Below are 142,119 nucleotides of genomic sequence, written 5' to 3'. Positions count from 1 at the left end.
ATCTGCCTTTGGCTCAGTTTGTGATCCCAGGATCCTGGAATCAAGTCCTGCCTCAGGTTCCCTGCAAGGAGCCTGATTCTCTCTTTGTCTGTCTCTGCCTCTCTCAATGTGTCTCTCATGAATAAATAAATAAAATCTTAAAAAAAAAAAAAAAGAAATCTTGTTTCAATGCTTTGTTGGACTGGAGCAGCATGAATTCTAGGTCTTGTTTTGTCCCACTGCTGTGACCAGCTTCCTCTGAGTACTGTACCTAATGGCTTATGAATTCTGAGGTTTTTCATTCTTACTGGGGAGGACACAAAATATTCCCGGACTATGAGCTTTTGACTTTGCTCCTTCTAAGACGTTCAGATGTGCTTTGCTAGCCTTGGGTAACTTCCTCAGGTATGTGTTGAGCCACCCATGTGTTAAGCCTTCCTTTAAAGGAATGAAACTCTCTTTCTACAAAAACCATCTTGTCTCACTTGCCTGTTCTTAACTATTTCAACAAGAGAGAATGACAGAAAAACAAAACAAAACAAAAAAACAAACAAACAAAAAAAAAAAAAAAAAGAGAGAATGACAGAGCCAAAACCATACTTGTTCTGAAGCTAATGAACTTACTGAGTGAGATCACACATCTGTGCTGTCAGAAGCTTTCCATCTCCTGAGTCGGGGTATCATAATTCCTTTCTCTATGAAATAAACCGGCTCAAAGCACTTCATTTCCGTTCAGTATTTTGACTTGCATCTCAAAGTGTGTTCACAGTTAATAACATTAATTGAATTCATAGGGAATTATTTTTATTCTTGACTCTATTGACTCAAGGTATCATGTTTCACTTTTTAAATGGTGTCATTGTTCCAATCTACAGAGGAAAAACTTGTCTAGTGAGGCTAGGTGGTTTGTTGAGCATGACTCCATGGCCAGAAGAACTTCCTGGATCTCCTATGTTCTGGCTAAGCTAAGGGTGCTCTTAGGATGTTCTTGATCTCCATCTTACTTGTGAGTATTTTGAAATTCATTCTAGAGTAGTACTTTATAAGTTGGAGTAGCTGAATAGTCCCTCGGATGTGGTGAAAATGTCTGTAGTTTTCTTCCCAATAACTCATAATCCAGTCCTATAATGAGAAAAATATCAAATTCCATTAATAAGACATCTTAAAAAATACCAGGACTCCTCAAAACCATCAAAGTCATCAAAAACAAAGAAAGTCTGTGAAATTCCTACAGCACAGCTAAGAGGAGCCAAAGGAAATGTGACAACTAAATACAACATAGTATCCTTAATGGGATCAGAACAGGGAACATAAAAGGGACATTAGCAAAAAACTAAGAAAATCTGAATAAACTATTATTACATTAGTTAATAATAATGTGTAGGGGATCCCTGGGTTGCTCAGTGGTTTAGCACCTGCCTTCAGCCCAGGGCGTGATGCTCGAGTCCCGGGATTGATTCCCACATCAGGCTCCCTGCATGGAGCCTGCTTCTCCCTCTTCCTGTGTCTCTGCCTCTCTCTCTCTCTTTCTCTGTGTCTCTCATGAATAAATAAATAAAATCTTTTAATAATAATAATAGTAATAATGATGATGTGTCAATAGTGGTTCATTGATTGTAACAAATGTACCACGTTAATGTAAAATGTCAATAATAGGAGAAACTCAGTGTGGGGTATGGGAACCCTCTATTATCTTGTCAATTTCTCTATAAATATAAAACCATTCTAAATATAATGTCAATTAAAAAATCCTGGGGGGGTCTACAAAAAAGTTACCAAAACTAATAAGTTGGGAAGGTTCAAAGATAGAAGGTTGTGCACTAAAAAACTAACTCATCAGTCTTGAGATGTTCAAACCCTACACATGTGAGAAAATAGACTGGCTTTTGATGACTCTGAGGAGATAAACTCTAAGCTCTTAAAATATTTTGCCTGATGAGTGTCCTTATATATCTGGGGCCTTCAACCTCAGCAGGGAACTTATGCTAACAATGTGATTTATGGTGGAGAACTTGGGCCAAGCTGTATCATTTTCACCTCCCAAAAGGCTGGAGAGTTTAAGTAACTAAGATCAGTCACATTCTCCATTCTGAAATTACTGACTCCCAATAGAAATAAATCCTGGACATCAAGGGTAAGGCAATCTCTTCTGATTGGCCATTCTTTGTATGTGTTGTCACACGCCATTGCTGTGAGAATCAAGGCTGTTCATTGACTCCACTGGTAGAAGACAGCATGTATCTCACTTCCGGTCTCTATGTGCCGGTTTCCTTTGCCGCTTTTAATGTACATCCTTTCACTGTAATAAGCTATAATTGTGAGTAGAACAGCTTTTCTGAATTCTCTGAGTTCTTCCAGTGAATCATCAAACCTGATGGTGGTCTTGGAAACCCCCAACACAAAGGCCAATAGGTCTGCATACAAAAATCCGTTGTATTTTCAGATAGAAGCAATGAAGAGCTGTAAAATGAAACTAGAAACACAAGTCCATTTACAGTAGCAGCTCCAAATATAAAACATGTAGGAATAAATTTTACAAAAATATGTTCAAGCCTATAGACCTAGACTACAAAACTTCACTAAATAATTCTAGAATTTCCATTTCATTCCTTTTTTTTTTTTTCATTTCACTCTTTTTTTTTTATAGATTAAATTATTTGGTGAAATTCTCCATTTTTCCCTCTATATTCTAAACACATTAGTCATAGTCATTTCAATGTCACTGTCTAGCTACCAATATCTGGGCCACTCAAGGGACTGTTTCTATTGTCTGAGGTTTTTTCTTTTGCTGTTTTGATCAATTGGACTGCTTCTTGGTATTTTGGCTGAGTTTTTATTAAATGCTGAACATTGTGTATAAAGAATTATAGGATCTCTGGTAGGTTCACTGAAGAGGGAATTATCTTCTGGAAGTCAAATAGCATACTGGCAGAGCCTCCTGGTGCAATTGATGGGAAGTGGGCAATTTGGACACAGCATTTCCTTCCAGTGCTTGCAGGTTGCTTTGCTTTGTAGTACTTGTAATTATAGTGTACATTTATTTTGTACCATTTCTCTCTACTTCAGAGCCCAAAGAAGCTCTAAAAGGCACCATAAATTTTGAGCATCAGGGACATGTAGAAAAAGGGGCCAATAGATTGATGAGCATTTTGTATGATGTCATCTTCATCTCTCCAGGACATATACGAGAGGCTCAATACTCCAAACCCAGATCTGAATTTCTTTGAACACATTTCTTTAAAAAAAAAAAAAGGTTTTATTTATTCATGAGAGACACAGAGAGAGAGAGGCAGAGACACAGGCAGAGGGAGAAGCAGGCTTCTGCGGGGAGCCTGATGTGGGACTCGATCCCAGAACCCCGGGATCATGACCTGAGTCAAAGGCAGATGCTCAACCACTGAGCCACCCAGGCACCCCTGAACACATTTCCTAATGACCCTGGACACCACTATGAAGTGTGCCTTCAGTCACCAAGGCAATGCCTAGGTGAACAGATCAGTGACTAAAGGACAGGAGGTAAGCTCAGTCACCATCAGCTGTTCATCCATTAGCATGCTGCTCCACCTCCTCTCTTCCAATAGCTCCAAATTCTGCCTAGAAGCAGTGCTTAACGAAAGCAAACTCATCCACCTTGACCAGCACACTTTCCTGCATCACCATACCTGGTTTACAAATTCAGCCACCAAGGGATCCCTGGGTGGCGCAGCGGTTTAGCGCCTGCCTTTGGCCCAGGGCGCGATCCTGGAGACCCGGGATCGAATCCCACATCGGGCTCCCGGTGCATGGAGCCTGCTTCTCCCTCTGCCTGTGTCTCTGCCCCTCTCTCTCTCTCTCTCTCTGTATGACTATCATAAATAAATAAAAATTTAAAAAAATTCAGCCACCAAAACCTCCATTTTAATAAACTTTGTCTGGTGGCCAATCAGCACACACATTTGTCTTGGGCTTCACATTGTGTGAGACTTGCATCAAACAACCAGTTGTCTGAGACACAAATGCCAATGATGGATGCTTCAGGGTGGTGTTTGGACATTTCTCAAGAAATAAATGGTAGCTAAACTTGAGGCAGGGCAGGGCCAGTTCTAGAATCCCAGACTCCTGAACTTCAGCCAGGGTTCTTTCCATTAGGGCCACTCCCACAGGGATCCCATCAATAGTCACTCTATTCAGACTCCCAGACTGGGGAGACTGCTCTCTCTGCACAGGAAAAGGCGGGTTGCTGGTCCAGCACTGATCTTCCCAGGGACTGTGTAAGCTCTGCCGTCTGGTGGCTAATCAAGACATTAAAAGCAATAGGGAGTAATATTCAAGGTATACATAAACCACATCTTCTTTATCCATTCATATTACTCAGCCATTAGAAACGACAAATACCCACCATTTGCTTCAACGTGGATGGAACTGGAGGGTATTATGCTGAGTGAAGTAAGTCAATCGGAGAAGGACAAACATTATATGTTCTCATTCATTTGGGGAATATAAATAATAGTGAAAGGGAATATAAGGGAAGGGAGAAGAAATGTGTGGGAAATATCAGAAAGGGAGACAGAACAGAAAGACTCCTAACTCTGAGAAACGAACTAGGGGTGGTGGAAGGGGAGGAGAGCGGGGGGTGGGGGTGAATGGGTGGCGGGCACTGAGGGGGGCACTTGATGGGATGAGCACTGGGTGTTATTCTGTATGTTGGCAAATTGAACACCAATAAAAAATAAATTTATTATAAAATAAATAAACAAATAAAAGCAATAGGGAGAAAGGATAATGAATGGGAACAGGCATTTGCAAAAAGAAAGCACTGCATTTTGTGCATGAGTTTTTAGAAAGTGTTCAGGCTCAAAGCAAGCTGGAACCTTCTCCCTCCCCTTACTGATTACACTGAGGTGGAACTGATTAAGTGTACATGGATTCAACCCTTAGAGAAACCAATAGAGAGTACTTACCTTACAAGAGCCTTAGAAATACTCATATTCTTGGGGCATCAGGTTGGCTCAGTCAGTGGAGGGTGCGACTCTAGATCTCAATGGTGAGTTCAAGCTCCGCATTGGGTGTAGAGATTACTTAAAAATAAAATGTTTTTTAAAAAGAAATGCTCATATTGTTTGATAGAGTCATTCCACTCCTGGGGGTTTGCCCTACGGAAGGGATATTGCTTCAGGGCTTTGATAGAAGAGGCACAATGACTAGTGTCATCCAGATAGAGGCACTGTTAGGGTACAGAGATCCACGGGGAGTGGCCAGGAGCCAGACCTCCAGCTCCTCCCCAGACTGAGCTGGGACATCAGGAACAGGCGGATGGAGAAAAAGAGACCTGGGAATGCAGTCACCTGGAGGCACAGTAGGGCTTCAGGGCTGGGGAGACTGGGTTGTTCTTTCCAGGCAAATGGGAATTCACTGGATTCAGCGGATCCGTCAACCAAGCCTAGGTCCACCCAGCCCAACTGGCTTGCAGACTAATCCCGGACCCTACTTGGTAAAGAAGGACCTTTGTGAAGAGGTAAAAACCATTTTTAATACCCTCAGCTGGGCCAGGTGAAAAGAGTGAGCACAGGTGGGCAACAGCTGGTGGGCAATGAATGCACGGTGAGTGATAGGCAGATGGCCCTGGGGCTACAGAATGTCACGTCTTACACTAGAGCCTGATGCTGGACTCTCACCACGGATATGAAGTAGATCCTCTCTTTAATGTCCATTTAAGGAAAAGAAACTGAGTCCTAGAGAGGTGAAGTGATTCTATGAGGTCCTGCAATGGACTTAATTGGCTGAGCTGAGACCAGCTGACATTCATTCAACAAACAGCAAGCACTTGCTCCACGCAGGGACTGTGCCTTGGGGATGTCCTGCCCCCCGGGAGATCACAGACATAGAACGTGGGGAGGGAAAAAGGCATCAGAGAGTCATCCTGAAGAATGTGAGGCTGGCAGAAGGGACACTGTGAGGCCCGAATGAACACCACAGGCGCAAAGATGTGAAGCAGTGTGGGAGGAGAGGGAACGGGAGGCTGGAGAGCCTGAAGCAGTGAAGAGTGTGCAGCCGAGAGCGGGTGACCAGAAGGTGGGAAGGTGGAAGGATGCCAGGTCACAGAGGGCCTTCACTGTGGCCGCCTACTGTTGCTCAAGATACTGCAGGCACAGCAGAAAGGAAAATTACACTCACCACCTATTTACTGTGTGCTTTCTGTGCATGCGTTTACTCATTTACTCTTCACTGCAACCCAATAAGATGGGCATCATTTTACCCCTTATTTTAAGATTCGGGTGCTGACATACCTTTGTTATGAACTTGCCCAACATCGCACTAATTAATATAAAGTTGGCGGAGAAGGATTTGCCCAGGGAAGTCTGGCTTCTAGCCCATGCCCCCAGTCACTAAGCTGCACCTGCCTGGAGCAGTGGGGTTCACCTTGAAGGTGTAAAGGGCTGGATCCCATTTAGCTGTGTCTGGGAAAACTCTCTCTAGTGGCAGTGTGGAAGCTGGTTTGAGCATGCAGCAAGAGCGAAAACGGGAAGACAGGAAAAGTGTCTGCAGACCACTTTTTTTTAATCCATCCAGGCGAGCTGGAGGCCAGAAGCAGGGGAGCAGAAATGGGGCGAGGGAGAGGAATTCAGTGTCAATCCCATCTCTGACCTGAGTAGATGAGTGGTGGTGGTATCACTAACAAGGACAGGGGATGCAGATTGGCAAAATAGCAGGATTCCATTTGGACCTCAGGTCCCCGAGGAATGGTGCGAGAGGCAAGCAGGTACCAGATGGAATTCTAGAACTGGGATTCTAGAACTGGCCCTTCCCTGCCTCAAGTTTAGCTACCATTTATTTCTTAAGAAATGTTGTCCAAGCACCACCCTGAAGCATCCATCATTGGCATTTGTGTCTCAGACAACTGGTTGTTTTATTTGGGACTGATTTGGAAGTTGATACTTCATGGCAGTAATGGGAATGACCTGAGTGGATGAGGTGCCCATGCCATTCCTTTGAACATGTACTGGGGACCCCCAGCATTGTAGGCCCATGCTGGCCACTCCGACACTACAATCAACAAGACAGGTGCAACTCCGCCTCATGGAATTCCAAGTTCACAGTCTCATTCAGAGAGCAATGCCATGACCACTGTGAGCCCCCAGGCCTGTGAGAACCTGGCCAGCTGAGGGCAGATGGTCAGGAGCAGTGCCACAGAGAAACTGGCCATTATCCTATTATGCTGAGAGCAGAAGGACCAGATAAACCATCACACCTTGCGATGAGAAGAGGGAACTCTAGTGCCCTGGGTGCGGGCCGTCTCAGAGGTGTTAGGAGTGGAATCGAGGCTACGAAGTTGAGGAGCAGGTGCGAAGGATGGAAGTAGAGGGAACAAATGTTGACCACCTCCAGATCCCTGAAGGGATCCCTCTCTGCTTTCCTAGATGCATCTTTCCAAATTCAAGTTTTGCATAAGCTTTACAATGGCAAACAGCTCTTCAGCTCCCCATTTCACACACACACACACACACACACACACACACACACACACACCCCGCACACACAGAGAACTCTATGCTGGAGTAGAATTAGCAATGGATTTAAAGTCCAAAGACTAGAGCACAATGCTATTAATTAGCCTAATGCCACTAACTAGCCCAATGCCACTAAAGTCACCTCCCTTTCTGAGTCTGCATTTTCTCCCCCAAGAAAATGGGCTGAGTTATATCCAGCTGGAAGGATCAGAACAAGGCTGCAATCAGAAAGCACCTTCCCAACCATATAGTAGCCCTCGGCTTTCATGTCAGAACCAGCACCCCCACCCCCACCATCACGTGTTTGGCTTTGAGGGAAGGCCCTTCCCAGTCTCTGTCCCAAATGGTTAGCTCTTTGGGCCTAGAAGATGCTTCCATCAGCTTCTCCCCAACCTCCTCTCTCCCTCTCCCCTCTGCTTCTTGGTGCTCCCTCTCCTCCCTGACCCTTTCCCCATCTTATTAGCACCTGTACTCACCTCCATCCACCTCCATCCCACATGTGGGCTTGTAGCTAGAACTGGTCAAGAGCCTGGTTATTCATTTGCAAAGTCCACATGCAGAATTGTACCAGCCTCAGCGATGCAGAACGAACCCATGTAACCAACTCCATTATGCTGGTGCCTCCAGAGGTCCAGAAGAGCAGCTGGGTCCAGCATGTTCTGTACTTACCAGCTGTGCAGAGCCTCTCGCTGCTTCTCACCCCAACTTGGTACATGACCTGAGGCTTCAGATTCCACAGTACGATATTAGTAACCTGGGCTAAATGATTGTAAGGATTTGGCTAGCTCCGACACACTGGTCTCACACGCAGTTCAGCTCATCCTGTAATAATGATAGAAACAAAACACAATAGCTAACACTTATTGGGCCAGACACTATTCTATGTGTTTTATGAGCATTGTTTCCTTTAATCTTTACATCATCTCTCATTAGATAGACACCATTTATTGCCCTCGGTTTATAGACGAGTGAGCTGGAGCTTGGTGAGTTGAGTTCACTTATCCAAGGCCACTTGGTATTACTTGTCTGAGCATGGCTCTATCCAGGCTGCCTGACCCAGGCCTGGGCTCTTAACCCCCCAGTGGGTGAAATTTCTGGCCCAGCTACTAACCACCGCTCACCTGAGCTTCAGAGCTGAACTGTGCACCCACCTTGCCCTCCAGTCTACCCCCTGTAGATGCCCCAGAAGCTTCTCATTTCCACACGCCCATAAATGCATCCTTACCCCACCACACACACACACACACACACACACACACACACACAGACACACACACACACACACACATTCTTGCTTGTCCCCTGGTACCTGCCATTCTCAGTGCCATTCACAAGGCTATACGGTGCCTTGGTGAGAAGCTGGAAAAGGCGCCCCCTCCCTTCAGGCAGACACAGGCCCAAACTAGCTTGCAGGCCTGATTTTTTTTTTTTTTAAGATTTTGTTTATTTATTCATGAGAGACACAGAGAGAGACAGAGACAGAGACACAGGCAGAGGGAGAAGCAGGCTCCCTGTAGGGAGCCCGATGTGGGACTAGATCCCAGGACTCCAAGATCACACCCTGGGCCGAAGGCAGGGCTAAACCGCTGAACCACCCAGGGATCCCTAGCAGGGCCTGATTTAGTGGAGACATGGCCTGCATAGCCCAGCTCAATGTCCCAGATTCCACCATCTTCCAACTTGCTCAGACAATACTGGAATTCATCCTTGATTTCTCTCTCTTTCTCTCTCTTTGCTCCTCCTCCTGTCTCTTTCTCTCATCAAGCTCCCTCTATTTTGCTTCTCCAGGGACTCAACAAGGAACATATCCTAGAAACTTTGTCATCCCTTATCCTCCAGAATAGCACACCAGGGTGGAAACCACTGGGCTCCCAGATCATTTCTGAAAGAAAGCGAAGTGTGTCATCAGGAGCAGGATGATGAAGGCCCCAAGAGCCTGCCCCCCCCCCCAACCACCACCGGTAGGGCTTGCAACCTAAGGTAGTCACAGTCTTGGCCTCTGGGGCCACAGGGAGGGGGCCCTGGAGGCCAGCTGCCCTTGAAGCCTACGGTAAGGTAAGGTGCTGGCACAGCCTGGGGGAGGGGGGGTGTCCCTGGAGCTGGACCGAGGGAAAGCCTCTGGAACGGCACCTAAGAAGGAAAGAGCTTCTTTTTTTTTTTTTTTTTTACTTTACAACTCTATTTTATTTTTTTTAATAAATTAATTTTTATTGGTGTTCAATTTGCCAACATACAGAATAACACCCAGTGCTCATCCCGTCAAGTGCCCCCCTCAGTGCCCACCACCCATTCACCCCCCACCCCCCGCTCTCCTCCCCTTCCACCACCCCTAGTTCGTTTCTCAGAGTTAGGAGTCTTTCTGTTCTGTCTCCCTTTCTGATATTTCCCACACATTTCTTCTCCCTTCCCTTATATTTCCTTTCACTATTATTTATATTCCCCAAATGAATGAGAACATATAATGTTTGTCCTTCTCCGATTGACTTACTTCAGCTCAAGTTCAAAAGTTCTACTCATCTGCCCTTTCTATTGAACGTGGCCACCAGATGGCAGCCGAGGCTCCAGGCCGGCTGACGAGGTTGGGTGGAGCACAGATGTTGGGGCTCATCACTGACCCTGCGGCCTTGGATCAGAGTCAGGGAGCAGGAAAGTGTGAGCACATGTGCATGCACAAGCACGCGTGTCTTTCTGCACCTCTGTGTGCTGAAGGGTACGGACAGACATACGCCTGGGCAAACCATAGGGGCTGAGCCCTTTCCTTTGGGTTTCCTCCTCACACCTACGGCTTCCCTTCCCGAGTCTAGCCCTGTCCAGGGTGCCGGTGATGCAGAGGGACGTGACCTCGTTCCTGCCCTTGGGGAGCTCCCAGGCCTGGCAATTAAATAGCCGCAGGGTGGTGCGGACAGAGGTGGCTGGGATAGCCCAGAGAAAGGCCCAGGGGTGGGCACAGAGCTTCCCCGGCACCTGGAGGGCTTCCTGGAGGTGTCAGGTGCAAGAGCAGCCCAGGATCTGTTTCCTCCCAGCAGCCCCGCAGGGAAGACAAGCCGGTGGAGCAGCGGACGGGCTGGGCAGTCCACCAGCGGTGAGGCACAGATCTGGAATTCGAACCGGAGCCTGCATGATTCTCAAGCTCAAGCTCTTGGCCACTGTGTGCACTTCCAAGGGGACCTGGGAATGTGGAGAAGAGCCAAGCTGGGGGAGGCCAGGCCCCAGGCCAGACCTGGGGGAGGGGCAGATGCCTCCCGCCCTGGTCCCAGAGAAGCTTCTGATAGCTCCAACTATCTGAGTCCCCTGTGAACTTGGCCCAAGGGGACAAGGCAAAGTGTATGGGACTGGGATCACCCCCGGAGGGCCACTCTGCACTCCCACCCTCACCTGTACCCTAAGCTGGGGGAGGAATCCCTGCCCAGCAGTAGTCTTGATCATCTGATGGCTCCTTGGAGCAGTATTTCTGCTCATGTTACTCTGAGCATGAAGAAAGTCATCTTGAAAATTATTCCAACCATCTGGCACTCTGCCCTCTAACAGGTGACACTGGAGATAGAATTCCCCAGCCTTTTGCCCTTTTTTTTTTTAAACCAGCTCCAGACTGGAAGTTCCTCTTCGAGTCTAACTGAAGTTAATAGTGCTGCAATCTACCTCCAACTCTGCAGTTCCTGGGTGGAGCCTTTAGTGGCTGAGTTTGGATGTAACTTATACTGTGACCCTGTGACATCCACACGTTTTAGGTACGGAAGGGAAAAGGAAGGTGCAAGTCCTGCTCCAGGAAGCAGGAAGAGCAAGGTCCGCCGGCAGTCAGAGGATCTCCGGGCCCGGCAGCCAGAGCCGGGCCACCTGAGCGTTCTGCCCAGAGAGCAGGTGGAGGGATCGGGGGAGATGATGCCACAGGAAGAAGAAGTGAGATGCCAATGAGGGAGGGCGAGGGACTGTCCCCAGCCAAGGGACTGGCACGGGGCCCCTTGGGCAGGCGGGGCGCGCAGGGGGACCCACTGGAAACAGAGAGGATGGAAGGGGAGAGGGGACGGTGGGCGCTAGGTCAGGTGGAAGGGGGAGAAGGAGGCTAGACGGTGGACGGTGGAGGAGGGAAAGCTCCATCAAGGCTGGGAGAGCAAAGGAGGAGCCGGACTGGGTGGGAGAAAAGGGCGGGGAGGGAGCAGGAGAGAGCAGGAAGTCCCGCGGGGCGCAGGGGCCGCGTGGGGGGCCCCCCAGCCTCCCTCCAGCGGCCGGTCCCTCCCCCTGCCTGTCAGTCAAGGAGACGAGAATCCCCTCCCCCCGGGGCTGGCCTCCCACCCGCCTCAGCCCAGAGGCCCCCTTCCCCAGGCCCCCAGTCGCCGCCCCTTGGGGCTGGCTGTGCAGCCCCGATAGATGGTGGGGGGCCCAGCTGGTGTGTTATCAGCCTCCTCCAGGAGCGAGCCTGAGCCACTCGGCGGCTGCCAGCCTGAGATTAGGCCCCGGAGGGTCATTAAGCACCGCCCTGGCCCGGGCCCAGCCTCCTTTCCCTCCCTCGGCTGGCCAGGCTGGCAGGTGGGAAGAGGCGATAAGGGCCAGGGGCTCTGGGGCCCGCAGCTCTGTGCCCCGTGCCCCCTGCCAGGGCAGGAACACGGGGTGGGGGCGGGTCAGTGCCAGCCCAGCACCTGCAGGGACCCCAGAGTTCCCACCATGCCGGTTGGTCCAGCCCGGGAGGGGCTGAGGAGACTCCCAGAGAGGCCAAGGCAGGGAGCGGGTGGTGCCCCAGGAACCAGGAGGACTGCAGCGGCGCCCCCAGGCCCTGGGACGCCTCACAGGTGAGACAGGCCAGGCTGCACTTGCTGCCCGGAGGCCAAGGGATGGTGGCTCTGCCTTCTACCCTGGAGGGCGTGTAGGGCCAGACCTGACCACCGCCCCGCCCAGCCTCTCAGGGACAACTCAGGGCAGCACTGGGAGGGAATGGAGGTTCGTGCAGGGAGAATCAGATCCAAGCAGCCAGAAGGTTCAGACCAGGAGGCTAGAAAGGAAGAAGAGGGTGTTTGTGCCTTAGCAGAGGCCCTCTAGTAACTTCCATCCCTCCTCCAGTAAGGTAGAGGTTGGACTGGCTGGCCCCCTGGCTCTGCCCTTTGGTCTGGTCAAGGAGGACTTCCTAGAGGAAGAGGACCCTTGGCAGAGCCAAGGAAAGGGAATATGGAGTTTGAACTGGCAGTGGTGGGTGAGAAGGCATCTGCCCACGTGAACACAGCCACAGTTCACTGAGCTGAAGGTCAGAGAGGGGAGGCAACTTGTCCTGAGTCACTGCTCAGGGCCCTTCCCTCTGCCTGCAGGCTGCAGACTAGACCTCGGTGTGGTAAGAAAGGATAATTCGGATCTCAGGTGGAGTATTTGTCTGAAGGCTTCGAAAAGCAGAGCAATGGCTGTGGTGGGGAAGCAAGGGGGGCTGGGACTGGTTGGAACAGCGTGGACTGCCTCCTACCCTCTGGCCTGCTCCTCTGGATCTGGGAGTGCTCCTGGGTGGGTCTGTCTCAGGTTGTCACCCCAGACTCTGTTCCGTTAGAATGGCAGTCACAGGGAGGAGGGGCCTTCACGGTCAGCCAGCCAGCTGGGAGTACCTTCTCCCCGCCCCCATCCTGCTTCATTCCCCAGGGGACCCAGTGCCCTGACTCCACGTCCACCCAGGACTGGGAGCCGGTGGCGAGGATGATTCTACCCCAGGTTTGTGGTGAAACTGGCCAAACCCTCCCCAGAGGGGAAGGTTAGTTCAGAGAGGACTGTGACTCTCCCAAAGTCCCATAATAAGTCTGCAGGGAACAGGGACTCAGCTGGGCTTCCAAAGTCCTAGCCCAAGCTCTGTCTTGGAGCTTCTTATGCTCAAAGGCCAACCCATGCAGGCTGGAGCCGCCTGGACGGGGGATGAGCAAACAACCTGCAAAGCCAGGCAGCATAGAGACTTGGTAGGGGTGTCGGTGCTGCGCAAAGACAGGCCCAGAAGCATAGCTGTTAAGAGTAGGTCGGGGGGTTGGGGGGCACCGGCAGGAGGGTCTCTGCCTAGAACAAGGGGCAGAGTGGGTGAGCTCCCTGGCCCCGTGGTCCTCCCAGAGAGGGTTTCCTGCGTAATCCTCCAAAGCCACCATGACAGTGGCTTTGGAAGGTGATTGTCATGATTCAGAAAGCAAGGTTGGACCTGGTTATAAGCCTGAGGGGCTGTTTCCGAGCCCTGGGAACATCAGGCTTGGAAATACAAAACATCTTTATTTCACAGAAATAAGAGCCATTTCCACGGTTACAGGGAGTGGATGTGAGGCAGGGAGGAGGTGACGAGCTGACTGTCCTCTTCTGAAGGGTCTTCTGAATTGAATTGGGTGGGAGACCTGGCGGGAAACCCTAGGGCCACAGCTGAACCCCAGCCTGGACACAGCCCTGACTGGCTGGTGACAATTCAAGGGAAGGTGGGAGGTGTGGGGTTGGGAGAGTCAGCCTCTTATTGTAGATTCCCGTGTAGAGGAGAGGCTTGTGTGGTGAGCCGGGCATCGGTCACAGGCACCTGGGGTCAGGGCGGAGGGCCCCAGGCAAGTGGGGGTCACATGGGGGTGCTGCGGACATTGCCCTCCTCTTCAGGGACATTCTCATAGGCATTCTCGTGTTCACTGGACCTGAGAGAGGATGACAGGGGTCATCACCCTTCCCAGGCCATCCCCTTCTCCCTGCCCCGTCTTGTACCTGTGTGGGCAGTTTCTTCCAGAATAAATATACTTGAGTGCCAGAGGGACTTCCCCTGCCCACATCTGGTCTCAGGTGCACCTGAGACTGGAGGCCTCCCGGCACCCTTCATTGAGCCCCATCTCTCTACTATGCTGAGCTCCGCCCCCCCTGGGTCCCCACAGGGCCCCCACTGAACCACCCCCTCATGGAGCCCATCTCCTCACTGAGCTGCCTCCCCTCCTCACCCCTCTCCCTGCATTGAGTCCTCCCAACTCCCTTCAGAGTCCCCTCCCCCAATGCACCCCTCCCTGTGAGTCCCAGTCCGCTGGCTGCACCCCTGCCCCCATCCCCATGCTGGGCCCCCAGGAGCCCTGCATCCTCACAAAGCCCTCACAGGCCTCCCTGAGCTCCTCTCTTTGCTGAGCCCCAACCTCCATGAGTCCTCCTCCTTCCCTGCTCCCCCCCAGCCTTCTCCCCCCACCCCTCAGAACACCTGGTCCTTCTGGAGCACAGCGCGGTCAGCCCTGTACCGGCGCCTCACCTGAAGCTGGCCGCCGTCAAGGAGTACCTTCCATCTGTTCCTCCCAGGATCCCATCTGCCTTGTTTGCAATGGTCATGACCATGTTCACAGGCTCCCTGTGGGCGAGGCTCATCAGTGGGGCTCCCTGGGTCCCGACCCTCTTTGTCCTCCCCCTTGTCCAGTCAGGCCCTGTCCTAGGCACCTGTTGTCACAAGTCCAAGGGCAGAGGCTGGCCCCCCGCAGAAGCCCCTCTCTCCAGCGGGGCGCTGTTGGTGGCCTGACTCTGGCCCTGCCCCACGGGCCTTCACAGCCGTCTCCCCCGTCCAGGGTGGGGGCCTCAGGTCCCAGCTCGAGAGGTGCAATGGATTTACCCCAGCCTCACACCGACCACCGCCCAGCCTCCCATGCTGTCCCCCTTGTGGCCTCGGCTCATGACCCAGCGGGACTTAGCATCCCCCCACACTTCCTCAGGGGCCTCCTCCGGCACTGGGTGCACAGGGTCCGCATCCACTGAAGGCAGAGCTTGGGTCCATTGGAAAAGGAAGCATTTCCAACAAAAAGCTCCTGGCCTCTTATTCGAGTTTAGACCACGGGAGTGCGACCTCTGCCCCCACCTACTGGAAACTGCTCTTACAGGGACTCTCTACAGGGCGCCGCCTGTCCTCCCCTGGCCACCCCTCCTGCCCAGGGCGCCACAGACTTGCTGTGTCCCACGGTGCACTCAGCAGCTGCCTCCGGACCTTGGGCTCCGCACCTCGGTCCTTGGGGCTGTCAGAAGCCTGGGCTCATCCCGTCCTTCCTCCCTCCTGCCCGCCGCCATCCCCATCCACTGCCCCCTCCACAGCTGCCACATGTCCCCTCTCTGTCCCCTCACTGCCTCCAGAGTCCAGACTCCCAGTCTCGTGTGCAGCCCCTACCCACGCGTGCACCCAGGGCAGCCAGAACCGTTGTGCTCAGGCCACCTCTCCTCCCAAGACCAGCATACAAGCTAGCGCTGGGGTCCTGTCGCAGGAAAGGTAAAGCCCAAAGTTCGGGGTATTGGTGTGTACAAGGCCCGCTAGGCCCAGGTCCTGCCCACCTGGCTGGCCCCCCGGGGACCTCTCTGGCCCTCGCTCCACCTGTGGCAGCTGGTGTTCCCTCACTGGGCTGCACCCAGGCCCCAGCCCCATTCGTGAGAGCTAGCGGCAGGTGCCACCTTGCTCCAGGGGTGGTGAGCACAGGGTGGGCTGGATTTTAGCCCACCCCTCTCTAATTCTGTGCCTGCCTTTGCCCAGGAACCCCTGGTACCCTCAGTGTCTTCTTCCCACAACTGCAATGCCTTCCCCTGCATGCTCTATCCTGAACCTGGCTCCTCTGCACTCCTCAGCCCTCAGAATAAACGTGCCATCAGAAGCCCTCTTGGACCACGGTCCCTGGGCCCCCAGACCAGGGCAGGCGCAGCACCACAGTGCACTCCCTCCTACCATGGAGCTGAAACTTGCGCTGTGATTGCTCCTGGCCTTCCGGTCTGGGAGCCTGGAGTGTGGGGCTGTGTGTGTCCCACTGACCCTCTGAACCCCAGCGTGTGGCACCTGACCCTGAAGAAAGATGCAGCCTTCTTCCCAGAGGTTTGCAAAGCCCCCATCACAGGCTGGGCCAGCGTCCTGACTACGGAGAGACACAGAGCCCTCAGGGAGAGAAGACCCCGGAGCTCACGGTGAATGAGAACCAGAGCTGTGGGGTCCGACGAGCCCGGCTGGCAGCCACTGAGCCTGAGCTCCCGGCCGGAAGACCTTCAGCTCAGTGTCACTCCACACAGGGACAGGCCTGGACTCTGGGCTTCCACGGCCCTTCTCAGCACTCCTAGAGCAGTAGCAGTGGTCCTGGGGTCTGGCCTGCCTGTGCCAGCGCAGACCCTGCCCCCAGCCACCCCTTCCCGGGCAGCACTCACGGCTCTTCCTGGCACCAGAAGCGGTTGACAGCAAAGGCGATTGCCACGAGGACCAGGAACACAGCCACAGCGATTAGGCCTTGCATCCAGGGCTGCAGGTTGCCCAGGCCTGGAGAGAGGGGAGTGGGGATGCTGCAGGTGGCTCAGCTGCTGTGGGGGCTGCAAGTGCAGAACCCTGGAAGGAGGGGATGCTCCAAGGGCTAGAGCCTGTGTCTGAGGCCATCAGCTGGCTGCCAGGACCAGAGGAGACATCCTGGGGCAGCAGCGGTGGTGGCGAGGGGGACCCGCTTGACCCCCCACTGAGCTGAGAAAGGGATGACACTTGGGAAAATGAATTCAAAAAAGGAATGAGGAGCCAAGGAGAGACAGCCCAGAGCCCCCACCTGCCCCACCACATGGGTCACCTGCAGGGCCCCCTACGGAGTGTCTGGGCCCCAGGGACCAAAGGGCAGCCCTCTGGACAGCTGGCCTGGGCCCTGCCAGCCCACGGTGTCTCCCGTTTGCCCTGGCTCCCAGAAGGCCGGAGCGGCCCGAGCTGATAGGACTGGGCTGGTATCTGGAAGATCCTGTTCTGTAATGAGGTTTCCCTGGTACGGGTAGGGCGTGGGAGTGTAGGACAGGCAAGGCTGCTTAGCTAGGGGTGCCCAGAGAGGGGTGGGACCAAACACCCTTGGAAGAGCAAGGCAGAGGGGCCAGGGCTCCTCCAGGCCGTGGGGCCAGGAAGAGAGCTTCAAACCTGAGCCCCTTTGGTCTCCTCCAGCTGGGGGCCTACCGGACTAGGCCAGACACCAGGTTGAGGCCCCATTCATCACCTCCTCTACCTCCTGACCCTTGACCTTTGACAGCACCTCTCACCCTCCAGGTTTCCCCAAATCTCTGCCCTCAGCCACTGGCAGGCCAGACAGGCTCTCCCCTCCCCCGGCATCCCTGTGCTCCAGGAGCCTGAGAGAACCGGGCCCTGCAGAGGATAGACACGCAGTAGCAGACAGGTCTCAGGAGGGGACTGAAGCCAACAGGAGGCTCCTAGAGGGTCTTGCCTCCAGGCCAGAACACATGCAGCCCTAGTGCCACCCTGTATTTAGGAGGGCCCAGGCTGGGCATCAAAGCCCTCATTCTGTCTCATTCTGTCTCAGTCTCACTCAAAAGTCCTTCCTTGAGTCTACCCTAAAGCTCTCCTGCTACAGAGAAGGCCCAGTCTGTTCTCTGAGTAAACTCTGAGTCTGGCAGATATAGGGAAGACGGGAAGGATCTGGGAATTCTCTGGCCTGGGGCCAAGTCACTGTGGTTACCCTGAGTTCCATACTGGCCAAAAAGCAGTGCTTTGGACTCATTGTTTCCCCCAAGAAACAATGGATCAGACCCATGTTTCCTCAGGTCGGTGGTTACTCCAGGATGGGGAGTAGGGCTAAGCCCTGGGAGGCCCCCGTCTGCCTCCTCCAGACCTTGCAGCCAGCTCCCTCCAGATACCAAGGAGCCCTAGTCCCTGCTGCTCCTTCCCTGTGGCTCTGAAGTGAGCAGAGAGCCTCAGGCGGGAACGAGGTGACCTGAGCCCTGTCCTAGAAGGATCGCAAGTCCCTCCGTTGTCACCTCAAATTTCCTTGTCGATGAAGTTCTTTCCGGCTCATCTCTTAAATTGGGCAAAATATCCTGCGGGCCATGCATCCGCTGCTGGGAACCCAGACCACCCCCTCAAGCAATCGGGACTGCCCTGAGCCAGCCAGACCCCGCCGGTGATTGACCCCAACACGGAGATCCCCCCGACCTTCACTGCCCACCTGCACGGACCCACCTATTTTTGCCCTACATTTTTTGCACCTAAACCTGGAAGTACATTTGGCACGCTGGAGACAGTCTTGGCCTCACCAAAATAAATCCCTTTCTTGTTTCACCACTGCTGTTTCTCTGCCTTTGGATTTCGTCAGTGGCAAGTGGCCAAACCCGGGGTGTTTGGGACCCCCGGAACCAGGCGTGCTTGCACCCCGGCTGCATCCCTTCTTGTTCTGCTGTGTGATCCACGCAGGTTACTCAACCCCTCTGATCTCCAGTTTCCAAGAAGGCTTCTGAGCCTGGGAGGCAGAGGTGAAGCAGACATGCGTGCAAGCTGAGGGTCTCTGCAAAGGAGGGGGACTCCAGGAGCATCTCCGCCAGGCCCCTTCGGGCCCCATCTGGACCCACGTGCAGGGCCCCACACTTTGGCTGCAGATGCAGCAACACTGCTCAGGGCAGACAGCAGAGCTCAGGGTGTGGTGCTTCACGGGCACGAAGCCTTCCCACACCCTAGCCTGGCAGCTGTCCCGGGAGGCAGGCAGGGCAGCTTTATTGTCCCCACTTTACTCACTTTATGGATGAGGAAACTGAGTCTCAGAGGGGGGCAGTGATTTTCTCCAGGCCGCACACGGCAGGACAGCGGCAGAGCTGGACAGAGAGCTCGGGCTCGGGAGGGGGCCACACCGGGGCGCTGTCCCCCACCCAAGCCCAGGGAGCTGAGACAGTGAGGACTTAGGCCAGAGCCCTGACAGTGCTCCCCGGGGGGCCCAGCCTGCCCTGGGAGGGGGGCTCGGGTCCCGCTCCCCCATTCCTTATACCCAGGACCCCGTGTCCTCAGGACCCCGCCATCTCTCGGGCAATTCCTGCTTCAAGAGGCTGGGCCTCAACTCCTGTAGGTCTCCAGTCCGAGACCCCACACTTCCCCCACTGCCTGCGTTCCTCACTGGGAGAAAGTGAGTCACAGACAGAAGCCTTGCTCAGGAGTCTCTGCCTTCAGAGGTTCCTCCAGAGAGCCCAGGCTCTGCTTCTTCCCCTCCCCATTGCAGGTGTCCGGGTGATGAGGGAGGCCAGACAACCACCCCATCCACCCTGGGTTCCAGGGACCCAGCCCAGCCCTCCTCACTACAGCCACCCGTCCTGTATTACCTTGTTGACAGCTGGCAGGTGGCACTGCCATGAACAGACCCAGAATGAGCAGGGTGAGGGCCGACATGGCTGCAGGAAGCTTCTGGGCCTTCTCTGGCAGCTGGTATCTGGGCTCCTGGAGCTGCTGTGGGGTCTGCCCGGAGGGCCAGAGATCAGCTTGGGCTCAGTCTGGCCCTGGAGGAGAGAAGCTAGTAAGGAAAAAGGCACAGGAGGAAGGAAGGGAGGTGGAGAGAAACTGCCCTCCCTCCCATGGTAATGAGCTTCCAGGCCTGGCCTCCCAGGTCGGTGCCCGGCCCACTCGAGCTGGCACTCGAGGTCATCTTTCAGAGGCTGGCTAAGAAAGCAGGTCCGAGGAGGAGGGAGATGTGAGGAGAGTTGGTGCCTCACCGCCAAGCCCCAGGCCTCTCCAGTTTGGTCAGCTCCCCCTTCTTCTCACAGCGGGGTGGGCTGGGGCTGGGGCTGGTTGTGGGGAGAGGAGTGACAGTGCCGCTCCTGCGGGCGGGGCGTCTTGGAAGGCTGACAGTGGGATTAAGAAATCTGTTGTCTGAGCAGGAGCTTGGGGAAAACCCCAGAGGCTAGGAAAGGTCAAAGCTGACCGCCCACGGCCGGGCCTACTCCCTGTTTTTCTCCTCACCTGTCCCTACTCAGCCAGGCCAGACCATGGGGCTCCAGTCCTGGGACACAGCTCTGGCTTCTGTCCCTCCATCCCTGGCCTGGCTCAGTAGCTCTATCATCCACCCTCTCTCATGGGGCTCCGGACAGAGGGCCTGAGGGCCCCAGTCCCCAGCCTTCCCCACCCAGCCCAGCTGCCCTGGTCCTGTTCAGCTTTCCTCTCGGCCCCCAAGGGGTTCCTGGAAGCTGGGTGGAACCTCTCTGGGACAAGACCCAGGTTTGGTCAGAGGCCTCTATATATCCCTCTGACCCACCTCCACCCATCACAGGGAGACAAGTGGGTGAACACAGCCCTGCTGTGCCGGCAGAAGAAAGATCCCCAGGTGGAAGGATCCCATCTGGGGCCCCAAGCCCCAGGATCACATGGAGTCCATCTGGCCCTCCAGCTCAGGAGTGAAGAATGACCCAAGTACCTGTTGAGGCCCGGGGCCAAGAGTCACACTGGGTGTCCCCCCCTCACCCCTCCCCAGGAGTACAGGAAGCCAGAGATGCGGAGAGTCTGACTCCACAGACACCAAGAAAGAAGGACCCAACATACTGGGTGAAGTCTCAGAGATGGAGGGTCCCCAAAAGCCAGGGCGTAAGCTGGAAGCTCCTCCACAGCCTCCTGGCCCAGAAGCCACCAAACTGCTGTTCACAAGACCTTGTGGGCCACCCCTTCTGTCACAGGATGGTTCTGTCAGTGGCAGCAGTCAGGTGTTCTGCCTCAGCCCTACTTCCTGGGCATGCACGATCTAGGGCAGGGCACCCCGCTATCATCCAAAGATGGGGATGATCCGGTGATCTAGGGGAGCTTGGCTTAGACTTGAGTGACACATACACATATGTCCTGTTCTCCCTCCCTAGCCCCAACCTGGTGTCCTCAGAATCTTCTGGCACAGTTTGGCTACAGTAGGCACCATTTGTGTTAATAAACAGCCAGGGAATCACTAATTGGAATGCAAGGAATGGGGTTGGATTTAATAAATGTCGGGATGCCTCCTTGGAGAGTTTTGAGCAGGGCAGCCACGTGGCAGGTCCGGATTTGAGAAAACACCTCTGCCCTCAGAATGGAGAGAGGGGAGGGGAGGAGCTGCAGAAAGGAAGGTCGGCAGAGGGGGGGTCCCCCACAGCAGCCCCACACCCAGCGGCTTGGCGGCACTGGGCTGTGGCGATGCACCTGAGCCCCAGTTAGGAGGTGGGGTGCACAGGATGTGGCTTCTGGACGCAGTGATGGGCCGGGAGTGGCTGCGGGGACAGGGAGGTGCTGAGGGTGATGCCCAGTGCCTCAGAAGGGACCGAAGCAGGTCTCAGAAGAGGTGGGGGGATGAAGAGCTACAGGCTCAGCCGTGTCGCGCTTTCGGACCCTCCAGAAGGAAACAGTGGAAAGGCGGCAGGATTCTGGGCCCGGAGTAAAGAGCTAGAGAGACGTGTGGTACAGCACTGGTAACTGAGGCCCAGGACTGTGTGGTCTCCCCAGGCTGTGTGTGGTGTGTGCGTGCTGTGTATGTGCTGTGTGCGTAGTGTGCATGGCGTGAATGTGTGTGTGATGTGTATATGTATGTGTGTGCATGAGTGTGGTGTGTGATGCACGATGTGTGGTACACGTGTGGGTGGTACGTGTGGTGTATGTGTGGGGTGGGGGGGTGAGGGGAGGGCAAGAGGAGAGCAAGAGGAAGGATAGAATCCAGGGACCAGCACACAGTCCCAATCATAAGGGTCTTTAAAAAGGAAGAAGAACAACTTAGAGCAGGAGAAGGAACCTCAGAGGAGCGAGGTGTCCCAGATACCCAGGAAGGAGACACCTAGAGCTGGGCAGGGGGGTCTCTGTTGTGACACGCCCCCAGGGAATGCCCCCCAGAAGTAGCCCAGCCTCTCCCATCAGTCCTCAGGTACCATGTCCTGCCTCCCTCTCAAGAACCCAGGGAAGAACACTGACTCCTGCCGGCATGTTTTGGGGTGGGTGCTGGGGCAGGGGGATGAGCAGGAAGGACATCAGGTGACCGACAGGAGGAAAACACACCTCCCAGGTCAAAGTCCTAAGCTTTAGAGAAAAACAAGTTGTTCCGGAAAAAGGGAGTGTGGGTGGACACTTGGCTTTGAGGCTGCTCTCTGCTCTCCGGGCTTCCTCATCCAGCTGAGGGGTGTCACCTCCCCAGCTGCAGGGACATGGCCCTGGGTCCCCTTGGTAACGAGTTAGGCTCCCTGCTGGTCTCGTGTGGGCCCAAGATCCAGACTCAGGCCTCAGGAGCTCTGCAGGGCTGGACCCCGTGGCCTCATCTCTGAGCCGCTGCTCCATCAACACTCAGCTCCTCCCTCCTGGTGCCACTCTCCACCCTGAATCACCAAGACCCCCGGGGACAGGTCCCCATTGTGTGGTCACCTTCCGAAAAGCCCAAGTGGACCTAGACCTCCCCAGGGGCCTTCCCCCAGCGCCACCCGGCCTGCCATTGCAGCAGTTGCCAGCAGGTGGCAGAGTGCAGCCCCAGCCCCAGCCAGGTGGGGAAGGCAGGAGGGGGCCAGCTTGGCCCTGAAGGTTCTGCAACTTCCCCTCCCTCCGGCCCCCCACTTCCGCCCCCTTCCAGGGGTGGTTTGGAGGAAGAGGAGGTGGACACTGACATGTCAACAGGCCGCCACGCTGGGCCCCGTGCCCAGGCATGCTCAGGGCTGTGCTGCGGAGAAGTCACAGCCAGCCAAATTGTTATGGCAGGCATCCTGGAGGAGGCGGCTGGAAGAGAAAAGTTAGCTGAACTGGTGGACCAAGCAGGAAGACTGGGTGGCCCAGTCGGTTGAGTGTCTGCCTTCAGCTTAGGTCATGATCCCAGGGTCCTGGGATCGAGCCCCACATTGGGCTCCTCGCTTGGCAAGGAGTCTGCTTCTCTTCCCTCTCCCTCTGCCTGCTGCTCCCCCTGCTTGGTCTCTCTCTCTCTCTCTCTCTCTCTGTCAAATAAACAAATAAAATCTTTTTTAAAAAAAGAAAGACAGCTCCAAGAAGACATCCAGACAGAGAGAGGACAAGCAGGGAGACACATCAGAGAAGGGTGTTTAGGGCACAGAAACGAACAAGGAGTGGTGGAAGGAGAGGTGGGCGGGGTGATGGGGGGACTGGGTGACGGGCACCGAGGGGGGCACTTGACGGGATGAGCACTGGGTGTTATGCTATATGTTGGCAAATTGAACTCCAATAAAAAAATATACAAAAAAAAAGCTTCTTTCTCATTTTCATAGTATTTCATCTCATTAATGTCTTTGGTGCAAGCCTGAGAGCTCCAGGATACCTTGTTTTATTTAGTCAAGCAGCTCCGGCTTAAACCCTTTATGGGCTTCCCAGCAACTCTTAGATAACATGCAAACTTAGCGTGGGCTTGCAGATCCTACCAGCTGCCCTAAGCCCCTGTCCCGCCTCCTCTGGCCCCAGTGGCTCTTCTTTCTTCCTAAGAGCAGCCAAGCCCTTTCCCACATCAGGACCACTACGCTTCCCCTCCTATTGGCCTGGTGGGCTCTCACCCATCCTCCAAGTCATATCCTAAATGTCACTTTTCTCCAGGGAGCTTTCCTGGACTCCCCTTCTCTCCCATCTGAAGTCACTCTTCTGGGCCCCCCGCTCATGATCACAGGTGCCCCTACATACTGACCTGTGTGTTTACTCATTTAAGGCCTGTCTCCCAGAGAGAAGGCATTGTGTCCATGTTACCCCCGGGACACTAGTACTGAGCACAGAACCTGAGCACACACCTCAAAATACTTTATGAACATAAATCTCAGTATCTCCAGTTCCTACCCCGGGCCTAGCAGAAGCTGCAGCTCCGGGAATGGTGAGTGAATAAAGCAAGTATTTTAGCTCCAGTCGGGTCCCTGTCTTTCTCTACCTTCTAGCCGTGAGGGCAGAGCTGGGGTCTGGTTCACCTCTGTCACCATTGCTCAGACAAGTTGGAGCTATCCAGCCTGGAATGAGAGTGTGCTCCTCGACCCTAGAGGTGTGCAAACAGGCCAAGAGCCAGATCACCCAACGGGAGCATCTACAAAAGGGCATCTGGCCTTCCAGTTCTGGAAGCCTGTGATTCCATGACTCTGCCAACACATGATGGTGGATATTTACTGGACATTTACATTTTAATCTGGTTCTGAGGATGTGGGCTGGTGGGGACTGTGAAAAGCGCCTCTTTTCTCAGACTCAGGACTGCATTTACCCGGCTCCCCTTCACTTAGTACTCCCTGCACAAGGGCCCCCGGGCAGAACTCAGGGGCTCAGGAACTTGCTCCGTTAACCTCTAACTAAAATTGGCCATTTTCTTTCATTAAAGAGTGAAGGCAAAGGGAGGGGGGGCACCTGGCTGGCTCAGTTGGTAGGACTCTTGATCACAAGATTGTAAGTTTGAGTCCCATTTTGGGTGTAAGGATTACTCAAAAATGAAAAAATCTTAAAAAAAAAAAAAAATGAAGGGCAGCCCAGGTGGCTCAGTGGTTTAGCACTTGCCTTCAGCCCAAGGTATGATCCTGGAGACCTGGGATCGAGTCCCACGTTGGGCTCCCAGCATGGAGCTTGTGTCTCTGCCTCTCTCTCTCTCTCTCTCTCTCTCTCTCTCTCTGTGCCTCTCATGAATAAACAAATAAAACCTTAAAAAAAAAAATGAAGACAGCAAACCACAGTCCCTCTGTGTTATTTCCATAGCACCATATACCATTGGTGCAGACATCTGGGTACATCCCTATGCTCATCACTCTGGAAGGATAGCACTCATTGGGACTGTACTTCCACTAGATCTTATTATTTAATACATTAGAAAAATATACACAATTGCAAACACATAATTTTAAGATTACTATAATTACATTTCAATATAATTGGTTTCCTTCTATTTTACACATTTAAAACCACTGCTCTGGGCAGCGCCGGTGGCACAGCAGTTTAGTGCCACCTGCAGCTCAGGGTGTGATCCTGGAGACCCGGGATCAAGTCCCATGTCGGGCTCCCTGCGTGGAGCCTGCTTCTCCCTCTGCCTGTGTCTCTGCCTCTGTGTATGTGTCTCTCTCTCATGAATAAATAAATAAAATCTTTAAAAAAAAAAAAAAACACTGCTCTGAGAATGGTGTCTAAGGGTTGCACCAGACCACCCCTGGGTTCCATGACACAAAGCAGCTTAAGAAGCCCTGACTCACCAGGAGCCTAGGGCGGGTCTCAAAGCAATGCCACACGATCTCAGGGTCAGATCTGGAGAAGGACTGGCACTCTGGACAGGGGCTTCCTGGGGCGCAGAGCTGTGGGCTACCATCAGATTGCATGGGTGCTCACCCCTGTACAGGGCCCCATGCCTGGGAGCTGGATGGGCCAAAGAGCACCAGCCCTGAGGCAGCCAAACCAAGGAATGTACTGGCTGTGGCTCCTGGGTCCTAGGAGACCCCACTGGGCCGGTGAGATTTATGACCAGGACCCCCCAGTTGGGGAAGATCAATCACCTCCTCCTGTTGCCTACTCACTCAGCCAAGAAACCAAAGGGCTGGCCCTGTGCCGAGAGCCCTGCCTGCCGGCAGAGGTCCCAAGGCCCAGTCCTCGCCCCACCCGGTGGTTCAGCACAGACCTGTTCCCCTGCCTACAGCACTGCTGCTCTAGGGCAGCAGCAATGGAACCAGGCTCCCCTGGCCTACACGCTCATCCTGTATGGTGTGATCCTATTCCTCATTTTCCAGCTCAGGAAGCTGTGACTCACACAGGGACAGTCACTCCTTTTTTTTTTTTTTTTTTTATTGAAGTTTGATTTACCAACATATAGTATAACACCCAGTGCTCATCCCATCAAGTGCCCTCCTCAGTGCCCATGGGGTAACTGGGTGACGGGCACTGGGGACAGCCACTCCTAATTGAAGTTCACACCGTAAGTTAAGAGGGGAGGGCTACACCCTAGGCATCCCTGCGCAGCCCTGGGCTCGGTCCCTTGGTTGAGCAACGATGCATTGGTCATTTTCCCACATAGCACCTGGCTTGCTTTCATTCAACATATTTAGTGTCTACCAGGGGCCTGGAAATACCATAGTGAACACGATAGGGCTTGCATCACACAATTACCTAGTTAATTATCTAATTACGTTTGACCCTTGAACAACATGGGTCCACTTGTACTTGGACTTTTTTCAGAAAATGCAGTACATCACTGTAAATGTATCTTATTCATGATTCATTATTTTCTTAATATTTTCTTTTCTCTAGCTTATGTTATTATATGACTACAGTATATGATACATGTACAAAAGAAGTGTATCAACTGTTCATGTTATCAGTAAGGCTTCTGGTCAACATTAGGCTATTAGTAGTTAAGTTTTGAGGGATGGTTTATATGGATTTTTGGCTGTGCCGGGGGTGGGGGCTCAGTGTCCCTAGCCCCTGTGTTGTTCAAGGGCCAGCTGTAACCTAGTTGTACCGAGTATGTTAAAGGAGATAGAAGAGTGCCAAGAGCTTATAAATGGGGATGCCCTCCACTGTCGGAAACCAAGAAAAGATAGCATTAAATCTAAATGTCACCCATTCATTTATTCTTCATTCAACAAATATTTATTGAATGCCTCCTATAGACCAGGCACTCTTTGAGATGCCAGGGATCCAGCAATGAACAAAACAAAGTCAAGAACTGACTCCTCATGGAGCTTACATGCATTCTGGAAAGGAATGTAATCCAGGAAACAAATAAGTAGATAAAGAGGTCATACAGCCACATGGGAAAGAGAACCCAGGATCGGGAGGGTGGGGTGCTGGCAGCGAAGGGTGTGCTATTTCACAGAGACTCATCAGGGAAGACGCCTCTCGGAGGCGACATCTGAGCCGAGAGCTGAGGTGAGGAAGGAGGATGTTCCGCTGTCACAGAGCCGAGAATCTCAGGCACAGAGAGCAAACAGCAGGTGCAAACGTCCTGAAGCAGGAGCATGAGGGAATTGTCAGCATGGCTAATAAAGAAGCAGCTGCAGGAGGGGAGGTTTGAAAGCCTGCCTGAGAGCACCTCATCTGGAGCCTTGTAAGGACTCCAGACTTTAGGGACTTCAGTTCTGAATCAGGCTGAGCCAAGAAGCAAGGAGAGGGCTCTGAGCACAGAAGACATGATGCGGCCTCTGTGTTGAGGAAAGACCATGGGAAGCAGGAAGAGCGGGAGTGAGGAGACCCGGTCAGGAGGGCAGGGCTCCAGGCGGCTTGGCTCCAGGTAGCAGCCGTGAAATCAGGGATGCATGATTTGAATCCAGATATGTTCTAAGGGGAAAGCCAACATGATTTGGAATATGGGGGGAAAAGAGAAGCCAAGGGCGGTTTCAAAGCTTGGAGTCTGCTCAGCTACAATAGAGTCGGGGAAGGCTTGGCAGGGGCCGAATTGGTTTTGTCTGGAGAGGAGTATGTGAGTCAGGAGCTGGAGGTGTCAGGTCTAGGCTGGGAGCTGTCGGGGAGTGCTGGGGGGCTCCCCGGGATACAGGGACAGAGGATCTGAAGTGCCAGGCTGTCCAGGGGGGGAGAGCAGATGTGAAAGCCTGCAGAAGGAGGAGCTGTTGGGGGAGCAGCCGGCAGGAGAGCAGAGGGTGGTCGGGAAAGGGGTCTTGTTGGCTTTGTGGGACCTGTTAAGAGGTTTGTTCTTTCCCTCACATGCCATTATGGTGTTTTGGGCAAGGACATGGCACGGGCAGGCTTGCACTTCGGTGAGGTGTCTCCAACCACAGCTGGAAGGGTGGTTAGACAGGCGGTGAGGGTGAGCCGGGGTGCATGTGGGAGGCGAGGGATCCAGGAGGCGGGGATAACGGTTAGAAGGGCCGTGGAGAGAAGTGGGAGGATGGGAGGACAGCTGAAGGAGCACAACTGGCTCGGTGCTAGAAGAGAGTGAAGAGGGAGAAGGCATGTAACAAACTCTCAGTGGGTGTTCTGTGAGTGCCCAGCCCTGCCCCAGGGGAACCCAAGGGTTAGGGATGAGACCAGCGGAGAGCACTGAGCCAAATGCTGGGTCCTAGTGCAGGCGGGCTGGGTTCCCGGCACCCAGGGGACCTCTCAGGATGCAGTTGATGTGCGGGAGACATCCGAGCTGGAAGTAGTGGCTTAGTTTATGGGTGGTGGCTGAGGCCTTGGAGGGACTGATGGGACTGGGTGAACAGTAAGGCTAGGAGCCAGCCCTAAGAAATGCCTATGCAGTTGCACAGGGAGTGGATCTCCATCCCAAAAGGAAAATAAAGAAGGAACACATATCCCCTTCATATCACATATAATCAAAGTACCAGCATCAGGCATGCCCCCATATTTCAGGGCCTTTGGAGTCATGTAACTGATTTTATTTCACCCTGACTACAACTGTTTTCTTCTTTTGATACAAATTTTGCCATTAGTCCATTAAATATTTGGAGAGACTGAGATTTTCAGCCTGAAAAGGAGCATTCTCAGGAGTCTCTATCTCCAAATATCTGCAGGGCTGTCCTAGACCAGAGAAAAATTGTGCTCTGTGCCCTCTAAGCATGGAGCTGAGTATGTGGTCACAGAGGGGATCCCTGGCTGGCTCAGTGGTTTAGCGCCTGCCTTTGGCCCAGGGTGTGATCCTGGAGTCCTGGGATCAAGTCCTACGTCGGGCTCCCCGCATGGAGCCTGCTTCTCCCTCTGTCTCTGCCTCTGCCTCTCTCTCTCTCTCTCTGTCTCTTATGAATAAAATCTTTAAAGAAAAGAGTCACAGAGAGCCTGCATTTGGTTCACGGTGAGAAAGTCTTTCTTAAAGAATATCTAGGGATCCCTGGGTGGTTCAGCAGTTTGGCGCCTGCCTTTGGCCCAGGGCACCATCCTGGCGTCGGACTCCCAGCACGGAGCCTGCTTCTCCCTCGGCCTGTGTCTCTGCCTCTCTCTTTCTCTCTCTCTATGTCTATCATGAATAAATAAATAAATAAATCTTTAAAAAAAAAAAGAATATCTAGTGATAGCAAAGAAGAGCCTGAATGGTGGTGAGGTCCCCATCACTAGAGGTATGCAAGTCGGAGCTGTGAGCTTGCAGAGAGCAGAGCACAGGAGGGGGCAGGGAGGGATGAATGGACTCAGTGCTGAAGTCTCCGGGGCCCAGGAGGAATGAGCTGAGGGTCAAGACCCTCACCCACCACTAGTTGAGTGAGCTGAGCAAGAGTCCCTCCCAGAGCCTCTGGTTCCCAGCAGTGCTGCACAGGATTGGTTGGAGGGTAATAAATGCATCTGAACACCTGGTAGCAGTAGGTACTTGAGGAATGCTAGGAGCACCCAGATCTAAACACGGCATCCAGTGTTTGAGCTGTACTGCGCTGTCCCAAACCAGTCCTTTTTCAGAACAGAAACCTCTGTAGGCCAGTGAGAGGCATGATGGGCACATTCCATTGGCTCCACGTTCACCAGTGTGAAGAAGCCACACCCAAACCATCTGAACATTTCACATTTGGAGCTTTCGTCTGAAAGCCAGACTTTGACCTTCAAAATGAAAATGACTTTAAAAGTCTGGAGTTGCATGCAAAAGTTAAAACAAAAGCAATCATAATTTCATGGTTGGGAAAAATAGATTTTATTTGAAAGAGAGAGATAGAGCACAAGCAGGGGGAGTGGTAGGCAGAGGGAGAGGGAGAAGCAGACTCCCTGCTGAGCAGGGACCCCGATGTGGGGCTCAATCCCAAGACCCCAGGATATTAACCTGAGCCAAAGGCAGACACTTAACAGACTGAGCCACCCAGGTGCCCCCAAAATAGATTTTTTTTTTAAGATTTTATGTTTAAGTAATCTCTACACTTGACATGGGCTTGAACTCACAATCCCAAATTCAATAGTCGCATGCTCTTCTGACTGAGCCAGTCAAGCGCCCCCCAAAATAGATTTTTTTTAAAGGGAGGAAATACAACAAAATGTTCATTGGTGACCTGGTCTGAGTTTGTGATTTTTGTTTTGTTTTATTTTATTTGCTTCTCTTTCTGCTCTTTCCAGAGTTTCTATAACAAAACAACAATAACAACAACAAAAAAAGTCTGTTGGAAGAGAAAAAAAAACTTGTAGTTTGAAAACAAACAAAATAAATCTGCATTAAAAGACAAAATTAAGTCACTTTTCCAAATTTTGACTAGTGCTCTCTATAGCCCAAAGTTAACCCAGAGTCTCTCTCTGCCAAAGAATCTTCTCTGGTGGGGCAGGGGCATGAGGCCTTTTCGGCAGAGCCCAGTCCGCCTATTTTCTGGCTAAAGGGAGGCTGTCCCCAACGGCTCTCCTAGAGAGGCCCCCAGGTGCCAGGACACAGAGGAAGCATCTGGGACTTTCCCTCCAGCTCAGGCCAGGAAGACCCATAACATCAACCCTACCACTTCCTGGAGGAATGCTTACTACGCCTGGGTGCCAGGGACTCAGCTTATCTAATCCTTACCATTTTTTTAAATAATAAATTTATCTTTTATTGGTGTTCAATTTGCCAACATATAGAGTAACACCCAGTGCTCATCCCATCAAGTGACCCCCTCAGTGCCCGCCACCCAGTCACCCCCACCCCCCGCCCACCTCCCGCCCACCTCCCCTTCCATCACCCCTAGTTCGTTTCCCAGAGTTAGGAGTCTTCCATGTTCTGTCTCCCTTTCTGATATTTCCTACCCATTTCTTCTCCCTTCCCCTCTATTCCCTTTCACTATTATTTATATTCCCCACATGAATGAGAACATAGAATGTTTGTCCTTCTCCGATTGATTTATTTCACTCAGCATAATAATCCTTACCATTGAGGTGAGTGCTAGATCCCCATTTTACCGTCAAGAAGACAGAGTTTCAGAGAAATTAAACTCAGAAAGTAAGTAGATCCAGAATTTGAATCCCCATTTACTTGATGCTCTCAAGTATTACATTATGCTTCCTCTTCACATTAAAAATAAATCAGTTATGGGTGCCTGGGTGGCTCAGTTACGTGGCTGCCTTCAGCTCCGATCATGATCTCCTGGTAAAGGTGAACACACCGGGGTACACCTGTCCTGGGCATGCGGGGGCCGGGAGGGGGCATCTCAGCCGTGTGGAGCTCAGAGGTGGGAAGGAGAGATGATGCATGCGGGACATTCGAGGAGCTCAACAGGCCCTCGAGGGGGGATGGAGGGCAGGGAACGGCACAGCATTTTTGGCTCCAGCCCAGAACTGGCATGAATTTTTAGGACACTCTCTGGACCACGCCTGTTACCTGCCCTTCCCTCCCCAAATCTGCCCACAGCCCCAGAGCACTGGAAGCCATCAAAGTGAGTGACAGCAAGCTAAGCACGGCCACTTGGGTCTGAGGAGGCCCCAGTCTCTCTCTGAGGACCCTCCAGCAAGGACAAGTGCAGGACAAAAGCGGAGCCTCCCCCTCCCCGCCCGCCACTGCCTTCATTAGCATCATACAGAGAGCCTGCCAGCGGCTCCCGGCAACCGCACAGGCCAGCCAGGCTTTGGCTGGGCCCCAACCAAGCAGGCCCCTGAAGGGCCCTGTGGGCCACCCTGCCCCCCCAGAATAACCACGCCAGGCAACCACCCCGGTCCTGCCCGCCCCACCGCCCTGCCCCGCAGACCCTGCAGAGGCGGCCAGAAAGCCAAATGGAGGCGGGGAAGCAGACAAGCCCTGCGTGAAGACTCCTGGGGTCTTAGAGGCCTCGACCTGTGCCTGTTATTAGACTTGGGGTCAAATCCTAGCATCATAGACCAGGGCAGTCACAGCCTGTTGGTCCCTGGTTCAGACAGCTGCTCTAGAATGTGCCACTGCCAGACAACAGAGTGGCCGCTTCCCAGGACTTTAAGTCTCGAGCCTGCAGACAGGTAGCAGGCAGCAGAGCTCTGGGGTCCCAGGCGGTCCAGGGCGAGATTGCCTGGGGGCTTGGGGCTGGGAGTGCCTGTGTCTGTCTGGATCCCACCTATTCAGGGGTAATGGAGAGGGGCGTGAGAGTGATGGGGAAGCCTGATAGCACATTGAACATGCAGCTCCCGTGAGACTGCTGGCAAGAGGGGCGGAGCAGGAGGGAAGGAACCAGGGCCAGCCTGTGTGGGAACGGCCAGGGGGCAGAAGGCCCGGCCTCCTGAGATCCTGCAGAGCCTGGGACCCAGGAGCACTACAGGTCCCAGGCTGCTGTCGGTGAGCTGGGAAGGGCTGAGGACCCTGGGCTCCCAGGTCTCAGCTGGCTGAGCTGTCACCAGGCATGGGGTGGGAAAGAGTTTTCCACCCTGGTCCCATAGGTCCACAGGGTCTCAGAAAGGCAGGCAGAGGTCTTTTGAGGGGCCTAGTTATGATGAGGGAGTGGGGGTTGCTGGGGGGGCGGGGAACGGACATTATCTTCAAACCACCATCTGCATCAGTGAGACTGAGTCAGGAGAGATCCTGTCTCCCCCATATCAGGGAACTCACAGAATAACATATGACCAAACCTCCCCTCCCACAATGTATGAGGGAGCCCCCCAATTTCCCCTTAGAATAGTCCCATCCTAAAGGCCCAGGACTAGGGGGTCAATACCCCCTAGTACTGACCTGTAGGGGGTGCCCGTCTGCAGGTGCAGGGATCCCAGCAGTATTCAGGGGGTCGCCTGCAGTGGGGTGAGTGAACTGGCTCCCCCAACAGCCAGAGTCAGAGTCCCAGCTGGGCTCTGTCTCAGCCACTTGACCCTGGCAAGTCATTTAACCGCATCTATAAGGTGGGAGCGATGTGCTCCTGCATCGGGGCTGTCGGGAGGAGTGAGCGAGACAGCAGAGTCCGAAGCCCAGCCCTTTGGTATAAGCTGTGGACACTGACCCTCTCCCTCTGGCTCTAACTCTCTCTCTCTCAAATGAATAAAAATAAACAAACTGTGGACACTGAGCACAGGTGAGGCCAACCTTCAGTGATCACTTCCTCTTCCCGAGCTTCTCAGGTCTGGGGCTCTCTCTCTATGAAAATCTGCTTTTCCCTGAGAGTTTTGGCATTTTAACAGGTCTTAATTTAAGTTAATTCAAATTAAATAAACTTACAAATGCAGTCACTCTGTTGCACTGGGCACATTTCAAGTACTTGCCAGCTACATGTGCTCAGCGGCTCCGCCTCGGTCAGGGCAGATGTCGAACGTGTCCACCGTCACAGGAAGCTCTCCTGGACAGTGCTGGCCTAACGGCATGAGGCCGCTCTGGGCTCGGAGTTAGGAAATCTAGATCCTAGTTCCAGCTTAGCTCTAGTTCATGCTGTTTATTTTATTTAAAAAAAAAAAAAAAAAGATTTGGGCAGCCTGGATGGCTCAGCGGTTTAGCACCACCTTCAGCCCAGGGCATGATCCTGGAGACTCAGGATCGAGTCCCACATCGGGCTCCCTGCATGGAGCCTGCTTCTCCCTCGGCCTGTGTCTCTGCCTCTCCCTCCGTGTCTCTCATGAATAAATAAATAAAATCTTTAAAAATAAATAAATAAAAATTAAAAAAAGATTTTATTCATGAATAAATAAATAAAATCTTTAAAAATAAATAAATAAAAATTAAAAAAAGATTTTATTTATTTATTCATGAGAGACACGGAGGGAGAGGCAGAGACACAGGCCGAGGGAGAAGCAGGCTCCATGCAGGGAGCCCGATCCCAGGACCCCGGGATCACAACCTGAGCTGATGGCAGATGCTCAACCCAAGGCCCCCTGGAGGCCTTAGTTCATGCTGTTTAAACAAGTCCCTGTTGCCTCTCAGAGCCCCAGGTCCTCCATCTGGGCCTATCCACCCTCCGTGGGAGGCAGAGCACAGTCCGTGCTGGATGGGGACCATCTGATGGATTCTATGACCCCAGGGCCTTGGATCAGGCCCGGGTGGAAACAGGTGAGTGGGTGATGCCCTGCTGATGTAGAGGCTGAGGGACCCACCTGCCCCCTCCCAAGCTCCAGCAGCTCCAGAAAATACTCTGGGGTCCAACGTTTGTCAGGCAAGCCTCCCTGTGTCTCAGCGTCTCAGCGTCTCAGCCCCTCATCTGCAGGTCAGCAGAGCCTGAGCCGGGGCCGGCCTTACTGGGGGGTATGTGGGGGGGTGCAGCATGTGTATCTCCCCAGGCTTACTCAGGCCTGGGGAGCCCGAAGACGCCCCGGACCAGGCACTCATCCCTCTCGACCAGGCAGGGCCCTGGGCGGAGGCAGCCTGGAGGAGGGCGGTCCGAGGGGAGGGAGGCGTAGCGGAGTCAGAAGTGCGCTATCAGCACCGTCCTCCCCACTTCCTCTCTTGAACGGATCACATCCTGTTATTGTGCGGACAGAGAAGGCCAGGAGCTGGGGAGGGAGGCAGGGTTCAGACCAGTGAGCAGGAGGGAAAGGAGGAGCCCGAGGGAATGTCAGGGGCGTCAGGTAGCTCGAGGCTGGGTGGGAGGAGCACTCCCCGAAGGGAGGATCAGCATCCCTGGAGCACCTCGCATCTGCCACTGAGCCAAGATGCCAAGATGCCTGGGCTCCGGCCAGGCTGTGCCTCCCTGCTCCCTGCAAAGGCACCGACTCACAGGAAGTGGCACCTTCTTCCAGAAGCCTTCCACAGCCTCCTCCTCGGGCTCTCTTCAATTCAGTTTACTCTGGGTCTCCAGGGCCAGAGTGGAGTCTCCCAGGGCCCCGAGGCCTCTCTCTCCCAACACTTCCCTTTGGGTGGTGGTGCTCTGCATCTGCTCCCCTTTACCCAGCTGCACCGGCCCTGGCCCCCGGCCCCCAGCTGTCGCTGGCTCCCCAGCGGTGGCCAGCATGCCCCAGGACCCCAGGAGTCCCTGCTGCCGTGCAGATTACTATGCCCACTGCCCCCCGCCCCCGCCCTCTCTCCCTTCTGCCATTCCCAGGCTAGCACTACCCCAACCCCATTTCCAGCAATAATAGTGGCTCTTTCTATAAAACACAAGCACCTTACGTTAGATTATTTTGAAATCCCGTGACAGCTCTGGAAGGTGGGAGTTAGCATCTTCACTTCAGAGATTACAAAACCGAATGAAGCTCAGAAAGGGTAAGTGATTTACCCAAAGTCACACAGCAGTACAATCAGTGACAGTCTTGGAACTTAAGCCCAGGTAAGTCTGACCCCCAAGGCCAGGCTCTTCCTGCGGCCCCGGCTGCCTTTGTTGCTCTTTCCCACCCACATCCGGGCCTCTCCCTCCCTGAACTGACACCACATCAACTGTCCTTCCTGCCTGTCCTCAAGCCGAGCCTGTTGCTCCAGGCAAGCCCTCCAGCGTCCGCACTGATCACTCTGGTCCCAGGGAAAAGGCTGGACGAGCCGAGCTGTCATCTTCCCCGCAGCGCAGCGCAAGCCTGTCTGCTCAAGGACACCAGCTACGTATTAGCTATTTCTTCTTCCCCTCTTGAAGGGCGGTGAGCACTGGCTCTGGACTCGGACCTGAATTCAAATTCTGCGTAACCTCGGTGAAACCCCCCATGGCCTCTCTAGGCTTCATTTCCTCCTACAGACAACAGAGAGGACGCCCTCGGTGACCCTGACTTACTCCGTCCCTACTCTGACTCCTGAGGGCCGGGCGTCCACAGCAGGACGCGGTGCCCCGCACCCATGCGCGTCCTCAGGCCGCTGGTCAGGGGTGCTTGCCCGGCTCACAGGGTTGTTGTGCAAGTAGAGAAGGGGGAGAAGACAGCACAGGAGGCAAGGCTGCCATGACGGCGTGGGCGGACAGCCTCCTGATCCTCATCAGCGCCACCTCACCCCACCCAGGGCCAGTACGATAACGGGGCTGCAGGGGCCCAGCCCAAGAAAGCTCACACCCTACCTCCCCACCAACAGAAGCAGCCAAAGGGGCAGAGCTGTCCATCCCTAACGAGGCCAGGACTGTGGTTTTAGGCTGTGGGGGGTCAGGGGAGGTGGGAATGACTCAGCCCCCTGCCACACTCCCCATGCCCCCTCCCCATGCCCCCCTCCACCCTCTCCATGCCCCCCCTCTTCCCTGCTGGCCTCAACGCTGAGCTTGAGAGTTACGTACATTATATTGAGAGGGTCCCGTGCTAGATCTGCCTTGGGGGCTGGAGGCCAAGAGACATCAGGCCTGGTCTGGCCCTGGAGGGGCTTGTGTTTGAGCGGGGAAATGGACGGGTGGACAAACATTAGCCAGCACTGAGGGAAGGGGGCCCCATGGCGTCAGGGCAGTCTTCCGGATGCTGGGGACAAGTAGCCAGATCGAAGGAAGATGGACGCAGATGACAGATGGATAGATACAAAAAGTGCAAAACTGGATGGTTACACACACACAGGCAGTGGGACAGAAAGGAGGGTATAACAGGAGCAGAGGGCAAAAAGGGCAGAAGGGCAAGAACACAGCCCCTCCCCCGAGGTGGGCACAGCACGTCCTGGGAGGCAGGAAGCCTCCTCCTGCCCGCGTGCCCCTGTCGTCACTATCATGGGGTGGATGGCCCTGGGAAGGCGCCTTTCCTCTTTCGGCCTCAGTCTGTCCACCTGGAGATGGGGACATTAGCCCACACGACCCCCAAGGGCCTGGCCCCCCTGGGCTGCCTCACAGCCTCTGCCTGTTGGCCACAGGGTCAGGTCGTCCCGACCTCTCCACAGGTGGACTGCCTTGTCTGCTCCTGGGAAGCGTCCTTCTGGAAACGGGTGCCCCTCCCTTCCCATTCTTCTCCTCCCCTGATGCCGATGTGGTCTGAGCCATCAGTGACCGCTGCGTTGGGCTTGGCTAACCACTTCCTCAACCCGGAAACCCCTCTTACTGTAGCCTCTGAAATGTTACTGTCCTGTGCACAATCTCTCTCCCTCCCCACCCTCTCCACCCTCTCCACCCTCTCCACCCTCTCCACCCTCCCGGGGGACTAGGTCTCAGCACCCTATCTGCCCAAGGGCCTCCTTGTCCTGGGCCGGGGAGAAACACACTCGGGAGGCTTCCAAAAGCCCGGGAGCATCCCTATAGGCCAGAGCAGGATTCCCAAGCTCTGCCAAGCTCTGGGCAGCCTAGCTATGGCTGGAAGCTTCCTAGGACAGAGGCAGCCAAGATCAAAGCCTGGCAAGATGAGCAAGGCTGACCCCAGAGGAACCAGGGTTATCCATGGGCCCCCCTTGAGTTCCCTTCTGGGCACATCTTTTTTCCCTAATACTAATCACCCTCTAATGTGCTGTATCCTTACTATACCAATGCCATAATCAACATATCTTCTATGCTCATGTGTGTCCGTGTGTTTATGGTCTCCCTGCTAGAATTCAAGCAACACAAGAACAGGGATGTTGGTTTTCTCCACTGTTGGATCTCTAGTACCTAGAATAATACCTGGCCCATTGTAGGGACTCAAAAATGTTGTTGAATGGATGAAAGGACTGGCACTCCATTGGAAATGCTGACCTACTGAGGTCCCTGGAGTTCCAACAGTGCATATGCAGAGCACCAACCACCCCACAACCCCCCGCCCGCTGCCGCCACCCCAGAACCCAGAGCCCTTGGCTGTACTGGCATTCCCATTCCTAAGCCTCCATTCACTGACCACTACCCCCAAAGCCTCAGCCTGTCCCAGAGCCCTGTGTGAGACCTGCACCACCCCCAACCCTGAAGAGCCACACACCTAAGTGTGCAGCCTCCCTTTGAGTCACTGGGACACCTGGGATCCTCCTCTGCTGGGAGTAACTTGATCTGTCCTGAACCTATGATAAAAGCAACCACCCCGGCCGGCCGGCCGTGGGAGCTGAACCCGACACAGAGGGGACCGTCTGTGGGATGGCCCTGAGCCCAAACTGTGGGTGCAAAATGCTCAGAAGAGTCCCCTTCTGTGAGGCCGGGCAGAGGGAAAAGAATGGAACCCTGAGCGGGGGGGGGAGCCTCAAGGTATGGGGCAGGATCCCATCCTGAGAGGACAGCTGAGTCCTGGAGACCCCTCCATTTCAGGAGAGACAGACTCTTGCCAGGCCCTTCCTTTCACAATCCCAACTCCCAGGCGTGGCCATGCAAGATGCAAGGACAGAGTCCAGACCCCTCTGTAAAACTTTTATTTAGAAATCTTCCCAATATATCCTTATATATATATACACACACATCATCACCACAAGCGTTGTGTCGCTAAAGAGTCACGCCCACAGTGTTGGCCTCCGGGCTGTACAAAGGTCGAGGTACCTGGAGCGCTTACTCCTCTTCTGCAGAAAAATGCAGAGACCAATGCAACGCATCACATACAGTACAACAATGAAGGAAAGTGCTGGGCCCGCCCATAGGAACGATGCGCTATGTACACGGGCATGGGCGAGCCTTCGGCGGGGGGCCACGTACCATCGAAATCACAAGTACGACCAGACCACCCCCAAAGGCCGAGATAGCTGTCGGCTGACTACAGATGCTGGGCCCTTTGTTCTGTTCTCAGAAAAGGATAAAGGTTGTACCATCTTGTCGTTTGCCACCACCGATAAAAGCATATGAATTTTCCCGAAAAGATGGGAATCCCTCCAGTCCTCACAATCATCTCTGTTCTCCTCGCTTTTTTCCCCCTTTACATCCTTTCCTCTAGCACAGATATTATTCTCGGAATGTTGCCATTTCTTCATAGGTGATGAGGCGGAGGAAGAAGAAGGGTGTGCTGGGAGGGGTGGGGAGGTGGGTGCAAATGAAAATTCAAATTTTGGATCTTCTGTAGGTCTTATAAAGACATGAGGCTTTGCCCATCCCGACCCGGGCCCATTTGGGGAAGCTGTAATGTCTTACACATTTTGCCCATATCTTTTTCCATTCTCATTCCTGTGCCTTCCCTTGGAAGGAGACACAAATGAGGTCAATCTGGAGAAATGAGGACAATCAGGAAAACTCAAGCAAAAGAGGTTTGGAACCTAAATTACCCAAATGCTGCGCAGTCAGGCAGACTGGCCCACTGCCCAGGCCCTGGACTCAGGATGGGAAGCCCCACTGCAGGAATGATCCTGAGGGCAAAAGAGTTCTTTCTGATCTCAAAATGCTTCTGCTTTCATGATTCCACTTGGTCTATACCACTGCCCTAGGAGACAGGCCAAGCCAGGGTATTTCTGAAAAACTGACATTGAGAAGGTAACTTATCCACGTGATTCTGCATGTCTGAGAAAAGAGGAAGCCAGAAGCTTGAGTTCCCGGTAGAATGTGTGATCCATCTCCCAGCACCTCTCCATCCATCCATACTGTGGCCACTTTTCACTCCCAAGTCAAATTAATCCACCAGGAAGCAAACGCAGCCTTAGGACCCGGGACAGGTGCTCCATCTTTAGACAGATGGGATTCCTCACAGGAGCTTCCAAGTATTGCAAAGAAACCAGCCCTAATTTCATCAAGATATGATGTTGGGGGTCTGAAATGGACAGGGAGTCTGAGTGCTCCAAAGATTACCATGTTGCTCCCCTATTCATAAACTGGACCCCACAACTTAAGAGGGTGGGGAGGGAGCTGGCCTCATGCCCTCTCTGCATAGGGACTGTTTTCCCTCTAGCCTCAAAGACGAAGCCTCGTGAGAGGTGGCTGCGGTGACTTGAGGGTACGGGTATACAGGACTTGTGTGGAGTCTGTCTCATGGGCTTGGAACACACGTCACAGGCAGGCTTGGCCTTAAGGAAACCATGTCCCACCATCTGGATTGACACAAGAGATCAACAAGGGGCAGTGGTCCACTCTACAAAAAAATTCTTCACTTTACAAAAGGACTTGCGGTAGTATTTCTTTAAAAGATGAAGGATAAGGGTTTGATTTACAAAAATTTCATGTACAACTTTTGGAGGGGGGCACTCCTATTGCAGTAAGCCAGCCTCCCATACACACCCTAGATGGCTGAAAGCTGTATAATTGAGGGGTGTCGAAGATTCTGCTAAGTGAATGTGCATTTGTCTAGGTCTCAGCCAGGGCCTGGTCTCTGACGGGTTTTCCCACACCCTAGAAGTGGGGCTGGAGTCTGGGTCATATCAAGATCTAAAGATCCCACCAGTAACCGAAGTCAAGCAAAAACCCCAAATGCCAGGATTTCGTAGGACAGGGTTTGCGCAAGGCTGGGATCAGACCAGACCCTCACCAAACAGACCCCGTGGAGCAGGAGAGGAGGACACGCAGACGGGGCTGCACATCCACTCCCGGCGCCAGCACACACCCAGCTGCACACTGGCATTTGCTCACCGCGTGAACAGTGATGGGGAGCTGAGAATACAGGCAGGAAGGTCTGAGACACCGTCAGGATTTGAACCCACAGCCCCAAACAGCTCTTGCTCAATTTCACTCTCATCATTTTCCCTCTCTCTGCCTTCACATGATGATGCCTGACAGGGCAGGCTCCCGGCTACACTCAGTCCCCACAAGGATTGGGAAGGCAAGTCTCAGTGGGGAGAAAGCAGAGCTTTGATCCCCGGGGCGAGTAGTAAGGGCTACTGGGTTTCTGACCCTCTGGCCCAGCTAGTCGAGAGCAGGCTGTCCACTGGCCATCTTCTTCCACCAAGCCCTGTAGAAGGCACCTCGAGGCTTGTGACTCTGCAGCAGCTGGCAAGCTAGGTGACCCAACATGGGCCTGGGCGAAGATGGGGCTCACCTAGAACTGGGCGGCTACTGGGTACCTACGTATTTGGACAGAGTGGCCACACTAGCCACACCAGCCAGCTTGGGAGGGGCTGAAGGCAAGGCAGAGGCTGCTGGATGCCCCAAGTGAGAGCTGACAACCCCAGGTCTCAGCAAAGACAGGGCCCCCAAGCTCCAAGCTGAAAGCCCCGCCAGTCGAGCTCCTTACTTACTTGAGAAGTCTTAGGGTTTGGGGGGAAGGGGAAGACCGTGCCGTCTTCATAAAAAGTACCTACCACTTTGCTCCATTTTTCTGTTTTCCCACTGAGGCAGGAAACAGGAAAGCCACCCCAGGGCCAGTTAGGGCTTCGCAAAGTTCAGACATCAAGGAAAGCTCATCAAGTCCACCGCTGGGCTTCAGAGCTGCCCCATCCTCACCCGACCTGCCCCGAAGCCCACAGTCCCAGCGGCCTGAGGGTGCCCTCCTGGCTGGTCCTGAGTGGCTCCGGCCCCATCACCGAGGACCCGCTCCATCAGCGGCTGGCAGCATGGCAGGGTGCAGGCTGCGCGCTGTGTGCTTGGGCGCCGGCTCTTCTGTGTAGCTGTCCGGGCTGGCCGCCCCGTCCAGCGAGCTGCCACAGCTGGAGTTGGGGGACAGCACGTCCTGCAGGAGGTCGTCGGGCGGCGCACCGCCCCCTCCCCCACCGCCCCCTCCGCCAGCCCCCACCACGGGGTCCTTGCCAGGCTTGGCCCGCTGGGTACCCTCCTCCTCCTGGTCATTGAGCAGCTTGGCCAGGAAGTTGATGTACTTCATGGCCAAGCGGAGGATCTCATTCTTGCTGAGCTTCTTGTCCGGGGGATGCGTGGGGATCAGCTTGCGGAGCTCGGCAAAGGCCCCGTTCACGTTCTGCTGCCGCCACCTTTCTCGGCTGTTGGTGAAAATGCGCCGCACTACTTTGGTGTGGGGACCTGGAGGTAGGAGGACGGGAGTTCAGAAAAATGAGATGGAGGTCCCCCAAGGCACCTTCTCCCATGGGGAAGAAGAGAAACCACCCACAGGGAGGCTTGGGAAACCTAGAAGGCCTTCTTGCCTTTTACTTAGACAACTCCTACTCAGCCTTTGAACCCCCGTTCCTCTGAGGATTCCCCTCGACCCTACCGGACCAACCTCACCAACTACCAGGCCCTCCAACCCCTGGATCTCCAATCACCTTTTTTCAAAAAAAAGATTTATCTATTTAAGAGAGAGACAGAGTGTGTGCGGGACGGGGGAAGAGAGTGTGCGCAGAGGGCGAAGGAGAGAGTGTCTTTCTTACAGACTCCGTGCTGAGCGTGGAGCCCAACGCTGGGCTCCGTCTCACCACCGTGAGATCACGACCGGAGCTGAAACCAACAGTCGGACGCTTAACCGACTGAGCCACCCAGGGGCCCCTCCATCACTTTTGATCATGACTGTATGTGTCTAATGCTCGTCTCCCTCGTGGGGCTGCGAGACATTTGAAGACCGGGACCATAGGTCATTCGTTCATTCATTCACTTGTGCCAAAAGCCATACAGCACTAGTGAGAAAGACAAACTCTGGAGCCAGACTTTCTGGATTGAATTCCTGAGTATAACTCACTAGGTAGTGACTTCCGGCACGTTACTTAAACTCTCTGTGCTTCAGCTTCGTCATGTAAATTGGAGATAATACTAGTAACTAAAATACAAGACTGTCACATGGATCTAATGACTAACCCAGGTAAAGTCCTTAAGCCAATACCTGCCTGAGATTAAACATCCAATACACGTCAGCTATTATCACGCATCCATCAGTTTTTTACTAATCACCAGGCACTGTGCCAGGCACTAAAGACAGGGCCCCTGCCCTCACGGAGCATACATTTTAATGGTGATGACGGGTGAACAAGTAGCAAACAAATAAAAATGAACAGGAGGCTGAATGTAATAACAGATGGGGGAGAAGCCACCACATTTAGCTCAGGTGGCCGGGGATGGCACACTGGAGAAGGTGAAAGCTATAAGGTAAGACCTTAAGGCTGGTGAACAGCCAGCCAGGAAGGGAAGAGGGAACAGTATGTGCAAAGGCCCTGAGCTGGAAAATGGCTGAAGCCAACATACTAATTAGCATGGGTGTGATCAGAGTAGGCTGGCTCCAGACCCCACAGGTCTCTGCAGTAAGGGTGGGGACTGTTTTCTAAGGGTGATGGAAAACACAGAAGAGGCTGATCATGCTGGCAGGTGGAGGGAACGGAATACAGAGCAGCGGCAAGAGAGAAAAGGACCTACCCTGTGGCTCTCTCCCCAGGAGAGAAGCGGAGACAGGGGCCATGCAGAGGCACAGCCGGAGGCTCTAAGCAGGTGTCTGAGGGCTGCCTCGGGCTCTCCATGTCTACGTGCAATCTCCGGACTTGGCCAATATTTAGACTATATTCATATGCTAAGACTTGTGGGGTGGGGCAGCGGCAGACACCAGCATGCACAAACTGAGCACTATGGTGTTCAAAGCCCCGCACAATGTCCAAGCCTGACCGGGGATTCCCAAAGCCAGAGAAAACAGAAGAGGGCCCTGCTAGTGCTCCCAAGTTCCTGGGCTGAGGTGGCTGCTCCCCTCCCCACACCTCAGTGGGGGCTGGGCTCCCGAAAGCCACCAGGAAGCTCTGTGTCTTGAAGGAACTCCCAGTCCTGGGATATTTGTTTTCCCTCTTCGATAACCCCAACCCCGAGAACCAGACCTCAGAAAGGAGAAACTAGGACAGGGGAGAAGAGGTGAGGAGGGCTCAAGGCTGCACCTCGGACCCCCCGCTAAGGAGACTGAGGCCAGGATGGCTCATCTGTGCCAGAGCTTCTTGCTTGATCCTCTTTCTCTCTCTTACTTGCACCTGTACACGTATACATGCATGCACACACATATACACACACACCTGAGATCCCTGAGAGGATCACTCACCCCTGGCCCCCCGTGCCTCTGAAAGCTGGCTCTCCAAGCCCCCATAGGGCCCAGCCCAGCTGACTCTTTGCCAAAGACCAGACCCAGGCTGGGAAAAACACAGCACACCTGCTGGCGGTCCTATCCTGGGCTGCTGCAGAGGAAATAACTCCATGTTCTCTGGTCTCCACGCCAGACAGAGGGGTGTCCCTCAGCTGTGACATAAGGAGGACTGTCCCTGCCCAGGAGGACGCTGAGGGAGCTCCTGGGTGGGGAGGGGGCCTTACAACTGCTGTCCCAGTTACAGTTAGCAGAACCTATCCCCAGCCAAGCCCTAAAAACACTTTATCCCATTGGACTCTCAGCAACCTGTGAGGTTCCCCCCTTTACAAATGAGGAAAATAAGAACCAGAAAAGTTCAGCAGCAGGAATCCACACCAAGTTCCATTTCTTCGGACTCTTTGGTGAAATCTCTGGTTTCAAACCTCCATGGACATACGTACTCTGCATACCACACAACACATACCCTCCTCTTCACCTCTGTTTTTGTCTGTTCCTCTCTGGCACCTTCCCAGAGAACCATCCGCCTCTCTGCACCTTCCTCTTCCCTAGCCTGTCCATCCCTCTGCGGCCCTGCCTCTCTGCACCTACTCAGCATCCAGACATTTATGAGTAATGGCTTCCCTATACTTCTGCACTCCCCCCCAAACCCTCACCCCCCTGGCCCCTTCTCCTGCTTCCTCTCCTTTGTGCCTGATTCTCATTGCTTCTGCCCTCTGTGCAAAAGGCCTCTGCCCTGGAGAACTTCGGAGCAGGATCAGCCCCAAAGTTCCAGCAGTACTGACACCTCATCACCCTTCCCTCTTGGACCGACAGCTCATGCCCCAGGCTGCTCAGGGCTTATGAGGTCTGTTCCTTGTCCAGACTCCAAGCCCCCTCCCCTCCAGAACACTACAGAGGACTCCTCTCCAGAAGCTCCAGCTCAGTACACGTCCCTCCTACTGACCCCTTGATTAAATCCCAGTCTGGCCTCAAGGCCTCAGGTGGCCTTCCTACAGGAGCCCCAGGCCCCACACTGGCAGCTCCAGGGTTGGGCTCCTGGTCCCCGGCTCTGAAGAGCCTGCTCTCCTGCCCCCTGGTGTTGGGTCCCATCTCCTACATCAGGTCAACCCTGGGAAGAGGGACAGGATACTCCTAATTTCCCATCCATCCAACTCCTTCCCCAAGTTTAGCGCCCAAGACTACTCAGGTAGTTCACAGGAGTATTGGCGAGGGCCTTCTGGGGGACGCAGGGGAGGACGGCAGGGTAGGATCTATGATGTCAGGAAGGAAATGCCAGGTCTCAGCCCTGGGTATGGAACAGGGGCCAAGAGGGTCCCACAAAAAAGGGACCTGGGACACGGACCTTGACGGTGCAATTCCAGGCAGGGAGCAGACTCCAAAAAAGGCCTTGGGAGGAGGTACAAGAAATCTCTGAGGCTCGGTGCTCAGAGGCAGGGAGCACCATGTGTGCTGCCCTCCCCTGGGATTCTTGCACAGTGTACGAATGGGGACTAGAGCGCGGACGGACGCCAGCTGACCCCAGAGGTTTGCGCTAAATGCCACCCTGTGTCCTCACTGCCATGTTCCCTCTTCCCAGGATGGTGAGGATGGCCCCCAGCCCCACCCATGACTTGGCCTGGTCCCAGGGCAGTTGCAGGGCAAGGACTCCAGCAGACTCGGATTCCCAGGTAGCCCCACCCCCAACTATGTGAGCCGCCTAGGGAGTAGTCCCTGAAGATCCGGCCCCTGCTGGGGCTCTCGGACCAGCAGGAGGGGTGAGCACAAAGGAAGAGGCGGGGAGACTCACCGTCTGTAATCTCCATCTCATAAGGGGAGGGCCTCCTCTTCACTCGGTTGCTGGTGGCGAACATAGGGAAGGCATCTGGCTCCCCAAAGAACCCACTGTGGAAGGGAGTAAGCAGAGCACAAGCTCACACGCAGGTGGAGGGCGGCGGGCTCCTCAGCGATCCCGCGTGCTCTGGGCGCCCGCCCCACCCCGGGGAAACACAAGGGCCACCCTGCTCCCTTCACACCTGAGTCCGGGATAGAAGGAGCATCCCACACAGACAGCCACACACAGTCACAGAGTGCTCCCACTCTCTCCCCTTGGGGAGGCAAGCGAGGGGAGAAGGGGCCCCATGCCCACACACCGCTCCCCACCCTTCACAATCAGAAGTGAACACACAGAGCAAACCCAAAAACGAACACACATGCTCCTCAGGCAGACGTACTCCCCTTCCCAGACACAAGCACACAATCCACAGGCACCTCCCCTCCTGCACAGGTACTCACACAGGCAGCTGTGGCCTTCACACCTAACGACCTGCAGCCCTAGCACTTCACAGGACACACTGCCCCCCACCCCAGAGATCACCACACCTGCATCCCGCCCCATGGGGCCCGTGGACAGACAACAGAGAGTAAACCTGGCCTCACCACTGCTCACATGCCCCTCACTGCCCTCCCTGGGCTCTCCATAGCTTCTTCCTCCTCGGGGTCTCCCACTAGCTGCCCCCATTGTCAACCCTTGCCTCACCTTCCGGTCTCCACCCTAAATCTACCCCTATCTCCCCACCATCTCAGTGGCCCCAGCAGGGAAATGGACACCTAAACTGGGAGGGGAGCGCAGGCCCCGGCCCGGAGACCACAGCCCGGGCCAGGGGCAGAGGGGCCCCAGAGGGGAGGAGGGATCCCCGCCCCACCGCCCCACCCGGGCCAGCAGTTCGGGGAGGGCGGGGAGGGCGCCGTCTGCAACCACCCTCAGATCCCTTCCTCTCACCTGTCCGCTGAGGGCTGCGGCTTCCAGAAGGATTTCAGAGCAGCGAGCGCATTCAGACACATTCTCACCTGGGACTCCCACTCAGGCGACTCCCTTGGGTCCACACCCCACCCCAGCACACACACGCCCCAACACGCAGCCCGGCCCGCGCTCCCCAGGGCGGACCCTCCGGGTTCGCACACTGGCTCGCGCGCCCGCCCCACGGAGCCCCCGCGCACACGCACACCCGCCCCGGGGCTCGCAACGCCTCCTCCTCCTGCGCCCCCCGCCCCCCCGTCGTCCCCCGGGCCTGACCTGCCGAGCGAGGCCAGCGGCTGGCCGAGGCTGTAGAGCAGCGCGCGGCCGGGGGCGGCGGGGGCCGCGAGCGCGGGCGGGCTCAGCTGCACCATGCGGCCGTCGCCGGGCAGCTCCGCGGGGGCCGAGGCGGGCGCGGGCCCCGGGGGCCGGCACAGCTCGGTGGTGGGCACCCGATGGCGCGCTTCGGCCGCCGCCGCCTCGCGGCCCTTCCCGTCCCGCGCGGCGCCGCCCCCGCCGGCAGGGCCGCCCCCCGGGCCTCCGCGCGCGCCCAGCTCGATGACCGGGGGCTCCGCGGGGGCCGCGCGGCTCGTCTCCTTGGCGACGCCGTTGAGCAGGACCAGGTGCGGGGGGGCCATGCGGGCCTCGGCCGCGTCCCGTCCCTCCGGCGGGGGGTCACTGCGGGCCGCCTCGCCCGGCGGCCGCTCCGTCATCCTGCGGGCAGACAGACAGACAAGCGGACGCCCGCTCCGACAGCCGCCCGCCCAGAGCGGTGCGCCGGGGGCCCAGCGGGATTCGCGCCCCGAGACGTGGAAGAGGCGCGCTTGGCGCCACGTGGACAGGCGGCCCGGCTGGGACAGCGCAGGGGTGCCTGCGAGACCCAGGGCCTGGGGGCACGGAGAACGACGGCAGAGACATTGGAAGAAGAGGAATAGAGCCAGCGAGAGAAAACAGAAGGGGGAAAAGGAGGAAGGAAATGTAGAAAGAGGCGAGAAAGAAAGATCATCCCGTCCCCCTGCTCCCGCTGCAGGGGAAGAGGAGGGAACAAACCCCCTGACCCTGTTCTTCCCGCCCCCCTTTAGGTTTTGGCGGGGAAACTGTGGCGCGGAGGTGGGGTGTTTTCCAACCTCTCTGGCTTCTCAACAAGTAGGGAACCCGGGGAAGGGAGGCTAGGAGGCCTGGGGTCCCCTGCGCCCCAGAGGGCGGGGACTGCCGCTCTCCCTTCCCACACCCCTGCAGGGGCTGCCTGTCCGCACTGAGCAAATCCACGTGTATTCTGTGCAGCTGCTGGGAACCCCAGGGGCCATTTACACCCACCTAGACCAGAGATGAGACACCAGGAAGGGAGGATGATCCTAGCACTAAGTCCTCCCCAACCGCACATAGCACCCCCTTATGCTCAGCTGGACTCAGAAGTGAGATGGCGTCTGGAAGGGAGGCTTGGCTGAGTGGGTATGGAGCCCAGGCATTTGGAGGCCTCCTGAGGCCACCGGGGTCGAGGCTCCCACCCACCAGCAGGAAGAGGTATCATGAAGGCCCTTGAACTCTTCCATCCCCCTCTCCTGCCTGCATGATCTTCTGAGAAATGGGAGCAAGCAATACTTCATTGATGCACCTAAAAGCACGGTGCAAATGCTCAAGTAAACATTATTATTGGCAAGAAGACTGAGCCAGCGAGGGGACTGCCTTGCCCAAGGTCACATGAACCTATCTGCCACAGAGCCACAGAGTGGGACCAGAACTGTGATCTCACTCTGTCTGCACTATTCTCCTGTATACACTCTCCCATGGATATCCCTGGGGCTGGGGATACTCCTTCTCTCCACAATCATACACCAGGGTGACCCGTAGAGGCTCTAATCCCCACTAACACTCACTGGGGGTGAGGTTGCGGGGGGGGCTTCCATCATCCTGCTAAGATGTCAGTGGAGCCAGAGGCCCCAAAAGAACCAAAAAACCATGAGACTGGTCTGGAGCCTGGAGTTTGAGGGTGCTTGTGAGTTATTTTAATAAAGCACACACACACACACACACACACACACACACACGAAGCCTATCAACTCGACAGGCTTCACCAGATGTTCAAAATAAGGCTTCTCCTCTCAGAATTAGATGATTGGGATATTTCGTAGCAGAAAATACACAAAAATCCAATTCAGCCCCAAGCAGAGTCCATCTAATTGCTCACGGGCAGCCATTCCGCCACTGCACGGCCCTGGACCTGGGCTGGCCTGGGAAATGTCCTCCCACCCCAGGAGAGAGATCTGACCCTCTGAAGCCTCTTTGGGGGCTCAGCAAAATTGCCACCAGACACACAAGGTGATGGAGAATGGCCATTTGGATTGCCCTGGGTCTGCCAGCAACGTGGGCTCACCAGGAAACGACCGAATTCCCCAAGACCTGGTGTACGTGAGCCGCCAAGACAGTGGGTCTACAAGGCTTCACTGGAAGGGAGTTTACGATTATGGCGGAAACAATAGATCCGTATCCACGGAATGGGACTGCCAAGCCACCGGCCACTAGAAACGCAGCCGAGGTATACCAGGCCAATCCTCCCCGGCTCCCCTGCAGCAGCGAGCTGCACCAGTAACACACCATCCTGTGGCAAAATATACAAGCCCCAATGTGCTGGTTCCCTACCTTACTGTCCCCACACACGGTTGTGTGCCCAGTGACACGTGCTGCAGCCCCAGCTTCTAACCAAGAACAAACAAACGGTGCACACTGCGATCACCAGACTGAGTTCAAGCTCTCCTTATGACACATTTATACCCTCTGATTAATTCCGAGGCTTCATGGAGGCGTAGATCCCCGAGGGGCAAGAGGAGCACATATTCCAGATGAGTTGACCCTGGCCCCAAATGCCCTCCCCAGCCGCCTATAAATATCTATATCTCTGAGGCTCCCTGTGAGAAACCTTTGATTGGTCCCCAGGGTCTGTGGCCAACCTCTCCCCGCCCATCCCCGGACCTTAGGAAAACCCGGCGGGCTGTTCAGCAACCAGGATCACCCAGGCGAGGGGGCCGTGCTCCAGAAAAAGCCAACAGAGGACTCGTAAGCACCTTTGGTTGTAGGGGACTAAACCCCATCACCTGGCTTGGGCTAAGATTACTGGAAAGAAAGCCCGAGTGATTTTTGTTTGTTCATTTGTTTTTATTTGGGGGAAGATGAAAGAGGGGGAAGAAGCTCTTGAACAGAATTACACTAGACTATTTGACCATTACAACTCCTCTTTGTGCGGCCCAGAACCAGCTCGCAGCCCCCAACACCGGATCCTCATCCCCTGTTGCCAGATGGCCGCAACATTTCCGTTTGTGTCTGAGCAAGACAAGGATCCCAGGAGCTCCTAGGGGGCAGGCACAGGGTCCGGGGCAGCTCCCCATTCCCGGCAGGGAAAATCTGTCATAGGAAAACAGCCTCCGCGGGTACCTAGGGTAAGAGCTAGCTAGCTCCCTATCCTTCATAATGCACCCACACCCGAACGACCCCCTGGGGGAGCCCCAAGCATGCACGAGAACCAAAATCACCCATGAAGAGAGCCACCCTCCCTGCCACTACGGGAGTGGAGGCTGTTGCAGCACAGCCCCACCCTAGGCCGGAGGCCCCGGCCAGGGCCCACCGGAGTTGGGACTGTGCTAGCCAGGATGGCCGGGCCTTCTTCCTGCCGGCGGCCCGGGCACACACAGCCTGCACCACCCGGATATAGCCGCCCCAAAGTTAGGAGGCTTGTGAAACACCCATGGAACCAGGACTGATGGGAGCGGCCTGGGGGACTAGGTCCAGCTACCTACGTGTTTTAACCCGAGATCGAAAAGGTAAAGGGCCCTGCTAGAAGCCACAGGGGCACGGATCCCAGATTCCCAGCTCTGGGTTTGTCCTCCCCTCACCCAATCCTCTGTCCTACACCTCCTCCACCCCAGGCCGGAACCCAAGGTCCTCCAGGACACTGTTTCCACCAATACTATTCCCCCAAAACTCACCTGGGGCATATTTAGAGAGACCGGCCCCTCTGAATAGGATCTCCACTCCGCCGGAGAGGGGCGGGAGACCAGGTCCAAGTTGTGGACGGGGGTCTCTGCTTTCCCCCTCTCTCGCTGACAGACCAGCAGCTAGGCCACGGTGTGGTCCTGGGCAGTCTGCCGCGCCCAAAGCCAGTTTCCAGGAAAGATGGGGGTGGAGAGAAAGAGGGAGGGCGAGAGGGAGGGAGAGAGAGAAATGGGGGTCAATGGCTGGGAATTACCTCCTGTCCTCGCCAACCAGCCCAGGGAACTGCGGAGGGCTTTCTGCCCCCACCCTGCAGGTGTTAGAGGCCTCCCCCCAAACCCCCTTAAAAAAGAACCCTACACCTGACCAATCAGAAATAACTATTTACTCCAACAACAACAACAACGAGCTCAGCACAGGCTGCCCGAACAATTTCGGGCCCTCTGACGGGATGTCTGGTTCAGCGTTGCCGGCTGGGTTTGTTTTCTAAGCACTGACGTGTCTATGCGGTTGGCTTGGGAACCCGGGTTGGGGGACAGCCATGGCCACAAGGCCTAGCGTGAGCGGGTGGGGAAATGTGTGTTGGAAAAGGGGAATGTGGTTTCCAGACCCTGATCTGTGGGAAGAACCTCCGAGGCCCCGTTCTCTCCTTGCCCACCTTTTGCCCAAAGCGAAACCAGAACCCAATTCCAAAGGGTACTTTCCCACAGGAATGGAGTCAACAGCAGGGATCGAAAAGAATGGGGTGGGGGGAGATACGTGATCTATGTAGGTCCCCTCTTTGCTTCCTACTAATAAAAGAAAGCAAGCAAGCCCCTGCCTTCCTTTCCACCATCCCCACACAATGATTTTCAATTTTTCAGTGTTCATTAGGGGAGAATTCTAATAATTCCTTGCAGCAATAAACAAGGCAAAGGGAGGGAGGGTAAAAATCCAATACTGCTTCCCAGTGTGTAGCGTAGTGAGATTTAGGTTGCTTCCCCCCCCCCCAAAAAAAGGGGTTTTGTTTAATTCGTTTTGCCTAAATTGTCCAGTTTAGGATTCCACATCGAAATCCTAGGTTAATTCCAAAGGACTCCCTTTAGAAGCCCCGGCTTTGGTGGAAATATAGGAATAATTCTTCCCTGCGGTTTCAGTCCAATGCGGGAGATTTTCTTTCTCCTCTTCTAATCCAGGTGGGGGGAGGGGTAGGAAGAAGGGCGAATCCACCCGTTCCCGCGTCTCAGGTCCCGGTTCATTTTTGCATTATGACACGGTCTCCGTGCCCGTCCCTCTCTCCATTTTCTCTCCCTACCCCAAACCCAGCAACTTAAAAAAAAAAAAAAACAAAAAAAACAAAAAACAAAAACACAGAGCCGGGGTGGGTGGGGGGGACCGCGCTGCTTTGTTATCGTTTCAACGAAGCTCAAAGGGACAAGCCGCTCCGCTTCTCAACGATAACTTTAATTAAATAGAATGATGGTGGTGCTGCTGGTGATGATGGCGAGGGTGACATCAGTAGCCACAATAACTGGCAAAACAAAATCCCCTTTTCCCCCGCAGCGAGGGCAGCACCGACCCCATCGCTGCACAAAGCCCGGCCCCGGCCGCCGATGGACGGACGCCCGTCCCCCCGCAATGTCGCTCTCCCGGGGAGGGGACGGAAGAGCGTTCTCTGGACACCGCCGCAGGGCCCCCACCCGAGGCGCGATTTCCTCCCCCGGCCTCTCCCCGCAGACCCCGCGCAGGTACCCGCGAAACTGACCAGAGACGGACGAAGCCCGGGAGCGGCCGAGGGCCGAGGCGCGGCCCGGCGAGCGCTGCTCCGCTCCCAGCCGGGAAGAGCCCGCCTCCCGCCGGCCGAGCCTCAGGCGCCGGGGCCCCGAGCGGCCTGCGGACAGGGCGGCCGCCGGGCGGGCTCCGACTGCCCAGCCGAGCCGGCACCGGCTTCCGAATACATCATAATTTGGAATAAAATGTGAAATCCCTCTCCCCGCCCCCTCGCCGCCTCCTCACCTCGCGGCCCCAGCTCCCGCTCGCCCCCCCTCCACCCCCCGGCGATGTGCAAATGCGCTTCCAGAGGACGCAGGCCGCGGGCGCTCGGCCCCGCGCGGGCAGGACCACCCGCGGCGCAGCCCCGCGCGCGGGGAGCGGGGAGCGGGGCGCGGGGAGCGGGGCGCGGGGCGCGGGGCGCTCACGGCCGGGCCCGCACGATGCCCCGCGCGACACGGCGGCGGCGGCCGCCCCCGGACTCGCGTCCACCGCGGTCGGCATCCCGCGCGCCCGGCACGACAGCCAGGCCACCCAAACGCAGGCGCAAAGGCCGCACAGCCCCACGCGCGGAGCCAGACCCCCGTCGAGGAGGCCAACAGGCACAGGCGTGCGCGGCGATGCGCACGGAGGGGCCCCAAGAGCCCAGGCCCGCGGCGCAGAGGGCGCGGACACCGTCCCACGCGGGCACACCACCGGCCTGGAGGGCCGCCTCGGGAGGGGTCGGGGCCGCCGGCTCGCACACGCACTCACAATCCCACCGCATGCACACAACCACCGGGAAGAAATGAACACCAACCACCGCCTCGCGCATTTCTGTATATTGCGTAAGGAAAAAGGGGAAGGAAGGAAGAGAGTCTCCGAGGCGGGAGGGGCGGCGGCGAGCGGAGGGCGTCCGCGCAAAGTGCCCCCCATCGAAGGGCCGGAGGGCGAAGGGGGGAAGGCCTCCCCGGAGGGGGGCGGGCGCCACGGCTGCGGAGGCTGCGGAGGCTGCGGAGGCTGCGGAGGCTGCGGAGCCCGCGGGCCGCCTTCCCCCCGCAAAGGGCCGGAATGCTCACGTTTCGCCGCCACGGGGGCCGCGCGTGGCCTCGCTGCGGCCGGGTCCTGGGAGCCGAGCCCCCGCCCGCCCCCGCCCCCGCCCCGGGTCCGCGGGCGCCGCGCGCTAATCCCGCTCCCGCTCCCGGCCTCGTTAGCATGGGCCGAGGCGCGCCGGGGCCGCGTGCGCCGCCGAGATAAGGCGCAGCCGCGGGGCCGCTCGCCCCCGATAAGCGCCTCGGCCATTATGGGCCAAATGATTCATTTTAATTTGGCAATTTCACCGGAGGGAGCGGGGGGCTGGCTGCGCGGCGCCGGGAGCGGCTCCGGGGCGCGCCGCGGAGAGAGGGGGCGCGCGGGCCGGGGCGCGGCGAGCCCGGCCCCGTGGGACCCCGAGCGCCCCGGGAACCCGGGCACCCCGCGACCTCAGTCCCGCGGCCTCCCAGACACCTTCCTGCGGCGACGCTCATCCCAGAACTCCGTCCCTGCCCCTCCCGGCATTCCTTCTTTCTCCCGCGTCCTAGCCGCCCGCGCTCCGACGGGCAGCGCCTCGCCGCAGAGCTCCCCGGCCGCGCCCCTGCACCCCCGCCCTTCAGCCCGGCTCTCCTCCGCTCTGAAACGGGGCGCGCTGGCCTCCAGGGTCACGGACGGAGCTCGCCTCCGGGCCCCGTGGAGGGACAACTGGTGTCAGTGGAGCGGTTTAAGTGTCCCTTCTGCGGAGTTCCAGGCCGAGCCCGGAGCCGGGGAACGTCCCAACCCCCATTGTGTCCGAAACATTTTAATCCTGCTACAGAAACACCATTGGAAGCACTGTGCAAATACCAATTCCTTTCGTTCTCCTAACCAATCCTAGGAGGCTGGTGCTACTCCTACCCCCCACGGAGCGATGAGGAAACTGTGGCACAGAGACGTGGAGAAACTTTGCCTATGTGACGGATCGAGTGAGCGGGGAGCCTGGGTCAGAAGCAAATTTTAGGGGACGCCTGGGTGGCTCAGTAGTTGTGCATCTGCCTTCAGCTCTGGGCATGATCCCCCGGGGTCCGGAATTGAGTCCCCATCAGGCTCCCTGCAGGGAGCCTGCTTCTCCCTCTGCCTCTGCCTCTGCCTCTTTGTGTGTGTGTCTCTCATAAATAAATAAAATTTTTAAAAATATAAAAAATAAATAAATAAATAAATAAATAAATAAATAAATAAATAAAGCAACCAAATTTGGCATCAGAATCCTCTCTGGAGCCCAGTTGAAGAAGAAGGGCCACTAGAGCCCAGGGGAGGACAGATCTGGCCTCAACTCATTGCAGGGACCACGATCTTACTATGGGGTAGAAATCTGGGTTCAGTGAGGAATGTGAGCGACTGGGGCTCAGCCTATGGAGGGGACCTGCTTTCATTCTCTTACTGTGGAGTGGAAACAGCACAGGCTCAAATCTTGCAAGTCACCTGGCCCTGAATCTCCATTTCCTTGTCTGTAAAATGGGGAGATAATACCTACCTCACATATTTGTTGTGAGGATTAAATAAAATGATCTTTGAACGCCCGTGGTGAGGGGCCAGCGAGGCATAGTCTGGTGAGTGAGGGACTCTTGATGTCAGCTCACGTTGTGATGTCAGGGTTGTGAGATCCGAGCCCCCATGTCAGGCTCTGCGCTCACAGTGGAGTCTGTTTGAGAGTCCCTCTCCCTCTGCCCCTCTCGCTCGTGCTCTCTCTCTCTAAAATAAATAATTTTTTTTAAGGCTGTAGTGAGAACAATAATCTCTGGAACCTCAGTCAGCCCAGAAGGACGACATCATATGCACGCACATGGGAATTCTGGTTATTGTTATAGAGAAGGAAATTAAGGCACAGAGAGATGTGACTTGGCCAAAGCTCACAGGGACCCCAGGAAAGGCTGAGACCCAAACTCAAGTATCCAGTCCCCAGTCCACAAGTCTACCCACCATAGCAGGTGCTTGGTCCTTCCAGCAGCTCTGGTTTGGAGCCCCGAGAACTAAGGAAAAGCCCCTATTTGCCCCAGTCAAGGACTGAGCCCAGAGTGGGTCACAGTCTGGGTACTGGCCCCTCCTTGCCATCGGGATGACTGTGTGTGAAGATACAGCTAATTCAGTGCGGGCTGTTCCTTCTGTTCCCTTCTGCTCTCTTGTAGAAGCCAGGGTGCCCTGTGGATACGGATAATCTACAGAATTTCGTGGGAGAAGGGCCATCCATGTTCTGCAAAAAAAAAAAAAAAATGTTTAATTCTTGGACTTGCCACAAGGTGTCCCTTGGCCCAGCCACACCCGCCTTGGGCAGGGACCCCGAGGAGGGGCTTCTGGGGTCTGTTCAGCCCCATGGCTCCAGCCCTGCCTCACTCTCTATTATCAGATGGAACCCTCCCTTGTGCCCCAGCTGCCGCAGCTCCTTCTCTGCCTTACTGGCCTCCTCTTCTCACATCATTTCTCAAGCCTTAACCTTTTGGCCACTTCCTCCCTGAAGCCTCCCTGCAATGGGGTTGGCTTTCCTCTCTCCCTCCTCTGGTCCCCATGGCCTTCGCCTGGCAGCATCAGTTCACCGAAGGCTGGGGAGTCAGGGAGTCCTGTAATTCTGAGTTCCAGGCCTGGTGCCGCCACGCTGGGGCAAGTCAGCTCACCGTGCTGGGCTCCTCCTGCCAATAGGTGCCGGCCATTCTCACCAGGGAGCAAGGGAATGGTGCCTGGGCTGAGATCGAAGAGTGGGGTCTGAGGGCAGGGAGAAGAGTGAGCGATGAGAGCCTTCAGTGTGGGACGAGGGCTGAAGCAGAAGGGCTTAGATGTCATGCAAGGGACAGAAGGGAGTCCAGCATGGTTGGAGCAAGCCTGTGGTCAATTGCAAGGATTTGGGGGAGGGGAAATCGTTTGTTTATTTGGTTTAAGGGTGGGCATAGGTCCCATATAGGGTCAGATTTGCATTTCTGGGAAGCTCTTTGGCTGCAAGGTGGAGGAGGAGTGCTCTGGGGTGGGAAGGAGACTGGTTCTGACACCACACACCGGTCCAGTCCGAGGGTGGACTCAGGCAGATGAAACCCTCACGTATTTGGGCTACAAAACTGGGTTTGGAAGAATATGGTTCGGGGGATGCAGGAGAATGAGAAATCCAGGGACCCTCCGGGTTGGGGTCTCTCCTCTGCCGGGATGGATGGTGCCGTCGTTCCTGGAGACGGGGTCCTGGGGGCCAAGGGGCCTGGGGAGGGATCTGCATTTGGTTTTGAATTCCCTGAGTCGAGGTGCCTGAGGCACCTGCAGGCTGTGGGGTGCTCTTAGGGCGCAGGGTGCCCCCAGCAGGCTGAAGGGACGCCCGTGGGGCCCGAGGCACAGGGCGGCCCGGGCGCGGCGCAGGTTGGGGAGGGGGCGCTCAGCATCCCCCGGGGCGCAAGGCTCCGGACTGTGACGGCCTGGCCGCCGTCCGGGACCTGTCCCCACCCCCAGCCTGGAGCGGGGCTCGTGACGTCTCCGCCCTCCCCCCTGCCCTGTTTCCGACGGTCGGTGGAAAAACGGAAACTGCGCACGGAGCGGGGCGCCGCCCGAAATAGCATCTGGTGCCGGGGGCAGCGCGGCCCGGCGTCCGGAGCGGGTGACGTGGCCGCCGCCCCGCCAGGAAATGCCGCCCCTCCTCCGCGGCGGCCGGGCCTGGGCCGCAGGAAGCCCCGAGCGCGGGGCCGCGGGGGGCAGCCGGGGAGAGCAGCCCCGCGGTCCCGGGCGCGCGCCGACCTGCCCCGCCTGCGTCCCGGCGCCTCCTCCGCGGGGACACGCGGGGCTCGATCCCGGGGCCTTCCTTTCAGTACGTTTCTGTGGGGGCCCAGTGGACCAGGTAGGGTCCGAAGCACCTCATAGCTACTAATTCAGTGAATTCTTGCAACAACCCGTGAGGGAGGGGCTACCGTTCCCCCGCTTTGTAGGTACAGGTAGCCAGCTGGGGCACGGGGGGCTGGAACCTTGCGGAGAACGCCCGGCTGTAAGCGTAAGCGCCGGAGGCAGGACGGGCCCAGGCCCTCGGGCTTGGGGCGATGCTGCGTCCAGGGCAGCCTGAGTTCCCTCCCTGCTGCCCCACTTGTCCGTTGTGTGTCTCCAGGAAAATGGCTCAATCTCTGTGTTTCACTTTCCTCGTGGGTAGAAGGGAGGCAGTCATTGTCTATGCATCACAGTGTCCTCGTCACAGGATTCTTTTTAGTGGTTAAAACTCCAACTTGGGGCCCCTGGGTGCCTCAGTGGTTGGGCGTCTGCCTTCAGCTCAGAGCCTGATCCCGGGATCCTGGGATCCAGTCCCACATCCAGCTCCCCCCCCACCCACCCATAGGGAGCCTGCTTCTCCCTCTGCCTGTGTCTCTGCCTCTCTCTGTATTTATTTACTCATAAATTACTCTTTATGAGTAAATAAATAAAAATCTTTTTTAAAAATTAAATTTAAAAAAACCCTCCAACTTGAAGAGGTGTCATGGTTTCCCCTTCCACTTCCCTGTGACCATTGTCTCCAGTTTGGTCTCCATCCCTGGCTCGGAAAGAACCCTCACCCTGCCAACGAGCAGGCCAGAGACAGAATTCCAAGCTGAAAAGTGGGGAGTCATCTCTGTGCTGCCAATCCCCAGCGCCGGAGTCACAGCTCTCAGGGACAGAAAGGGGGTCACTCTAATTCCACGCTTGGAGTGACCATCAGCATCACCTGGGAACTTGTTACAAAAGCAAATTCCCAGGCCCTACCACAGGCCTGATACATCAGAAACCCTGGGAGCGAGACCCAGAAGTCTGCCTTTCAACACGACATCCAGGTGATTCTGATGTTTCCCGAACTCTAAGAACCAGGCTCTGGTTTACAGCTGTCATCGGCAGGAAAGGCCACCATAAAATAATTGAATGTGTTAAGAAAGCACTGCGCTGGGATCCCTGGGTGGCTCAGCAGTTTAGCACCGCCTTGGCCCAGGGCGTGACCCTGGGGTCTCGGGATCCAGTCCCCCATCAGGCTCCCTGCGTGGAGCCTGCTTCTCCCTCTGCCTGTGTCTCTGCCCCGCCCCCCTCTGTCTATCATAAATAAATAAATAAATAAATAAATAAATAAATAAATAAATAAATAAATTTTTTAAAAAAAGAAAGCACTGCGCTTCCTACTTTGAAGCTATGTCCCTTTCCCTGACCCACACTTCTTACCAGAACAATCAGAAGACAAAGCTGCTCCCCAAACGATGGAATGTCCAGCGCCTTCACTCTGACCTCACAAGCAGACTTGCCCAGACAGCTGTGCCACCAGTGGTTTTGCTCCTAGAGTTATCAGAAAAGGACAGAGCACGTGTGCCATCCCCAGCCCTATGGCTAGCAAATAGCTGCTGGTGGTCACTGAGGCCCTGGCCCTTGGGTCAGGTAAATACTTGGGGGAGAGACCCTCTGTGTCCTGAGCACCTGCTGTGCTTACCTGCACCATCCCTGCTTCTGCCTCTCCTTTGCCATGTCCTCTACAATAACCCCACCAGGCTGCTAGCGTGACCCCAACTTTGGGGATAAGGAAACAGGTTCAGTTCACCCAAGGTCGCTCAGCTGGTCAGCGCCCACATGTCCTTTTCATTCCTGCTAGCTGTGATGACGTAGTTGCTACCTTGAGAGAACTACTTCAAACTCATGCACACTGGAGAGCACTGTGATATGTCCCAGTTTAAAGCCCTTGTGACTGTAAAAAATAAAAACAAATAGCCAAAAATCTCATGCAAAGATGTCCAAATTTACATTAGGGAAATGTCAACTAACACTGCAATGAGATACCCATGACACACCAACCAAAATGGTTAAAACTTAAAAGATAGTAGGGCTACCCAGGTAGCTCAGTAGGTTAAGTGTCTGACTCTTGATTTCACTTCAGGTCATGATCTCAGGGTTGTGAGATCGAGCCCCATGACGGGCTCCACACTCTGTGTGAAGTCTACTTGAGATCTTCTCTCTAGGGCAACCTGGATGGCTCAGTGGTTGAGCATCTGCCTTGGGCTCAGGTCATGATCCTGGGGTCCTGGGATCAGGGCCTGAATCAGGCTCCTTGCAGGGAGCCTGCTTCTCCCCATGCCTATGTCTCTGCCTCTCTCTCTGTGTCTCTCATGAATAAAATCTTTAAAAAAAGAGAGAGAGATATCCTCTCTCTCTCTTCCTCTGCTCCTCCCCACTGCTCTCTCTCATGTGTGTGCTTTTTCTCTCAAATAAGTAAAATCTTAAAAAAAAAAAAAAAAAAGACCAACAATAGCAAGTAATGATGAGAGTGTGGAGCAAGTGGAATTCTCATACGTTGAAGGAAAAGGCAAACATGGCTCAACCACCTTGAAGAACTCTTTGGCAGTTCCTTATAAGTATGCAATTTATAGCCATATACTTACTTGGGAGAATCAAAAAACATATTTCCCCGGGAACTCTAGGACACAATATTCATAGAAGCTTTTATTCATAACAGCTGAAAACCAGAAGCAATCCAAATGCCCATCCACAAGTGACTGGAGAAACCAATCGAGGTACATTCATGCAATAGAATACTATTCAGCAATAAAAAGGAACCCAAGTACCCATACACGCAAGAATATGAAATAATCTGAAAAACATTCTGCTCAAAAACAAAACAAAACAAAACAAAATACCATTCTGCTCAGTGAAGGAGGACGGGCACAAGAGTATACTTGTGTATGATTCCATTTACAGAGAACCCTAGGAAAGCCCGAGCTAATCTATAGGACAGTGTTCAGATCAGGGGTGGTGGCAGAGGAGAGATGACAGCAGAGAGGCATGAGAGAACCCTCTGGGGAATGAAAATACTCTATTTCTTGATTCGTGGTGCTGCTGATACGAACATATATGTGTCGAAAGTCAAAAATCCATAAGCTTCAAATGGCTGCATTTTATTGTATATGAACCATGCCCCAGTAAAGTTGATCACAAACATTTTTGGGGGCCTGGCTTCAGTCTTACCCTGTCCAGGATGCCATCCCTGCTCGATTCTGCACTGATTCCCACCCCCCCACTCCCGGTCCTCAGTTACTTGCCCCAGGGTCCTCCCTGACAGCTCCCCCCACCCAAGTAGGGCCAGGCGCAAGAGCAGCAGGAGACATCTGAGGACAGGAGAGGAACTGGATTGATGGTGTTTGCAAAAGTGACAGACACATCTGCCAGGAAGTAGGGTCACTTCCTCTGACCCTGTTTCCCCGTCCCTAATAGGGATGGGGCAAGGGGACCACAGGATCTCTCTCCTGTTTATCTCTTATCATCTCTTTCACCCTGCCGTCTCTATCTCAAGCTCTCGCTCTCTGGGTCTGCTCTTCTTTCTGTCTCTGTCTTTAATCTGGCTCTCATCTTGGCCTCCTTCCTCTTTCGGGCTTTCCGCTCAGGCTCCCGGTGAGAACTCCACACCCCACAGGTACCCGTAGAAACTGTCTCCTCCTGGCAAGTCAGGCCTGACGGAGTCAGAGCTGGAGTGCCAGCCCGATGGGGCGATGGGGCAGCAGCAGGGGGAAGAGGGAGAGGGGGTGGAGGGAAGGGGGCATCTTTTAGAGACGCCATTAGGGACGCACAGAAGTCTACCAGGCTCTGTCACACAAGTGAGTCGTGGGGGAAAGCTATGGCAGGAGGCCGTCTCTCCTGCATGGCCCTGCGTGGCCCGGAGTCTGTGTGTCCAGCCCCGAGCCCACTCACAGGACAGCCTGATGGCCGGATGAGAACGCGGGGCTCAAGGTCCTCCTCAACTACTTAGTAGTTGGTGGCCCTGAGCAAGTGACGATGCTTTTCCCCGTCTCTGTTTCCTCATCTCTAAAGTGGGGGTAAATGTAACATGTGGCTCTCAGGGTTGCTGGAAACACTGTGAGACATACGTAAAATGCTTCGCACAGAGCCGAGCACAGTTTAATAAATAGAAGCTATAATTTTTACTCTGAGGCTCTGCTCCATACCGACAATACCCTGTGTTGAGGCCTAAGATGCTGAGAGAGACACAGAAGCCAAAGGTCACAGTGCAGCTTCGTACATACAGGCTCTGCTAGAGAGGAGTATGCAAAATGCTGTGTGTGTGTGTGTGTGTGTGTGGTGGCTATTCTCCTTGGAAAGGGTCAGACTAGACTTTACAAAACTGGTGTCATCTCTCTTGGACTGTGAGTACCCGGGGCGGATGTGGGGAAGTGCAATAGCAAGTGCAAAGGCCCAGAGGTGGGAAGGGACAGGTACCTATGGGGACAGTGAGAAGCTCACTGTGACTGTCATTCAAGTTTCATGAAAGAGCTTTTTGGTCGATGAGGCAAGAATGGTGGGCCAGGTCTCTCCACAATGCATGCCCACCCAGCTTCACTCATTCCTTCATTCCACATTTGCTGAGTGTCTCGTCTGTGCCAGACAACACCGTCGGTGCCGGGATGACAGAGACATGTAGGACATAATCCCCTTGGATAGTATGCTCGGCGCTAGGTTAAGACATGGGGCCTCCTCCTCGTTCTATAACTAGAAGCTGTGGTGGGAGAGCAGTCATCCACCCTCTCTGGAACTCAGTTTCCTCATCCGTACAGTGGGCATGGCCCCTGCTTATCACAAAAAGAACAGTGATTCTGGGCCCTGTGGGGGCTGCAGGGGATGTGAGAGGACTCAGAGCCCATCTGGGCCACCTGCCAGGAGTGGAGGCTTGTGCCTATGAGGCTCAGGAGAATGGAAAGGAGCCAAATGGAATCATATACATGATTTGAGGCCTTTGGCAGCACAAGTCTGGGTACTTTGCTTCTCCCAGTTGAGTCCCACCATGGTCTTGCTCCCCAGGACTGTGCACTGGAGCCCAGCTGCACAGGGACGCAGGAGGGTGGGGGGCAGGTGACCACAAGTAGATCTCCTCTAGGCAGATGGAGGGAGCTGAGGACTGTCCCAAGGCTGTCCTGGGACTTCCAGGAGAGAATTTCCCACCTCCAGCTTTTCCTCCTGGGTCCCTTCAGCATCCCTCCAACACGGTGCCAACCACATAGGCCAGGGGGATTGTGTACCCCAAGGAGCCCCTCAGAGACAGGGACCAGGTCTGACGTGTCATTGCCCCAGCATATCACAGAGACAGAATAGCAGCACCACAGTCGTATGTTGAAGGAAGAAGAGTAACAGGACTGGAGAAAGAAATCGAGGGAGAGGGACACCTCCCCGCAGGAACCTGGGCCATGAGCGCAGAGGAAGCCCAACTGGCCAGCCCCTGGCCCCAGAAACCAGCCGCTGAGAAGGTGCAAGTTTACCCTGCATGGCCCTCACTGGGGGAGAGAAATGGTTCTGCAGGTGCGCAAGCTGTGAGTTGTAGCCCCTTCCTGGGGCAGCCCAGGAAACGCAGGCCTTCCTGGGGTTGGGGCTCCTGGCCCCTGGTCTGCACAGGCAGTCTGCGCCGGGCGGGGAGGAGAGCACAGGTAGGGGGCTTCGAGAGAGCGCAGCGCCTCTCTGGGGTGATCCTGGGGGGTTGGGGCAGGCCACGCCTTGGGAGTGACAGCCACGGCCCACATACCTGCTGACCTTCCTTTTTTTTTTTTTTTAAGATTTATTTATTTATTCAGAGAGAGCGAAAGAGAGGCAGAGACACAGGCAGAGGGAGAAGCAGGCTCCATGCAGGGAGCCCGATGTGGGACTCGATCCTGGGTCTTCAGGATCACACCCCGCTGAGCCACTGGGGCTGCCCCACCTGCTGCCCTTCCAACCAGCGTCTACAACCTTGTATCATCACGGTAGGAACATGGGCTCTAGGGAACTCAAAACCATGCCTACTTCAGGCTCCTGCTGCTATGGAGGGGGGAGGAGAAAAAGAGGAAGGAAAGGATAACATGGGCTCTGAAGCTAGACGGGCCTGAGTTCAAATTCTAACTTCACCCGTGTCACCTTGGGCACACCCCTCTACCACTGAGTCTCCATGTCCTCTCAGGGACAATCTTGACATCATGCTCAAGAGCAATGGCCTTGGAGCCAGACTGCCTGGATTTGAATCCTTGTTCTTCCTATTGGCTGTGTGACCTTGGGGAAAGTGACTTAACCTCTCTGTTCCTAATTTCTAGCATCACCGGAGGGGATAATAAAAGTATCTGCCTCTTAACATTTGTTGTGAGGAGTAAGTTAACAAATGTAAAGGGCTTAGAACAGAGCAGGTGTGTTCACTAGACTCGTTACTTCACTGAGAATTATGCATGTTTGCAGGTGAAACTGCATGTTCCTGTGAGGGCCCAGTGAGGTTCTGAGCAGGGCTCGGATAGGTACAGATGAGTTGGACACTGCACACGTGTGCCCGGGCACGACCAAGTGCATTTTCACAGCAGCAGTGAGCAGTGCCTTTTCTTCCTTTGTCATGCTCTCCAGCGTCTAGCACAAGGCCCCAGATGTGGCAGGGACGTTCGGTAGAACTTGCCCTGTGACTCTTCATTGGACGGGAGATCAAACGTGGTCCCTGACCTCCAGGAGTGCCCAGCCTCGGGTACGGATCACCAACACGCACGTTGGTTGTAATCAATCTGTAAAAGGACAAAAGAGGACCAGACAGAGGGTTATGTAAAGTCAAAGGAGAAAAATGTCGCTTCCACAGCAGGATTCTGGGAAGGTTTCCGGCAGTTTGGGGAGGGGATGTGGGGCAGGGCAGGCTCTATGCTGTGTTGTGAAGGATCCACGCAGGGCTTTGAGCCCATGAGGGTTTGGAGGTGAAGGAAACCATGTGAGCAGAGCCAAGGCTGGGATGTGTGTGCATGCACGTGTGCAGACATTGTTTTTTTTTTTTTTTTTTTCCTTTATGGTAGAAAGCAGAATAGGAAGGGCCTAGGTTATTGCTTGATACCTAACTTACTGACCCAGAAACCATGGCATATGATAAGTACGGTGTAGAGTCCTGAATTGTGGTCCCAGCCCTGTGCTTTCTAAGCTGTGTGACCTTGGGCAAGTCCCTTCTCTGGCCCTGATGTCCTCACTTGTACACTGAGGCCCAAGTGATTTCAGAGGGCCCTGCAGCTCTGATACCCTTGAATACCTGACGTCATCCTTTCTATTGTGTTTTTAATTAGTCCCTCTCATCCTCCAGGCCCCAGACGGCCCATGAAGAGGCAGGACACAGAGCTCTCCCAAATCCATCCTTTTCCTGGAGTTCAGCTTCTGACCAGGAAGTGGAAAACAGGATTTCCTCTGAGGATGCTCTCTGTGACCCAGACAGTTCCGGTGTGGGGAATGGAGAGGAGGAGATAGGGAACATCACCCACACTTCCAGACCCTAAAGCCCCTTTTTGTGGATCTGAGGTTTCCTTTCACGCTGGACTTTGAACTCCTTAAAAACAGGGACTGTGTAATTCAGAGCTGGAGAAAGACCTGTTGGTGCCCTGAGAACAGATGTCGCTCAACATTTTGGTGGGGAAAACTGAATTCTCTTTCTCTTTTTAAATTGTGAGGTATGTTAAGCATTATAAAAAGTAGGGAAATTTCCTTTTCCTCACCTGTGACTGTGGAAATCCTTTGAAATCCCCCAAGACCCAATTCCATTGCTGTTTGTTTTTTTTTTTAAGATTTTATTTATTTATTCATGAGAGACTCACAGAGAGAGGCAGAGACACAGCAAAGGGTTCCCCACGCAGGGAGCCCGACATGGGACTCGATCCAGGGGCTCCAGGATCACACCCTGAGCTGAAGGCGGCGCTAAACCGCTGAGCCACCCGGGCTGCCCTCATTGCTGTCTCTTGCAGAAGCCTCTCCCTCCTCTGGACTTGCAAACCACTCCTCACACCCTGTATTTCTGCCTCATTGTTTCATAATCACAGAATGCCAGCGACACACGCTAACCTTTCACCTCAAAAATTGGGAAACAAAAGCCTAGTGAGAAGAGGTGACTTGCCCGAAGTCACAGAATTTGGGGCAGAGCAACAAGAGGAACCCAATCATTGCTGATCCGGGAGGTGTTCTTTCTATTTGCATATTTTCTCCCTTTCTTCGATTTTCTGACCCCAACTCCCTCCCCCAATGCTGTGCCTCTTCCCTCTTCATAACTCCTTGCTTCCCAACAAGCTGTTCTGTCATAAGTATTTTTCCCTTTCTCTTCCTTAGTCTTCCTGCAAGATTCTGGAAAAATCTAGAACATTCTCAGAATAACCTTCCTCTCGGCTCCTCTTAGTATACTCTCACATTATAGAGTTTTATTACGAGTGCTGGCCTCACTGTATTGCTGTGTGCAGGGCTCTCCTTGGTTAGACTGAGATCCTACAAGGGCAAGTTCGTCCTGTCAGTCCCCTTGTGCTCAGCATCTATCTGAGTGCCCAGCAGAGTCAATACTGAATACCTGCTGAATGATTAGGAGTGAACCAGGTGCTGGTGGGGAGAGGAAGCGTGGAGGACAGGACCTCATCTGGCCCAGATGCGATGGAAAAACACAAGGCTGAGGTCTGGAATTCCTCAGGCTTCAAAGAAGGTGTATTTCTCAGAGGCTTAGTAAGAGCTTGGGCTCTGGAATTACGCTTGAGCTCGCATCTCTGCTCACAACTTACTTGGGTAAATTATTTCCCTCAGGCTGTTCCCTCCTCTATGAGAATGACAACCACTAGTTCGGGTCAGCCAGGACGCTTAAGTGAACCGATGCATGGGCAGCAGTCCGCATGGCACCCTGTGAACACAGGGGGAGTCCTAAAAAGATGGAGGCTCTCAGGATTATGCTTGTGTGGCTCCTCACAGTCTGGATCATTCCTTTGGACTCTTCATGTCTCACACTGTGGTACGACTGTTTCCAGGGTGTATCTGCTTTCCTTAGTCTTTACAGCTGGCAAAAGGCATGGTTTATGTCTAACATGTCTGCATCTACTTCTGCGCAGCTTAGTGCAGTAAGGGTAGGCCACAAGACAAGTGAGCAGAGAGATGAGGCAGCAAAGGGTTCAGAGGTTGAGGGGGGATGTTTGGTGGAAGTGGAGGTGCCTATTGGCCAGGACCTAGATGAATGGATTTGTTTCCCAGAAGCTGGGTAATGGAAGCTCCTTCGTTTTCTTATGCCATTGAGGTAGCATCCACGTATCTGTGAACGGAATGCTGTGGGACTGGACAAAAGAAAAAAATTCAGACAGGTATCACTTGAGAGGCAGTCATACCCAAAGTCTTTTAATCCAATTTTCCGAGTACTCACGCTTTGCCCAAAGATGCTTGAAATCTACCATGGCAACGAATTTACCAAATAACTTCCCACAGAACATTTTTTATCTTTATTTTTTTTTAAGAGAGAGCTTGAGAGCAAGAGAATGCAGGCAGTGGAGAGGGAGAGAGAACCTCGAGCAGGCTCCATCCTCAGTGCAGAGCCCCACACCTTAAGATCACGACCTAGGGATCCCTGGGTGGCGCAGTGGTTTGGCGCCTGCCTTTGGCCCAGGGCGTGATCCTGGAGACCCAGGATCGAATCCCACGTCGGGCTCCCGGTGCATGGAGCCTGCTTCTGTCTCTGCCTCTCTCTCTCTCTCTCTCTCTCTCTCTTTCTCTGTCTCTGTGTGTGTGTGTGACTATCATAAATAAATAAAAATTTAAAAAAAAAAAAAAAAGATCACGACCTAAACTGAAATCAGGAGTCGGATGCTCAACCCACTGGGCCTCCAGGCGCCCTCACAGGAAAACATTCCTAGAAAACTTCCTGGTGGCTTCAGTGATGGTCCCTTTACTTTGGATATGCATTTAGTAGAAAGAGGTTTTGTTGACTTAATCTGCAGCCTAAGTTCAGTCTCCAGCGCTGCTTAAGCATCTTATCATAGGCCTTAAATTAGATGTAGTAATAGAAGGGATGGAGTTAAGATTTTGCCTAAAAAGCCTCCAGGTCAATTCTTCTTGTTCAGACAGAGCTTCTTGTGTGAAAATGACAGGGTTCCCAGTGACAACGGTACAGTTCGGGAGGCTGTCAGTGGATTCCCTAGTATTTTCTCTGGCTTTTCAATCACAGGCATCTTAGTGTGAGGCACTGTGGGCAAACGTTAACCAGAGCACACTTGAAGTGCCAGTGATGATTCTGTTTCTTAAAAGCTGACTCTATAATAAGTGGGCTTTTATGTTATTTATAATTAAAGTGTCAAATGCTGCCTATAGAAACAAAGGGAGACACAAACTCATCATTGCTGTTTCCATGTCTTACTCTTCACCGGTAAGAGCAACACTGCAGGAAGGAGACACAGGCAGAGACACAGCAAAGGTTTTTGTTTTTTGTTTTTTTGTTTTTTTTTTTTTTTGAGTGGAGTACCTGGTTTATTTCTGATGCAGGGGAATCTTGGGACAGTGGCAGATTCTGGGCTGAGGGGGTGGGTGTCAGGAACGGAGCTAGAACTCCACCTTGCAGGCGGGGAAGGCCTCGTCCTGCATGGACACGGTGCTATTGCTGCCCAGCACGGTGATGCCCAGCTGGGCATCATGTGGCCCTGGCTCCAGTGGGGAGCAGCAGAGAACCACCAGGGCACTGTACTTGGGCTTGCAAACTCTGAGCCGTTCTATCAGAAGGCCCTGGATGAGTTGGAAAGTATTTAGAGAGCTACAGTTCCTCTTCTTTCCAGCTTACATATCTGACTTGGATATAAGGCAATGACAGCCTCTATTAACTTCAGCAGAAGAGCTTTATCTATCAACTGAACGAGGACTTTTTCCATTTATATTTAGAAATAAAAATGTTAAACTTAATTCTTAGGAAGGTGGGAGGAAAAAAAAGCACACGGACAACCTGGATGGATCTCAAGAATCTTGTGCTTAGTGAAAACCAGTTTCAAAAAGTTATACACTGTGATGCCATTCATATTAACATCCTCAAAATGACAACATTCCAGTGATGGAGAACAGACCACCGGTTGTCGGGGATCAGGGCTAGGGTGGGTGTATTTTAAAGGGTAGCACTAGGGAGTCTCTTTGTGGTGATGGAACAGTTCTGTATGTTGATTCTGGTGACAAATCTATAATAAGTGACAAAATTTCATAGTTATATACCAAAATGTAAATAAATGAGTGCACGTAAAAACTTGTGAAACCTGAAAGGTCTGTGGCTTAGTTACTAATACTGTGCCCAATGTCAATTTCTTGGTTTTGATCATTTGCTACTGTTATGTAAGATACTGTAACTGGGGGTCCCTGGGTAAAAGGGTATACCTGAACTCTGTTATTATTTTTGTAACTTTTTGGGAGTCAAAAAAGTCTTTTAAAAAAAAAAAAAACAAGAGGAGAAGGATATGGTACAGAGGAAAACAGTAAATTTAGATATTTTTATTAAGTTCTATTAAAAAATATTAAGACACTTGAAACACTCAAAGTTTATAAGACACACTCATACTCAATAATTTTCTTATTTTGTGATAGCTAGTGCTATAACTTGAAAATGTTACATTAAATCAACCCACCGGACTGCAAAAGTTTTACTTCCACAGAATTTAACAAATATGCATCTTAACTGAGAACATAAACACTCATTGTATAACAGATCTTAAAGTTATTTTTAAAAGTAAAACTTTCCCCTTAAATTCAGTAAGGGTTGATTTAGCTAATTTAGTCAGGGTCATGATAAGTTTATTCTACGTTATTTCAGGATACTGGATAGATGCAGAGATGCAACGTGCTAGAAAAATTGAGTTATTTTTCACAATTTACAGTATAAAAGAGTGGTTCAGATTCAGAGTTGGATAGCACCTGTTTACCTATATCTGTTGAAATAGCCTATCTCAGGATTCTTTTTAAAAAAGGTTATAGGGATGCTGAACAGCTCTATTTGAGCAGAGAACTTCGCCCTCCTACTAGCCCACCATTTCACAGACCATCAGGTCACTTGTTCAGCTCTTTGCCATCAGCTGCTACCAAGAAACAGATTGGCCCCTAGAATGCTTAGGCATCTCAAAACCACCAAAAGGCTCTGGCTTCCCTAAGTCTCTTCGAGAGTCACCCCATCCTCATAGCAGGAGGGTGGTGAATGGAAGGTTTAAAATAATTTTGGCAACTGTCTAAGCTGTTTTACATCTAAGAATGTGCCTACTGAATTCATACTGCTCATTTGCTTTAAAGTTTCAGGTTTCAAACTTTCGGGAAAAATTGGAGTGTCCTTTTCATTTTCTTTCTCAGGATGTTGTGTAAACTCTGCTTTTCCAGTTCGGAGGTTCACTACAGGACTTGGTTTAAGGTTTTTTAATAAGAAAGCTGGGTTTTCATTCAATTGCTGCATTCCTTTTGGCTGAACAACTTCATTTGTAATATTTCTCAATACTGGTGTATCTGTGTAGGTGCTCCCAGATTCACAGTTATAACGATTAATTATTTCACAGGCATTCCTAGAAGGTTCTTTCTGACAGTGAAGTTGTTCAGGTATGGATGTAAGGTTTTGATTCAATAAATGTTCACTCTTGCTATCTGTATTGTTTGGGGGCTCCTCTTCATCTTCACTGTTGTCACTGCTTTGTATGAGTCCATATCTCTTCATGTATTTTTTGGTTGCAAATGACATGTTGTTTGGTGAAATTAAACTAAGCCCCACGGTGCTTTTGTCTGTATTAATATGTAGAAAGCTAAAAGATGAGTCACAGTTATTTTGGTTTGATCGAGTGAGAGATAGTTGTGACAGCTGATTTTCATTTAAATATTTCAGAGCTATAGCATTTGCCTCCATACTCAAATCCACACCGCTGGGGCTTAAGCCACTCATGCCAACATTAGCAAATGACATGTAGTTTAATCCAGAAATCACGGCTTCGGGGCTGATGCATGCCAACACACTGAAAGACACAACGAAGTAGGCCATCATTTATCTTACTTTGAGTACTAAAACAGTGTTATTCTACATGTGTTCCATTCTATGAAAGTAACAAAAGGTCTTCAGCTTTAAGCTTCATGATATTTTTTCAGCTGAGTGCTCAAACATCTAAGTCTAAATAATCCAGATACATTCGAGAGATAAATACAATAAACTAGAAGGTAATCCATGATTCAAAGACTGAAAGTGGAACACAAACTAGTTTTCCTAGATTTATACATCAGTCATGGTTGTAAGAACAAATGTAACACCTCAAAACGTAAAAGCCATTCAGTTTTGGTAAAATAAAACAAAAATAAAATCAAACAAAAAACATTTACAAACTTTGGTGAGTAGCTCAGAATATTTAAAGTTGAAGAGATTCCATTTGTAAGGACTGAAAAACATCAACCAGTCTCTGGATATGGACTAGTATATCTCTGTATACATCCATTTTCTTTCATTAGATATAATCTTCAACTCACTTTTGATTGGTGTTATCTCATTAATAGTAACTAACTGACTTGCCTTATATTAGTATTATAAATACAATAACAGCTGCTCATTTTTATTGATGCCTTATTATATGCCAGGCACTCTGTGCTAAACATTCACTATCTCATTTAATCCTCACAGAAACCTTTCTCAGAGATGTCTCCCCTTTCAAATATTCCGACCTCATTCTCTACTCTCCAACACTTTACACTTGTATCATTTATTGGCAGTCCATATATTTAACCCACATTTCTTATTTATCATCTAACTCCCTCGTGAAAACCCATGAGGGCAGGGATTTTTAACTGCTCCTTTTCCCACATCAATATCCTCGGTGGCTGGAACAATGCCCAGTATAGAGTAGGCATTCATTAAATATTTACTGAACAAATCAAAGAAATAAGTACTATTATCTTCATCTTACATTTGAAAAAACTAAGGAATAGGGATTTTAACTGATTTTCCTAACCTGAAGAGGCAGGAGTTTAAAAACTGAGACCAGGTCTGCCTTACTCTCGAGCTCTACAACCACTGTTTCACTATACTATATTCAGCAACTTCTATTTTACTATCAGTTTTTCTGTCCCCTAAAAATTAGTCTTTTGTATACCATTTGTTGTGGTAAACATAATATTCTGGTCAAAAAATATGCTATGATTTTCCATATGACCCAATGAAGCTGTTTTTATTTTTTATTTATTTTTTTATGAAGCTGTTTTATATATGCCAGCCACTGCTTACATCCCTGCCACCCAAATAATGACCAGGTATTTTCATTCTGAGAAGCACCTGAAATTTTGAAGAAACTATTTCCAACCATTAATATTCTCGATATGAGAATGATGTCATCATCAAACAATGGAACAGTGTGCTCAATAATTCTGGTCTTAAAAACCACCTTGTAGGGACTTCCTGGGTGGCTCAGTGGTTTAGTGCCTGCCTTTGGCCCAGGGCATGGTCCTGGAGTCCCAAGATCGAATCCCACATCAGGCTTCCTGCATGGAGCCTGCTTCTCCCCCTGTCTGTGTCTCTGCCTCTGTCTCTCATGAATACATAAATAAAATCTTAAAAGAAATAAAACACCTTATAATTTTCCCTTAAACTTCTTGGTACTTACGGCTTTGGAGACTGTCTTAATATGATGGAAAGATACCAATTTATCTAGACATTATTATTTTATGAAATATTCATAGTGACATTATCTTCTGAATATAAAATATTTTTCTACTGTCTTTGCCTATTTCTTCAAAATTATAAGCAATTTACATATTAAATCAGAAGACCCATACACATTAAAATACATATAGGTATAATATCTCTAGAGGTAATATTAATGTAAATAATTTGAATAGACAAAAACTTTTCTTTTAAGATTTATTTTATTATTTATGATAGACACAGAGAGAGAGAGAGAGAGAGAGAGAGAGAGGCGGAGACCTAGGCAGAGGGAGAAGCAGGCTCCATGCCGGGAGCCCGATGTGGGACTCGATCCTGGGTCTTCAGGATCGCACCCTGGGCCAAAGGCAGATGCCAAACCGCTGAGCCGCCCAGGGATCCTAGATAAAAACTTCTAATTCAAAATGTTAAATATTTAGAAAAAGGTCTAATTTGAATTAGGTTTTCTTTTATAGATTAGCGAAAGATTCTATACAAATCCATAAACCAGTCAATATGAGTTTAGAAGGTACTTCAAGTTTCATTGTGTAACATAACTTGCAAATTTTAATTTGGGGTTAGGGGAACCAACATTACTTTGAAAACAAAACAAATCAATAATACTCAGAACCAATGCAGATAAACACTGAGGAATTAAAAATGAGAGGCAAAAGGAGGCCATTCCACTAATCAAATCCTAACAGCCTTGAGCACAAATATACTATAGTAGAACCTCATTATATAGGCAGTCACAAAAGGATGATGATAATTCATTTATGTTTGTATATGAGAGTCACAGGCCAACAATTAAGGAAAGCTCAAAAATTATCCCAATTTACTTAAAGATGAAAACCAACCTTGACTTTATTGTCCTGTTTGAATCCCAATTAGTTACCTCCTACTTATCCTACCTAGGGTTTTCAGCTAATAAGTAGAAAAGAAGGAAACAAAGAGACTGCTTAAGATGTTCTGAATTTGAAAGGAATTGGAAATATGCCTATAGAGACTGTTGTCAAACACCAAAACCACAATCTCCATTTTCCCTACAATTTCTAGGATTGTGTAGGACCTTCTTCCATTGTTCTGCTGCCTTTGGATCCTTCTAACCTCTGTGGTGTTCTAAAACAGGAAAGCAGAAAGGAAATCTTCGGAGCATCTGGGTGGCTCAGTTGGTTAAGCATCTGCCTTCACCTCAGATCATGATTTCAGGGTCCTGGGATTGAGCCCTACATCAGGCTTTCCACTCAGCGGAAAGTCTGCTTCTTCCTCTTCTCCCTGTGCTCGTGTATGCTCTCAAATAAATAAAATATTTAAAAAGAAAAAAAAAAAAAGAAGAAGAAATCTTCCTTCCCTTGTCTCAGCTACTCATCTGGTAGGAGGACCTGCTGCTCCTGAAGTTCAGAACTGGAACATGAAGTAAGTTTTCACATAGATACAATGACAAAGAATAAGTGGTTTAGAGAACTAGGGGAACGGTGTGGATTGTAAGAATTATACAGTACTTTCCTGGAATACTTAACTAATTTATAACACTATTTGTATAGGATAATGTACTTTAAATTCTAAACAACTGCCTTATATGTACTTTAAACATACCAATTATATTATACTCATGTGTTAAAAGATAACAATACAAGGCCATAAATACTGACAAATACTACAGAGGTGCTAAAAATAAATTACTCACTGTAAGTTTCAGGGATGACCCACATAGGTGAGATTTAACTAATTCAATTCAGCAAATGACTCAAGGAAGGCCCACCAAGTAGAAGCAAAGTAGAGTCAAAGATATATAAAACTTGCTGGAAAGGCTATCACAAGAACATGCTATAATCTATTAGGAACAAGATATTCTGTGTAAAAACATCAATATTCTGGTGAGAGGTCCAGGAAACCTTGACAAAGGAGGTACCATCTGAGTTCACCTCTGAAGGATAGATAAGAGGATGTGGCAGGCAGAAAAGTGAAAAAGAGTATCCTAGGTAAAAGTAACAACAAAGAACCTTGCAATACCAATGTTGAGTTAACTGGAAGCTGTTAGAGAATGAGAGATTATACTAAAGAAAAGTTAAGTTTAAGACAAACTGTGAAACAATGTGAATTAATTAGGTAGGCTTTAGATGGTCTTATGTTTGGAGTGTTCTCTTAGCTTAAGATTAATGACAGACAAAATTTGACTTCTGTGTTAGAAAGTTAGGGTGTAGTTTCATTTTTAAGCCTTTAAAAAAGCTGATTTTAGAGGGAGAGGGGCAGAAGGAGAGGGAGAAAGTTTCAAGCAGACTCCACACTGAGCATGGTGACTGACAAAGGGCTTCATCTCATGACCCTAAAAGATCATGACCTGAGCCAAAACCAAGAGTCGGACGCTTAACCAACTGTGCCACTCAGGTGCCCCAGCTTCATTTTTAATCATAATTATATGTAGAACCTATTACCAATCGAAAAAATATAAATTAAGAATAGTTTAAGATGTTTTGGTCTAAATTAGCACACATCTTGTAAAAGGAAGATTTTAGGGGTACCTGGGTGGCTCAGTTGGGCATCCAATTCTTGGTTTTGGCTCAGGATCATGAGACTGAGCCCTTATCAAGCTCCACACTAAGCACAGAGTCTGCCTATCTCTCTCCCTCCTCCTCTACCCCTTGCCTCAAAAAAAAAAAAAAAAAAAAAAAAAAAAATCTTAGGGCAATTTTAATATGGGGTAATTATAATACAATATGAAAATATTGCTAATGTTAGCTACCTCTCCCATGTGCTTCTACAACAAATTGTATCCAGTTTTTCAAAGGAGGCAACAGAATATACTATAGTTGACTATCTGTGTTTCTCCACTACACTATGAGCTCTGTGAAGGCAAAGACGTCTTCAGCAGGTTATCCTGTATGCCACGATGTCTCTCAGAGTTGGTTCAAATTAGAAGCTCAATACATATTTACTGAAGTAAAATGAGTGAAAAGTACTGGTGAAATAGACATATAGCTGGTAAGACCGTAAAACTTAACTCTTTCCAAAAGCAATGTAGCAACAGCTTTAAATTTTTCCTACTCTTTTGACTTAGTCTTCCCATTTCTGAGACTCTATGGAAATAATACTAAAACTAAAAAACTGCAATCTTGGTAAAAGATGTTCATGTCGCTCAATAGAGGATGCGCCTGGCTGGCTCAGTTGGTTAAGCGTCTGCCTTTGGCTTAGGTCATGATCCCAGGCTCCTGGGACTGAGCCCCCATATTGGGCTCCCTGCTCAGTGGAGAGTCTGCTTCTCCCTCTGCTCATGCTCTCTCGCTCTCTCTCTCAAATAAAATAAAAAATACATATTAAAAAAAAGTAATTTTAGAAGAAGAATAAAAGGAAAAACAAAAATAGTTTTAATAATAAATGAGTTTGATTGGTATGAATATGGGTTTTTCCTACATTTTACAAAGTAAGTTTGTATTACTTTGACAATGAAAACAAATAGCAAACTCTTATTTCCAAAGCTCTATAATATTTTATATAATTTATATCATATAATAAAACTTAAAAATTATTTTTCATATGAAGATATAGCTATGGTACTATGAGGTTTTTGCCAGCCTACCCCTCTATGGAAATTAATTAATTAATTAATTAATTTAACAGATTGCTTTGAAACGAAAACAATTTTTTTCATATTGGCTTTCACTTCCTTGAGAAGATTATCTTATATGAAGTTAAAATCCTATCCATAAATGTGTATCTATGAGTTTTTTAACTCGTGTAACCAAATTTTTATAATGGGTATATAGACTACAATATTAAAATGCTTAAATCTTTAAAAAAAAAAAAAAGGAGGGGGTGCTTGAGTGGCTCAGTTGGTTAAGTATCTGCTGTTGGCTCAGATACTTAACAGCATACTTAATCAGGTCATGATTCCAGGGTCCTGGGATTGAGCCCCCATATTGGGCTCCCCGCTGAGCAGGGAGCTTCTCCCCTTCCCCCCACTTGTGCTCTCTTGCTATCTCTTTCTATCAAGTAAATAAATAAAATCTTTAAAAATAAATAAAATGCTTAAAGAAACATTTTTAAAATTGTATATATAGTAAAACTGCACTGTTTCTTAAAAAGCTAATTTTGGGGGGATAAGTTCAGATGACATTTTTTCATTTTCTAAAACACCAAACTTGAGCATGTATATTTTTCATAGTATAAATTTATAATGTAAATCATTATTTAAATAAAGAACAGAATAATCTTGATTAAAACAATGACTACCCCACACTGATAAATCAAAAACTTTACTTCCCATTTCATTCTAAAGAATCTAAAAAAAACAATCAAGTTCATTATACACTGGTAATTTATTAATTCCTATGTGTCACTGTAAACACATTAAAATTGGGTAACCACTCTGAAGAAATAATTAGCCAGAAACTAGCCCCTGCCCCCACAAAGGCACTACACCAAAACACAGTGTTCCACACAGATAGCAGGGTGATTTGTATATTCAACAGACATTATGTAGCCTTTATCTCACAGCATTGAGTTAAAACATTCAAAAATGCTAGCCTAACTCTCTTACACTGTTGATAGGAACTGTTTTGGTGGGCAATGGCAGCAACTACTAAAACTTTAAATGCGCATATCCTTTGATCCTGACTACTTCTAAGAATTTATCCTACAAAGATACTTGTACATGTTCCTGTAGAATGATGTTTACCTAGCATTGTCTGAGATGAGAAATAAGAGATTCAGCCTAGAAGTCCATTAGGAGAGGACACGTTCCCTATCTTATAGTACATGGGTACAACAGAATATTATGCAGCTGTTTAAATGCATGAGGAAGAACTGTATACACCTATAAAGAAAAATATCTAAGACATAATGTTAAGTAAACAAAATGAAACAAGAACAAATTATATCTGAACATGCATGGAACATTTCTACAGAATACAAAACAAGAGAAGTAACCTTAAAAAAAAAAAGGAAAGAAAAAAAAAAGAAGTAACCTTATGGGGGTCAGATTGAGGAATTGGGAAGTGGAAGCTTTTACATTTTATCTGATATTGTTGTGTGTTATTTAATACTTTCTTAAATCATGAGACAGTATTACCTTTGCAACTAGAAAACAATAAAAATAATTAACAGAAAACACGCTAACCTTAATAATATAATTTTCAGATTTTATCCTTTTTAAAAACAAGCATATGCTAAAGTCATCTTTGATGAAGACAATTCTGAATAGAAGAACGTGGCCAATTTTAACTGGTAAGCAATAAGTAAGTGTTGTATGACTATACAGTTCAAAATATATTCCTAAGGAATGTTTTTTGCCATTTAGATGACACAACTGCATAACCAAACATCCAATAGCTGATGTAGACCCTATCACCTCCAAGAAGACCTTCCAGACCCCACAAATGAGTAAGAGCATTCTTTCTCCAAAACTCCCAGAGTATTTTGTTGGATTGTTACCCAAGAGATAGTATCTCTTATGTATATAAAACCCACTGAGTACAGATGATCTCTTAGTCATCACACACGTAGTAGGCCCTGAATAAATGATGAATCAACTGAATTGAGTGGTAAGCTTATAGTTTTCCTCATAAGCTTGCTGTAAGACATCTAAAATTTTTTCATCTTTTCTTTTTTAAGATTTTATTTATTTATTCATGAGAGACACACACAGAGAGAGAGGCAGAGACATAGGCAGAGGGAGAAGCAGGCCCTATGCAGGGAGCCTGATGTGGGACTCGATCCCCCAGTCTCCAGGATCACACCCCAGGCCAAAGGCAGTTGCTAAACTGCTGAGCCACCCAGGGATCCCTTTTTCATCTTTTCAAACAACTGTTATACAACTATATGGTCAACTAATCTTTGACAAAGCAGGAAAGATTATCCAGTGGGAAAAAGTCTCTTTAACAAAGAGTGTTGGAAAAACTGGATAGCAACACATGGAAGAATGAAACTGGACCACTTTCTTACACAAAAAATAAATTCAAGAAGGATGAAAGATCTTTATGTGAGACAGGAAATCATCAAAATCCTAGAGGAGAACACAGGCAGGAACCTCTGTGACCTCAGTCATAGCAACTTCTTACTAGACGTGTCACCATAGGCAAGGGAAACAAAAGCAAAAATGAACTACTAGGACTTCATCAAGATAAAAAGCTTCTGCACAGCAAAGGAAACAATCAACAAAACTAAAAGGCAGCCTACAGAATGGGAGAAGATATTTGCAGATGACTTAACTGATAAAGGGTTAGCATCCAAAATCTGCAAACTTACCAAATTCAACACCCAAAAACCAAATAACCCACTTAAAAAATGGGCAAAAGACATGAATAGACACTTTTCTAAAGAAAGACATCCAGATGGCCAACAGACACAAGAAAAGATGCTAAATATTACTCATCATCAGGGAACTACAAATCAAGACCACAATGAGATACCACCTCACACCTGTCAGAATGCCTAACGTTAACAACACAAGAAACAAGAGGTGTACTGTTGGTGGGAATGCAAACTGGTGCAGCCACTCCAGAGAACAGTATGGAGGTTCCTCAAAATGTTAAAAACAGAACTACTCCGGGAGCAAGCAATTACACTACTAGGTATTTACCCAAAGGATGCAAAAATACAGATTTGAAAGGGTACATGCATTCCAATGTTTATGGCAGCATTATCAACAACAGCCACGCTATGGAGAGAGCCCAAATGTCCATCAACTAATGAACGGATAAAGAAGATGTGGTGTGCGCACACACACACACACTGGAATATTACTCAGCCATCAAAAAGAATGAAATAAAAAAAAAGAATGAAATCTTGCCATTTGCAACAATGTGGATGGAGCTGGAATGTACTATACTAAGTGAAATGAATCAGAGAAAGACAAATATCACATGATTTCACTCCTGTGGAATTTAAGAAAGAAAACAGATATGGGAGGGGGATAAAGAGGGAAACAAATCATAAGAAAATCTAAAAGAAAGGAGAGGAAGCAGGGTTGATGGAGGGAAGTGGGTAGGGGACTGGGCTAGAAGGGTAATGGGTATCAAGGATAGCATTTTTTTTTTTTTTTTGGTTTTGTTTTGTAAGATTTTATTTATTTATTCATGAGAGAGAGAGAGAGAGAGAGAGAGAGAGAGGCAGAGACATAGGCAGAGGAGAAGCAGCTCCCTGTGGGGAGCCTGATGTGGGGACTCAATCCCAGGACCCCAGGAATCATGATCTGAGCCAAAGGCAGATGCTCAACCACTGAGCCACCCATGGAACCCCTCAGGACGGCATTTGTTACAATGAGCACTGGGTATTGTTTGTAAGTGATAACCACTTACTCTGGAATTCTACTCCAAAAACCAATATTGCACTGTATGTTAATTAACTAGAATTTAAATAAAAATTTGGAAGTAAGTAACAAAACAAATTTTAGTTACCTGGCGTGATCCACTTTATGTGCATTTTTATTCACTTTAGTGGGAGAATCTATTTTTACTCCAAGGCTTCTTAGCTGTTTAAGGGTTGCATTAAGAACACAATCTTTGTCTACCAGACCTGAATCACATTTTTTCTTCTTTGTATGGTAAACATTTTGTGTTCTGGTGCATTCATGGCTGATAATAACTGCTTTGGTAGATGGCTGCTCAGTTTCTTTGGAGGAGTTATTCAGTAGGTGGTTCACTTGACTCTGACAAAAAGAAAAAAGACCTATTTGAAAAACCATTGTTAACAATCTTAAGAAACAAAATGTAAATAGCATAAGTAAAGCCAGGGAAAAGCAAAATAATATCTAGCCAAATACCACAAAGAATCAAGTATATTTGGAAGGTTTTTTTTATAGGGTTTTTATAAAGGAAACCCATCTTAACGAATGATTTTATCAGACCCTAGAGGAAATTTAGAATGTTTGCTGAGAATTTGTTCATTTTAAAACCAACAGATTTAAAACTATGAGTAATATTTCAAGTGTTTTCCAGGGCTTATTTAACTATTTATAAATTAGATCTTTATGTTATTTTCAGAATTTGACTCCTCTCTTTTCTCCCTCTGAATGAGAATGACCTGTGATACTATCTCTGCCTTCTTGACATTAGAACGTATTTCATGCCGAGGGCACAGCTGCCAGTACCAGTATAGAACCCAGTAGGCAAATAACAACTATGTATTCACTGATGAACATCAAGGCCCTATGAAGTATGGAGAAATCAAATATTCCCAAGTCTACAGTTTGGATGGAAGTGACAGCCAGGGTCATTCAACCTTCAAGTCTCAGTCTACATTCTAATTTTTTTTTTAAGATTTTATTTATTTATTTATTTATTTATTTATTTATTTATTTATTTGGGAGAGAGAGAGAGAGAAAGAGGCAGAGACAGGCAGAGGGAGAAGCAGGCTCCATGCAGGAGCCCGATGTGGGACTCGATCTCGGGTCTCCAGGATCAGGCCCTGGGCTGAAGGCAGCGCCAAACCGCTGAGCCACCTGGGCTGCCCTCTACATTCTAATTTTCCCAAGATGACCAGATGACTATTTCTTCCAACTGGAATTATTCCTTTTTATTACATGCTGCCTTTGCTTCTTAGACTATCCTATAATTGTTTGTTACTGGTATCTATGTGCTATTTCCCCTAGGTTCTCAAGAGCAGAGACTATCATCTTTATATTATTCACTTTACTTAGTTCATTTTTTTTTTAAAGATTTATTTATTTGAGAGAGAGAGCACAAAGTGGAGGAGGGGCAGAGGGGAGGCAGAGAGAGAGAATCCTCAAGCAGATTCCTGGCTGAGTGCAGAACCCGCTTCACGGCTTGATCTCATGACCTCTGAGATCACAACCTGAGCTGAAAACAAGAGTCAGATGCTTAACAGACTAAGCCACCCACGCACCCCTTTTTACTCAGTTCACTTTCTTAGACTAAGCTAAGTATTCAATAAAAATCTGCTTAACCTGAATGCAACAAATATTGCCATAAATATTCTCCTACATTCCAATTTTCAAACTTCCTGCAAACTGTTCCTTGATTTTTCTGGTACTAACTTTACTTTGGTTTAAGTTTTTTTTTTTTTTTTTTTTGAGAGAGAGAGAGAGAGAGAGAGAGAGAGAGAGAGAGAAAACACACAAGTGGGGAGAGGGCAGAGAGAGAGGGAGAGAGAATCTTAAGCAGGCTCCATGCTCAGCATGAAGCCTGACTCAGGGCTGGATCTCACAACCCTGAGGTCATGACCTAAGCTGAAATCTCAAGAGTCAGATGTTTAACCGACTGAGCCATCCAGGCACCCTAACTTTACTTTGAATTTGGCTTAATATTAACACTACTATTTTTAAAATAAGGGTTTTTTCCCCCTCGTGGCTAAGAATTTGGTAACCGGTATGCTTATAGGTTATCATCATTATGAAAAGCTAAAAGAAACAAATTATACATCATATATTTGGGGGAAAAAAAGGTCCCAATCAGTTTAAGGATAGGAGAGGCTTAACTAGTCTCCCCTAAACTAAATAATCATCTAAGAAAAGATGAAATAGGTTACATTTTCTTACCAATAAATCCTGGTATATCTTCTGATTGTCTGGTGGTTGATGAGGCAAGGGATGCATTACTTGCTCAATTTTTGGTTCCCCTGATGTTACAGAGTTGTCACTGGCACCCTCTGTTGGTCCACTCTGTAAACAGATGCTTACATCCTCTGCCAGCATGGAATTTGGAAAGAACACAGGTGCATCAGGTTCTTTTTTCACAGCTGGAGAAGAGCTGCTTGAAAGAATATAAATAATGTGTCAGTATCAAGATACTTTCAACATGTATTTGAGATGTAGTAACTTTGAAATAAAGAGTAACACTCAAACAGCATTCTGGTTTGTATTTTCAGTTCTCATCTTGATAAACTGCACATAAACCAGATAATAACACCTTTTAAAGTCATGTTATTTATATTTAGACCACTTCTTTTGATAGCTGGCAAACAACCTATTGATTTCTCCTGAACTTGATGCAAGTATCTAAAAATTTTAAATATACTATTTCTTTACTGAAGTTTTAAGATATACTTAAGATCCCTGCAATTTTTTTTTTTTTAAAGATTTTATTTATTTATTCATGATAGTCACAGAGAGAGAGAGAGAGGCAGAGACACAGGCAGAGGGAGAAGCAGGCTCCATGCACCGGGAGCCCGATGTGGGATTCGATCCCGGGTCTCCAGGATCGCGCCCTGGGCCAAAGGCAGGCGCCAAACCGCTGCGCCACCCAGGGATCCCTACTTAAGATCCCTGCAAATGAGAGTTCATAAGCTGACATTTATAATCACGTTACATATTTGGTAGTATTTCTTTCCTTCTTTATGCTTTTATATATTCTTCAAATTTTATACAATGAGCCATTTATTACTTTCAAACTTAGCACGTAAATACATAGTTTTAAATTTACTATGGAAAGCGATATTTAAAAACATCTGGTACAGGAATAATCTGTCATTATTATAGAGAAAGTAATATTAAACATTTCATTTATTTATTCATGAGAGACACAGAGAGAGATAGGCAGAGACACAGGCAGGGGAAGAAGCAGGATCCTTGCAGGGGATCCCAGGATCAAGACCCGAGCAGAAGGCAGATGCTCAACCACTGAGCCACCCAGGTGCCCCTGGAGGCTGCTTTTTAAAACCTAACATTATATGTCATTAGTTCATTTCACTAAATATTCTTAAAAAACAAGTCTTAGGGATGCCTGGGTGACTTGGCATTTGGGCATCTGCCTTCAGCTCAGGTCATGATCCCAGGATCCGGATCGAGTACCACATCGGGCTCCCTGCAGGGAGCCTGCTTCTCCCTCTGCCTGTGTCTCTGCCTCTTTCTCTCTCAGTCTGTGTCTCTCATGAATAAATAAATAAATCTTAAAAAAACAAAAACAAGTTTTAATTGTTACATAGCATTTCATTTCATAGGTATAATTTTTCTATCCACACATCTTTAAAACTCAGCTAATTTCCAATTTTCCCCATATAGCTTAATTTTTGTCTTTTTTTAGAGGGGCTGAGGAGCAGAAAGAAAATCTTAAGTAGGCTTCCATGCTCAGTGCGGAGACTGACACGGGGCTCGATCTCATAACTCTGACATCAAAACCTGAGCCAAAGTTAAGAGTCGAACACTTAACCAACTTGAGCCACCCAGGTGCCCCATGATATTGCTTAATTTTAACTTGATATGAAGTGCCAAGTACTCATTTGGTATATGATAAGCTCAGTAAATTATTAACTGAAATGAGTATTTGTAAAATACCAGTTAAGATATAATTCTAGGAAAAAAATCAAATTTGACCACATAAAATAAAAAATTTTTACATGGCAAAAAACATGAAAGTCAAAAGACAACTGACAAACCGGAAGAGAATATTCACAACATATACTACAAAGAGCTAACATCTCTAACATATAAGAACACCTGAAAATTGGAGGGTGAAGGACCTAAGACTCTAGTAGAAAAATAGTGCGAGGGCAGCCTGGGTGGCTCAGCGGTTTAGCACCGCCTTCGGCCCGGAGCGTAATCCTGGAGACCAGGGACCGAGTCCCACGTCGGGCTCCCTGCATGGAGCCTGCTTTTCCCTCTGCCTGTGTCTCTGCCTCTCTCTCTCTCTCTGTGTGTCTCTCATGAATGAATAGATAAAAATTTTCTTAAAAAAAGAAAAAAGTACGAGACATAAACTAACAATGCACAAAGATATTAAAATAACTCTCAACGTGAGAAATGATCCAACTTATTCATAATTTTTAAAATGAAATGAAAACACCACCAACATACCATTTATCACCTATCAGACTGGCAAAAAACTTTTTAAATATGGCAATATAGGGCAGCCCAGGTGGCTCAGCGGTTTGGCGCTGCCTTCAGCCCAGGGCCTGATCCTGGAGACCTGAGATCGAGTCCCACATCGGGCTCACTGCATGGAGCCTGCTTCTCCCTCTGCCTGTCTCTGCCTCTCTCTCTCTCTCTCTTCCTCCCTCTCTCTCTCCTCCATGTCTCTCATTAATAAATAAATAAAATCTTAAAAAAAATATGGCAATATATTTTGTTGGCACAGCTGTGGGAAAACAGGTAATCTCATCCATTGCTGCTGAGAATGCAAACTGGTACAACCTTCTATAGGGAAACTTGCTAATATTTAACAAAATTATGTATGCACCTAAACTTGGATACAAAAATCCCATTTCTAAAACTCTTCAAAAAAAATATGCCACCAGGTAATCACTCTAAGCAATGCTTGTAATTGAAAAATACTGGCAACAGTCTAAATATTCATAAGCAGGAAAAGTATTTATTAACCTATGGCATAGCCACATTGTGGATTATTATACAGCCATATAAAGATCTCTAGGACTCATTTGGAGTAATTTCTGGTACACACTGTTAAGGGAAAAGAGAAAAGTTCAAAAAAATACCTACGGCATGCTACCTTTCTATGCTTCATATAAGAAAAAAGTATCATAAGATAATACAGATACATATGCTCACTTGTGCAAAAGAAATACAAGAAAGGTAACCCAGTAACTAGAGAGATTGATTATCTAAAGGAGATGGTTGGGGGATCCCTGGGTGGCGCAGGGGTTTGGCGTCTGCCTTTGGCCCAGGACGCGATCCTGGAGACCCAGGATGCGATCCTGGAGACCCAGGATTGAAACCCACGTCGGGCTCCCGGTGCATGGAGCCTGCTTCTCCCTCTGCCTATGTCTCTGCCTCTCTCTCTCTCTCTGTGACTATCATAAATAAATAAAAATTTTAAAAAATTTAAAAATAAAAAATAAAAAAAATAAAGGAGATGGTTGGGAAAGGGAGAGGAAAAAGGGGAATTTGGGAATAAGGTGTCAAGAATGAGAAGGGAACAATACTTCTTTGAGTATATACCTTTTTATCTAACTTGGTCTGTTAAAACCACAGTAATGTTTCAGATACCTAAAGAACAAATAAAATCAGCCAGAATATGGAGGGACCCTCAAGTGGAATACAAGCAGTAACAAATCAACCTAACAGTATTACAAACAAATAACATAACCTAGGAAATGTGAAAGAAATGTGAAAGAAAGGAAATGTGAAATGTGAAAGAAAGGAAATGTGAAAGAAAATAACCTACCTGAAATAACTATGGAGAAAGGTATTTTCATTGGATATTGTAAGGCTAAAGATAAAAAGAATTATAAACAATATACATACTCTAATTAGATCCATTTCAGAATTCTTAGCAATTCTGAAATTATTGTATGTGTACACTAGAATTGTACAAATAACTATAGTGTACATGAAAGTCTGGTTTCTCACTCTTGGGGAAAGAGGTATAAATAAGAAAAAGGGCTGTGTTGGGTTGGAATAAGAGGATGGTATGAAGTCAAGGATTTTCAAATATAGATATACATGTAAAAATAAGTAAGAATGTGTGTGTATATCCAACTAGGAGGGCCTAGAAGCACAGATACAAAGTAGCAATGACATACCTATTGCTCAGATCTTAGCTTCTCTCTGATACCATTGCTCTTGGTTTCTGTAGGTTGGGGCAGGGAAAGTACAAGATGAGCCTGGAACATCTTGTGGTGCCAAAAAATAAGAACATGCTTGAAAAAGAATGAGGGTTTTTCCAAAGGAAGCAGAAGCCAACCTAAAGAGCTCCCAAAGACCAAAACTAGAACAATTTAAGCAAATAATAGTTTGAATTATAACTCATAGAATAAAAGAAATGTCCAGGAGTCTACACCAACATAAATAAATGAATACATAAACAGAGGAGAAGGTAAACAGCTTTTCCTTACAGAAGAAATCTAATTTACAAATGTAGAAGGAATGAGGAAAATAAAAAATCATCAGGAGGCAAATACTATGGTAATCATTGCTACAGGCATATCTATAGATGGATGCAAAAATCAGAGGGAGAAAGCTCAAGAAGAGAATATTTACACAGTCTCAAGTATCTTTCTGAAAGCATTTATTAACTACAAGGGGAAAATTTTTAACTTTAGTAATAAAAACTAGCAGGTGTCATCTGAGAGCTGTGAGTTCAAAGTTAATAATGTGATTTCACGTAACCCACTGATAGAATGCACTGAGAGGGGAGGGCTATACCACCTCTTTGTGGTATCTTAACAAAAATGCAAAACTTCAATTTAATTATCAGAGAAAGTATCAGACAAACCTAAATTAAGACATAGTCTACAAAATAACTGACTCATCAAAAGTGTTAAAGTCATGAAAGACTAGAAAAGACTGAGGATCTGTCACAGATTGGACTAATAAGATATAACTAATGAACCAATGTAGAATCCTATACTGGTTCCTGGAACAGAAAAGGACATTATTGGAAAAACTGGTACAATTAGAATTTGCAGTTTAATATAATATTGTACCAATGTTAATTTCCTGGTTTTGATCATTTTACTATGGTTATACATGGTGTTAACATTAGTGAAAAAACTCTGTATTTTTCTAACTTTTCTGTTAATCTAAAATTTCAAAATAAAAATGCTTAATAAAGCAAGATATAATTTTAGATTGAGTTTCTTTTTCTCAAATAAAATTTGATAAAGAAGTCTGAAATCCTGAAGGAAAACAACAAAAATATAATGCACAAATATTTTAACAAAGATTATTACTTGGTATCTCAGACACAAAGACACACTGTTCTTAAAATCCGGAAGAAGCTCTCCAAGTCACCATCTCTTCCTTAAGATGAAATTGCATTTAAACCAGTAAAGACCCAGTGAATTTATCTGACTCAAAAGAACTTCAGTGAAATTATGTTGTATAATTTCATTTAGTATCCAAATTTGGTATACTTAATTAAATGCCAAGAACTGGGGGATCCCTAGGTGGCTCAGCTGTTTGGCGCCTGCCTTTGGCCCAGGGTGTGATCCTGGAGTCCCGGGATTGAGTTCCACATCAGGCTCCCGGCATGGAGCCTGCTTCTCTCCCTGCCTGTGTCTCTGCCTCTCTCTCCCCCCTCTCTATCATGAATAAATAAAATCTTTTTTAAAAATTAAATAAAAAATAAAGAATAAAGTCTTAAAAAAAATAAATACCAAGAATTGAATCTTAAAAAAAATATTTTTTTGAGTGTAGTTGACACACAATGTTTTATCAGTTTCAGGTATAACCAAGAAATAAATTTTATACACAGAGAAAAGTACCTGTTTAAAAAACTTAAGTGGAAGAAATATTTCCAAATTATGTGTCTGATGAGGGGTTAATATCTAAAATACATGAAGAACTCCAACTTAATAACAAAAAATTGAATAACCTAATTAAAATGGGCAAAGGACATTCTCTCCGAAGATGATATAAAATGTCAAGCAGGTATATGAACATCATCAGTAATCATGAAAGAAAAATGCAAATCAAAAATGAACTATCACCTCATACCCGTTAAAACTGCTACTGTAAGAAACCCCAGAAAATAAGTGTTGGCAAACAAAAGTCCTTGCATTGTTGGTGGGACTGTAAAATGATTGCACCTACTATGGAAAAACAGTATGGAGTAAAATATAAAAAATATTTTATAAACTTTATTTTATAAAGTAAAAACAGTATGGAAGTTCCTCAAAATATTAAAAGCACAACTACCTTGTGATCCAGCAATCCCACTTCTGGGTATATATCCAAGAGGATCGAAAGCAGGGGCTCACAAAGATACTTCCACACCCATATTCACAGCAGCATTATTCACAATAGCCAACAGGCAGAAGTAACCTGAATGTCCATTGATGGATGGATAAACAAAATGTAGTATATACATATTCACACGGAATATTATTCAGTTTTAGAAAGGAAATCCTGTCACATGCTACAACATGGATGAATACCTTGAGACCATTATACTAAGTGAAATAAAGCAATCATAAAAAGACAGATACTGTACGATTCCGCTTACACGAAATATCTAGTCAAATTCAGAGAAACAGAGTAGAATAATGATTACCAGGGGCTGGGGGAGGAGGTTGGGGGAAGAAAAAGGGGAGTTATTCTTTAATGGGTATAGAGTTTCAGATTTACATGATGAAAAAAGTCTAAAGATCTGTTTTTCAACAATGTAAATGTACGTAACACTACCAAACTATACCTAAATATCAGTAAGATGGTAAATTTTAGGTTATGTATTTTTTATCAAAACAATGAAAATGGGATCCCTGGGTGGCGCAGCGGTTTGGCGCCTGCCTTTGGCCCAGGGCACGATCCTGGAGACCCGGGATCGAATCCCATGTCGGGCTCCCGGTGCATGGAGCCTGCTTCTCCCTCTGCCTGTGTCTCTGCCTCTCTCTCTCTCTCTGTGACTATCATAAATAAATAAAAATTTAATAAAAAATTTAAAAAAACAATGAAATAAACAAAAACCTTAAATGATTTATTAAAACAAACACAATTCCTTATTCTGCCAACCAAAGCGCTCCAAAATTTGGTAGTCAATTTGGCTTTTCAGCCAATTTCTTACAATACCCCATTTTACTTTATATTCTAAACAAACTGGATTACTAATAATACTCTGAATTCAGTCCATATATTTTCAGTACACAATGCAGTAGTTCTCAATCTTGGTAGCACAATAATATCACTTGTAAAGTTTAAAAAAAAAAACAAAACCGTTTGGATCTCAACCTTCAGAGATGCTGAAATGGTGAAGGGCCTGAATATCTCAAATGCCAAGGACTTGAGGATTAACTGCTCTATTGCATCTAAATTGGCACAACTGTCAAACTACCCACCCTCGAGAGGTCATTATATTTTATTTTATTTAAATATTTCACTTATTTATTGGGGAAGCGAGGGGAGAGAGAGAGAAATCAGGGGGGTGGGGCAGAAGGAGAGGGAGAAAGAGAAGCAGACTCCCCTCTGGGCAAGGAGCCCAACACAGGGCTCACACAGGGCTTGATCCCAGGACCCTGAAATCATGACCTGACCCAAGGGCAGATGCTCAACCAAATGAGCCACTTAGACGCCCCTCGAGGGGTCATTTTAAAAGTCTGCTTCCTCTAAAACTCTAACTGTATATGTTCTCTTGCTTCTTTTAACCCCCATTAGCACTTCCTTTTATCTCTTATGTCACATATACTCTCATTTATAACACAGTTATCTGTGTGTTCATCATGTTTTGTGTAAAATTTTTAATCTTTCTCGGCTTTGATTTCCTCATCTATGAAAAGGGAAAAAAGGGACTCCTGGGTGGCTCAGTGGTTGAGTGTCTGCCTTCGGCTCAGGTCGTGATCCTGGGGTCCTGGGATCCAGTCCCTCACTGGGCTCCCTCTGGGGAGCCTGCTTCCCCCTCTGCCTATGTCTCTGCCTCTGTCTCTCATGAATAAATACATAAAATCTTAAAAAAAAAAAAAAAAAAAAAGAAAGAAAGAAAAGGGAAAAATGATATCCATTTCCCTGGCTTAAAAAAATGTGACAGGATCAAGGGAGATACAAAGCGCCTAGCATAGTACCAGAAACTAGTGAATCATAATTGTTAGTTTTCTTCATCTCTTGTTGCTTTCCCCTTGTTCCCCAAACATCAAATTGAACTTTTATCTTCAGCCATGTTAACTAATACCAATGAAAACACCAAACTCTCAAACAGAAGAAGAAATCTAGTCTTTATAGAGATTTTGATGGCTTTTTGGAAAATTACTTGTACTGAGCAGGTTTTATCATCCAAACATTTGCAAAGCACTTTGTTTTTAAGTAGAATCTGTGTCAGTTACTGAGTTTGCCTTACTCCAACTTTAGCTAGATGATAACAATAATTAGATACAAAGGCACTGTTCTAAATGCTTTACATATATTAAATTATTTAACCCTTACAAGAATCCTGAGATAGGTACTTTTATTATCTCCATTTATAGATGAGAAAACCAAGTCATCCATAAATTACGAAACCTGGCCACAGTACTGTGATTCAAATCCAGGCAGTCTGACACCAGAGCTTATCATCTTAATCATAATCACTCATCTATACTGCATTTTCAAGAATTTTAAAATATCTGTTTTGGCATTTAACTTAGTAAGCAAAAACAAAGGAAAAATAAAAGAACCAAAACATTAAAGATTTTAACCTCAAAAGATTTAAGATTAAAACAACATTTTACTTTATCTTTTTTTTTTTTTTTAAAGATCTTAATTCTTAAATAATCTCTATACCAATGTGGGAGTTGAATTTACAACCCCAAGATTAAGAGTCACATGCTTTACTGACTGAGCCAGCCAGGGACCCCAAAACAACATTTTAAAAGATGATTCTAATATGACAAGTATTAGTAGGTATGTCCAAAGTATGACTTCTAAAGAAAATAAAATTATTTCAAATGAAAGTTTCTGTAAATAACACATACCACTGTTCTTCACTGGGAAAAAGCTTCCAGTTACCAATTATGCTTCAAGGCAAATAAATTTATCCCTCACAGAATGCTTTGACATCAGAAAGAGAAAGATCCAGGAAGACATCCAAGGGGAACAGGGAACCCAGGTGGTTAGTTGCCATGTATGAACACTTAGCAGTGGGAAGCACAGCATGAATCAGACCACATATTTGGGAAGAATCCTATAGAAGCACCAAAACCACCACAGACACAATGAAATCAGTATTTAATCCAAATCAATATATTATGCTGAAAATCAGATTTACATCTAGTTATATGCTGGAATCAATAGAGCTGATTAGCTGCCCTGCGAAAGCAATGAACTACATTCTACCAATTAACTCAGATAGGTTTCTCAAGTTAAAAACCACAACGGAGTGAAGATATTTAAGTTCTGACTTAGAACCTATTTCTAGGGGAAAACCCCTATAATTCAAAAAAAAAAAAAAGTCTACAGTTTACAGAAGTCAATGAGAATAAATAAGGATAGCAATAGCTAGTTCCTCCTTGATCTCAGCTGTTTTTAAGTATTTAAAATTTATTTAGGTAATCTCTACACCCAATGTGGGGCTCAAATGCACAACTCTGAGATCAAGAGTAACATGCTCTTTTGACTGAACCAACCAGGCACCCTTGTTCTCACTTTATATTATTACAAACAAAATATGGACTTATTCTGGGGCTCAACTTAAATTGTTCTTCCTATCACTGAACTCATACAAAATAGGTAACATGGGGAACAATACACTAGGTCAAGTTCTAAGGATACAGGAAATTATTATGATCCTTGTCCTACAGAAATTCAATCTAATAGGGGAGACATATTTACAAACCTTTTTAAATACACTCTGGTACATACAATGAGAATTTAAGTTATATGAAATATACTATACCGGGCAAAGGAGATAAATGTTTCTAGTTTTCTGGAGGAACATGTTATTGTTTTACTCATTATGATAATCAGAATAATTTAAAATGACAAATATTAGAGGATAAAAAGGAATAGAAAAGCATCCATGCTCATGGACTAGAAGAACAAACATTGTTAAAATGTCTATACCACCCAAAGCAATTAATGTATTTAATGCAATCCCCATCAAAACACCATCAGTAAAAAAAAAAAAAAAAAAAAAAAAACAAAAAAAAAAACCAACCAACACCATCAGTATTTTTCACAGAGCTAGAACAATCCCAAAATTTGTATGGAACCACAACAGACCCCAAATAGCCAAAGCAATTCTCAAAAAGAAAAACAAAACTGGAAGCATCATGATTCCAGATTTCTTTCTTTCTTTTTTAAGGTTTTATTTATTTATTCATGAGAGACACAGAGAGAGGCAGAGACATAGACAGAGGGAGAAATAGGCTCCCTGCAGGAAGCCTGATGCAGGACTCCGGGATCACACCCTAAGCCAAAGGCACACACTCAACCACTGAGCCACTCAGGTGTCCCATGATTCCAGATTTCAAGCTATATTACAAAGTTGTAGTCATCAAAACAGTATGGTACTGGCACAAAAACAGACATATAGATGGAACAGAATAGAGAACCCAGAAACGGACCCTCAACTATATGGTCAACAAAAAATTTTTTAAGGATTTTCTTTATTTGAGAGAGAGAGAGAGAGAGAGAGAGAGCACAAGCAGGGGGAGCAGCAGAGGGAGAGGGAGAAGCAGGCTCCCCACTGAGCTGGGAGACCGACATCGGCCTTGACCCTGGGATCATGTCCTAGGCTGAAGGCAGATGCTTAACCAACTGAGCCACCCAGGTGCATCTATGGTCAACTAATCTTCAGGAAAGCAGGAAACACTACCTGATGGAAAAGACCATCTCTTCAACAAATGGTGTTGGGAAAACTGGATAGCAACATGCAGAAGAATGAAACTGGACCACTTTTTCACATTGTACACAAAAAATAAATTCAAGAAAGATGAAAGACCTTTTTTATTTTTAAAGATTTTATTTATTTATTCATAAGAGACATAGAGAAAGGCAGAGACATAGGCAGAGGGAGAAGCAGGCTTGCTGTGGGGAGCCTAATGTGGGATTTGATCCCAGGACTCCTGGATCACAACCTGAGCAAAGGCAGATGCTCAATCACTGAGCCATCCAGAAGCCCCAGGGATGAAAAACCTTAATGTGAGACAGGAAATCATCAAAATCCTAGAGGAGAACACAGGCAGGAACCTCTGTGACCTCAGTCATAGCAACTTCTTACTAGACGTGTCACCATAGGCAAGGGAAACAAAAGCAAAAATGAACTACTAGGACTTCATCAAGATAAAAAGCTTCTGCACAGCAAAGGAAACAATCAACAAAACTAAAAGGCAGCCTACAGAATGGGAGAAGATATTTGCAGATGACTTAACTGATAAAGGGTTAGCATCCAAAATCTGCAAACTTACCAAATTCAACACCCAAAAACCAAATAACCCACTTAAAAAATGGGCAAAAGACATGAATAGACACTTTTCTAAAGAAAGACATCCAGATGGCCAACAGACACAAGAAAAGATGCTAAATATTACTCATCATCAGGGAACTACAAATCAAGACCACGATGAGATACCACCTCACACCTGTCAGAATGCCTAACGTTAACAACACAAGAAACAAGAGGTGTACTGTTGGTGGGAATGCAAACTGGTGCAGCCACTCCAGAGAACAGTATGGAGGTTCCTCAAAATGTTAAAAACAGAACTACTCTGGGAGCAAGCAATTACACTACTAGGTATTTACCCAAAGGATGCAAAAATACAGATTTGAAAGGGTACATGCATTCCAATGTTTATGGCAGCATTATCAACAACAGCCACGCTATGGAGAGAGCCCAAATGTCCATCAACTGATGAACGGATAAAGAAGATGTGGTGTGCGTACACACACACGTGCGTGCACACACACACACACACACACACTGGAATATTACTCAGCCATCAAAAAGAATGAAATAAAAAAAAGAATGAAATCTTGCCATTTGCAACAATGTGGATGGAGCTGGAATGTACTATATATACTAAGTGAAATGAATCAGAGAAAGACAAATATCACATGATTTCACTCATATGTGGAATTTAAGAAAGAAAACAGATGAGCATATGGGAAAGGGGAAAAGAAAAAAGGAGAGAGGGAAACAAACCATAAGAGACTCTTAACAACAGAGAATAAAGTGAAGGTTGATCGAAGGATGTGGGTGGGGGAGATGGACTAGAAAGGTGATGGGTATTAAGGAGAGCACTCGTTGTGATGAGCACTGGGTGTCATATGTGAGGAATCACTGAATTCTACTCCAGAAACCAATACTGCACTGTATGTTAACTACCTAAAATTTAAATTAAAAATAAAATAAAATGTACCTAGAATGTATCAAGCAAAAAAAAAAAAAAAAAAAAAAGCCAAATATTATCACAAGGTTTATAATTTAAAAAAATAATCAGGGGTGGAACGTCTGGGTGGCTCAGCAGTTGAGTATCTGTCTGCCTTCAGCTCAGGGTGTGATCCATGGTCCATGGATTGAGTCCCGCATTGAGCTCCCTGGGAGGGGCCTGCTTCTCCCTCTGCCTGTCTCTGTCTCTCTCTCTCTGTCTCTCTCATGAATAAATAAAATCCTAAAAAAAAAAAAAAAAAAATTGGGGGTACCTGGTAGCTCAGTTGGTTGGGCATCTGCCTTTGGCTCGGGTTGCGATCCTAGGATTGACCCCCGCATAGGGAGAATCTGCTCAGTGGAGAGTCTGCTTTTCCCTCATCATCTGCCTCTCCCTCTGCTCATGCTTTCTCTCACATTGTCTCTCTCTCAAATAAATAATCTTAAGAAAAAAATCAGTTGTCTGCCCCATGCCACCCCACCACCAAATTCGCCTTTTAACTGTTACATATGGTGTTTTATACCTATATCATTCCTCTACTTCCAAGTTTATTGTTTATTCTATACCTGATTCCTCCCAATACTTCCACAAGTCCAAGCTCTCTCACTTGGCCTTTACTATACTAACCAGTTTCCCTATTTCCACTCTAAACTCCATCAGTTCATTTGCCACAGAACAGCTATTTAAAAACTGAAAAATCATTATCATTCTGTTGTCTAAAATCCCTCCTGGATTTAATAAGCATAGAATAAATTCAAAGCTCTTTTCCACATCCTCCAAAGCCCCCACTTAATTTGAACTGTCAAGCTTTTGTGCACACCTCAGGGTCTACACCCGACATTTCTTCCACCTGGAACACTTTTCAGGTGTTCTCAGAGCTGGCTCCTCCTTGTTATTCTAATCACTGCTCAAATTGTTAACTCCTCAGGGAAGGCTTCCTTTACCACCACCTACTTAATATAGTCCTCACTTCCATGCTACCATCCTAGGTACACTCCACTTGACCACTCTGGTTTATTTTCTTCAGAACTGTTGTTGTCATTATGTGAAATTAAATTATTTGTTAATAATATGTTTACCTCTCCAAGTCATGGAAATTCTAAGAAGTTAGCAGTTTTTTCTAACCTACTGCTCAATCTCTAGGGCCTAGTTCTGTGACAGCACTTATCAGAAGCTCAAAGATAGTTAAAATTGTTTCCTAATATCTTGAAGATCCAAATTACTTTGAGATCCTTGTTTAATAAAGTAAAACAAAACAAAACAAAACAAAACAAAAACCAATCTTCATGGGCACCTGGGTGGCTTAGTCGGTTGAGCGTCTGCCTTTGGCTCAGGTCATGATCCCAGAGTCCTGGGATTGAGTCCTGCATCAGGCTCCCTGCTCAGTGAGGAGCCTGCTCCTCTGCCCCCACCCCTCTTCCTGCTCATGCACAAGCTTTCTCTCTCACACACAAAAAAATAAGTATCTTAAAAAAAAAAAAAAAAAAACTTAAAAAAATTCCTGAAAAATTTTAAACACAGAAGAGGATAGATAGTATAACAACCATTATACACAGACTTAAAGATTACCTATTCACAGGGCACCTGGGTGGCTCAGCTGGTTGAGTGGCTGACTCTTGACTTTAGCTCAGGTCATGATTTCACAGTCCTGGGATCGAGCCCCGTGTCAGGTTCCAAGCTGAGCATGGAGTCTGCTTGAGGTTCTCTCTCTCCTTCTCTCTCTGCTCCAAGCCCCCACCCTCCACAAACATATTCTCTCTCTAAATGAATAAATCTTAAAAAAAAAAAAAAAAAAAAACCCTACTTACAATGAACCTTATTCTAATTATACCTCTAGCCATTTACTCTCCCCCAGGTTGGTTTTTTTTTTCCTTTTTTTCCTCACCCGGTTATTATTATTTTTTAAAGATTTATTTATTTATTTATGACAGACACACACAGAGAGAGACAGAGAGAGAGAGACAGGCAGAGACACAGGCAGAGGGACATGGGAGCCCGACATGGGACTCGATCCTGGGCCCCTGGATCAAGCCCTGGGCCAGAGGCACATGCTAAACTGCTGAGCCACCCAGGGATCCCCCTCACCAAGTTATTTTGAAGTAAATCTCAGATAACACTTCATATGTAAATATTCAGGCTATATTTTTCAAAAATAAATTATTATATATAATTGCAATATGCAGAATCTTTAAAAATTTATAAATTTCAGGGCCCCATCTCCATCTGAGACCTAATTATCAGAATCTCTACAGTGAGGCCTAAGTATATATATTTCTGAAATTTTCTTCAGATGTTCTGATTCAGCTACACTGTAAACACTTCTGATGACTGACATCTGGGAATAGTTATAGAGGGGCCAGAATTGTCAATTTCCTAAGAACCCTATCAGGAAAGACACTACTGAAAATACAATTTATAAAACAAATAGTTTGAGTTAAAACACCAAAAAGATTAGAATTTAAAAAGAAAAAAAAGGGGATGAATGTTCAAAGACACCTTACTTGGATACAGAAAGTGATTGATTAAATTCCTCTTCCACAGCAATGTTGCTTTCTTCAAAGCTGGGAATATCAACTGCTTTTAATGAAGACGTGCTACATGGAGGACTTGTGACCTCATTATTAACATCAACAGAAAAATTCATGTCCTCACTGGAAATCTTGGTATCATCTTGCCTTAGCTGAGATTCAGGCTCTTGATTATCACCTGCTCCATTCCAAAACAAGCTGGCACCTGGAGGTTAAATGATTAACCAGATACTGAAACAAATATTCTACTATAAAAATAATCTTCTGCAAACCTCTAAGACTAACTGTATTATTTTAACACAATTACCTAGAAATGTTTTCAGATTATATCTTCTCAGAAATGCCATAAAGAGTAAGGTGAAAAGATGGAAAATTGGTGTACAAAGGTGGGGGGGGGGGTGTGCTTGGGTGGCTTAGTTGGTTAAGTGTCTGACTCTTGATTTCAGCCCAGATTAGATGGCTCTCAGGGCTGTGAGTTGAAGCATGTTGGGGTCCACACTGTGTGTGGAGCCTACTTAAAAAGGTAAAAACTGGGATCCCTGGGTGGCTCAGCGGTTTAGCGCCTGCCTCTGGCCCAGGGCGCTATCCTGGAGTCCCAGGATCGAGTCCTGCGTCGGGCTCCTGGCCTGGAGCCTGCTTCTCCCTCCTCCTGTGTCCCTGCCTCTCTCTCTCTCTCTCTCTTTGTGTCTATCATGAATAAATCAATAAATAAATCTTTTAAAAAATTTGACAAAAAATAATAATAATAAAAAAAATAAAAAGGTAAAAACAAAAAACCACCTGGGATACAAAGGGAAAGGAGATATTCTGGGCCCTGTCTCTTCAAGAAGTATGGCTCTCAAATGACATGCTACACATAAGAAGGTTCTGAATACGATTTGGGGTGTATGTGTATGTGCAGATAACTGCTGTTCTGAAAAACAAGGGAAAATATATAAAATACCAGTTGCTAGGCTCTCTGATTTCTATCCTTAAATACAATATTTATGAGAATATTTAGAGACATACCAGACTTATGTAATATCAGGCAAGTATTTAAAAATCAGATGTTTGGGGACCCTGGGTGGCTCAGTTGGTTAAGTGTCCAACTCTTGGTTTTGGCTCAGGTCATGATGTTGGGGTCATGAGATTGAGCCCCATTACAGGCACTGTACTCAGTGAGAAGTCTGCTTAAGACTCTCTCCTTATGCCCCACCCCCAACCAATCACATTCACACACGTTCTTTTTCAATTAAATATTTTTTAAATTAAAAAAAAATTTTTTTAAGATTTCATTCATTTATTCATGAGAGACACAGAAGGGGGTGCGCAGAGAGACAGGCAGAGGCAGAAGCAGGCTCCATGCAGGGAGCCTGACATGGGACTCGATCCTGGGTCTCCAGGATCAGGCCCTGGGCTGAAGGTGGCGCTAAACCATTGAGCCACCCAGGCTCCCCCATATTTTTAAAAAATTTTAAAAAAGATTTTATTATTTGAGAGAGAGTGTGTGAGAGAGAGAGAGCAGGAGGAGGAGGTAGAGGGAGAAGCAGGCTTCCCATTGAGCATGGAATTTGATGTGGGACTCAATCTCAGGACCCTGGGATCATGACCTGAGCTAAGGCAGACGTTTAACCAGCTGAGCCACCCAGGTGCCCTCAAATAAATAAATAAATCTTAAAAGAAAAAACAATTATGAAAAATTTATGTAAGTATTGCTATTTTTCTGGAATATTTACTAATATATACCTTCAGAAAATTAATCATCATTGTAGAATAAACATGCTTTTAAAAGCCATTTAGTTCTAATAATTATTAATAATGCTTTTTTCTGCATATAAGTAATAACTACCCCAGGTCATCCACGCTGAATACCTGAAGTTTCAAGACAGTTTCACAATATCAGCTTAACCATGTAAATGACTTCATTCAATTATCTTTTATTCAGCACACATTATGATTTAGGAATCATGTTAGTGAATGAGATACAATAGTGGAATAAGGCAGTGTTCCAGATCCCAAAAGTTTACAGTCTAGTACAGATAGAGATACAGATACAGATGAGAGGCAGCTATAATACAGTAAAAGTACAGAGTTTTCTAGTAGGATACTACACTTTTTGGTATGTTTGGTACCTATGTTTGATTAGCTCACAATACCCACCAACTCCTTGTCCACCATCCCTCTACAACACACACACACACACTTTCTTTGGTAACTGTCACCCGTCCCTGCAATTAACAAAGGTGAGACTCCGGCAGTTATGTCCCTATTACATGCTTCTCAATCCCCTTACCATTGAACCAGGGATAGAACTCTAATCCAAGCTAGGTCATTCAGGTTCTCTGCAATTTGAAATAAGACTGAAGGACAGTAACCTGGTTTGTGTACATGGCTAAAACTGTATAACACATATACTTTGGAGCTTTAGGTGAGCTAGAAAAAACTGGGTAAAACAGCCATGTAGACTAGGCTGGATAGTCTTAATGGTATTCCAGTTTCTAGTTCTAGTCTTTTCCTGAAGTCCAGCCCATTCTTGGCCTTGGTTTTCATGAAACATCCTCCTATCCTTCCAGTAAATTCTTCTTCCTTGCTTAAATTATTATTATTTTTTTGCTTAAATTATTTCAAAGTGGTTTATATTACTTGCAGCCAAAGAATCTTGCCTAATACTCAGTAATGTCTGACTTATAAATGTACATGAGTTTCTTCCTCCACTCTCCCTCCTTGCAGTTAACAGTTAACAAATGGGTTCAGAGATAGAATATAGAAATCTGTCTTCCTTCCTTTTCTCCCTCTCAAATCTTCATCTGTTACTTTTTCAAGTCTTAGGTCACCAAACCATCTTCATTCCTCAAATGTTTGAGTATCACCATCTTCATTTCCCAAAGCAGCTCAAATTCAACAGATTACTTAGAGTGAACTCCATCCTCTCTCTTTTGCTTCTCTAACATGCCTTCCCTAGGTCATCTAAGCTGAAAATCCTGGAGTAACTTTTATTTTCATTTTTAATACACTTTTAATATTAGAATAATTCTAGATTCATAGAGAAGATAAAGTTCCCGTATACTCCTCACCAGTTTGCCCTGATGGTAACACCTTACATTATCATGGCACATTTTTCTTTTTCTTTTTTTTTTTTTTTAATTTTTTTTTTTTTCATGGCACATTTTTCAAAATCAAGAAACCAATATTGGTACATTAAAATTAACTAAATCTCCAGACTTTATTTAGATTTCACTGATTTTTCCACTAATGTTCTTTTTTCTGTTTCAGGATCCAAACCAGGGTATTATATCACATTTAGTAACTGTAGAATCCTACCTCTTCCAATCACCACATCCAGTTAGTTATCAAAACCTATCACCCTACACAACTCTTTCTCTTCATTCCTACCATCATCATCCTATGTACTAGGCATCTTGCTAGGTCTTGGTGACATTCTTGAAGACATTTTTAAAGATCTCATGGTCTGGTAGTGAACAAACATGTAAACAAATATAGGTCATTTACATTATTAATTGATTTTTCAAAAAGGCCTTCAATGTTGTTTATCAAATAAAAGAGACGATATAATAAGCGCTCTCCATAGGCAGGACCACACTGGACGATTCAGAGCCCTGCTTTCTCACTGCACCCCTGCTATTTTCTCTACCCACCCTGTTCTACCTTCTCTCTACTTCATCGACTAAAACCCTACATACCCTTCAATGCCCAGAATTAGTAATAATGCACGGATGAAACAAACCTTCCCTGATCCCTCAAGACACAGATGACTTTTCTTATAAGAATTGGGTTCAGTCCAGGAAAGTAGTAAAAATATGTATTATATGTCGGGTGGACTCACATTTGTTTTCAGATACAGTTCTTGTTCACAAAAAGTAAAATTACACGAAGACTTAAGTGATACTCTCTTCACCTTGGCTTTGGTTCTGTTTGTACCACACACCAATTTAATGTATAAATTTTAAAGTGATATGAAAAGCAGTTAAAAAAAAAAAATTCCTTACAAATAAAAAAAAAAAGACATTACCTGTGCTCACAGCAATGCTTACACTTTTTCTCATGTGCAAGCCAGGGGAAGACTGTGCTTCCATGGAAACCAGATCCATTTGTCTTGCAGCTTGCACTGTGTCTTCAACAGAGGTTGTCTTAGGGAAACAGGGCTGCAGAGACTGTGCTTCCAATAAACGCTGAATCTGTATTAATTAAAAACATATTTTAAACTGGTAGTGAAGTAATCAACCAAATTGTTAGTGGAGTTTAAAAATGAATTACTAAGTGCCCCAGTTATAAATAACTGACTTTTAACTCTATCTTCTCATAATTCAGTTAGATCATACCATAAAACTATTCAATGCAGAAATCACTATCCTTCATTATTAAGAAGCACTTAAGTAGGTGAAGTGTAAGTTTTATCTTTTTTTAAAGTAAACTCTATGCCAAACGTGGGGTTTGAATGTAGAACTCTGAGATCAAGAGTTGCATGTTCTACTGACTGAGCCAGCCAGGTAAGTGCCCCATGGCCAAGTGTAAATTTAAAAATGAAAACATAAAGGTATTTAAACTGGCATTCATAAATTGACACTTGTGTAAAAAAAAAGTCTGAATGTTAACACTTCAAATCAGTATTTCATTCCTATTCCACTTATAAGTCAAAAGTAAGATAAGAATTATATTCTAACTCCTTACCAAATTGTGAACATTTTTTATATAAGGTTCTTCTTATAAAGGTTAATCAGAATAGCCCATGTTTGGCCATGCTAAAACTGGAATTATTAACAATAGTAGCAAACACTTACTTACTGAGTGCTTCCTGTTTATAAGACACTATAGTAAGAGCCTTTATGTTTGCTTATCACAATCCACCCCATGAAGAATGTACTACTATTAAACACACTTTACAGAGAAGAAAACTTGAGAAATTATAAATGAAGTTATTTGGCCAACTCATGTAACTAACAAGTAACAAAGCTGAGGTTCAAACACCAAACAGTTCCCTGTTCCTTTTAAAACTAAAATGTAACTTACATACCATAAAACTCATCCCCTTAAAGTGTACAAGTCAGTGGTTTTTAGCAAAGCCACCAAAAAGTTTGTAACCATCACCACCATCTAATTCTAGGACATTTTCAACAATCCGCTGAAAAAACCTTACCCATTAGTGGGGACTCACTATTGCCCACACCCATTCCCTGGCAACCACAAATCTACTTTCTGTCTCCACAGATTTGCCTATTCCAGACATTTTACATAAATGAAACCACACAGTACGTGGCGTTGTATCTTGCTTCTTTCACTTAAGCATAACATTTTCAAAGTTCATCCGTGTTGTTGTATCTATCAGTACTTTATAGTTGAATAATATCCCATTGTGTGGATGTTGTGTTTACCCATTCATCAGTTGATGGACACTGGACTGTTTTCATTTTTGGCTATTATAGATAATGTTGGTATGAACATTTGTGTATAGGTTTTTTGTTTTTTTTTTTAAGATTTTATTTATTTATGCATGAGAGACATATACAGGCAGAAGGAGAAGCAGGCAGAGGGAGAAGCAGGCTCCATGCAGGGAGCCTGATGTGGGACTCGATCCCTGGTCTACAGGATCCCACCCTGGGCTGAAGGTGGCACTAAACCACTATACCGGGGGCTGCCCTGTGTATAGGTTTTTATGTGAGCATATTTTTTTCTTTTTCTTGTGTATACACTTAGGACTGGAAGAGCCTCCCTTTTTAAACACTATGATTTTCTATTTCCCTATAAATTATACTATTGTGTTCAATTTGTCTCATTAATTTCAGCAAACTAATTTTATTAATATACAAAAATATAAATTATCAATAAATTATTAAGATCAGTAGAAATATAACCTGCATTACTAATACAAAATAGCATATATAGAGTGGTTTATGTGGATTTTGGTGTCATGAGGACATAAGTTTAAATCCTACTCTGCTACCTTTGGTTGTATACCAAGGCTTAGTACACTACACAGACTTTTCATTTGAGGTCGACAAATCAAAGACAAAGGTAGTTATGTTGTAGATTAGGATATGTACAAGACAGAGAAGAGAAGGTTTGCTTTCCAGTCCCAGCTCTACTCCTAACTAGCAATGTGTCATTGGGTAAATTATTTTCTCTGTCTAATCGTCTTTTTGCTTATCTGTGAAACAACAGGAACCAGAATTCAGTTTCCAAGGTTCCTTCCAGTTTTGATATTCTACAATTTTACTCCATAAAATGTAATTACTGAAGAATTGCCAGTTATTTTTTAGAAACCATATTAAAACCAAGAATTTAAAAGAACTAAAAAAGTGGGGATCCCTGGGTGGCTCAGTGTTTTAGCGCCTGCCTTTGGCCCAGGGCACGATCCTGGAGCCCCAGGATCGAGTCCCACGTTGGGCTCCCGGCATGGAGCCTGCTTCTCCCTCCTCCTGTGTCTCTGCCTCTCTCTCTCTATCATAAATAAATAAATCTAAAAAAAAAAAAAAAAAAAAAAGAACTAAAAAAGCTCGCAAACCTGTGCCTGAAGCAGTCTCAGCTGTCTGTCTTGTTCTGTGAGGAACCTATAAGCATCTGGAGACAGTCCCATCATTCCATTATCTGACCCAGTCTTGGGTGTGTGCATGCATACTGCACAAGGTGATGGGTTACAGGAGTCCACATGCGAAGGTAGTCTTGCCACAGGTGATGGTTCTACAATGCTGTGGGGAGAACAAGTACTCGTGTTTCCCTGAGGTCTCAAGGCTATAGGACTACTTGAAGAACAGAATGCATTAGGGTACAGTGCTGGACATCCACCTGGGTGAAATAATGAATGCTTGTGAAGGGCTTCAGACTGGAGGTCTTGAACAGACCCTACTGTATTCATTCCTTGCCAAGAATTTATTGGACTATACTGCATGCAGCCATGATGCTGACAACAACCACAAACATTTGTAGGACAGTAAGACGGTGGTGATGGAGTAGGTATCTGAAGTTCCATTGGTCTTCCTGAATTATGGGATGAAAAAACAAAATTGTGTGGTTGAGACCATGAGGCAAGAGAAGACTGCTTGGAATTCAACGCGGAGGATCTTACAGGATATTCTTCTTTGTGTACATCTGTATCAAGAGACGGCCTATTAATGGAAGATGGCTTAACACTGTTCCTGATGTGGGAGTTCCCATTCTTACAGGTAGATGGCTGCCTTACTCTGCCATGTTTCAAAGGAACAGTGCTCTGGGTTAATTGATTTGGTTGCCCTCTCAAGGAAAGCTCTCCAGCTTTGGCTTCTAGGCTGCATTTGTCATCGTAAAGCTGGGGTTGCAATGGCTCCAAGTGTTCAGAGTGGTTAATCAACAAAGGATTTTCACTATTCATCATTTCCAATGGCTTAGGCAGAGGATTAGATTCTATGAAATTGCCATCCAACACAAGCGAAAGTTCAGGAACTGATGGTTGGATCTTAGGAACCTATAAACGGGAAAGAAATGAAAGAGGAAAAGTATTTTTTAGTATGTTGCACTTTCTTCAAACTAATATTTTCCAAATTATATCCAATTACTTATTAAAAAGTACTTATTCTTTAGACAGTTGACATATATTTTCTAGGCACCTTCTACATGCTAGCACTAGGAATACAGTTGTGAGTAAAATAAACAAGGTCCTTGTCCTTACAAACTTACTTAACAATGGAATTCCTTTTATTGGAACACTGATTAATGTTGCTTATATAACATAGCACAATATGGGAAACTGTTTTAAAATAGACTTTTTAAAAATAAATAAATAAATAAATAAATAAATAAATAAATAAATAAATAAATAAATAAAATAGACTTTTTTAACCCTCTCTCTGCAAAAAACTTATCACTGGCAGAATGCTCCAATAGATCTTGTAACAAATAATGTTGCTGCATTTTAAGTAACAAAAGACCTGATAAGTATTTTAATAATTCTTATACTAAGTGAAAGTATTCACTGTTATTCTTTTTACTGATAGTGACTAGGAGTTGGAAGAGAACAGAAAAAAGTAAACTAAATATTCACTATGGTGAATTTGGTTACAATTTGTTATTCATTTTTAAAAATCTTTCCCATTCCTTTTTCTTCTAATAAGTAATTGGTCCAATTAAGGCACAACAGTTCCACAATAAACTACTGGTTGCCTGCAGTCAAAAAATTATGACAGAGATTACTGCAATCTCCAAAATCAAGTTTGTTTTCTCAGATTTGGTGATAAGAATCAATGTGAAGTTCTAGTGATAGTATAGAATGTTGAGTCTATATGGGTTAATAGCACCATGTTCTGAAACCAAATCTTCTGAACTACTATTTTTACTGAATTCCAAACCTCCTGAATCCCAGCTTTACTACTTACTAGTTGTTTAATACTGGGTAGGCAACTTAACCAATCTGTGCCTCAGTTTTCTCTGGAAGTATAATTACATGTACTTACTAGAATATGTACACATATATATATACATTATTACATATACAACATAATAATTACATGTACCTGTGAGAAATAACTATATCTGTGTATACAGATAATAGCCACACAGATGTATAGCTAGACAGATCTTCGAATAAAACTTAAATAAGCTTGAGGTAATATTATTGAATAACATGAAAAGATTTTAAGTTTTTTTTTTTTTTTAAGATTTATTTATTTATTCATGAGAGACACAGAGAGAGGCAGAGACATAGGCAGAGGGAGAAGAAGCAGGCTCTATGCAGGAAGCCCGATGTGGGACTACACTTTAGGTCCCAGGGATCACAACCTGAGTCAAATGCAGACGCTCAACCACTGAGCCACCCAGGTGTCCCAGATTTTAGGTTTATAAACACATAGGTGGGTTCTTCACAAGATCAATAATACCTTCTGACTCACAGGATGAGGACTAGGAATTGGTCTTGGAGAAAAATCTTCATCTTCAACACCAGAGTCATGATCATTTATTGGCATTTTTCCTGGAGATAACTTTTGGGAAGACCTAAAGAATAGAGGGGAGTAAAGAAAAGTCTTCAGTAATCTGTTTATTTTTTTTTTTAAGATTTTATTTATTTATTCATGAGAATACACAGAAAGGAGAGAGAGAGACAGGCAGAGGGAGAAGCAGGCTCCATGCAGGGAGCCGGACATGGGACTCGATCCCAGGTGGTCTCCAGGATCACGCCCCAGGCTGAAGGTGGCGCCAAACCGCTGAGCCACCTGGGCTGCTCTATTTGTTTATTTGTTCTTTCTTTTTGAAACTGAATAAAGTCCTTTTTTTTTTTAAAGATTTTATTTATTTATTCATAGAGACACAGAGAGAGAGAGAGAGAGAGGCAGAGACACAGGCAGAGGGAGAAGCAGGCTCCATGCAGGGAGCCTGACGTGGGACTCAATCCCAGGTCTCCAGGATCACACCCCAGGCTGCAGGCGGTGCTAAACTGCTGCGCCATGGAGGCTACCCTGAATAAAGTCCTTTAATAATCCCCAGTAGCATCTGGATCATTTAATTTAGTATCTGACAACCATAGATTATTTTGTTTTTCGGGCTAGTGTTAGTGGCCTAGAAAAGCTGGTCCAGTCAGATTCATGCATAATAAACTACCTCCCTTTGCCTGATCATGGGAAGTTTAACTCAGTTTTCCTTAAAGTTGCAAAATACCAATAGTTACCAAGCTATTTTCTAATTAACCACTTTGAGGAATGTAGTTATAAATACCGCATAGTGCTCGCCAAAAAAACCTTATAAACTGGTGATAAATCTGTACACTTATTGCATTAAACACTGTGTTAAAAAGGGAACTCAATAAGAAACTGTTACATTTTCCTGTACACTTACATCTCTGATGGGACATTAACTGAGGTCCCTCCTCCTACCAAGTCAGTTGTAGTCATTGCATCACAGGGGCCTACCCCAACGGAACACAACAAACCTTGAGTGCTGGTAATGAGTTTCAAAAGGCAAATTTAGAGTTTAAGACTAAAATCTGGAAGACTATACACATCAGGTTTTTTTTGCATCCTAGATAAAGTTTCAACAGGATGAGTTCAGGAAAGAGAAAAGCCAGAAGGAAATTAAGAGTTAAGACAATGATGGACTCCCTCAGAAAGGGTCCTATATCCTGGCAGGGAGCACAACAGAAATGCCCAGGTAGATGTGAAGGTCGGACAGCAGGGGAGAACTTTGCCCTAAACCCTGGTGGGCTGAGAAGCACTCAGGTCCTTCAGTGCTGAGGTGCTTCAATGAAACAATCAGAACGTCTGCATGGTGCGTTTAAGCAACAGGGTCTACAAAGTTCTCCCCTAGCACCCAAGAGTAACATGGAGAATATTATGATACCTACTGTGCCTCAGTACAGCATGGACATGACAGAGATCCAAGGACCTGACTAGAGTAAGGAAATCACAGTGGAGGCCTGCACAAACCTACTGCCAAAGACCAGATGTAAAAGAAAATACCAGAGCAGATGGCAACTTAGCTGCATGATAATCATGTCATCCCACATCATTACTCTTGGCATAGCATTAATTCCTCCAAATTACATATAACTTCACAGAAAAGTGGATAAAGAGACCTTGAATTGACTGAAATTTGGTTTCTATAACCAATTGGACAGTCAAATTAGAAATTAAATTCAATTACTTTTAAAAAGAAAAAAAAGTTACATTTTTTGAACCTGAGTTTGTGGTAAAGAATTAGTATATTTTTAAAAAGATTTTATTTATTTATTTGAGAAAGAGAGGAAGAGAGCACAAGTAGGGGGTAGGAGTGGAGGAAGAGGGAGAAGCAGATTTCCCTGCTGCACAGGGAACCCGACTCGGAGCTCAATCCCTAGGACCCTGGGATCATGACTTGAAGGCAGATGCTTAACTGACTGACACACCCAGGTGCCCCAAGAATTAATATTTGCTACATACCTACTTATGATAACACACATATCAACACCCACATAAAATTTCTGACATTGAGCAATAAAATTCATTTCTGAGCTTTTGTAGTACCAAAAGCAAAAAGAAAAAACTTTATGTTGTATAATTATAAGATCAGTTCTTTAGGTAAGACAAAAATTTTACTAAAATCTAAAAGTGACTGTTACTAAAGTTTTGATCAGAGTTGAAAGTTGGCAGTTTTCAAAAATAACGCTAAAGAAATTATGTGTCTCCTTAATCTGGCTTTTTAAATATTCAATGAAATCTTGAATAAAGACTTAAAAAGACACCAAAGGTATTCCTGAAAAAGCTGTAAGAATATAGTTTTCCAGTAACCTAATGTATTTCAAGGATAACTTAAAACGCCCAAAGATGGAGACAGTATAACTCAGGTATTTTTCTAATCCTCTCAGAACCTGTGGCTATGTTTATTGTAAAAGGGAGTTTGCAGATGTGATTAAGTTAAAGATCTTGATATGTGGAGATTATCCTAGATTATCCAGGCAGGCTCAATGTAATCACAAGGGCCCTTATAAAATGGAGGCAAAAGGGTCAGAGTCAGAGAAGGAGATTTGAAGATAGAAGCAGAAGTCAGAAGCTAGCTTTGAAGAGAGAGTGAGGGGCCACCAGAAAAAGAATGCACATGGCCTCTAAAAGCTAGAAAAGGGAATAAAATGGGTTCTCTACTAAAGCTTCCAGAAGGAATGCAGCCCTATCATCACTTTGATTTTAGCCTCAAATACCATTTCAGACTTCTGTCCTCCAAAACTGAAAGGCAATAAATTTGTATTATTTTTAAGTCAACAAGTTTGTGGTAATTTGTTAGAGCAGCAACAAGAAACTACTTCTGATTCAGTCATAATTCCCACTTTACAGATGGAAGAATAATGTTCAGAACTAGGATTTGAATGTTGTGACCTGTATAAATAGTTGGTATAGTTGGCATTTGTTTTATTTTAAAATTGTACCATAAGTTCCATCTATACAATCAAGTGTTATGGACAGATGAATGAATGCTATGAAAAAAGTCAAGCCATTTTCTCAATAATGGCAATAATCTGCAATGAACCTATACCTTCTGTTTCCCATGAAAGATATTAAACAAGCAGTATTAAAGGGGTCCAAAGACAGGTTAAGGTTATAGTCAAAAAGTTGTGAAAAGGACAAATTAACTACTAGGGTAAGTCAAAATAACAATAGTTTTATTGTTGTTTTATTGTCAGGACACCTGACTAGCTCAGTAGAGGATATGACTCTTGATCTCAGGGTTCTGAGTTTGATCCCCAAATTTGGGGGCAGAGTTTACAATGAAAACAATACTTTCAGACCTACAGCATCAAAGAACCAGGATTCCAAAATAACTTTCAAATGAGGATACCAAATATTTGGCAAATTACTAACTTAAATTAATGGACCTCTCCAATCATATGGAGAACAATCAACACCTCATCACTGGAATATAAATTCCATGAGGGAAGAAATCTGTCTGCCACTGTTTTTATTTTATTTTTTTAAAGATTTTTATTTATTCATGAGAGACACAAAAGAGAGGCAGAGACACAGGCAGAGGGAAAAGTAGGCTCCCCACGGGGAGCCTGATGCGGGACTCAATCCCAGGACGCCAGGATCACGACCTGAGCCAAAGGCAGACACTCTCAACCACTGAGCCACCCGGGTGCCCTGCAAGTGTTTTTAATACCACCATATTCCCAGCTTTTAGCACACCACCTGCCATACAGAAGAATGAGAAAGCATGAAGGGTTAATTTTATGTGTCAACTTGGCTAGGCCATGATAACCAGATATTTGGTCAATCATTATTCTAGATATTTCTGTGAAGGTTTTTTTTTTTTGAGGGCATCAGGGAAAGAGGAGGGACAGAGGGAGGGAAAAAGAATCTTAGGCAGGCTCTATAAACAGTGTGGAGCCCTACGCAGTGCTCAATCTCACAAACCTGAGACCATGACCTGAGCCAAAATCAAGAGTTGGGACACTTAACTGACTAAACCACTCAGGAGTCTCTCTGTGAAGGTATTTTTAGATGAGATTAACGTTAAAATCAGCAGACTACCGAGTAAAGCAAATTATCCTCCACAATGTGGATGGGCCTTATCTAGTCACTGAAGGCCTTAATAGAACATACAAAGCAAGAAGAGGAAATTCAGCTAGCAGACCACTTTTGGACTCTAACTGAAACTTTTCTCAGCCTCCACAATTGCACAAGCCAATTTCATAAAACAAATCTTTCCCTCTCTCTCTCTCCATCCTGCTGTTTTTGTTTCTCTGGAGAACCCTAATACAAAGGAACATGTTTTTTTACCAGAAAAGGTTTATCAGACCCAAAACGCCACAGCCATTATTTAATTAATATTCCCCAAGCGTATTTCATTTTTTAGGTAGAGAAATTACATCTTACAGTAGTTTCTCTGATAGACCCAGGTTTAAAACTATAAGGAAGAGAAGAACAAACAGAAGGCAAACTAACAAAAACAGGATGCTTCTTCCTAAGCAAGATGATTTCTTGACACTTTTCCCCCCATGTAATAAAGCAACTCAAATGACAACCATATTAAAGTTGTCACTTCATTAAAATTATCATCCAACATCTGAGTATGAAGTAATGCATTTAAAGCAAGGACATTTTATCATATCTAAGATACACAATCAGTTTCATCAGATTGGGGAGTTACTTTAATTACTCATCAACAACTAGTGGATATAATTTTAAAAGTACATATTATAACAAAAATTTATTTATTTATTTATTTGTTTGTTTATTCATAAATAAAGATTTTATTTATTTATTCATGAGAGACACACACAGAGAGAGGCAGAGAGACAGGCAGAAGGAGAAGCAGGCTCCATGCAGGGAGCCCGACATGGGACTTGATTCCAGGTCTCCAGGATCACGCCCTGGACCTGAAGGAGGTGCTAAACTGCTGAGCCACCTAGGCTGCCCTCTTTTATCGTTTTAAAAAAATATTTTACTTATTTATTTGAAAGACAGAGAGCGCACACAGAGGGAGAGGGAGAAGCAGACTCCCTGCTGAGCAGGGAGCCTGATATGGGGCCTGATTCCAGAACCCTAGGATCATGACCTGAGCCAAAGGCAGACACTTAACCAATTGAACCACCCAGGCACCCCCATCTTTTACCTTTTAGTTGAAATATTCTTAGAAACCTTGTTGAAAAACTCTGTTTCTGCATTTTGACTTTCAGCAGTCAGTTCAAAATGGAGTGAATTCGTGTCAGAAGGTTCAACATTCTGAAATAAAGTAGGTTGTACTTTGAGAGCTGACTTAAGCAAAAACACCAGTGAATTCTATTTAGCTGAAAAGTAGCTAGCTCTGAAACACTAGAAGGAGGAGACTTATTTCTATTACAGTACCCTTTTTAAAAAAATTATTTTTAAAATTGAGATACAACTGCCATTATCACATTACATTAGTTTCAGGTGTGCAACATAATGATTCAATATTTGTATATAATGCAAAATGCTTATCACAATAAGTCTAGTTAACATCTATCACCATACAGTTACAATTCTTTCTCCTTCTGTTGAGAACTTTTAAGATCTACTGCCTTAGCAACTCTCAAAGACAAGTTATTAATCATACCATGCTACACATTACATCCTCATGTCTTATAACTGTTCGGACCTTTTGACTCCCTTCACCCATTCTGGCCATCCTCAACCTTCTACCAATCTGTTTTCTGTATCTATGAGTTCAGATTTCACCCATAAGTAAGATCATATGGTATTCGGCCTTCTTTGACTTCTTTTACTTAGCACTTCAAGGTCCAACCATGTTGTCACAAATGACAGGATTTCTTCTTTTTTATGACTGAATAACATTCCACTGTATGTATGTATATGTGTGTATATATATATATATAATATGATATATAATATCATATATGTGTGTGTATATATAATCTATCTATCTATCTATCTATCTATCTATCTATCTATCTATCTCACACTTTCTTTATCCAGTCACCCATCGGTGGATATTTAGGTTGCCTCTATGTCTTGGCTAACAGTGCTGCAGTCAACATGCGGGTGCAAAGGTCTTTTCAAGTCTGTGTTTTTGTTTCCTTTGGATAAAAATCCAGAAGTGGAACTGCTTAAAAATATGTTAGTTCTACTTTTTTGAAACCTTTTTTAACTGTCCATTCCCCTGCCATACAAATGAAAGTGAAAACTTAATTATCTCTATTATGTAACTCACTCGATAACCAGGGATTCAGTGAAGAAATGAACTGTGAACTGAGAATGTGATCTAAAGAATAATATATGTTTCTAAAATGGAAATGTATTAGACTTCAATTAAGAGAATTATATTTATAATTAATTAAATACAAAAACTTGATTCAAAAACTGATATTGCCTATAAACGTAATTCAAGAAGACACAAAATAGGAGCTGAGTGAAAACAAATGATTATTTAGAAGTATTCAATATTTTTGTATAAAATACACAATTTTTTTTTAAAGTTTTATTTCTTTAAGCTCTACATCCAACATGTGGCTTGAACTCATGACTCCAAGATCAAGGGGTTTTTTTTTGTTTTGTTTTGTTTTGTTTTGTTTTTAATTTTTATTTATTTGTGATAGTCACAGAGAGAGAGAGAGAATGAGGCAGAGACACAGGCAGAGGGAGAAGCAGGCTCCATGCACCGGGAGCCCGACGTGGGATTCGATCCCGGGTCTCCAGGATCGCGCCCTGGGCCAAAGGCAGGCGCCAAACCGCTGCGCCACCCAGGGATCCCAAGATCAAGAGTTATATGCTTTTCTTAAGAATATAAATTTTTTTATTATTAGTCTGAGACATAGGACAATCAATCATTTTACTGAAAAGCAGTCTGAATGTTTTTACATAATGACACTTAGGGTTTCAAAGATCTACTTTTTCTGTGACCATCACTTATGTACTTTTACGTGTTTTATGAGATACAGCAACAATCTATTCTGATTCCTGGGATCAGACATAAACACTGACTTTCATCTGAGAAACCATTTGTTATACCTACATATTTAAAAAATAACAGGGTAAATAAAATACTAAGATTACAAATCAACTCTCAATATCATAAAATGATACCAATATATAAATTTTTGATACTCTTCAAAGGCTTTAGAACAACATGGGTAAATTATTCTGAAAAGCTCTGATCCTGTATTATAATTTGGTTCTGCAGACATGATCTGAAATTTATAAAATATTAACCATAAATGAATAAAGTTAATATTCAATAATAATTATAAATATGGGACACCTGGGTGGCTCAGTGGTTGAGTGTGTGCCTTTGGCTCAGGGCATGATCCCAGGTTTCCGGGATCGAGTCCTGCATCGGGCTACCCGCAGGAGCCTGCTTCTCCCTCTGCCTGTGTCTCTGCCTCTCTCTGTGTCTCTCATGAATAAATAAATAAAATATTATAATAATAATAATAATAATTATAAACAAATCTAATAGTTTGAGTAACTATGTTAAAGGGTAAAGACCATTGTGTTTAAACTGCCAACATGACCCTAAACAATCATTAATGTGCCAGGTAATCAAATCACTTACTTTGAAAAGATGTAATGTTTCCTTGCTGGTTAGTAGCTGGAACTGAAGGTCAGACGACCTGCCATCACAGGGGAGGCATTCATAAAATTCAGGATCCTTATGTGTCACAGAATAGAGAACTATAATGAAATTTCCAGATTCTGAAAAAACCCTGGACAAAAAAAAATGCCATTTAATTAAAAATTTCTAATAATAAGAATATATTCTAACAACTCTACATGAATCTCTCAATCTAGTTAATAAACTACCTAAGCAGTCTAACTTTGGGAAGAAAACTGGGGAGTAGGACGCCTGGGTGGCTCAGTCAGTTCAATGTCTGACTTTGGCTCAGGTTGTGATCTCCAGATCCTGGGACTAGGCCCATATCGCACTCTGTGCCTGGCGAGGGGTCTGCTTGTCCCTCTCCCTCTGCATGACATGTGCATCCCCCACCCCCACCCCGGCCATGTGTTTGGTCTGTCTCAAATGAATAAAGTCTTAAAGAAAAAACTAGGAAGCAAATTTGTGCTTACTTTTTAGTGTTACTGATTTTTAATTTTTAAAATATATTTTATTATGAAATACATATTCCTTGTAAAAACTTCAAGCAAAATAGATATATAAAACAAAATGAAAATCACCTCACTCTCTGGTTTAGCGTACACATCTCTGTAATTTTCTCCTCAGCATACAAAAACATTTTTCACAATCTAACAAAAATGAGGCCATACCATACATACTATAGTTAACTCTTGAGCAACATGAGTTTGACCTGTGTAAGTCCACTTACACATGAATTTTTGTCAAATACAGCACAGTAGTATAAATGTATTTAGTCTTCTGTATAATTTTAATATTTTTTTCTCCATCTTGTTTTATTGTAGAATACTTATAATACTGTGAGAATATTTAAAGTATATAATGCATATAACATATAAAATATGTGTTAACTAGATTATCTATAAAGCTTTTGGTCAACAGTAGGCTATTAGTATAAGTTTTTAGGGAATTAAGTTATATCCAGTAGTTTTTGTGTTTTTTTAAGTAAATTCTATGCCCAACATGGGGCTTGAACTTATGACTCAGAGATCATGAGTCACATGCTCTACTGACTGAGCCAGCTGACACCTCATATGCAGATTTTTTACTGAGCACCCCACCTACATTGTTTCAAGGGCAACTGTTTTAGTGATTGCTATTTTTTATTTGACTATCTTGAATTTCTTCCCATGTCACTATTTTATATCATGTCTTAGACTTTTTTTTTTAAAAGATTTTATTTATTTATTCATGAGAGATACACAGAGAGAGAGAGATAGAGAGAGAGAGAGAGAGAGAGGCAGAGACACAGGCAGAGGGAGAAGCCGGCTCCATGCAGGGAGTCCGACGTGGGACTTGATCCCGGATCTCCAGTATCACACCCTGGGCCGAAGGCGGTACTAAACCACTGAGCCACCCGGGCTGCCCATGCCTTATACTTCTTTACTCATTTTAAGTGACTACATAATATTATCATTTATAGATGACATTATTCACCTAGACTTCTAAAAGTACGTATTTTAATTATTTACAATATTTCACTATTAATAACACAGATAAAAACATTCATTTTATTATTCATTGCATGTCTTACCAATTATTTGTAAAGTCATCAAGAATCCCTAAAATACATACTAAAATTAATTAAAAGATATCCTTTCTTTTTAAAAGTTCACATCAGGCCACTTCACTTTTACAGAAGACCTCTGTTAGAACCTGTTTTCAGTAACTGAGAGAAATGTGAAGAGGATTTTTGCTTCTACAAAAAAAAGCAAAATCAAAAATAATGTTCAGCATTTGTTTTGCATGAGCCATTATAGAGGTAAATGTGCACCAAAAGCAAGAGTAGCCCTGTCAGGCTCCTTCCTCAGGAACTACACTCAGCATCAAGTAGCCTTGGCTTTGTACTGTGTCTGTGAGTACCGTTTGAGCTAAGAGACAAATGGTGGTGGCATCACATACAAAATAACAATTAAATGAGGAGTTGAGGTAAGAAAGTTCCCTTGTGGGCAGCATGGTGGCTCAGCGGTTTAGCACTGCCTTCAGCCCAGGGCATGATCCTGGAGACCCAGGGTCGAGTCCCACGTCGGGCTCCCTGCGTGGAGCCTGCTTCTCCCTCTGCCTGCGTCTCTGCCTCTCTCTGTGTGTCTCTCGTGAATAAATAAATAAAATCTTAAAAAAAAAGAAAGTTCCTTTGTTTGTTCCAATGCTTGTGCTTCAGTTCCAGAAAGAAAATTAAATCTCATCTCAAATATTTATTACAGTACTAGCATTAGCACTGTGTAACTTAATAAAACACGCATAAGGCAACAAACTCAAATTCATTTTTAATCAGTTCACTGAAAATTAATCTCTTTATAAAATCAGATGCTACAGTAGATGATCCCTAGGGTTTATTCACCACATGAAAAAAGTGTATCTTCTGTGTTACAGTACTGTGGTTAGGCAAATGAATTCCTTCACATTTCCAAGTATACTACAACCTCACCTTTGTCTGGTTTTATTCCAGACAATTTTTATTCCAAGTTTTATTCCATCAATAAAAGATCTTACAAATCTTTTTTTTTTTTTTTTTTTTTTTTTTTTTTTTTTTTTTAAATTTTTATTTATTTATGATAGTCACACAGGGAGAGAGAGAGAGAGGCACAGACATAGGCAGAGGGAGAAGCAGGCTCCATGCACCGGGAGCCTGATGTGGGATTCGATCCCGGGTCTCCAGGATCGCGCCCTGGGCCAAAGGCAGGCGCCAAACCGCTGCGCCACCCAGGGATCCCCTCTTACAAATCTTAATGTAAGATTTGTTTTTCTTAGTGCACTTAATCTTCTGGTCTATATAAGTATTATAAATGGCTAAAGCACTGTATGAATTTTATTTTATTATTTATCTTTAAAAAATTTTATTTATTCATGAAAAACACAGAGAGAGAGAGGCACAAACACAGGCAGAGAGAGAGGGAGAAGCAGGCTCCAGGCAGGGAGCCCGACATGGGATTCGATCCCGGGTCTCCAGGATCACGCCCTGGGCTGAAGGCGGCGCTAAACCGCTGAGCCACCTGGGCTGCCCCACACCGTATGAATTTTAAACCAGACATGTTCAGGAAAACATGAACAGGGGAGAAGATTAAAATACAAAATATCACTTGCCTTTCTTGAATAGAAGGACTGAACATGTATCGTAAGCAGCAAGCCCATACTTGAGGACTATATATATGTATAATTCCAGACAGCCAACTAAAAGAAAAAAATACAAATTAAAAGCAGTCACTTACAAATTAACACTTAATGTGCTTTACTTTTCTTAAAGTAATACGGGAGAGATTCTTGATATTTACCAGCGATACATTAAGCAGCTCATAAATAAGAAATCTATGAACACCAGACCATGCTAATAATTAAAAGGAATATAGATATATAGATACAGTCAGAGCTTTCTCTCTGTCCTCTTCCACCCTCTTCCACCTGAGAGGACAAGAAAATGGTGGGACACAAAACGGTTAACAACAGAGATGAAAGAAGGAATCAATTAGAATCATCTAGCCTGGACTAAGAAGAATGTGCTAAATTAGGGGAGAATGAAGTTAGGAGCCTAAAACTATAGATTTATTGAGAGGATTAAATGTCGTAACATATATATGTAGCCCAAATCACCCAAGGCTCTTAATAGGCATTCACTTGATATAATCCATAGCTAATACCAAGACCATAGGAAACAGACTGTAAGATTTTGTGGTCTGCAGAATATTTGTGCATTCTCATTATTTAACTTTGCATATAGCACCAAACCCCTCTATTCTATTATCCAAACTCTTCAAGGTCCCCCTCAAGTTTGCCTTCTTTAAGGAAATGTCCCTTTCATCTCTGTAATGAAGACTAGTAACACTCACTGTCTATATATTGCTCATTTCATAATAAATCACATACTTCCTGATTATTTTTTTATTTGTGAATATACGCAATTTTATTGCTTCACCTTTATTAAAAACTCCTTGGAAAATTTTTAATCCCAACACAGTACCAAATACAGTACTATGCATAGGGTAAACACACAATAAATACTCAACATAAAATTTCTGACTGAATAATCTATCTAAATGTCCTTAACCACGAACTCTAATGAGAAAGGCATTAACACTAAAGGAAATTTCCATAAAACTGCTTGGCAGTATATTTTAAAGTGTTATTCTGAGCCCTGGCTTCTTCAAGGTCCCTTAAAGACAGGGGGTAGTGATAGAGGTTGAAGAAACAGGGCTCTAAGGTTTCAATTTCAGCAAAAAGAACTCAACGTTGTATGTTTTATTTATGCTTATTACATACATTTGAATACATATGTGGCTGGAAAGGTTTTCATACATAATACAATACTTACATCCCCACTAACGGTAGAGAACAAACCTTGGGATCCGATTCCAGCAAAAGTAACAATTTGCGTGTTTCGTCCATAGTAAGATATCTAAACAGAAGACATTCGTGTAAAAAACAATTAAAAGGGTATGTCCTTTTTACCTAAAAGAGATAATCTGAGTGCTTGAAGAAGCTTATTTTAAGCAGAGAAGATGATTCAAATAAATGTTTTCTCTCATACACACGCACACAAAGAAAACTTCAATATGTAAAAAACGAATCCAGTAAGAGGAAGGAATTGAAGAGATTTAATATCTTAAAATTTCTATTAAAATGGCCATTGAAGATCACACCACTTTTTTAAAAGTTTTGCTCTAAAAGTAGCCACTTATTTTAATCAGGAATATTAAAATCAAGGCTATTTCAGATTCAAATAGATTTCCAGGGAGAAGTGAATTTCCTGTTACTAAAAGTGTTCAAGCATCCAGGTGATCTGAGAAGACTGCAACAGATGTGACTTTTCACTAACGAAACTGAATTATGTGAGGTATATTCAACTTTCCATGCACTATATTTCTCCAACCACTATCAAAGAATGTTGTAACCATTATGACCCCAAAATTCACTTTTTCCTAAAAGGAAACTATACCACATTTAAACTTTGTTATTATATTTATTATTGACAGTGGCTTTTTTTTAAAGTTTATTTTATTTTTTAAAGTAATCTCTATACCTAGTATGGGGCTTGAACTCAAGACCCTGAGGTAAAGAGTCATATGCTCCATTGACTAAGCCAGCCGGGCACCCCCATTACTGATAGTAAATTTTAAGAATATGAATGACCATAGAATCGTCAAGAGTTGGGGTGTGTGAGTGGCTCAGTCAGAGTTGGGGTGTGTGAGCGGCTCAGTCAGTTAAGTGTCAGACTCTTGATGTCAGCCCAAGTTATAATCTCACGGTTGTGAGGTTGAGCTCCTTATCAGCACTAGGCATGGGGCATGCTTAAGATTCTTTCTCTCCCTCTCCCTCTGCCCTTCACACTACCATCCCCCAGTCCCAGTACTTTCACTCTCTCTCTTTGGGGAAAAAAAAAAAAAAAAAAAAAAGTTAATTTCATCATTATGGCTTTAAAACACAAAAATAAAAAGGATACTATCAGTAACATAAAGTCTTGATAGTACCACTGAGGATATATTTTATTGCTATAATAGCCCTAAAACACAAAAATAATGAATTTATCAGGCCATGTGACAAGATGAGTAAGCCTGAGTTGGCAGGGAGATTTATGGATCAATGACACTTAGGGTTGCCTGGCTGGCTCAACTAATAGAGCATGCGACTCTTGAGCTCAGGGTTGTGGGTTCAAGACCACGCTGGGTGTAGAGATTACTTAAAATAATATCTTAGGGAAATAATGACACTTGGGGCATCTGGTTGGCTCAGTCAGAAAAGCATGCCACTCCTGATCTCAGGGTTATGAATTCAAGTCCCATACTGGGTGTGGAGATTATTTAAAAAAAAAAAAAAAAAAAAAAGTTATTTTTTTTACACCTGCTTTGAAAGCTCTTTTGCCTTGACCATCTAATAAAATCTCATTCTTTAAAAGAACTTTCTATGATTTTCCCAGGCAATCGGGACACACCTTCCTGCTTTCCCTGCACTGAATATGAACCCCCATTATGTTTATCTGCATGTTTACATATTAATATACTTAATGGACAAAAAATAAGGTTTCTAAGCTACTTAATTCCAGTGTCTAACACAATACCTATTCCATAACGGATCCTAAAAAATATCAGGGTAGTGCACCTGGGTGGCTCATTTGGTTAAGCGTCTACCTTTAGCTCAGGTCATGATCCTGGGACCCTGGGATGGAGCCCCATACCAGGCTCCCTGCTCCGCAGGGAGCCTCCTTCTCCCTCTCTCTGCCTCTCCCCCAACTTGTGCTATCTCTTGCTCACTCTCTACCTCAAATAAAAAGTAAAAAATCTTAAAAAAAAAAAATACTAAATCTTAAAAAAAATACTAAATAAATGAATGTAGTCAAGGAAAAGGACAAATGTCACAAATTAAATAATTCTAGGTAAGAAGGGGCAAAGAAAATAGGCGATTAGATAGAAATCTGAACATCCTGGGTTACCAGCATGCCAAGGGGTCAAAGAAAGACAAATTCATGCTTCACTAGTGGATGGGCATAGGTTTAAGAAAAACAAATTAATTTTTTAGTTAATTTTAACAAAAATTCCCATGTCCCAACTGAGAAGGACTTTATTACCCCCAAGAGAATTAAATGTTTCAGTTAATTCAAACACTTGATTTCTATCACCTTTGGCTATATCACAATAATGGAACATACCCTTTGACCTTTGTACCACTCCAACCAGAAGGGTGCTCTGGTCGGCACGTGGGACTCAAAAATAGGACTTTTCTTGCCATTCCCGGGACCCTGTAAAAAGTAAACCCTCTTTTTTCTTTTCCTCCTTTCAAAAGGCATTTTTAGAGAATTGGACCTGGAGCTGAGTGTATCTTGGCAAACATTTTCAGCTCCAGAGACCTAACAGGAACTAGGGTGGAGTCAGGGAAAGGAAACCAGAAGTGAATTGCTTAGACTTTAAAGCAGAGGGTGCTTACATTGTCTAACCTAGGTTCGTAGACAATAGATAAAGAAAGTGGATGAGGATTCAGGGAAGTAGTCCTGCTGAGGGTCAGAAAGCATGCAATTTGGCTTATATTTCCTAAGAAACTAAGAGTGGTGATAGAAAGCTGGAGAGGATGCTGTTCCAACTATGTGGGGAAACTCCACCCTCAAGTGGTTGATAATTTGGTAAGCAAGATTCTACAAATTTTTATTTAGTTATCTCCTTTCTCTGTCTGCAATGCTCATTATTCACAATTAAAACTGCAAGTAACAAATTTTTCAGCCCCTGTTAGGCTTATAGTCAGATTATAGTTTAAAAAAAAAAAAAAAAAAAAAGGCAAGACAAAAAGACGACAACCCAAACCTAGGCAAAAAAAAAAAAACAAAGAACAAGTAACAGGTTAATTTCTTCTACTTTCAAATCGCAAAATACAACCAATTACTAATATAAATTTTAATATTAATTTTTCTTGGAGTAATAGGCACAACTCTGAACTATATGAGGCAAAATTTAACAACTTCATTTTTTCCCTTCCTTGGTTATTTATCTAGCCACCATAGATCTCTGACTTGTCAACTGAATGCACAAACATTTCATATGATGTGGGTACCATGAAAATATACTGATATAACCAATATTTAAAATTACTTTATCTCTTACTTACCCATATTTATAGGTACCTTGAACTTGAGAAATATTCAAATTACTGCTCAAATTTCTTGCCAGAGCTGTTGGAATAACGGGGATGGGCTTCACAGGTGTGCACTTAAAGGTATTTGCCAGAGTTACTGCTGCCCAGTGCAAATCCAAATCCACAATGTCCAAACTTTCCCTGGAAGTGATATGAACTCTTAGGGAAAGCAGCTTACCACAATCCAAGGAATCTTTGCTACATACATGGTGCTGCAGAGCCTGAGGAATCAATATTACACAATTATTTTAAAACTTTGAAATTTGTCCATATTTATAAATGTTTGATCTCATACTGGTACATATATACATATGTATACCTTCAACTGACAAAATTAAATAATTTCTGATTTGCAATATTTCAATTCTCTCATTTCTTCCATGTGACCAAAAAGTTACATGAATACTTATGTCAAAGCAAGTCAAGATTTACTGAACCAAACTCTATCACACATTGCCAACTTAAATGCCCCAGCAGCATCTCAAATTCTTTTTTTTTTTTTAGGATTTTATTTATTTTTTTCATGAGAGATATAGAGAGAGGCAAAGACATAGGCAGAGGGAGAAGCAGGCACCCTGTGGGGAGCCTGATGCAGGATTTGATCCCAAGACCCGAGGATCAGGACCTGAGCCAAAGGCAAACACTCAACCACTGAGCCATCCAGGTGCTCCAGCATTTCAAATTCTTATGAGAGAATATCACTTCCAATTAACATTTAAGACATGAAAAAAAGGATGTAAACTACCTCTGACTCAACTCAGAAAATCTAAAGTCCATTCTTTTTTTTTTTCCCATTCTTCTTTATAACTATTATTATTGTTTTTTAAAGATTTTGTTCATTTAAAAGAGAGAGCAAGCATGAGAGGTGGGTGGCAAAGGGAGAGGAAGTAGATCCCCCCCCCGCCATTGAGCAGGGAGCTGACTTAGGGCTTGATCCCAGGACCCTGGATCACAACCTGAGCCAAAGGCAGACACTCAACCAACTGAACCACCCAGGTACCCCTAATTATTCTCTTATTACCCCAAATTGTCAAGTCAGTTCTTCTTGCATAGTTGCTCATGCCCACTGTGTCCTTCCTAGACATTGTCCTTCAGGCTAATACACCTTCTCTTACACCTGACTACTGACATGGCCTACCTACTCTCTCTGACTTTAGTCAGGCTGCCCTATCAGATTAACTATCTTTGATTTAATAGTATTTCCTCTTTTCAAAAACTTTCAATAACTCTACATAGCCCATATGACAAAGTTCAAATTCCTTAGATTGGCAGACAGGGGTCTCTACAATCTGACCAAACTAATAATCCATTCTGATTGCCCACAAATGCAGCAAAAAACTACACCCTTAACATCACCCTGAGCACATCTTCTACTTTGTTATCTTGTTCATACTGCCTCCCTTTCTGGAATGCTACTCATACTACCTCCCTAGAATTTCTGCCTTCAGAAACCATATTTAATTGTATTTTAGCAACAATCATTCAATCAGAAATTATTAGGTATACTTGTAAAATATGGGTTTATTGAAATACAACATAGTACACATAATTTGATACTTGTGTTCAATTAAAAATAGTCAAAAAATCTCACCTTAAAAGCTGAACTGAAGTCATCTGCATCATGAGCTATTATTTCTTTTGAACAAAGTCCCTGAGTATGAATTTTGCATGGAATCACAAAGTCCCCAGGAAGAGAAGCAGTAGGGGTTCTTTCTAAGCTTTCAGGTACTTCTCTACCAGGATCAAAACGATCTACTGTCAATGTCATACTTTCTTCATCTGGAGAACAAAAATAGCAGTTATTATATAGCATGACAAGCAAGCCTACAATTATAGCAAAGCATTTTGTTAATACTAATAGTACGCTAAGCTCTTATTTTAAAAAATGGTTTGCATATATATTCTTCCACCTGACCAGACTGTGAAGTCTCTGGTGGGTAGTATCAAGTTTTACTTACCTTTATAACCTTGGCATCTTGCAAAGAAAAACAGCACAAAGAACATCACAATAATTGGCTGAATTCGATACATAAATTCTATTATAGTTACAAAAAAATTTTTTTTAAGTATATTACCTTCATCTACTATGAGAGAACCAAGTAAAAAGCATGGCAGGCTTTTTTTATTCTGCTTAGCATGACGACAAGCAAGTCGGATGGTCTTTTCAGTTACCACAAGCTTTGGATTTCTGGAAAAAAAAAAAAAAAAAAGTCTTATATGAATGTGGTGGATCGGACAGCCTAAAAAACCCTCCTGCCATGAAATGCTGCCTAAAATATAACACACATCTTTAACATGTACAGAAAAATCACTGTTGACAAATCCTAGGGTCAAAGATGGGCAGAGGTAAGAGTGGCTAGGGAGAGCTGCCTGGAAACCAGAATTGCAGTAAGTAGACACTGAAGATACAGTTATTATCTGAGCATTTGCTTAATTTAATGAACCAGAGCAAGGATCAAGAAACTGTGAGGCCAGCCTCCTGTCTTTATAAACAAAGTCTGACTGACATACTAAATCTGTTTGTTTACATATGGTTTATGGTCTTCAGATACTATAGTATTATTGAATGTACAATATATAAAAATATGATTAAAATGTGTAAAGATATATAAAAGGGACTCTAAAATATAAGCAAGGAAATACATACTATCAAAAAAGATGAGGCATATTTGAAAAAGAACCACAAAGAACTTGCAGAAATAAAAATATAATCAATTAAAAGCTCAATATAATGAACTAGGAATAGGTATGTAAATTTTTATTATCCTATAAACACTGCACATATATTATAAACAATGTTTCATATATATGGAATACTTCCACATTTAAAAAAACCTAAACAAATAGGTTACACAGCAACTAAGTACACATAAAGAGAAAATTACCAGAGTTGAAAAAAATTACATTGTAGCACAAAAAGATACAATAGAAAATATAAAAAAGGTCAGACATTGAGAAAAAAATGAACAAGTCTAAGAAATATTTAATCGAACTTCCACAAGACTGTTTTTTTTTTTTTTAAAGATTTTATGAATTTGAGAGCGAGAAAAAACATGAGTGGAAAGAGAGAGAAGCAGACTGTGTGCTGAGCAGGGAGCCTGACACAGGACTCGATCTAAGGACCCTGAGATCAGGACCTGGGCCAAAGGCAGACACTTAACCAACTAAGCCACACAGACACCCTCACAAGACTATTTTTTTATTAGTGACACTATCCTTCTCTGCCAACTGGTTTAGAACTTCAGTACTTTTTGACTTGTAGCTCTCCTTTAGTTCAATGGAATCCATCATCAAATGCTATAAGCTATTCAAAATATCTTGTTTCATTCTTTCCTTTTTTTTTTTTTTTTTTTTAAGATTTTGTTTATTCATGAGACATAATACAAAGAGAGGCAGAAACATAGGCAGAGGGAGGAGTAGCAGGCTCTATGCAGGGAGCCCAATGTGGGATTTGATCCCAGAACTCTGGGATCGTGCCCTGAGCCCAAGGCAGATGCTCAACCACTGAGCCACCCAGGTGTCCCTCATTCTTTCCTTTTGATCTCAATACTGCTACATTGCTCTACAAACCCTTGTAATAGCTACCATTTATTGAATACTTCCTGTTTTAGGCACTGTGCCAATTGCTGCTTTACAGAGTCTGTCTCATTTAATCCTTACAAGAGTGCTATGAAACAGGTATCACTATTCCATTTTCTGAATAAAGAAACTGATCCTTGCCTACTTTACTGAGGTTGCATAAATAAGAAGTGGTAGAATCAGGATTTGACCCTCCAGGCAGTCTGACTCCAGTTATAGCACCTTAAACAAACCAGTAGGACATAAACCTATGTTGCTTAGATTACAGAAAACCATCTCACAGCTAGGCTAACTCCAGGATCTCCCCACCATGACCCATCCTTCTTAGAATTCTGCTTTCAAAAGCTCCCTTATATACAAAATCTCAAGTCAGCAAGTCTCTATTTTCTATTTCTTCAAACCCAAGTTGTAATATCTTTCCTTCAAGATCCTACCCACAACCTATGTTATATTCCTTCTAACATGATCTATCCACTCAAAATCAGTTCAATCTTCTCAGTGTTCTACAAAGAGAGCATGCTAAAGCATGATGAAAACCCTTTCGGTTTTTATCGTATTTTGTCTCTTGAATTCCCATAATACTTATAACTTTAGATTTGCAGAACACTTTGTGAAATTAAGATTACTTCTCAAAAGCACAAGTAATAGGGGCACCTGGGTGGCTCAGTGGTTGAGTGTCTCTGCCTTTGGCTCATGTCATGATTCTGGGGTCCTGGGATCCAGTTCCACATCATGCTGCCCACAGGAAGTCTCCTTCTCCCTCTGCCTATGTCTCTGCCTCTCTCTCTCTCTGTGTCTCTCACGAATAAATAAATAAAATATTTTTTTAATTTATTTATTTATGATAGACACACACACAGAGAGAGAGAGAGAGAGGCAGAGACACAGGAGGAGGGAGAAGCAGGCTCCATGCCGGGAGCCCAACGTGGGACTCCATCCCGGGACTCCAGGATCGCGCCCTGGGCCAAAGGCAGGCGCTAAACTGCTGAGCCACCCAGGGATTCCAAATAAATACAATCTTTAAAAACCAAAAAACACAAAAGATTTAAGAATCAGCAAAAGGGATAGTTTGTTTGAAGGGAGATTCTGAATGGAAAAGGTTAAAAAAAAAAAAAGGAATTAGTCATAGTAATCAACTTTGCCTTACATATCATTTTGACTCCTGTTTCTACAAGTTTGATTTGAAAAGAGAAACATCTTATACCTGTAGTAATTGAGATGTAAGTAGATGAAATCTCCAACTGGCATTGGGTTCCAAAGTGCACATTTTGATGGAGGAAAATAGAAAGGTATCATCTTGCTTGAAGGAAACCTTTAAAAAATGTTTTAAATCACAGAGACAAGCAAACTTAGCAGAAATTTTATAAGAAATGGTTTAACATTAAATGATGAGGCTTTTCAAATACTTATATTAATTTTAAGAGCTTTATATATATATATATATATTTTTTTTTAAGATTTTATTTATTTATTCATGAGAGACACAAAGAGAAGCAGAGACACAGGCAGAGGGAGAATCAGGCTCCCAGAGGGGAGCCCAATGGGGGACTCAATCCCAGATCCCAAGCTCATGCCCTGAGCCAAAGGCGGACGCTCAACTGCCGAGCCAGCCAAGCGTCCCTAAAAATATTTTGAAGAAGAAAAAAAAAAGAAAAGAAAAATCCTTATAACTTTACTATCAAGAAAATAAGTACTCAGAGACGGACGCCTGGGTGGCTTAGTAGTTGAGCATCTGCCTTTGGCTCAGGTCGTGATCCTAGAGCCCTGCGATGGAGTCCCGCATCGGGCTCCCTGCAGGGAGACTGCTTCTCCCTCTGCCTGTGTCTCTGCCTCTCTATGTCTCTCATAGATAAATAAAATCTTAAAAATATATATAAAAATAACTTAAAAAAAAAAAAAAAGAAAATGAAGCACTCAAAATGTAGGTATAGCTTTTTCTTGTCCCTTTTTCCCTATGCATACATAAATTTATATACACACATTTTTTTAAATGAAGCGGGAAGGATGCCTGGCTGGCCCAATTGGTAGAGCATGTGACTCTTGATCTCAAGGTAATGAGTTCAAGCCCCATGTTGGGCATGGAGCCTACTTAAAAATCTAAAAAAAAAAATTTTTTTTTGAAGAAAGAAAACTAAATAAAGAAAAAAGAAATAGGAGTATCAATAAAAGAAATAACTATAAACCATGAATTTACATTTAAATTTAAAACTAAAATTCTGTTCTTCTGAACTAATTTCTAGACAATATCTAATAAAATTATGGAAAGCACAAAAACTTAATACAGTCTATTTTTCAGTGTTTCCAATATTAGTATCTTGGGTCCTACTACTTCAGTTGAATTATTACTGAAGCATCAAAAGGACAGCAACATAAACAAGTCCTTAGCGAAGATCCTAGAGACAGTATATAGCAAGTTTCAATCTTAAATCATACAAAGCACCATCACAAAGTTTTTTATTTTACGTAAGTGAGTAACATGAGAAAACCACAGTAAGAAAAAAACAATGGAGCGAAAGGACTGAGGGGAAGATATCAGCCTAAGTTCCCAGGTAATTAAAGCAAGAAAGCTCTGGCAGTGAGCTACCTACACCCAGTGTATTTGCATGGTCATAGACTATTAAATAGGTGAACTGAAAGAATATTCATCATATCACATATTAAGAATACCTTGTTCTAGATCTTACGTTCACGGATCACCTAGTGAAGCTTCTCAACTACAAGACTAGCCCCAGTTTACTGATCACCCAATATGTACCAGGCATCTCAGTAGGCATTTTACATACACAATATTTCTCACTAAGACTGTTCCAGAAACACTTTTATCATCCATTTTATAGATAACAAACTATAACTTTCCTAACTTTATACAATTAAGCAGCAAAGCTGGGATCTGAATCTAAGTGTCTGATTTCAAAGATTATATTTCTAGAAGCTAAACGGTATAGTGCTTTAGAACCTGGGTTCAAATTCTGATTCCATCATTACTCCTAGCTGTGTGTCTAATTTGAGCTCATAATATCTATAAGAAGGATTTTTAGTCTCCCTTTTTTGAAATGAGGACATGGTCTGAGATTGAGAAATCTGTTCAAGGTCACAAAGCAAGTAAGGAACAAACTCAGTTTATCTACATTTCTGTATCTAACGTATTTATCACGTATTTATCAATTGGTGAGAGGCCGTATGATGTAGTGGGTAAAACAAAATGTCTGGAAGTTAATTGTTTAGATCTGAAAACTCATTTCAAGATTTGCTAGCTATGTGACCTCGCTCACATTATTTAATGTCTCTGTGCCTCAGTTTCCTCATCTGCTAAACAGGATAATACCTGTATCTCCTGTAGTTATAATGAATATTAAATGAGTCAACACATGTAAAGGGTTTGAAGTAGAAATCACATAAGGTTTAAATCCTGGCTATACCACTTACCAACTATGTAACTTTGGGTTGGTTAATCTCTCTACACTATAGTTTCCTCGTTTAAAAAAAAAAGAATGGGGGATAATAATAGTACTTACACCTTATAGTTTGTTATGAGGATTAAATAAGAATAATGCATGGCACATAACAAGATTTCTTTAAATGCTATTAGCCCTTTTCTTAACCTAAGGTATACAGTAGACTTTAGAGGCAGGGGAAACACAAACATCTTGAAATGTGATAGAAACTTTTACATGCATGTATAACTGTTTTGTCTTAGGGAAGGAGATTCATGCAATCAGATATTCAAAGGGGTCTGCAACTCCTAAATAATTCAGAACTGTTGCTCTCTGGCCCAGAGATTATTGAAAATGAAAAAAAAAAACCAACCCCCCCCCCCCCAAAAAAAAAACAAAAACGAGAGATCATTAAATAAGTAAAAACTAGAGTTGAATGTATCAGGAATAATCAATTTATTATATAAGTATATTCTTACCTAGAATGTGTAATTAATTTGACCCCCCCAAAAAAATAATAATTTGACCCTAAAAATAAAACTAAAAAGAGACTGTACTGAGTTGTTGCAAACACAAGTTTTTTCAAAGAACAGAAGTTGACAAATTTTCAAAGAATAAGAGGTGGCAGGAGGATAAAACAGAAGGGCCAAAATTAAGCAAAAGGAATATGATAGCCTCTTTTGGTCAGGTTTCCCATTGTCTTCATCAAAAACATCTGGCACAAAAAAAAAAAGTACAGAGAATGAAGGTAACTCGTGGATATAATTATAGTTTAGAAGAAAACAACATTCACACGACAGCATTAACTGTCCCTTCCCAGAGGGAAAAAAAGAAGAATAAATCATCTAAATAGCCAAATAACATAAGCCAATCTGTCTTGTCCCCAGAGTACTGACAGACTGAGAAAATTAGGAGACAGGTGGTATGCTCCTCCTTCCTCTTCCACACAAATGGGAAAAGGCTTAGGGACATTTAAAAAAACTTAGTATATCCAGTGTGAAATTTTTCCATTCAAGGATTAGGGTTTAGACAAGGGAAGGAACCCAACCATTTTCTTACTTGTTTAGGATGTAAATAAATATGTATGTGATTTTTTTAGCCTCAAGGGGTCAGGTTCCATTTCCCATCGATAAAGATGCTCTGTGAAACCAAAAAAGGGAAAGTGGGAATGAAACTAATATTTACCAAGTGCCTACTATGTGCCAGATCCTTACTTTAGTAATCTTATTTAATCCTTCACAATAATCTTGTTATACAGACATTACCATGCCCCATTTACAGATAAGGAAACTGAGGCTTAGAGAAGTTTTCTTTTTCTATTCCAACCTATCTTCCCAAGTTAGGAAAAGTAGTGAAAAAAACATTTTGTAAAAATATTTCTATACCTGGTATTTATCTGGTGCCCTGCAAGAGAATATGTAGGCTCCATGATAGTTGGTGAATTTTGTATTCAATTTCAAATGCTTAGTATCCTAAAAAAAAAGTAAAGAGAATGTTATCAATGAGTGATAAAAAACAAAAAATAAGAAACATGATTTAACGGCATATTAATAGTACAGGCAAAATTAGGTTACTTTTATGAAGTGTCTTCATCTATAGTAAAATAAAACACTTGTGTATTCTGATTGTTTTTCATACTTTATAGTCATTCTGCCTATAAATTAATGTTAATATTTATTTTAGGCAGCAGGTGGTATTTAATATATGAAATTTTGAACAAAAGCCTCATAATATTCAGAAAACCACAAAATAGTACACAGGAACAACTTGAACTAGGTATTTATTGAATCTGTATGAGGTTAACAAACTAAGTCTTGTGGAGATGGAAGACAAATACTGCATCCCCACAAACTGATATGTTTCCTGCAAAATCAGTGGAGTTTTTTTGGCTGCACATGCCCTCTCTGGGTACTTTTCATCCACTCCCATTGCCTCCATACCCATTTATACATAGCCAACTCTCAGTTTCCACCTCTCTCCTCAGTTACAAACCTGTATTTCTAGCTGTACTATTCACTAGATATCTCCAACTAAATATTATCAAAGCAAAATACAGAGTGCATAGTCCTTTCTTTATGGTTCAGTACTTCCTATACTCTTTTATTAGGTCTTTTATTAGGAGTTCTTTAAGCTGTGTACATTCTACTTCAATTCTAGCAAGAAGGAATTGTCTGAAGCAAGATAAGGGAGGAAAGAGTTACTGATGCAGATGCAGAAGAGTCTTTTCAGATAAAGCCAGAAGCTGAAATTATGGACTAGAACAAAATCTTATTTAAAGAGCCACCTGGGAAAAAAATTAAAAATAAAAAAAAAATAAAGAGCCACCTGGGTGGCTCAGAGGTTGAGTGTCTGCCTTCAGCTCAGGTTGTGAATCTGAGGTCCTGGGATTGAGTCATGGGCTCCCTGTATGGAGCCTGCTTCTCCCTCTGCCTATGTCTCTGCTTCTCTCTCTCTCTCTGTGTCTCTCATGAATTAATAAATTAAAATCTTAAAAAAATAAATAAATAAAGTGCTCTTGTAAGGCTACAACGTCCCTCTTGGACTTCATGCATTGCCCATGGACTGAAGGCTTCTTTTTTTTTTTTTTTTAATTTATTCATGATAGTCACAGAGAGAGAGAGAGAGGCAGAGACATAGGCAGAGGGAGAAGCAGGCTCCATGCACCGAGAGCCCGACGTGGGGCTCGATCCAGGGCCTCCAGGATTGCGCCCTGGGCCAAAGGCAGGAGCCAAACCGCTGCGCCACCCAGGGATCCCGGACTGAAGGCTTGAAACTTGAATACCGTCTGCATCACTTGGGTGTCACCGATAACAGTATTCAGATGGATGACTTTAATTCTAGGAAATATATAAAATGCCATTTTTCTTCATTAAACGGAAGAGCCTTAAAACTCCACATCTGTCTCTTTTTCCTTTATGTATTAGGGTAAAAAGGTAATGTTGATTTTTTCTCATTTTAAAACAATACACGAGTTTATTCTGACAGCATCACACAAGCCATGAAAGCCGCCGAACCAAAGCCATATGCCACTATACCTAGCAAGACATACTCTCCTCAGGTGATGGCATCATGGTTCATCAAACTGAAACTCCAAGTTATCCTTACCTCTCCTTCCTCCCTCCCTGTTTTCCTATATAAATTCGGCTTATCTCCTCTACCTTAGTTTCTGACTTCATCAATTCTCACTAGATTTACTGAAAAGTCCCCAGACTGCTCCCAGGGGAGTATCTGTGCATCTCGGACCAAATTATTCCCCCTGCTTAAAAACCGGATGGCTCTTCTTTATTTTTTTTTTTTTAAGATTTTATTTATTTACTCATGAGAGACAGAGAGAGAGAGAGGCAGAGACCCAGGCAGAGGGAGAAGCAGGCTCCCTGCAAGCAGCCCGACACGGACTGGCTCCCGGGACCCCGGGGTCACGCCCCGGGAGGAAGGCAGGCGCTCCATCGCTGAGCCCCGGGCACCCCGGCTCCTTTGCCTGCAGAGCAGAGCGCCCCGGCAGCCTGGCCCCATCGTACCGCGCCAACCTCCTCCTCTATCCACTCATCCCACCCCCCGAGCACCTGCAGCCTCTGCACAGGCCACCCCTGAAGCTGGAATGCCCTCGCAAAGCCCCGTGGCCCTTCACCGCCCGCGCTCACACCGCGCTGTTTGCACGTTACTCCCCGGAGCCCACCGACGTCCCACGTTCACCGACCGCCTCCACCCCGCAGCCGCCGGGCCCGACGGGAGGACGCAGGGCTCCAGCCGACAAACCTTCGCAGTAAAAACACCTTTACGTGGCACGCAATGGACTGCAAGCCTCTCACTCACCTGAGGACAAGCGGTTCCAGGAACTCCAAGTCCTCCTGACTTACTTTTCCACTAGCTCCCCTTCACGGTACCGGCCGCAGGCTCCGGGAGGGCGGAACCCGCCGCCGCGCCGCAGGCCGCCCGCCGTCCTCCGAGCTCCGCCGCCGCCACCCTCCGGGAGCACTCGGGACACAAAGCCCCAGTCGCCGCCACCTCCGCCCCGCGGGGCCTGTTTGTTGGGCCGGAACAGAGGTCGGCTCCAAGCAGCGCCTCCGTCCCCGCCGCCCCGCCTCCGGGACGTTGGGGTCGCGGGAACCGAGGCGGCAAACACCGGCTCGCGAAACCGAAGCCCGCGCCGCGCCTACTGATTGGTCAGAAGTCCCACCCGTCAGGGGCGGGGGCGGGGGCGGGGGCGGGGCCAGAGGCCACACGCACGGTCGCCGCGACGTGCTGCGACACCAGCCAATCAGCACTCCGCATCCATCCGCGCTCGTCCAATCCCAAGCCCCATAGGAGAACCGAGTGCGCCGCCGGCTCCCCAGAATCAGGATCGAGAGGATTTAAACACTTCACTGCGGGCAACGGTTAAGTTCCGGGGATGGGCGGACCTTGCGCACGCGCAGTGAAAAGCCCAGTGCGGTAGATGCGGGGTGGCAGGGGAGCCGGAAGTGCTTGCTGTCTCCATTGTCGCCGGCTGGCTTTTATTTAAGTAGAGAATAGAGGGAAATTACGTTTCTTCTAGTTTCTTTAACTAAAGAGTCCTAGGCAGCCTGGGTGGCTCGGCGGTTTAGCGCCTGCCTTCACGCCCAGGTCGTGATCCCGGGGTCATGGGATTGAGTCCCACGTCGGGCTCCCTGCAAGGAGCCTGCTCCTCCCTCTGCCTGTGTCTCTGCCTCTCTCCCCCCGCCCCCCCGTGTCTCTCATGGATAAATAAAATCTTTAAAAATAAATAAATAAATAAATAAATAAATACACTAACCAAGAGATATATGTTTTATAGAATGTCCCTCTCTGCTTTCCTGAAAAAAATTCCTGGAATCTAGGGCACACGTTTTACGAGAAATGATGAATTCCCCAGCTGGGATGTGAGAGTAGGAAGAGCCCCAGACAGTAATGCATTTTTGACAAAGTGTTGGCCATCCCCATAGGGAGCTGTGGAGCAAAGATTGCCCATTAGAGGAGTCCCACATTAGGCAGAAATGGCTAGAATCCTTGCTGTGCTCAATCATTTCCTGGGGGGCTTCTCAGAAAAAGCAAGCACCAAGGTAAGGCACATACTGAAGGCCACAGCAAGAGGCTATTAGCCAAGTGTACAATTGCAGCTGATTGGAATGTTCTTTCAGGAGAAAGAGCTAAGTGACACGCCTCAATGGCTGTCATGAGTTACATTGAGTGCAAAGGCCCTGGAGTGGGAGCTTTATGTGGGAGCAGTATGTCCTTAGCAGAATGAATGAGGAGAAGAATACTAAGAGTTAAAGGTGCCTAGGTGGCTCAGTGGTTGAGCATCTGACTTTGGCTTAGGGCATGATCCCGGTCTTGGGATGGAGTCCCACATAAGGCTTCCTGTGAGGAGTCTGCTCCTCCCTCTGCCTATGTCTCTGCCTCTCTCTCTGTCTCTCATGAATAAATAAATAAAATATATTTTTTTTAAGTGTTAAAGGAGGAAGGATGCCTGGGTGGCTCACTGGTTGAGTGTCTGCCTTTGGCTCAGGTGGTCCTGAAGTCCTGGGATCAAGTGCCGCATCAGGTTCCCCACAGGGAGCCTGATTCTCCCTCTGCCTATGTCTCTGCCTCGGTGTGTGTGTGTCTCATGGATAAATAAGTAAAATCTCGGGGGAAAAAAAAAAGGAGATGAAAGAGGAGGTGCTGGTAGACCTTAAAGCTTTAGAGGCCATGATAAGGATTTGACTGCACTTTCGAGTTAGATATGAAGCCACTAGAATATTGTACTCTATTTCATTCTATTTATTCGTTTTAAAGTAGGCTCCACACCCAATGTGGGACTTGAACTCAAAACCCTGAGATTAATAGTCACATGCTCTACCTATTGACCCAGCCAGGTGCTGCAACCACTGGAATATTTTAAATAGGGGGCTGACATGATCTGATTTTAGGTTTTAGAAGGACTACTATGGTTGCTACTTTGAGAATAAACTGTAGGGGAAAGGAGAAGCAAGGAGACCAGTTAGAAAACTACTGCAATGACCTAGGAGAGACATTCATAGTAGCTTGAACCAGACCTGTAGCAATGGAAGTGGTGAGAGGTGGTTGGATACTGGAGATATATATTCAGATTTTATTTATTCATTCATGAGAGACACAGAGAGAGGCAGAGATATAGGCAGAGGGAGAAACAGGCTCCTTACAGGGAGCCCAATGTGGAACTCAGTCCCAGGACCCTGGGATCATGCCCTGAGCCGAAGGCAAATGCTCAACCACTGAGTCACCCAGGTGTCCCTATATATACTTTTTTGAGAGAGAGAGAAAGAGCATGTGCATGCATGGGGGGGCGGGGTGGAGGTGGGGATGAGAGAGAGGAAGAAGGAGAGAGAGAACCTTAAGCAAGCTCCACTGACACGGGGCTTGATCTTATGATCTGGAGATCATGACCTGAGCCAAAATCAAGAGTCAGGCCCTTAATTGACTGAATCACCTAGGCACCCCTAGATTTTCTTAGTTTTTAACCTAGTGTCATTTTTCTGTTCCATGATTTCATCTATGATGCTACATTACATTTAGTTTTCATCTCTCTTTGGGCTCCTCATGGCTAGTTTCTCAGACTTTCCTTGTTTTTGATAACTTTGACAGTCTTGAGTACAGGCCAGGTATTTTATAGGATTTCCCACTATTAGAATTTGTCCACTATTTTTCCCAGGATAAGACTAGGTCTATAGGGATGCCTGGGTCACATATATATAAACTATGGACTTTAATTAATAATAATTAATTAAATTAATAATAATGTACCAATATTGGTTACTTAATTGTAACAAATGTACCATATTAAATATAAGATGTTAATAATGGGGAGAAACTATGTGGGGGGTATTTTTTTTAAGATTTATTTATTTATGATAGACATAGAGAGAGAGAGAGAGGCAGAGACACAGGCAGAGGGAGAAGCAGGCTTCATGCCGGGAGCCCGACGGGGGACTCGATCCCGGGACTCGATCCCGGGACTCCAGGGTCGGGCCCTGGGCCAAAGGCAGGCACTAAACCACTGAGCCACCCAGGGATCCTCTATGTGGGGGGGTTATATGAGAACTCTGTACTATGCTCTTAGCTTTTCTGTAAATATAAAAGTGTTCTAAAAAATAAAGTCTACTAAAAAGAAAAAAGGAAGGGGCAAGAGGAGAGTTGAAACATTAACTTTTGAGCAATAACAATAAAATGTCTTCTTTTTGATTAATAAGAACTCAAATACAGTAAAACTTCAAGTAAACATTTTATTACCACTGGACTTCTTTTTTTTTTTAAGATTTTATGTGTGTATTCATGAGAGACACACAGAGAGAGAGGCAGAGACACAGGCAGAGGGAGAAGCAGGCTCCGTGCAGGGAGCCTGATGTGGGACTTGATCTCGGGACTCCAGGATCACGCCCTGGGCTGAAGGCAGGAGCTAAACCACTGAGCCACCCAGGGATCCCCTACCACTGGACTTCTAAGCAGGATATACATTTAACAATATGCATAATATAGATACTTTTCAAGTTAAACGAAGAGGAAAGTAATTACTGAATTCATCTTAGGATTGAAATGACTCAGGATCTTATTGAGGAGAACTTAGAGGTGCCTAAAGGGCCTTCTTCCCTAGATATTGAGAAAAAATTTTTAACTATGTTATAATGTAATAAGTACTGGCTTTAGGATTGGGCCTCAATTCTGCCATTTAATCTCTCTACATTATCATAGAAAAGAGTTAATGAGTGTGAAAGTTAATTAAAATTAATTAAAAGAGTACCCATAAATTATTATTTGTCCAAGTGTATTGACAATTGACAGTGTTAATAAATGAGCAACACATTCAGAGATTAAGGGAGTTGATTTATTAAATTAGAGAATAAGCTTAGTGAAATAAAACCTACAAATGCCATACCAAGGACCTTCTACACACTAAGCTTTGTGCTTAATGGACTGGAAGGGTATGACAAACATAGAACCAGGAAGGCACAATTTTAAAAGTGGGGTAATAACAGGTAATTATCCAAAGCAAACATGAATTACTTTTAGACTGTGGGCAGTTTAAATAGACTGAATATATACTACTGTACTGATCTATTCTTTGATCCTCATTTTTTAAAATTTATGTCATTTCAGGACACTATGAAATTGCTCTGGTTATGGGTCTTTACAGAGAAAAGCTACTGGCCTTATTTTTCAGACTTGCAAGTGCTTTAGTTTGCTTCACAGAGAATCATTTCTAGTATGTCATACTTTGAAAAACTGTATGAGTTTGTTGCACAAACACTGCTATAACAAGAAAAAAATTGTAAAAGCTAAAGTTCACCTAAAATGCTAAACCTTAACACATCACTTGTTCTCATTTTTCCTTATTCCCTTCCAGTTCCGGTCCACATGACATAGTCTTTATGATAACGCTGGGTAAATGTTCGGTGTTATAAACCCTGGTGTGCCTGCTAGTAGGCTGGATGAAGGAATTAAAGCGGTATTGTTATCAGCAGGAACAAGGAAGTTGGAATTAGTTATGAGTTTTGTTACTCCAAATACCAATTTTTCCTTTCTCTATTTACACTTCTGAGCTAAGCTAGACTACTGCTCTTTAAAACAGCTACAGCTTTGCTTTTAAGGAACATCATATTTTTAAAGGGGACTGTTAATCTGTCAATTTGTATAAAATTCCTTTGAGACTCTTAAACCTCTTGGGAGAGGTAAAAACAACAATTTACGTGTCAAGTCAACTTATTTTACTTTTCTTCCCCTATAATCTCTATACTCAGTATAAATCTTGAACTAATGACCCTGAGATCAAGAGTCATATGCTCTGCCCAACTAAGCCAGCCAGGTGCCCCATATTTTACTTATTTTTTTAAACCTTGGATTGTTTGGAATGAAGACAGGAATGATGAAATAACACATACAGATACATTCTCTAAGAGTATTTGCTTGACTGAGTTAATGTACCATCATCCTGATTTTGCAGGCAAGAAAACTACAGGTGTAACCAACCTACCTGTGCTTACAGAGTTAATAGCAAAGACGCTAAGACCTGTCAAAGACAATCTCCCTTCCCTGTTCAGCCTGCTTTTCTGCAGCATAGACCTGATGGAGTTCAGCTGACACACCTCCAAGAGGTTAGGCATATTGCCTGTGATCAGATTTGCCACGTCAGGTTTTTAAAGACCATATTTCTTTTAACAAATGTTCTTAGAATATTTGATAAGAGGTCCTTTGATAAAAGAGGAAATCGAATATGCAAATATGCAAATCTAAGTAATAGAAATCTTCATTTTAGAAACTCCATTAAGTATCAGGTGATATAATGTACTAAGCATCCTTCCAGGAAACAGATCACAAAATAATAGATGGTTACAAAGGCCTGAATGTAAAGCATATGGCCTGCCACCCCCCTCCTTTGCTACCATATGCCGTGTCTTTGCTTCATCACCCAGACTGATTTTAGAAACTGGTTCCTAAGTATATCAGGAAAAGTATTTTTGTAATTACAGGGAAGTAGCTGCCAAAGACCACCATAGATAAAACTTGAGTGGCAGCAACCAAAGTAGTCTAAATCTTCCAAAGACCTTGGAGTACCCTTAAGAGAGTGAATCATACTGCTACAAGTAATAAGTTGTAATGCTGTATAAAGAGTAATCAGACATAGTCTCTTCCCTCTAGAAGTTCTAAATCTAGTGTGGAGATACACAATATACCACAGTGGTGGTTATGTGTATAGAAGAAGAAAAAAGAGGCACCTAACCCAGTCTTGCAAGTTTGGACAGAGCTTCCTGAAGGAGGTAAACTCTGAGCTGAATCCTGAAAAATGAATGGCACATACCAGCAAAGAGGTATGTATGTTCAAGAATGGAAAAATGAAAATATAGGAACAGATGATCTATCCCTAAAGGGTAATTATGATAAATAGGGCAGATAAGTGACAAGGCTCTGCTTTTTAAGCTCCTATAAAGTTCACTAGGAACATAGCTATACCCTGGAAATAATATGCATGCACTGAATACATGCCCCAAAGACCTAAGGTACTTGATGATAAATAAACATATGGGTAGGAGTGGGTTTTGAGGAGAGCTCTTGTTATATGTCTTCCTGAGATCAGTCTTCTCATCTATAATAGAACTAATTTTGGGCACCTGGGTGACTTAGTGGTTGAGCATCTGTCTTTGGCTCAGGTCATGATCCTGGGGTCCTGGGATCAAGTCCTGCATCAGGCTCCCCAAGGAAGCCTGCTTCTCCCTCTGCCTATGTCTCTGCTTCTCTCTGTGTGTGTCTCTCATGAATAAATAAATAAATAAATAATCTTTTTAAAAAACAGAACTAACTTTGCAGGACTTTTGTGAATATGGAACTTTTTTATCTTATAAGGGGTCTGAATTGTAGAGAAAGAATGCAGATTTAAAGCCATATAACACCAAGTTTGAATTTGACTTTATCTACTGCCTGTGTGGTCTTGAACAAAGTACTTCCATTTCCTGGCTGTTTCTCCATCTGCAAAATGACAGTACTAATGTCACAGTGTTATGAGGATTCTATAAGGCAAGGCTAATGTATAACCAACACAACTGGTAAGACCGTATTGGTGGTTAAAATAATTAATTATTTTCATATTAGTTAGTTTATAGCTACTCCACTGAGCACTTTGAGTGCCCTCCACCCTTCTCCTGGGACCCCAAGTACTTCTTTATGATCCAGCAATTAGAAAGATGATGCCTGGCATAGCAAATCTTGGCAAGGAAATCTACAGATATTCTGATTGTACTGATTATTAAAAAGTTTGAATATCTAACAATTAGATAATGTAAGTGAAATGCCTGGTACTTAGTGGATATTCAATATATGTTCATCAAAATTATGAAATCAATCTATGGGTTTATTCTTTTTTAAAAGATTTTATTTATTCATGAGAGACAGAGAAAGAGGGAGGCAGAGGGAGAGGCAGGCTCCCCGCAGAGCAGGGAACCTGATGTGGGGCTCAATCCCAGGACCCTGGGATCACAACCTGAGCCAAAGGCAGACACTCAACCGACTGAGCTACTCAGGCACCCTAATCTATGGGTTTAGATAGGAAATGGCTCTCTACTGGGTGACATCCATTTATTCAATATATATTTATTAAGGCATACTATTTTTGAAGGTCTGGTTGTTTGCATCTAGGTGGAATTCCTTCTTTTCTCTGCTACCTCCAAGGAGTAGAAGCACTGATCTAAGGTTAAGAAAAAAAAGCAAATTCTTTGAGTACAAATTAGGAGCAAGGCGCTAAGAGTTTGACCCTTCACTGTGGACAAATAGAGGGGTTAAATGTTAAAGCATCCGAGTATCATGGTGTCTTTTATGAATGCTTGGCTTGGGCCCATGGGAGTGCCTGGTCCGATGACATGGGTGTTTTGGAAAAACTCCATGTTTATCCTCTTTCTACTGAGCACTATTCACACTGAACACTCCAGGTCACCAATGAGGGGCAAGGGGAGGAGGGGAGAAGAGAGGGCGGGGTTCCCACATTAAGCATTTCATGTTGCAAGCCGTTAAGTTTTGGGGTTGGTTTGTTATGTAGCAATAGATAACCAGTACAGGCCCAAAGAGCTAACAAATAATAAATTTTTCTTTGGCCTAACCTTGTTCTTCCTGGAAATAACTCCCTGGAAAACCCTTGGCAGAGATGGATATATGGGTTTCACTTTTTGGTATATATTCACAACAGTATTTTCCTTAGTTGCCTAGCATGGTTGGCACAAAGAGCTGCACAAGGTACGAGACCGTAAGTACTCAATGTAAGGTGGTCATAGTTCTCCAGGGAGACTTAGAAAGGTCCCTGCATCTTGCTATATGTACGTATACAATGAGATTTGGGGTTCAAACTCCTGTGTGGATTCCTTATTCTGGTGAACTCTACCAAGGGAGCAAGAAAGACTACTTTTTTGTTTATGCCCTAAGGTCTTCACTGACAGCATGTGAATAGCTTCCTAATCCTCTTTTCCACAGCTCCCATATCCTGAACATCTTTTAACTCTAATTGCCAGAACAGATACAGAAAAGAGTTGAGAGAACATGCACAAAGGAAAAGAAGGCACATCTGCTTCAATATGGCCTTTTTTGTACTCCTACAGCTTCTTAGTATTATGACCAACTGTTCTTTTTTTCAGCTGATTGGTGCCACAGCTCCTCCTTCCCAGGGGTCCAGGGGGCTCAATAAACAAGCACACACACACACACACACACAAAAAAAAAAAAAAAAAAAAGAAAAAGAAAAAGAAAAAAGAAATATTGTGAAGGAATACAAGTAAGTTACTAATCATAATATTTTTCGAGCTGTGATGACCTGAGATATTCTATTCCCTCCTCCATGATGGGAAGGAAAAGGTAGAAATTATGGAAAGGAAGGAAGTAGTAACTGAAGGGAGAAGAGATAAGACAGGCAAAGAAAGAGAACAAGGCAGGGAGAAGGACAGAAAAAGAGAACTAGATGAGGAGAATGGGAGGAAGTGAGAAATGGGAGAAGGGGAGGAGAGATAGGAATAAGTTTAAAAAGGGAGAGGAGGGAGGGAGAGAAGGAAGGATGAGATGGAGAGGAGACTAGAAATACTGGGTGAGGGGGAGGAAAGGAGTAGTAGAGAGGAAAGAGACTAGGGGTAGCCAGACAGAGGCTATATCTCCCTCTTCCCCTCCTGTTTGCTATCATGTACCAACCTTCTTGTCACTTCAACAACTTTGTTCCTCTTTCATAGTTTGTCTCTGGACCCTAATGCGATGATGTAAACTTCTTGGATGAAAATCCAACACCCTGGCCACTCAGTTCCAACTACAGGGCATGCTCTTGCCTCAGTCTTCTACTCCCATAGTCTCATCCAGCTTGGGTTCATCCTGGATCTCAACATCATCATAAACTTATAGTCTCTGAAATCTTAATTCCAAATATCCCACCCAGAGCACTGGCATCTGTACTGCCAGTTTACTTGCTCAAATACCCCACTGCAGTCATTCTTCAACACCGATGCTTCTGGGACGCCTGGGTGGCTCAGTGATTGAGTGTTTGCCTTCGGCTCAGGGTCCCGGGGTCCCAGGATCGAGTCCCACATCGGGGTCCCTGTGGGGAGCCTGCTTCTCCCTCTGTGTCTCTACTTCTCAGTGTCTCTCATGAATAAATAAAATCTTAAAAAAAAAAAACAAACCCAAAACATGGATGCTTCGAATACCTTGGCCCCCTTCCTGGCTCTCCTCTACATCCCCACAATCAGGCCTCATATGCCATCATTTGCTATTTTTTTTAAAGATTTTATTTATTTATTCATGAGAGACACAAAGAGAGAGAGAGAGAGAGAGAGGCAGAGACACAGGCAGAAGAAGCAGACTCCATGCAGAGAGACTGATGTGGGACTCGATCCTGGGTCTCCAGGATCAGGCCCTGGGCCGAAGGCGGCACTAAACCGCTGAGCCACCCGGGCTGCCCCATCATTTGCTTTTTTATATGTTTTTTTTTTTTTTTTAAGATTTTAAAAAATATATCTATTAATGAGAAAGAGAGAGGCAGAGACACAGGCAGAGGGAGAAGCAGGCTCCATGCAGGGAGCCCGAAAGGGACTCCATCCCAGGTCTCTAGGATCATGCCCTGGGCTTAAGCGGATGCTAAACTGCTAAGCCACCTGGGCTGCCCAATATGGTTTTGATTCCATATATATCCTAACAAACATTCTTGTGCAAACTCCATCTTGGTCCTCTCTCCCTCTGTTGTACTTGTTTGGTAAACACCCAACCCTGGATGGCCTCAAGAATTTGTCTTCTCTCTGCCTGCACCTGAACAAATACCTTCAGTGATTTAAAGCCGTGATCTAAAACACCAAGTGAGCTCTTAATATTGCTCACAAGTCCTACTGACTAGTTATCTTGAGAAAACTAATTTTTCCATTCTTAAAAGATGGAAAAATGAAAAAAAAATTGTATCTTCTCTCTCCTCAAACATCCTACCTCAAAATCTTTACCCTTAATTGATGTTGCCTTTTCTTTACTGAGAAAGTACAATTTTCAGACAGGAACTCTACCTTCACACTTTCCTGCAATGGTGCCCTTCTTGCAACTCCTATTGCAAATTAATGTCTTTGTCTCTTACTTTTTAAAAAAATATACGTTTTTAAAGATTTATCCATCCACTTGAGAGAGAGAGAGAGAGGAGAGAAGTGCGTGCATGGGATGTGTGTGTGTGCCGGGTGAGGGAGAGAATCTCAAGCAGCCACCCCGGTAAGCACAGGGCAGGGAGGGGGCCTGAATTCCACCGACATGGGCCAAAATCAAGAGCTGGAAGCTTAACCAACTGAGCTATGCAGGTGCCCCTAACTCTTAAAACCTCTTAAGTCATCTCAGGTCCTCCTTTTGCCCCTTTGAGTTTTCTTCTCAGGGGGTTACCTGTCTCCCTTTCTATCATCACATCATCCCGGGGAGCTTAAGTACAAGCCCAGCACAGCACTAGCCAACAGAACTTAGTGCAGTGGGTATGTTCTCTCTGTGCGATGTCCAATACAGTTGCCACTACCGCACGTGCCCATCGAGCACTTGAAATGCGGTTGGTGTAGGGATCCTTGGGTGGCTCAGCGGTTAAAGCGTCTGCCTTCAGCCCAGGGCGTGATCCTGGAGTCCCATGTCGAGTCCCATGTCGAGTCCCACGTCGGGGTCCCTGCATGGAGCCTGCTTCTCCCTCTGCCTGTGTCTCTGCCCTTCCCCTCCCCATGAATAAATAAATAATCTTAAAAAAAAAAAAAAAGAAATGTGGTTGGTGTGACGGAAGCACTTAGCTTTTATTTGTATTTAAAGAGATTTTCCTCACGTGCAGAGCAATGGAGTTATAGTTAAGGGGCTTCTCACCGTAATTAGAACATAATCCCAACTCCTTTCCACACCCAAAGGGCCTGTACCACCAGCCTGGGCCTTCCTCTCCCACACTCCGTTCTCTGCCTCATTCATTCCCACAGCTCTGCTCTCTCTGACCTTTCCCAACACAAGCCGGCTTAGTTTTTTTTTTTTTTTAAGATTTTATTTATTTATTCATGACAGAGAGAGAGAGAGAGAGACAGGCAGAGGGAGAAGCAGGCTCCGTGCAGGGAGCCTGACGTGGGACTCGATCCCGGGTCTCCAGGATCAGGCCCTGGGCTGAAGGTGGCGCCAAACCGCTGGGCCACCCGGGCTGCCCCGGTTTAGGGTTTTTGCATATGCATTTCTTTTTGTGGGACACGCTACCCTGCTCTTGCTCTTTCCAAGCCTTATGTCTTGGCTTAAAGGTCACCTCTGCAGAGGCTCTCTCGGACTGCGCGCGCCCAATGACATCCATCCCTCCTTATT

At 45.9% G+C, this 142,119-nt stretch overlaps 4 protein-coding genes and 1 long non-coding RNA gene across 21 annotated transcripts in view; 1 reads left to right on the top strand and 4 right to left on the bottom strand.

Annotated features, from left to right (window-relative positions):
- LOC102151503 overlaps positions 1-8,313 on the bottom strand; it is a 12,031-nt gene extending 3,718 nt beyond the window's left edge. Inside the window, exons 1-3 of the long non-coding RNA XR_005370260.1 lie at positions 7,943-8,313; positions 4,920-5,036; positions 1-1,101 (exon numbers count right to left, since the gene is read on the bottom strand). The exon at positions 1-1,101 is cut by the window's left edge and continues 3,718 nt beyond it. This is a non-coding gene — a long non-coding RNA (uncharacterized LOC102151503). The remainder of the gene's footprint in view (positions 1,102-4,919; positions 5,037-7,942) is intronic.
- A 3,188-nt stretch (positions 8,314-11,501) lies between these two features.
- LOC106559783 (transcription initiation factor TFIID subunit 4-like) lies at positions 11,502-18,474 on the top strand. 2 transcript variants are annotated; one of them, XR_005370259.1, is made up of 3 exons: positions 11,502-12,250; positions 15,540-15,672; positions 15,931-18,474. XR_005370259.1 is itself a non-coding variant. In XM_038558131.1 (2 exons), the coding sequence occupies exons 1-2, from the start codon at positions 11,832-11,834 to the stop codon at positions 16,142-16,144; spliced, it is 633 nt and encodes a 210-aa protein (XP_038414059.1). In that variant the 5' UTR covers positions 11,502-11,831; the 3' UTR covers positions 16,145-18,474. The 2 variants fall into 2 exon arrangements, 1 of the variants encoding a protein (XP_038414059.1); XM_038558131.1 differs by lacking the exon at positions 15,540-15,672.
- On the bottom strand, positions 13,619-20,037 carry PDZK1IP1 (PDZK1 interacting protein 1). Of its 2 annotated transcripts, XM_038558133.1 has the most exons (5): positions 19,887-20,037; positions 19,500-19,673; positions 16,587-16,695; positions 14,677-14,772; positions 13,619-14,086 (listed from the first exon to the last, which is right to left on the bottom strand). In XM_038558133.1, exons 2-5 carry the CDS (start codon positions 19,564-19,566, stop codon positions 14,014-14,016), a joined length of 345 nt encoding a protein of 114 aa, XP_038414061.1. In that variant the 5' UTR covers positions 19,567-19,673; positions 19,887-20,037; the 3' UTR covers positions 13,619-14,013. The 2 variants fall into 2 exon arrangements, with proteins under 2 accessions (XP_038414061.1, XP_038414060.1); XM_038558132.1 differs by lacking the exon at positions 19,887-20,037 and having other exon boundaries at positions 19,500-19,792.
- Positions 20,038-38,036: 17,999 nt separating this feature from the next.
- TAL1 (TAL bHLH transcription factor 1, erythroid differentiation factor) lies at positions 38,037-53,664 on the bottom strand. 12 transcript variants are annotated; one of them, XM_038558121.1, is made up of 6 exons: positions 53,537-53,664; positions 50,299-50,454; positions 48,959-49,747; positions 46,598-47,032; positions 45,332-45,426; positions 38,037-41,522 (listed from the first exon to the last, which is right to left on the bottom strand). In XM_038558121.1, the coding sequence occupies exons 4-6, from the start codon at positions 47,029-47,031 to the stop codon at positions 41,068-41,070; spliced, it is 984 nt and encodes a 327-aa protein (XP_038414049.1). In that variant the 5' UTR covers position 47,032; positions 48,959-49,747; positions 50,299-50,454; positions 53,537-53,664; the 3' UTR covers positions 38,037-41,067. The 12 variants fall into 12 exon arrangements, with proteins under 12 accessions (XP_038414049.1, XP_038414050.1, XP_038414048.1 ...); XM_038558122.1 differs by lacking the exon at positions 53,537-53,664 and adding an exon at positions 53,110-53,163; XM_038558120.1 differs by lacking the exon at positions 53,537-53,664 and adding an exon at positions 52,851-52,956.
- Positions 53,665-68,251: 14,587 nt separating this feature from the next.
- Positions 68,252-130,903, bottom strand: STIL (STIL centriolar assembly protein). Of its 4 annotated transcripts, none has more exons than XM_038558115.1 (17): positions 130,624-130,903; positions 128,196-128,282; positions 124,581-124,688; positions 121,873-121,985; positions 121,389-121,576; positions 119,771-120,018; positions 116,493-116,576; positions 115,271-115,357; positions 112,109-112,259; positions 109,691-109,800; positions 104,506-104,608; positions 102,150-103,085; positions 99,660-99,825; positions 95,624-95,855; positions 80,935-81,148; positions 78,836-79,086; positions 68,252-69,774 (listed from the first exon to the last, which is right to left on the bottom strand). In XM_038558115.1, the coding sequence occupies exons 2-17, from the start codon at positions 128,237-128,239 to the stop codon at positions 68,988-68,990; spliced, it is 3,822 nt and encodes a 1,273-aa protein (XP_038414043.1). In that variant the 5' UTR covers positions 128,240-128,282; positions 130,624-130,903; the 3' UTR covers positions 68,252-68,987. The 4 variants fall into 4 exon arrangements, with proteins under 4 accessions (XP_038414043.1, XP_038414041.1, XP_038414042.1 ...); XM_038558113.1 differs by having other exon boundaries at positions 104,494-104,608; positions 130,624-130,902; XM_038558114.1 differs by having other exon boundaries at positions 80,935-81,145; positions 104,494-104,608; positions 130,624-130,901.
- Between the last annotated feature and the right edge of the window lie 11,216 nt (positions 130,904-142,119).

The sequence above is a fragment of the Canis lupus genome, chromosome 15, assembly GCF_011100685.1.
Source record: "Canis lupus familiaris isolate Mischka breed German Shepherd chromosome 15, alternate assembly UU_Cfam_GSD_1.0, whole genome shotgun sequence".
Taxonomy (NCBI): domain Eukaryota; kingdom Metazoa; phylum Chordata; class Mammalia; order Carnivora; family Canidae; genus Canis; species Canis lupus.
This window is presented reverse-complemented; position numbering and strand designations above follow the sequence as displayed.

What these genes read in the sequence shown, in the direction of transcription:
- LOC106559783 (XM_038558131.1), top strand. Translation starts at nt 11,832, where the DNA reads ATGGTGGGGGGCCCAGCTGGTGTGTTATCAGCCTCCTCCAGGAGCGAG. An exon ending in GGCCCTGGGACGCCTCACAG is followed by an intron (nt 12,251 to 15,930) that starts GTGAGACAGGCC and finishes GCCTTTGCCCAG; the next exon opens with GAACCCCTGGTACCCTCAGT.
- PDZK1IP1 (XM_038558133.1), bottom strand. Translation starts at nt 19,566, where the DNA reads ATGTCGGCCCTCACCCTGCTCATTCTGGGTCTGTTCATGGCAGTGCCA. An exon ending in ACCTGCCAGCTGTCAACAAG is followed by an intron (nt 16,696 to 19,499) that starts GTAATACAGGAC and finishes CCCTCTCTCCAG; the next exon opens with GCCTGGGCAACCTGCAGCCC. An exon ending in TTGACGGCGGCCAGCTTCAG is followed by an intron (nt 14,087 to 14,676) that starts GTGAGGCGCCGG and finishes ATCCTCTCTCAG; the next exon opens with GTCCAGTGAACACGAGAATG.
- TAL1 (XM_038558121.1), bottom strand. Translation starts at nt 47,031, where the DNA reads ATGACGGAGCGGCCGCCGGGCGAGGCGGCCCGCAGTGACCCCCCGCCG. An exon ending in CCGCTGGCCTCGCTCGGCAG is followed by an intron (nt 45,427 to 46,597) that starts GTCAGGCCCGGG and finishes TCCCTTCCACAG; the next exon opens with TGGGTTCTTTGGGGAGCCAG. An exon ending in TGAGATGGAGATTACAGACG is followed by an intron (nt 41,523 to 45,331) that starts GTGAGTCTCCCC and finishes TCCTACCTCCAG; the next exon opens with GTCCCCACACCAAAGTAGTG.
- STIL (XM_038558113.1), bottom strand. Translation starts at nt 128,239, where the DNA reads ATGGAGCCTACATATTCTCTTGCAGGGCACCAGATAAATACCAG. An exon ending in AAGAATATTTCAACTAAAAG is followed by an intron (nt 104,609 to 109,690) that starts GTAAAAGATGGG and finishes TCTATTCTTTAG; the next exon opens with GTCTTCCCAAAAGTTATCTC. An exon ending in AAGCATTGCTGTGAGCACAG is followed by an intron (nt 95,856 to 99,659) that starts GTAATGTCTTTT and finishes TTTAACCTCCAG; the next exon opens with GTGCCAGCTTGTTTTGGAAT.